The sequence below is a fragment of the Ranitomeya imitator genome, chromosome 9 (genome assembly GCF_032444005.1).
Source record: "Ranitomeya imitator isolate aRanImi1 chromosome 9, aRanImi1.pri, whole genome shotgun sequence".
Taxonomy (NCBI): Eukaryota; Metazoa; Chordata; class Amphibia; order Anura; family Dendrobatidae; genus Ranitomeya; species Ranitomeya imitator.
Window position 1 is genome coordinate 54,132,212 of NC_091290.1, and position 144,179 is coordinate 54,276,390.

General features: G+C 44.6%; 1 protein-coding gene across 1 annotated transcript; it reads right to left on the reverse strand.

Annotated features, from left to right (window-relative positions):
- Window positions 1–35,136: 35,136 nt before the first annotated feature.
- LOC138649014 (uncharacterized) lies at window positions 35,137–86,208 on the reverse strand. The gene is made up of 2 exons (XM_069739092.1): window positions 86,104–86,208; window positions 35,137–36,586 (listed from the first exon to the last, which is right to left on the reverse strand). The coding sequence occupies exons 1-2, from the start codon at window positions 86,129–86,131 to the stop codon at window positions 35,394–35,396; spliced, it is 1,221 nt and encodes a 406-aa protein (XP_069595193.1). The 5' UTR covers window positions 86,132–86,208; the 3' UTR covers window positions 35,137–35,393.
- Window positions 86,209–144,179: the final 57,971 nt, after the last annotated feature.

Consider the following 144,179-nt stretch of genomic DNA (forward strand, 5'->3'; position numbering starts at 1 on the left):
TGGATCTCCCGCTGACATCGCTGGATCGGCGTGTGTGACGCCGATCCAGCGATGTCTTCACTGGTAACCAGGGTAAACATCGGGTTACTAAGCGCAGGGCCGCGCTTAGTAACCCGATGTTTACCCTGGTTACCAGCGTAAACGTTAAAAAACAAACACTACATACTTACCTTCAGCTGTCTGTCCCCGGCGCTCTGCTTCTCTGCACTCCTCCTGCATCCTGTGTCAGCGCCGGCCAGCCGGAAAGCACAGCGGTGACATCACCGCTCTGCTTTCCGGCTGACCGGCGCTGACAGTGCAGAGGAAAGCAGAGCGCTGGAGGATAGACAGCTGAAGGTAAGTATGTAGTGTTTGTTTTTTTAACGTTTACGCTGGTAACCATGGTAAACATCGGGTTACTAAGCGCGACCCTGCGCTTAGTAACCCAATGTTTACCCTGGTTACCGGGGACCTCGGGATCGTTGGTCGCTGGAGAGCTGTCTGTGTGACAGCTCTCCAGCGACCAAACAGCGACACTGTAGCGATCGACATCGTTGTCGGTATCGCTGCAGCGTCGCTGAGTGTAAAGGTACCTTTAGTCATGTACCCACGAGCTCCTCTCCCTAATGCTCTCACTGATCAGTGAAAAATTGGGAGAAGCAGGAAGAGAAGCTCATTGTCACAGGACCATAAGCAAGAAAGTCGCATATGAGTGAAGTGTCCATGTGATGACTACTGGAACCTGCCGAGCTGAGTCCTGACATTGCAGGCTTCTGAATTCTCTCACCTAATGCACTGCACACTTTTAGGATTCTCCCTTGCCGGTGCACAGTCATGTCAGCACAAGCATGTGATTTGTATACTTCTGACCACATTCCGACTAGACGTGCCCGGCCTAGCTCAGTTCATATTCATTGAGTGAGGCCACACATGTGTAGTTGGCACATGACCGCACGTATGTAAAATTGCCAGCTTGAGAGAATCCTGACAGCGTGCTGTGTGCACTGTGAGAATTCAGAAGTCTGCAGTCACATAGAATGACTGCAGACTCATTACAAACCTGGACATTTCCTTTAATGCTCCTAACATTAATAAAAACATGAGAATTGGTCAGTATCAAAAATAACATTTACAACCAGGTACCTTATAGATGACGTCGTCGCTGGAGTCGTTCTCCTTTTCTTCATCTTGTCCAGACCCTATGAGGAGATTTCTCATCCACAGCTCGTCTCTGCAGACTTCCATCTTCTCCACTCATTGGCAGAAAATCTCCACATGATGCCCTTAAAGATAGAAGTGTCAGCCTATCCTGAATAAAAAAATGCCCTTAACTATATTGTCTGCAGAAAATATGAACGACACACTGTCCCTCTTACGGTACATGCTGTTCACACCTCTCCTTTCCATACTGGCCCCCTCTTCACATTGTCCTCTCACATTGTGTTTCCCCTATAGGGCCCAGTATTTATACTGTCCTCTCTCATCACACTCCCCCTCCTTGGTATACTGTCCTCTCCTGGCTGTGCCCTTACACTGTAACGCATGCTACGCATGCACACATCCCATCACTCTCACTCCCCGTACTCTGTCCACATAAATTTTTCACATCGCTACTCATACTGTGTCTGCATACATTCCCCGTTCGCTCCCCATACTGTCTGCACCCATCCCCCCATACACACATTAAATCACCCACACATTAAGTCCCTCAACTCCACTCCAGTTCTCCTCACATACAATAAATCCCCCCAACCCCACTCAAATTCTCCCCACACACATTAAACACATCCATCCCCACTCCAATTCTCCCCCACACAATAAATCCCCCCATCCCCACTCCAATTCTCCCCCCACACAATAAATCCCCCCATCCCCTCGCCAATTCTCCCCCCACACAATAAATCCCCCATCCCCACTCAAATTCTCCCTCCACACAATAAATCCCCCATCACCACTCAAATTCTTCCCCCTCACAATAAAACCCCCCATCCCCATTCAAATTCTCCCTCCACACAATAAATCCCCCATCCCCACTCCAATTCTCCCCCCTCACAATAAAACCCCCCATCCCCACTCAAATTCTCACCCCACACAATAAATCCCCTTCTCCCCACTCACATTAAATCTTTCCCCCTGCACCTTCGGTGTCTTCAGCTCCACTGGAGCACTTACCACCGATCTGCATCTCTGGCTCTGCAGCGCCGGCGAGTGACGTCCGTAGCGTGATCACATGACATGATCACGCTGCTGGTGTCACTCTGACCTCAGTTGTATTCTCTTCTGTAAGATGTGAGTACAATTGATCCCTGGGAGCCGGCGCACTGCAGCTTTTCTGTGCTGGCTGCCAGCTTGACAGTCGCACAGAGAACAGCTGAGTCTCAGTCCGGGGGCGGCATAATGCAACCGCCAGGGAAGACACTGCAGACCGCTGCATTAGGCGGCCTGACTGCGCCCCCCTGCCGGCTGCACCCGGGGCACATGCCCTGGCTGCCCCCCTAGATACACCTCTGCTCAGTGTGCCATCTCAGGGAGTCCCATAATACCACCTCATCTGATTTACACCTGTTTTCTTAGTACTTTGTTTGACCTTTTGGATAGGTAAATTTATTATAAACCTCAGTGTAAGGCTGCCGTCACTCTAGCAGTATTTGGTCAGTATTTTACATCAGTATTTGTAAGCCAAAACCAGGAGTGGAACAAATAGAGGAAAAGTATAATAGTAACATATGCACCACTTCTGTATTTAACACCCATTCCTGGTTTTGGCTTACACATACTGATGTAAAATACTGACCAAATACTGCTAGTGTGACGGCAGCCTAACACGCTCAAAGCGAGAACTTTGGGACTGGCTCATTGATTTCAGCTCTGGCTCAATGAGTGTAATTGAAAGGGAATTTCAGTCTGTTTCCTTCAATACTAAACCTCACTCCAACTTTAATTTTTAGTAAAGACAGTGTTGTTATTTCTGCCTCAGTCTCAGTTTCTGACCCACTGGATCTTATTCGGACCTCTGGTCATTACACTTGCAGCGGGCGGGCCCCCCCTGATTCACGGGCCCCATAGATTCACACCACTGGCTGGGGGCCGCTGGAGCAGTGGATGCCCTAGGCAGCTGCCGGCCCTGTATTCCTGCAGGTGTCAGTGTCTGTGTCCAACAGAGAATCCTCTGGTTCTCCAGTGGGCCAGTCCGACCCTGTGTACAAGTTGGCAATATGTTATTTTCTGGTCATATTTTTCTGTTGTGTTGCAATATTATTGTGGTATTATTAAATCTTATATAGCAGCATTATTGTCAATTTAGGTCTTGTAGTAAATGTTGATTTCCTCCAGGCAGGGTAATAAAAATACCGTATGTAGTAAAATTAATAAAGACCCAAATCTAGGAAAGAAGGGTGGACAGCATTGGTCTGTGCATTGAAATGCCAGGGCTGAATTTTAGTCCCAGTCAGTCCCTGATTGTGCTCAACCACATTATGCACTAGGGGGGCGATTCAAGGTTTCTTGTCAGAAGACTGGTTTAGAAAAGTCACAAATGTTTCCACAATTGTTAGTCCAGCAAAAATGTTTCTGGTGTTTTTATGCTAGCTTTGCAGATTAATGTAAAAAAAGGTAGAGCTTGATGGAATGGATGTCTCATGCTTATCAATAGACTATAATACATATACTAGAACTATCAATTGACTATAATCTGAGGATCCAAATTCATTGTAAAGCATGCATTTCTTAATGAATATGGTGCACCTTACTCCAGCGAACCGAGGATCACAACTGACTTATAAAACATCAGCCTGTATTACTCCATTAATGCAATATTTTTATTGTGATGTTAGTGTGTATATCACTAATGTGTGTAATATTGTGATATTGTGTGTATGGCTCCACATTTTTTAAATTAATTTTCTCATTGTAATGTTTATAAAATGCGTTTAAAATAAAGTGCAGAATGTTGCAAAGGTTATTTTTTTATTAAAAAAATACAAAATACCGTCATTCAACTGCAGAATGGATACGAGGCACAAGATAAATGCATGAATACAGTGCAGATAGGATTACTTTGCCTTATTTCAGCTTTGTGGAATTATGAACATAAAATAAACACATAAAAGAAGAAATCACACTAGCGAAATGTGATGGGGAATTCTCCTTGAAAATGTCCAAATATGATCTGGTTTCTCGATAGTTTCAGTATATTTTAAACCATTTTATTTTTTAAGAACTAATGCCTGATCCTTCTGGAGAGACTACAATTCCAGATCCTTCATCTTGACCGATTATTGCGCCAGATCCTTCTTCTGGAGTGATGACAATGCCGGATCCTTCATCTTGACCGATTATTGCACCAGATCCTTCTTCTGGAGTGATAACAATGCCAGATCCTTCATCTTGACCAATTATTGTGCCAGATCCTTCTTCTGGAGTGATGACAATGCCGGATCCTTCATCTTGACCGATTATTGCACCGGATCCTTCTTCTGGAATGATGACAATACCAGATCCTTCATCTTGACCAATAATAGTGCCAGATCCTTCTTCTGGAACGATGGCAATGCCAGATCCTTCATCTTGACCGATTATAGCACCAGATCCTTCTTCTGGAGTGATGACAGTGCCGGATCCTTCATCTTGACCGATTATGGTGCCAGATCCTTCTTCTGGAGTGATGACAGTGCCAGATCCTTCATCTTGACCAATTATAGCTCCAGATCCTTCTTCTGGAATGATGATAATGCCAGATCCTTCATCTTGACCAATTATTGCGCCGGATCCTTCTTCTGGAGAGATGACAATGCCAGATCCTTCATCTTGACCAATTATAGCACCAGATCCTTCTTCTGGAATGATGGCAATGCCAGATCCTTCATCTTGACCGATTACAGCGCCAGATCCTTCTTCTGGAGCGATGACAATGCCAGATCCTTCATCTTGACCGATTATAGCTCCAGATCCTTCTTCTGGAATGATGACAATGCCAGATCCTTCATCTTGACCAATTATGCCGGATCCTTCTTCTGGAGAGATGACGATGCCAGATCCTTCATCTTGACCGATTATAGTGCCAGATCCTTCTTCTGGAATGATGACAATGCTAGATCCTTCATCTTGACCAATTATTGTGCCGGATCCTTCTTCTGGAGAAATGACAATGCCAGATCCTTCATCTTGACCAATTATAGCGCCAGATCCTTCTTCTGGAATGATGACAATGCCAGATCCTTCATCTTGACCAATTATAGCACCAGATCCTTCTTCGGGAGTGATGACAATGCCAGATCCTTCATCTTGACCGATTATTGTGCCAAATTCCTGGCCAGATCCTAATCCAGATCCTTCAAAAACTAAAAACATGGAATAGTTAGCAGCCATCAATTTAATAATTAGTTACTAAACAGCAAAAAAAATTGAAAACTATAAATGGAACAAGAAGATTAGTAGATAAGTGCAACTTTTTGTGTTAACCCTCCGTCACATACAATATTCGGACTAACGAGTTCACATACAATGTGCCTGTCAGGCGCCTGCTGGAAAAATACCTATAATATCTAATGTTTGCAATTTCAGTGCTCTAAAAGTGATCAGTGACCTTCATAGGGATGTAATAAAAGAGACTACACATAATCAGTTGCAAAAATAAACATTTACTTAACATAAAACTAATAACTATGAAATACAAACTTTTCAAAACTCCCGCCAAATAGTCCCCAGTTCGACTCTCTCAAAAAAATGTACAAAGAAAATTTTTGAACACAAACTTAATTTTAAGGTACCTTAAGTACTATTAAAAACATATTCAATCAGAAGTAGATGCTGAGGTTTCCCCAGAAAAGTCACACTTGCAGAGCAAATAGCAAGAATTACACACCATTTTTGCATGTGTCAGGCAAATTGCTTTATGACATTTGAGACATTCATAATTTGAAAGCCTCCTGGTTCCGCTTTCCGTTTGGCAGGTGGTGCATCTCCTTCTTTTGTGAGGTGGTGCAGATGGTGACTTTTCACCATCATCTTCTGGGCGGAACCTTTTGAGCTGAACTTGAACCTTTATAATGTCTATATATTGGTTGGTATATGTGACAATAGAGTCCAGAATGTCATCTGTAAATATACTGTTCCAGCATTCAACTGCAGTTTTTGCATTACGTGCAGTTCCTATTACTGCAGGAAGGTGAGTAATAATGTTTAGAGGTTCCCTACGTTTTTTCTGGAATGGCTTCTTGTTCCATTTAGTATTTTTATCTTTTCCAATATAATATGATCCAACTTCTTCATCCTCACCACTGTCACCATCTTGCTCTGTTTCAGAATCCAGGACACATTCTTCCACCTCATCATGAGAATCAATCTCTCTTTCCTCTCCTAAATCCTCATTCAGTGTGAGGTCTCTATCATCTAACAGCATGTTTGTTACTTCCTCAACATCAAGTTGTTTGGATAAATTGTACATTTTCCTCTCCATTTGAGCAGATAATCTGAAGCAAGAGAAGGAATATGTTAGGGAACTACTGTATATGCCTGAGCAGCACACTTTCTTTTATAAAATCTCCCTTATTTCTATGAAATATCCTCACATTTTGTGCTATACATTCATAAAACAAGCTAAATAAACTATTGTGATGAATAAAAACATAAAATACCAACCTTACTGAATGTGACGTATTCACATACAATGAGCCTGAGAGATCTGTGCAGCTATATCCTCTCCCCTGAAGCTCTGAAATCCAACTGTGATATCAGGTTTCACAGACCTTCAAGAGACAGGAGACTACCTGGAGGGAGGGGGTTTCCTCACAATCTGGTGAGGAAGGAGAAATGAAAGTAAAAGAGAAGCGCCTGTCAGATCAGTTGTATGTGACGGAGGGTTAAAGGGAACCTGTCAGCCTGATTGTGCACAGTAACTTACAGACAGTGTCAGGTCGGTGCTGTTATACTGATTAAAATGATCCTAGTGATGAAATACCGATTATTGTACCAAATTCCTGGCCAGATCCTAATCCAGATCCTTCAAAAACTAGCAACATGGAATAGTTAGCAGCCATTGATTTAATAATTTGTTACTAAACAGCAAAAAAATGTTAAAACTATAAAAGGAACAGGCAGATTAGTAGCTAAGTACAACTTTGTGTGTTAAAGGGAACCTGTCAGCAGGATTGTGCACAGTAACCTACAGATAGTGTCAGTTTGGTGCTGTTATACTGATTAAAATGATCCTGGTGATGAAATCTATCTTGTGATTGTTGTTTAATCATTGCTTTCAGTTTTGAGTTAATGATATGCCCATGCCTGTGAGGGGTCTTCATGTGGTGCACTGATTAGCTATTCATAATTCAGCCTGTTGGCATGTCACTGATCCCCCACTGACCTTCCCCCTAATTTACATAATGAATATATGTACAAGGGCAAAAGCCCTTCTGCAGGCAGGCGCCAGCATAATCACAAGTTTAATGTGCAGTTAATAACTGTACTTGATGTTTTCCTGAGAAGCATAACATTTTTTTTTTAAATGCCGCAGTCAATATATAAAAAAATTAACCCAAGCTCTAAATGGCGTAACGAAAAAAAAGTAAAAACACCAGAATTACGTTTATTTTTGGTTGCCACAACATTGCATTAAAATGCAATAAAGGGAGATAAAAAGATTGTATCTGCACCAAAATAGTATAATTAAAAACATCAGCTCGGCACGCAAAAAAATAAGTCCTCACCCAACCCGAGATCACGAAAAGCTGAAACGCTGCAGGTATAGGAAAATGGCTCAAAGAACCTAGACATGTTTGGTGTCATTCACAGCCCCCTGAGGAAGCCCACGCGAAACGCGCGTTGGGGCTGCATAGTCTCACCAATTGCACGGACATATCTTGGTGAGATATTATTTTCTGTATTTGATGTATATTGTTCAAGATTTGGGTATTTATATAGGGCCATAGCTATGGTGATAATGTGTTTTTAATTAAGCCTAAATATACCCATTGCGCTGTGACAGTGCTGCAATATATACATTACGGTCATTGAATTCCCAGTCTAGTTTACATATATGCAATTGTGTCGGACTCTTTTTGTTTGTGTCCTTCACTATATAATTCGTTTGTCCGTATAATCCTTTTTTAAATATTTGTGTATATGGTATTTACCATCTTATTGATAACTAAGAAATATTTGATATAATTTATATGGGTAGTTTGGTACTCCTTTTTCTTTGTTTATAATCGGATTTTGGAGTATGTTTTATGCCTGTTTGTAACAGCGCTGGTTTGTATTAATTTTATTCTAGGTGTTCTTATTTACCAAAATAGTATAATTAAAAACGTCAGCTCGGCACGCAAAAAATAAGCCCTCACCCAACCCGAGATCACGAAAAATTGAAACGCTGCGGGTATAGGAAAATGACGCAGTTTTTTCACCACTTAAAATAAAAAAGAACCTAGACATGTTTGGTGTCTATGAATAAAAAAAACAACTGTGGGATTGCACTTTTTTTTGCAATTTCACCACACTTGGAATTTTTTTCTTGTTTTCCAGTGCACGATATATTAAAACTGATGGTGTCGTTCAAAAGTACAACTTGTCCCGCAAAAAACAAGCCCTCACATGGCCATTTGGACAAAAAATAAAAAAGTTATGGCTCTGGCAAGAAGGGGAGCAAAAAATGAAAATGCAAAACCAAACATACCTCTGGTCATTAAGGGGTTCAGGAATACAATGTGCTGGATAGTGTTGAGCATTCCGATACTGCAAATATCGGGTATCGGCCGATATTCGCTGTATCGGAATTCCGATGCAGAGTTCCGATACTTTTGCGATATCTGATACCGGAATCGGAAGTTCCCATTGTGCAATGATGCACTATAATGGAGTGTGGGCGGTGTGTGGGTGGAGACTGCGTGTGTGTGTGCGGGCGGGGTCTGTGCGTGACCGTGGGGGGTCTGAGCGGGCCTGCCGGGGGTCTGTGCGTGCCTGCCGGGGGTCTGTGCGGGCTGCCGGGGGTCTGTGCGGGCCTGCCGGGGGTCTGTGCGGGCCTTCTGGGGGTCTGTGTGGGCCTGCCGGGGGTCTGTGTGGGCTGCTGAGGGTCTGTGCGGGCTGCCGGGGGTCTGTGCAGGCCTGCCGGGGCTCTGTGCGGGCTGCTGGGGGTCTGTGCGGGCCTGACGGGGCTCTGTGCGGGCTGCCGGGGCTCTTTGCGGGCTGCCGGGGGTCTGTGCGTGCCTGCCGGGGGTCTGTGCGGGCTGCCGGGGGTCTGTGCGGGCCTGCCGGGGGTCTATGCGGGCCTGCCGGGGGACTGCGGGCCTGCCGGGGCTCTGTGCGGGCTGCCGGGGGTCTGTGCGGGCTGCCGGGGGTCTGTGCGGGCCTGCCGGGGCTCTGTGCGGGCCTGCCGGGGCTCTGTGCGGGCTGCCGGGGGTCTGTGCGGGCTGCCGGGGGTCTGTGCGGGCCTGCCGGGGCTCTGTGCGGGCTGCCGGGTGTCTGTGCAGGCCTGTTGGGGGTCTGTGCGGGCTGCCTGGGGTCTGTGCGGGCTGCAGGGGGTCTGTGCGGGCCTGCGCACAGTGTCCCCCAACGCACCGCCCATGGTCTTCCCCCCTCCGGAACAGGATGTAGAAGGACAGAAAGGGCTTATTTACATTCCGATATTTGTCTCCCATTGACTTGCATTGGTATCGGTATCGGCGATATCCAATATTCTTTGGATATCGGCCGATCCAATCCGATACCGATACTTCTGGATATCGGAGCGTATCGCTCAACACTAGTGCTGGGGCTTCTTCATGTGAGAAAAGGGAGAATTGCTACAAATGTATCAAATTAGTCAAACATCATACTAGGAGCAGGGAATGGGATCAGCGGTGCCTCACTGGATTCCAGATGAAGCCAGGGGCCAGGAACAAGTGGCGGGATATACCACTCATTAGCAATACCAATAGCAAAGAAAGGAAAAAAGTTCCAGCACCAGGCGTGTCTTCATTGAAATCTTCAATATTTTATTTTCATGTCAAGAATAAAAAATCATGCCGCAACCTCTAAACGCCTGACACGTTTCGAACAAAGTTCTTCATCATATGCATAGGCATAATTATTCAATAAAATATTGAAGATTTTCATGAAGAGATGCCTGGTACTGGAACTTTTTCCCTTTCTTTGCTATTGCCATTATCAAATTATTGTTTGTGTTACCATGGTACACATGCAAGAAGCCAGCCATTCTGTTCCATAAGCCATCTCATGTATTAAGGATGTATTAAGAATGTATTAAAGGGAACCTGTCACCCCCAAAATCGATGGTGAGGTAAGCTCACCGTCATCAGGGGCTTATCTACAGCAGACGCCGGGCCTCTTTGACCTGTCCCGGCGCCTGTGCACTGCAGTACTTTGCTCTGCCCTCATCAGGGCAGACAAAGTACGCCTGCGCTGCAGCCGCGGCATGAAGACCAGAAGAGGACGTCATGGAATGAAGATGGGAGGCTCCGGACCGGACCTGAGACACCCATTGGACCCGGACCGCAGCGGGACCGCCCCTGGGTGAGTATAATCTAACCTCTTTTTCTCCTCTTTTAGGTAACATCGGGGGATTATCTCCAGCATTACAGAATGCTGTAGATAAGCCCCTGATGCCGGTGAGCTGACCTCACCATCAATTTTGGGGGTGACAGGTTCCCTTTAAAAGACGGATAGAGTTTAGATCATGTGAAGCAATGATTCCCCTCTACTCCTCCTTGGTCAGGCCTCATCTGGAATTTTGTGTCCATTTCTGGGCACCACATTTTAAAAAAGACATTGAAAAACTGGAGCAAGATGAGAAAAGATCTACCAGAGTGGTCAGCAGACTGCAAGTTATGTCCTACAAAGAGCAGTTAAAGGATCTGGGAATGATTAGCTTGCAAAAAAGAAAGCTAAGAGGAGACTTAATAGCTGTCTACAAATATCTGAAGGGCTGTCATAGTGTAGAGGGTCATCATTATTCTCATTTGCACATGGAAACACGAGAAGCAATGGAATAAAACTGAAAGAGAGAAGATGCAGATTAGATAATAGAAAAAAACTTTTTGAGGGTATGTGCACACGTCAGGATTTCTTGCAGAAATTTCCTGAAGAAAACCAGAAATTTTCTGCAAGAAATCCGCATTTTTTTTGCGTTTTTCCCCCGTTTTTTTTGCGGTTTTCTTAGCATTTTGCAAGCGTAATTAGCTTACAGAATGCTAAAGTTTTCCAGGCGATCTGTAGCATCGCTTGGAAAACTTACTGACAGGTTGCCTATGCAGCATCTATAGTAAAAGATAGAATGTTTAAAAATAATAAAATAAAATAAAAAAAAAAGGTTGTACTCACCCGCAGACAGCAGATCTCCTCAGCGGCGTTCGTTCCTTTAGATGGTGTGTGTGTGAAGGATCTTCGATGACGTCACGGTCACATGAGCGGTCGCGCGACCAATCACAGGACCGCGACGTCATCGCAGGTCCTTCACACAGACCATCTATAGGAACAGAAGCGGCAGCATGCAGCGCAGAGAGGCGGGAAGACATCAAGGGTGAGTATATGACTATTTTTTATTTTAATTCTTTTTTTTTAACCAATTATATGGTGCCCAGTCCGTGGAGGAGAGTCTCCTTTCCTCCACCCTGGGTACCAACCGCACATAATCTGCTTACTTCCCGCATGGTGTGCACAGCCCTATGCAGAAAGTAAGCAGATCAATGTACTCCTAGGTGTGCAGAATCCCCGTAATTCCGCATATTTAATGAACATGTTGCTTTTTTTTCCGCGATGCGATTTTTTCGCGGAAAAAAAAGCAACATTTGCACAAGAAATGCGGAATACATTGTAAATAGTAGTAGGCATATGGAAGCGTTTTTTCGCGTTTTTATCACGTTTTTATAGCAAAAAAACACACAAAAAAACGTGAAAAATACTGTACGTGTGCACATGGCCTGACAGTGAGGGTGATCAATGAGTGGAACAGGCTGCCATGAGAGGTTGTGAGTTCACCATCAATGGAAGTCTTCAAACAGAAGCTGAACGATGTCTGTCTGAGATGGTTTAGTGAGTAGGGCCAGTGTTAGCAGCAGCCAGACGAGGCAGCTGCCTAGGGCCCCTGCTCCCCCAGGGGCCCCCAGCCAGTGGCGTGCCGCTAATAGCGGCACATCACGCAGCCGCTATGGGGGTCCGTAAGTCAGGGGGTCCCACCTGCCACCAGCGCAGACTCCCCCCGCCACATTCAACTATGCCAGCGTCTATCATGCCGGTACAGTTCAAAGCAATGATGGAGGAGAGAGCGTCAAATGACACTCCCTCTCCCATCATTCCTCTCTGCCTCTGACACTGTGGGTGCGCGATGACGTCACTTCATCTCGCACCCACTGTGTGCCGCCACTGATACTGGAGCCGAGCCTGAAGCAGCGCAGGGCATGAGGAGAGGTAAAGATTGTGTTTCTTTTTAGTATATCAGTGACTGAGTACTGGACTGTGGGGCCATTCTCGGGGGGGCTGTATTACATTCTAGGGGGGCTAAATTATATTCTAGGGGGGCTGTATTATATTCTATGATTGAGGATTATATCATACTCTTTGATGGGGATACATTATATTCTATGGGGAGGTGGGCTGTATTATATTCTATGGGGGTACATTATATTCTCTGAGGGGCTGTATTATATTCTATGAGGGATGATTGCATTATATTATATGAGGGGGCTACATTGTATTCTATGGTGGCTGCATTATATTCTATTGGGGGCTAGATTGTATTGTACGGGGGCTTCATTATACTCTATGAGAGGGCTACATTATATTCTATGGGGAGCTGCATTATACTATATGAGGAGGGCTACATTGTATTCTATTGAGGGGCTACATTATACTATATAAGGGGGATTCATTATATTCTATGGAGGGGCTGCATTATATTCTATGGGGCTGCATTATACTCTATGAGGGGGCTACCATATATTCTATGGAGGGGTTGCATTATTCTATAGGAGGTGGGCAACATTATATTCTATGGGGGGTTACATTACATTGTATGGTGGGGCTGCATTATACTCTTGAGGGGGCTACATTATACTCTATGGGGTTGCTGCATTATACTCAGTGGGGTACCTGCATTATGCTCTATGGGGTGGCTGCATTATACTGTATTGAGGACTATGGAGAATACATTATACTATATGAAGAACTCTGGGATGCATTATACTATGGGAAGTGTACTACATGGATGACTATGTTGGTGCATTAATCTATATAGAGCACTATGAGGAGTATTATACTATATGGAGGACTGATCAGTGTATTTTAATATATGGAGGACTATGAGGAGTGTATTTTACTATATGGATGACTGAGGAGTGTATTATACTATATGAAGGACTATGGGGAGTGTATAATACTATATAGAGCACTATGAGGAGTGTATTATGCTATATGGAGGACTATGAGGAGTGTATTATACTACAAGGAGGACTGAGGAGTGTATTTTAATATATGGAGGACTATGAAGAGTGTATTATACTATATGGATGACTGAGGAGTGTATCATACTATATGGAGGACTATGGGGAGTGTATAATACTATATGGAGCACTATGAGGAGTGTATTATACTACATGGAGGACTGAGCAGTGTATTTTAATGTATGGAGGACTATGAGGAGTGTATTATACTATATGGAGGACTGAGGAGTCTATTTTAATATATGAATGACTGTGAGGAGTGTATTATACTATATGGAGGACTATGGGAAGTGTATAATACTATCTGGAGGACTGAGGAGTGTATTTTAATATATAGAGGACTATAGGGAGTGTATTATACTATATGGAGGACTATGTGGAGTGTATTATACTTTATGGAGGACTATGGGGAGAGTATTATACTATATGGAGGACTATAGGGCATATTATATTATATGGAGGCCTATGGGGTGTGCATTTTACAATATGGACAACTGTGGTGCACATTATAATATATGGAGGACTATGGGATGTATTATACTAAACAAGCAAAATGCTGCCTATTCATCGAGTGATTGGATTGTTTATGCCAGAACAGAAATCATTGTTCTCAGCAGCACATCGCCGGTGTAAACTGTAGATGTGCTGCTGATAACATGATACTGTATGGGGACAGACTGATCTAATAGTGATTGCTCTGTTCCCATCATTATTTCTCAATTGATGTAAAGAGGCCGGGAAACAAGCGTCGAACGACTTCAGTATTGTCGATCACACTCATTTAGCGGCCTGAGATCAGCGCATGTAAATACAACAGAAATGCTTCTGTGTGATGTGCAATATGTTAGCATTTGGGGCCCCATTTTAAATTTTTGCCTAGGGCCCCACTTTGCCTTAAACCGGTTAGTGAGTCCTGCACTGAGCAGGGGGTTGGACACGATGACCCTGGAAGTCCCTTAACATTCTGGGATTTTATGATTCTCATAGCTAGTGTGCACAGGAACATCAAGTTAATATAAATGAATCATATTATAAATTTGTTATCATTTGTTAAATTATTATATTTGTTCTTAGTAATATACATAATATACAGCATACTATTGTTTATAATACACTATATACTATAATATATACTATTACTATTGACCTGTTATAATAAATACAACATTCTAACAATAGAATTATTGGAAAATAAGTTGCAAAATGTTAAATATCTACATTATGGGGAGAGAGACAATCGCTGACGCTATTCTTATACAAAAACGAACCAACAGTTAGAAATATGTCACTTCTTAGTGTGTCCTAGAATGCAGCCGAAGCTGTGCCCAAAGCAATGTCTACTCCTGGTGTTTGTATCACAGGTATTCCCCATAAAAGACGGGGTAATTAATAGTGGAATTAATTGAAGACATTGATGCTGGATTTCTGTTCTTACAGGATTACACCACTAGAGCATATAATACTATGGTATAAATATTACATCTACTAAGAAGCTGTAAGACAAGAGGATAGATACACATAATGGAGCTGGACTTACCAGGAGCGGACAATATGCGGGTCACGCAGCAGAGGAGGAGAAGGTAAGTGGCCTGCATTGTGGTCCTGCTGCTGTATGACTACAGGTAAGAAGTGAGGAGCAGATGGAAGAGGCCTCTTTATATAGGACGGTGACACTACATTTGGGGGAGGGGTCAGTGATTGGTAATAGCTCCGCCCTCTTGTGCAAACACAATGGTATCACATTCTAATGCAAATGATACTAATGGTTACATAGTAACATCGGATCTGGGATTTACTCTTCATATTACACATCATCATAGATTATTTATGTACCTCTCTTTCTTCATGTGTTCAATACTTTTTACCTGGTGTCATTTCTCATTATTACACATAACTTAATTTATGGACATCTATGGAGATCTCTTTGCCTGTGTAGATTGGATGGGTTGTGACCGACATCTGTTGAGAATATCATGTCCATTGCTATTTACTTATTTTACTATTTACTTAGAAAATTGGTGACATGTTCAATACTTATTTCATCCGCTGTATATAGTTGCCATGTATTATGTGCAGTATAACTAGAGACGTCATAATACATGTACATGACACTTATATACAGCATATTACCCAAAATGCATGACATATGAATATGTTATGTCACCAGTCTTTGAATCATGCTGTCAATGTTGGGTCAGCATGAATCTAATCACAGGTTCCCTTTAATTAATGACAGCCAATATGTCTTTTAACTGACCTGAGATATAAGAGTCTAGCCCCCCCCATACAGGAGACAATCCAGCAGCTGTCTGCTGTCCACTATAGCTGACAACTTGCTGCATCATCCACGATCAGTGTTGTCACCGTCCAAATCTGTTTAACCCCTTAGATGCTGCTGTCAATACAATAGTGACTATCTACTATATAATTGTCTAAGGGTCACTTCCGTCTGTCTGTCCTTCTGTCTGTCACGGATATTCATTGGTCGCGGCCTCTGTCTGTCATGGAATCCAAGTCGTTGATTGTTCGTGGCAAAACGCCCACGACCATTGCCACGACCAATCAGCGACGGGCGCAGTCCAGCAGCAACATGGCCGATCAATCCTCCCCGTAGTCAGTGCCCGCTCCATACTCCCCTCCAGTCAGCGCTCACACAGGGTTAATGGCAGCGTTAATGGACCGCGTTATGCCGCGGTGTAACCTACTCCATTAACGCAGCTATTTACCCTGTGTGACCAACTTTTTTACTATTGATGCTGCCTATGCAGCCTCAATAGTAAAAAGATCTAATGTTAAAAAAGCCTTTCCCGTTCCTCGTGACGCTCCGGTGACCAGTCCATGCAAGCGGCAGGTTCTGGTGGCAAAGATGGTATGCGACAGGACCTGCCATGATGTCACGGTCATGTGACCGCGATGTCATCACAGGTCCTGCGAGAAAGACCTGCCATGATGTCACGGTCATGTAACCGCGATGTCATCACAGGTCCTGCGAGAAAGACCTGCCATGAAGTCACGGTCATGTGACCGCGACGTCATCACATGTCCTGCGCCCATACCAACCCTGGGACTGGAAGCAGCCAGGTGCACCGCACGCGGGGCCAGGACTTCAAAGGAGGGTGAGTATATGTTTATTTTTTATTTTAAGTCTGTATACTACATGGCTTTGTGCTGTATAATCCATCACTGTGCAATATACTACGTGGCTGGGCAATATACTAGTTGACTGGGCAATATACTACGTGGCTGGGCAACGTACTATGTGGCTGGGCAATATACTATGTGGCTGGGCAATATACTACGTATCTGGGCAATATACTACGTGGCTGGACAATATACTAGGTGGCTGGCCAATATACTACGTAGCTGGGCAATATACTACGTGGTTTGGCAATATACTACGTGGCTGGGCAATATACTATGTGGCTGGACAATATACTACGTGGCTGGGCAATATACTACGTAGCTGGGCAATATACTATGTAGCTGGGCAATATACTACGTGGCTGGGCAATATAGTACGTGACTGGGCAATATACTAAGTGGCTGGGCAATATACTATGTGACTGGGCAATTACTACGTGGCTGGGCAATATACCACGTGGCCGGACAATATACTACGTGGCTGGGCAATATACTACGTGGCTGGGCAATATACTACGTGGTTGGGCAATATACTATGTGGCTGTGCAATATACTACGTGGCTGGGCAATATACTACGTGGCTGGGAAATATACTACATAGCTGGGCAATATACTACGTGGCTGGGAAATATACTACATAGCTGGGCAATATACTATGTGGCTGGGCAATATACTACGTGGCTGGGCAATATACTGCGTGGCTGGGCAATATACTACGTGTCTGGGCAATATACTACGTGGCTGGGCAATATACTACGTGGCTGGGACAATATACTACGTGGCTGGGCAATATACTACGTGGCTGGGCAATATACTACGTGGTTGGGCAATATACTATGTGGCTGTGCAATATACTACGTGGCTGGGCAATATACTACGTGGCTGGGAAATATACTACATAGCTGGGCAATATACTACGTGGCTGGGAAATATACTACATAGCTGGGCAATATACTACGTGGCTGGGCAATATACTACGTGGCTGGGCAATATACTGCGTGGCTGGGCAATATACTACGTGTCTGGGCAATATACTACGTGACTGGGCAATATACTTTGTGGCTGGGCAATATACTACGTGGCTGGGCAATATACTACGTGGACATGCATATTCTAGAATACCCGATGTGTTAGAATCGGGCCACCAGCTAGTATAATATAAATGTTTAAAAGAGTGTGGCTTCTCCCTCTTTATCCCTATCGGCACCCTGAGATCAGGATTGTGTGGTCCTGATGTTTGCCATGGCAATTCACGGCCAAATAGCGGCCTTTGAGTCTGCCGGCTACACTGACCTGTTCAAAAGTCAGCGACATTTAGGTGGTAAAAATACGCTTTTTAATTCTGTCATATCACTTTGCATTAATTCCTGAAAATCACCTGAAGGGTTAATAAACTATATGATGGCAAATTTTAAAATGTCAGGGGGTGCTGTTTTTAAGATGGTATCAGTTTGGGGTTTTTTCCAATCTATAGGACCCCTAAAGTCACTTCAAACATGGATAGGTCCCTAAAAAAATAATTTTGTAAATTTCCATGAAAAAAATGAAAATTACTGCTACATTTTTAAACCTCCTAAAATGCTAACAAAATATAAGAACATTTTACAAATGGTGCTGATGTAAAGCAGACATGTGGGAAATGTTATTTATTAATGTTTTCCTGCGTCATGACTGTCTGAATTAAAGGGATAATCATTAAAGTTTTAAAATTGCTAATTTTTTTACATTTTTGTCAAATTTCTGATATTTTTTGTAAATAAATGCAAAGCATATCAACTTAAATTTAGCATTATCATAAAGTATAATGTGTCTCGAAAACAAATTCTCAAAATCACTGGAGTTTGTCAAAGCATTCCAGAGTTATTACCACATAAAGTGACACTGGTCAGATTTTTAAAATTTGGCTCTGTCACCAAGGGGTTAAAAATGGGTGGAATTATGGGTATTTTACAATTCCAACAAAATTAAAGCACTATCAGGAAACTTTCAAAATATTTTTGAAAAACACAAAATAATGCTTGAATTCTATGACGCTGTTTAACAAGAGATAAGAGATGCTAAGTGTGTAGTGAGGGATCCTTTAAGCTTCTTTGAAGACGTCAGCACAGAATTAGGACAACAAATGTGGCTCCGGTATATTGTGTCTTCATCATAATGTAAATTTACCATTGATTAGTAGGAGACTCTGATGTAGATAATGTTTATAGAACAAAGGATTATCACTGAACCTTGGATTTGGATAAGTGAATTTTTACGTAAAAAAATAAATGTGGTGTATAACTTTTCTTCTGTATATAGTGGTGATGAGAGAAAAAACACCCTGCAAAAATTAAGACTAGATACAATAGATATATTGATAAAAGATAGTCCATATAATAGCACTAAGAAAAGAAGGTTCACACTTTTGTCTACAGTAAAATATAATTTTTATGTAGAAATTATTTCATAAGGAGTTTTTTTTAATGCTGAAAATTTTGCTTAAGTTTTTTGGGCCAAAGCCAGTAGTGGAATTAAAATATAAAAGATAAACTATGTACTTCTCCTTCCTTCTACAGTAACACATCCCACATAGTATATAACACAGCCCACGTTGTATATAACACAGCCCACGTAGTATATAGAAGCCAGGCAGTATATAACACAGCCCACGTAATATATAGCACAGCCCACGCAGTATATAACACAGCCCACGTACTATATAGCAGTGTGGGCACCATATCCCTGTTTTAAAAAAAATTAAAATTAAAAATAGTTTTATACTCACCCTCTGGCGTCCACCGAAGCTGTCGCAATGCGCGCGATGCTGCCGCCAGCTTCCGTTCCCAGTGATGCATTGCGAAATTACCCAGATGACTTAGCGGTCTCGCGAGACCCCTAAGTCATCTAGGTAATTTCGCAATGCATCACTGGGAATGGAAGTTGGCAGCAGCATCGCGCGCATCGGTGGAAAATTTGAAGGTGAGAATATAATGATTTTTTTAATATTTTTTATTATTTTTAATATTATATCTTTTTACTATTGATGCTGCATAGTCAGCATCAATAGTAAAAAGTTGGTCCGAGATGGGGTGCCACAGTGGCACTGGCAAGAGGGGAGTACGGAGGGAGCACTGACTTGAGGAGAGTAGGGAGGAGCCAATTCGCGGCCGGACTAAGCCTGTCTTTGATTGGTCACGGCCGGCCGGCCGCGACCAATCAGCAACGCGAGATTTTCGTTACAGACAAACAGACAGACGGAAGTACCCCATAAACAATTATATATATATATATATATATATATATATATAGATGAGCCTGCCACTGTGAACGATCTCTTCCCTACTTTTACGCTTTTCTATTTATTTTTACCTTGATACCCTCTATGTGTATGGCTCCATATAACGTTGCTGTATGCATGGTACTATTTGCAGATTTTCAGCTACATATGTGAATGTAGAATCTGCCTCTTACACATTGATGCTCACATATGTTCTTTCTGCCACTGGTACATTGCACTTTATTGATCAATTTTTTTTATACTATTTATTTTTATATTCCATCTGCTGCTGTGTTTCCATCAAATCGGATTATTTTCGTTTAATACCTTTAACTTATGTATTTTATTTTCGTGAGCGCCTTCAGTGCCACCATTTACTGTACTGGTTAATAAAGATAATTTTATTTTGATAACGTCTTCCGTGTCCTGATTCTTTCACATTTGAACTATGTAACCTACACCTCGGTTCCATATTCTTTTTTGGTTTTTCTCGTTCTCCGAGTGGCTGTTCCATTCATTGGTCTACAGTGACACCACTAAATAATTGCAACTTGGGTGCACAAGCATATTTTTCTTTTCTGGTGTCTCCCCCTTTTTCCCTTGTACATATATGTCTAAAGTGTTCAGCGTAGAACACAAGAATGTGATCTCAGCCTTTTACTGAAAGCGATCAAAAAATATGTATCCAAAATGTTACCATAAAATCCCTAACTTATCCCGCACGAAACCAGTCCCCACTTACATCCATTATCAGGTATCATGATCACTTTAACCCTTTCCCGAAATTCGTTGTACATGTACGGTGCAAGTCGGGAGCGAATGTATGGAGCGGGCTCACAGACTGAGCCTGCATTATAGTGCAGCATTATAGTGCAGGCTCAGTCCAGTTGTAGATCTTGTCCAGTCGTATGCTAGAAGTCTGCAGTCACTGTATGTGTCTATAGACTTCAGAATCCTCACAGCGAGCCTGACATGCTGTGAAGATTATCCGGTGTTGACAGTAAGAGTGGGCGGTCATGTGACCATAAGTATGCGATTTCTATACTTCCTGCCACATTCCATCTAGATGTGTATTGAGCGAGGACACACACATCTAGTCACAGATGGGGGCTCCAACCTTCATCTCTCACCTTTAGCAAGGTTGGTTATTTATCAGGAAAAGATGGGTCCCCTTCAGTCTGTTTTTTCATTATTTAAATAAATAACTAAAAAACCAGCATGGGTTCCCCATCATTTTTGGCAACCAGCCTTGATAAAGTAAACAGCTGGGGCTAGTATTTTCAGACTGGTAAGAAGCAATGGATATTAGCCCCCAGCCTAAAAATAGCAGCCCGCAGCTGCCCATAAAAGGCACATCTATTAGATGCACCAATTCTGGTGCTTTTCCCGACTCTTCCCACTTACCCTCTAGTGTTGGCAAGTGGGGTAATATTTGTGGGGTTGATGTCACCTTTGTATTTTTCAGTGACATCAAGCCCATGGCTTAGTAATGGAGAGGTGTCTATAAGACACCTATCCATTACTAATCCTTTAGTTGTATGGTAAATAAAGACACAGCCAGAATAAAGTATTTAGTTTGAAATAAAAACAAAATAAACAAACAAACAAACACAGTAATACTCACCTAATGCCTAATTCAATTGAATCCCACGTCTCCTGCAATAAAACAAAAATAAAACTAAATATCCCTCACCTGTCCGTCGTTCTGCCCATGCCGTAATCCATGTCTGGGAATTAATAATTTTCAACCTGGACTGTGCCAAGATGCGACCGTCCAGGCTGAGAACCACCGGTGAATAAGCTGCTGCAAGCACAGCCTCAGTGACTGGCGGTGATGTCATCGAGGCTACTGCCGGTCACTGAGGCTGCGTTCCCAGCCGGGCCAATGAACTGCGGTGACCTCAGCACTGTGAACTGTTGGTCACAGCACGTGGTTTATCTACTCATCTGCCAATGCCTAAAAATCTATGTGGGTCAGATAAGTCAAGAAGCACACCTCGAACATTGGCAAAGCCAAGAGTGATCACGAAAAGGGTAAGCATGTCACCTCGGTGGCAGCACTTTTTTTTAGAACATTATGGGGGCTTATTGTGGATTCATTCTCTTTTCAGATCTCTTCTGGATGCCACCACCCTTCCTCCTGGAATTGTCTCAGACGCACAGTCATTTATATGGCCTTAGAATGTGCCTTTGACCCTCCTTGTCTTGACGGATAATTTTGGCCTTTGGTTGTCGCCACTGCCAGCCTCATTCTTCTTGAGTCTCCTTTTCAATAGGAATATATATATGTGTGTCTTTCACTGAACTGTACTTCACAGATCTTGCTCACATTTCCCCTATCCATGGCACCATTTGTTGTTTCTATTTTGGTTGCCACAGTCATTTGCTGTGACATGATAATTGTACTTACCTTTGGTCTTTCTATGGTTGATGGCCCCTTGCATCAGTTTTTAATTGTATGGGTCCAAGCCACCAATGTCCACTAATTGTATCTGCCACTGTCCTGTTCATGGTCATTGGCTTCTTACAACAGGACTTAATTATATGAGATTTGTCTTGGATCATAAAGGTACCGTCACACTCAGCAACTTTGCAAAGAGAACGACAACAATCCGTGACGTTGCAGCGTCCTGGATAGCGATCTCGTTGTGCTTGACACGCAGCAGCGATCTGGATCCCGCTGTGCCATCGCTGGTCGGAGCTAGAAGTCCAGAACTTTATTTCGTCGCCAGGTCGGCGTGTATCGTCATGTTTGACATCAAAAGCAACGACGCCAACAACGAGCATAGGGCCCCTAGATGTGTGTCGGATCGGTACACTCCGGCTGTTTGACATGGAGCTAACAACCAGCGATAACGAGAAGTGAGTCGCCGTTACGTCACTGGATCGCTCCTGCATCGTTCTGGAGTTGGTGTGTTTCACGTCTCTACAGCGACCTAAACATAAACAGCGACGCTCCAGCAATCTAGTTTAGGTCGGCGCGTTGTCTATATCGCTGCAGCGTCGCTGAGTGTGACGGTACCTTTAGTGTCTAATATTCTTGAAAGCCTATTCATAGCACCTTATTGGTCTTAATGAACCTTTTTGTTCTACCAGTTTGGGCGTTACTTTATATGTCGGGGATGTTTACTCATCAATCTTGTTTACAGCACTACATCACTTTATTTTTAACTTCATTCATTATGCCTTATTTATCCAACTAGTCTTGGATTACATATAACCAACAACCCAGCCTAGATTGCTGGTACTTCCAATAAATTAAATCCTACAAATCAACGGAAGCACATGCCAAATATTCAGAAAAAAACTTCAACAGATTTTATTGAACATATATATTACGATACACTTTAAATAAAGGGGATACAGATACAAAAAATCTGCACACACAGAGTATTGCACTCTAATAAAAAAAAAATATATAAGTGAAATTATATATCACAAAATCAATAATTTGTACTCAGGGTATTCATAGGGTAGTGTATTAGCTAATAGCCATTTATGAAAATGATCACACTGATAGAGGACCCTGGATTAATTTTAAGCTAGCCTAATAATATTCACATTGTTAATATAGTAGTACAGAAACTGCTCCATTTAACTGATTGGTGCATAGTGCCAAAATGCATGAAATACGAGGGGTGATCCAAAAGTAATGATAATCAATACTAAACACAATGAATATAGTCAAAAAATTTTTTTATTTTTTTACATAGTCTCCTATCAAGTCTATACATTTAGTCCATCTCTTTTCTAAACTTAGAATTCCCTTAGAAAAAAATTCTTGATCTTGACCCTCCAAAAAATCCCTAACAGCGGTTATCACGTCGCTATTGTCATCAAATTTCTTGCCCCGGAAGTGTTCCTTGAGTCGAGGAAAGAGAAAGAAGTCACTGGGGGCTAGATCTGGCCAATAGGGGGGGTGTTCCACCAGTTCAAAGCCCGCTTCTTGAATGGTAGCCATGGCAACTGCAGCTTTGTGAGCCGGCGCGTTATCTTGGTGAAACAGCACTCCAGGCCGCAGTTTGCCGCAACTTTTCTCCTTGATAGCCTCCCGCAATCTTCTTATTTGTTCTGCGTAGTAGGAGCCCGTAATAGTGGCTCCCTTCTCCAAATAGTCCACCATAATAATTCCTTCATCGTCCCAAAAAACGGACGCCATAACCTTCCCTGCTCAACTTGACACTTTGAATTTCTTCGGCGTTGGTTCGTCGGCTCGTTTCCACGTCATCGATTGTTGTTTAGCTTCGGGATCAAAGTGGTGGATCCAGGTCTTGTCCATGGTCAAAAAACGTGACAAAAAATTTTCCTTGTCTGCTTGGAACTTTTCGAGATTTGCTATTGAAATGTCAACTCGTTTCTTGTTTTGCTCGTCGGTTAACATTTTTGGCACCCAACGCGCGGAGACCTTTCTCATATGCAATTCTTTTGCAAGGATTCTTTGAATACTGCCATATGAGATCCCTGGGACCTCAGCTACATGCCTGATAGTCACTCTTCGATCTGCCAATACAACTTCTTCAACTTTTTTCACGTTTTCTTCATTGAGGGACGTGGATGGGCGTCCTTGACGATGTTCATCTTCCGTCAATGTTCTTCCCAGCTTAAATTCCTTGGCCCAGCATGCAACTGTGGAATATGGAGGAGAAGAGTCCCCCAATGTTTCCACCAAGTCGCTGTGTATGTGTTTGGTAGTCATTTTTTTCAAGCAGAGGTATTTGATGACAGCTCTGAGCTCTTTTTTTTCCATTTTGATGTTCACTCCTCTTTAGAAATACCCTGGTTTAGGGAAAGAGGGGAAAAAAAAAAAAAAAAGAGACAAGTGCGGCGCTTCCTCTGAGCGTAATACGTTTTTACCAACAAGTTAAAAACATTTCTTTTATTTGTAGTTATGCTCACCTTCTATCGGTAAGAAATGCACGTTGAGATTCTCAAGCAATCAATTCTTTAGGCAACTCTTCTTCGTATGTTGTATAATCCAATAAGGTGTGCAGCTCACTTTGGAGAACTATGTGTTGATCCTGCTTCAGATCCACATAGGTGGCAATTTCAAAGAGAAAAAAAAAAAACTCCAAGTAAATGTGGCGCTAAGCACCTACGGATTTTTTGAATTCATCCACTTCAAGTGAAAAATGTTAAAAAATTAATTTATTTTCTCAAAATAAAATATATTTGTACATTTTTTTAAAAAACAGTACAACGCGTTTCGGCTGCTATTTTTACAGTGCAGCCTTCATCAGGTAGTAAAAAAACAAAAAGAACAAACAATACAATAAGCACTATTTTTTTTTTTTTTTTTTTTTTATAGTGCTTATTGTATTGTTTGTTCTTTTTGTTTTTTTACTACCTGATGAAGGCTGCACTGTAAAAATAGCAGCCGAAACGCGTTGTACTGTTTTTTAAAAAAATTTACAAATATATTTTATTTTGAGAAAATAAATGAATTTTTTAACATTTTTCACTTGAAGTGGATGAATTCAAAAAATCCGTAGGTGCTTAGCGCCACATTTACTTGGAGTTTTTTTTTTTTTTTTTTCTCTTTGATGTTCACTCCTCGGCAGTTCATATTCAAATGAATGTAGCTCCCGGGAATCGTGGTCTATTTAAGTGATTTTTTTTTCCTGGACTAGTGGGTACCTAAGAGAGAAGAAAACATTTTATTTTAATTTCTGTGTGCAATAGAAATAACCGATTATCATTACTTTTGGATCGCCCCTCGTAGGTTAAATACTACAAGTAAAAGGAAATAATGTTGCCAAGTGCAAATGGAAAGCCCGCCAGGGCCTAGGAGTACTCGATGCTGGGTCCGGTACTTAAAGGGATGTGTCACAGTAGCGGCGAGCCGGTCAGTGGCCCTGGGCGCCCAAGTAAAAGGGAATGTCTTTAAAGGGTTTGAATAAAGTTTGTGTTCGTGACCCCACCTGTGGTATTCGGTCAGGGATGACCGACACTGCTTAAAGGGATCCTCTGGGGTGATGTTATGGCAGCTAAGATGGTTTAACTTCCCACAGGTGAAGCTTGGTCCCCAGGGCTCCCGGTGTAAAGATAAAGATGGTGGGTTTTGTAGTAAGAAATGGAGGACACAGGTTTGCAGTCTCTCTACCTGGTTTACTGATGAATTCAGGCAGCCACAGTCCAGGGTACCAGATCATGGATGCAGTTCATCGAGTTAGGAGTCCCCCTTACCAGGTGGGGTTGGAAGCCTTCCTTTTAGGGCTGTGGTGTAGTCCCTTGCTGCCTTAGGCCTCACACAAGGTCCTCACGTGTTCTCTCTGTCCTCCTTGTAGGTAGGACACTAACCCGTATGATAGGTGGCTCGAGCCTTTTTACGGGATCTCTATCATGACCCGGGCTCTATGCGCTACTATGTCCTCAGGTTTCAATGGCAGACAGGTGACTTGTAATCCAGCTGTCCTGCCAGTTTCTGCTGTGAGCCGTGCAGTGCTTCAGAACCTCAGTCTTCCGGCTACTGGTATCTGCGCTCTGCAGGGAGGTAGCTCAGTTGTAGCTATTCTCCCCAGTTCTTTACTCTCATTTGCTCCACTTCTCCTACACGCTCTCTCTCCACAATCCATTCGTCTTTCTCTTTCTCTAGGAGCTGCAGCGCTTCTCATGGCTGCATGGCCCCTCAGCTTCCTTTTCCTCTGTCTCTCTGACAGGAACTCTCTGTGTGAACATGTTGCATGCTTGTGTTTAACTGATAAAAGAGATCCTTCATCGCTTACAAGCGTGACGTCACTCTCCCCATGAGGAAAGCAATGCCACTGTAGCAACCAGGAATCTGAGGTCTTACACAAATATAGGGTATTAACCAATCATAATTACATAACCTATTAAAGTGCCTAGTGCTTAATATAAGTTCAATAGCATAAGTGGCAAAATTATAAAAAAAAAGTAAAATGCTAAGGCTAATAGTACAAATGTATAAGCACTAAGGCTACATTACAAAAAATTGCAGGTAGTGCTACGTTAGGGTTAAATACCCCAACCTGGGAACAAATAATGAATTCTGCAGAGTGCAGTTAACCAGTGTAACCCAGCTTAGTCAAAGTTACTAAAGTGCCAAGTTCTCATTATAGCAGGTTTAATATGAAAGCAAGAAATACAGCACAGTGCTAAAGAACAGATAGTGCAAACAAGAAGGGATGCTTAATAGGATAGGCAATACAAGACCTGTGGATGCAGCATGGAGCCCCGACGCGCGTTTCGTGTAAGCTTCTTCTTTGGGGCGGTTTTCGTATAGTCTTGGATTGCAGTTTATTAATGTCAGGCCTTGGTGAGGGTTCATACTATTATTGTTCATCATATTTTTTTTTTATATGCATCTATATGCTTCACATTGTCTTGTTTGGACATTTGGGTTACCATTCTCTTTAATTCAGGTTCCAGTAACCTGTCTGCCATGTCCATTCATCAGTGTTCTATTGCACTGCATCACTTTATCTGCATTGTCTCAAAATCGCTTTGAACTATTATGTCCAATAGGCATCCAAATATGTGACATACTGTATCGATACCTAATCTTCCATTATACCTTTTTTGGAAGATTTATTTCCTCAATCAAGGTTGCTTTCTAATGTGTGTATGTATATACAGTGGGGCAAAAAAGTATTTAGTCAGTCAACAATAGTGCAAGTTCCACCACTTAAAAAGATGAGAGGCGTCTGTAATTTACATCATAGGTACACCTCAACTATGGGAGACAAACTGAGAAAAAAAAATCCAGAAAATCACATTGTCTGTTTTTTTAACATTTTATTTGCATATTATGGTGGAAAATAAGTATTTGGTCAGAAACAAACAATCAAGATTTCTGTCTCTCACAGACCTGTAACTTCTTCTTTAAGAGTCTCCTCTTTCCTCCACTCATTACCTGTAGTAATGGCACCTGTTTAAACTTGTTATCAGTATAAAAAGACACCTGTGCACACCCTCAAACAGTCTGACTCCAAACTCCACTATGGTGAAGACCAAAGAGCTGTCAAAGGACACCAGAAACAAAATTGTAGCCCTGCACCAGGCTGGGAGGACTGAATCTGCAATAGCCAACCAGCTTGGAGTGAAGAAATCAACAGTGGGAGCAATAATTAGAAAATGGAAGACATACAAGACCACTGATTATCTCCCTCGATCTGGGGCTCCACGCAAAATCCCAGCCCGTGGGGTCAGAATGATCACAAGAACGGTGAGCAAAAATCCCAGAACCACGCTGGGGGACCTAGTGAATGAACTGCAGAGAGCTGGGACTAATGTAACAAGGCCTACCATAAGTAACACACTACGCCACCATGGACTCAGATCCTGCAGTGCCAGACGTGTCCCACTGCTTAAGCCAGTACATGTCCGGGCCCGTCTGAAGTTTGCTAGAGAGCATTTGGATGATCCAGAGGAGTTTTGGGAGAATGTCCTATGGTCTGATGAAACCAAACTGGAACTGTTTGGTAAAAACACAACTTGTCGTGTTTGGAGGAAAAAGAATACTGAGTTGCATCCATCAAACACCATACCTACTGTAAAGCATGGTGGTGGAAACATCATGCTTTGGGGCTGTTTCTCTGCAAAGGGGCCAGGACGACTGATCCGGGTACATGAAAGAATGAATGGGGCCATGTATCGTGAGATTTTGAGTGCAAACCTCCTTCCATCAGCAAGGGCATTGAAGATGAAACGTGGCTGGGTCTTTCAACATGACAATGATCCAAAGCACACCGCCAGGGCAACGAAGGAGTGGCTTCGTAAGAAGCATTTCAAGGTCCTGGAGTGGCCTAGCCAGTCTCCAGATCTCAACCCTATAGAAAACCTTTGGAGGGAGTTGAAAGTCCGTGTTGCCAAGCGAAAAGCCAAAAACATCACTGCTCTAGAGGAGATCTGCATGGAGGAATGGGCCAACATACCAACAACAGTGTGTGGCAACCTTGTGAAGACTTACAGAAAACGTTTGACCTCTGTCATTGCCAACAAAGGATATATTACAAAGTATTGAGGTGAAATTTTGTTTCTGACCAAATACTTATTTTCCACCATAATATGCAAATAAAATGATAAAAAAACAGACAATGTGATTTTCTGGATTTTTTTTTCTCAGTTTGTCTCCCATAGTTGAGGTCTACCTATGATGTAAATTACAGACGCCTCTCATCTTTTTAAGTGGTGGAACTTGCACTATTGCTGACTGACTAAATACTTTTTTGCCCCACTGTATATATATATATATATATATATATATATATATACACACAGTTAGCCATGTACTCATCTGAGCTGTAGTGTGAATAGAATTCACCATCACATTGGGTCACCGATCCGACTCCATAAAGAACATCATCCCAAACTATCTCCGACGCGTTTCTCCCCCATGGGATTAGAGGGGGTTCATCAGGGAATGCTGGCCATCAGTGTACATTCAGACTCATGAGTACATGGCTAACTGTATATGCTGTAACTTTCTGCTTTGACCCCATTAAGGGCAGTATTTGATTTAGGAGCTGTAAATCTATGATGGTCCTCGGTTAATAATATGGGATACCATGAGTTATGGAGTCAGATTGGTGACTCAGTGTGATAGTCTGCTGGATTGACAATATAGCCGAAGACGCGGACTGTGACTACTTGCTGACCCTATTTGAGGGTGGTTTTTTGATTTATGACTTATTAACTGTGATTATATGGTGGTGCACAGCATTTTTAAGTATGAGGATATTCTGTGTTTTGGAGTCTGACCGGCGACTCAATGAGAACAACAATTTCTCCTTCTACCACTAGGCATTTATGCATTTATGACCAATCATAAAAATCTGTAAAAATAATTATATTGATATAGTTTCGGTGGAAGAAGGATGGCAAAAGAGAAGGAAGGATACGTCTTTCTTCTCCTAAATGCATCTTGAACAAATGAGATAAGCAAATAAATCTGCTTCACTCTATCTTTCCTTTTGGCTGTTTTTGGTATTATACCTTAAAGGGGGATTATTTATTCTCCTTTTTTTGATATTTAGGCCTTCATTGTAAGGATAAAATCTTTTTCATTTTTTCTATTTTTTTCCCTTCATTTTGCTGTGTTTTTTCATGGTCAATGGGTGTAGTGGGACACCTTTCACCACAGGGATATATAGGGACAGTAGGGTGAGCCGCTGCGGAGTGGGGGCACCAACCGCTGAAAATTAGGGTGCCAACCTCCACTGTCAGGTACGGTCTTTTTTAGGATTTTTTTAGGGCTCACTAGGACATATTTGTATCATTTACCTGAACCCCTGTGGTAATTTTATATCTAAAGTGCTTATTTCCAAATTTGGAACATTTTTAAACTTCATATATTAAAAGTTATTTTTTAGGGGTCTTTTGTTTTTGCGTTGGTGTTTTTTTTTTGTTTTTTTTTATATTGGTTTGCGCCACTTTTTTGGATGCTTGTGCTTCAGCTTTTTCATATACATTTTTTATTATTTCAGCCATTTTCATTTATTTTCTAAACCCGATCAGTTTATTTAATTCATTGAGTGCATGTATGCACTATTTATTTTGTATTTTTAATTTTTCATTAATTTACTTTTTTTCTATTTTTAACGTTGTTCACATCTATTTGAAGCTCTTGCACTTGATCGACTGCTTCCAGCGCATGCGCCGGCGTCTTCCTCTCTGTGCTCTCGAATGGGCCTTTGGCACATGCGGCTCTGTGTGCTCTCATTTTCAGCGCATGCGCAATACAAACCTCAATTAACTTTATAGACTGGTAACACTCATCAACCATTAACAATGGCCGCGACCGTTCTGACCATACATGCGGGCTCTCTTCGGTTAGTACTTGATTCATGCTGTTTAGTTGATTGCTTTCCATGATTTGCATATATACTCTGCACATCTACACAGCACAGCTGACCACTTTCCCCTGAGGAAGCCACACAGTCTTGTGGCGATACCCGTGAGGTTCGCATCCCTCCATTCCCTCTCAGCTTCCATGGCTCCTTCAATGCCGCTTTCATCTCTCTAGCATTGAGCTAAGTCACTGGGCTGCTTCCTCTTCCATACTACAGGAATTGGTTTGATCTTTTATATATATATACCAGACTCATTGATTGTGTAGTGGAGCAGCCTTCTTTTACTTTTTGGCTCATAATGATTGTGTTCATAAATGTAGTGATATGATTAGACATATCCAGTTCTATTTATTTGTATTTTTTTGAATGTTGGCATTAGTACACATTGTTCATATTATGATCAGTGTGCCTTTTGTTTTCCCTTACGCTTCTTAAGGCCCCGTCACACGTAGCGACGCTAAAGCGATCCCGACAACGATACGACCTGTCAGGGATCGTTGCTGCGTCGCTATGTGGTCGCTGGTGAGATGTCACACAGTGCGATCTCCCCAACGACGCAGCAGCGATGCGGCGACCTGTAGCGACCTGTACAACGATGCTATTTCATGATGATTCAATGGGACGTCCTGTCAACGAGGTCGTTGGTAAGGTGTCAAACGCAGCGATGTGTGCTACCCAGCGGGACCTCAACGATCAAAAAATGGCCCAGGCCATTCCGACACGACCAGCGATCTCACAGCAGGGGCCTGATCGCTGCTACGTGTCACACATAGCGAGATCGCTACTGAGGTCGCTGTTGCGTCACAAAACTTGTGACTCAGCAGCGATCTCGCTAGCGATCTCGCTGTGTGTGACGGGGGCTTTAGAGTCTACATGTGTGGTTTATCATAAACCGGAAACTTCTTCGAACCAGGAGACGACTGATTCTTACTACTTAAGGTATTGACTTCCATCTGAGTATATGTTCACAGTTTTAGTGGGAGAACGTAGTACGTTTTTGGTAAATAATATTTAAGTCTTTTTTGGAGTTTTGACTGTGCGGCAGTCATATAGTGGACTACATATTGGACTGTTGATTATAAGAACGGGTTGAGGAAAGAACCCAGGTGAATATCCGGACTGCATTGCACATGCGATTTTACTTTGTGTATTCAGGCAATTGGAATGTCATTCAATATTTAGGGTATACCAGCGCGAATATATATATTTTTTATAACTTTGTATTTTTTACAATCTGGTGGTGATTGTTTTATTCGCTGCAGGTATCTATATACCCTATATCACCAGCGCCGCTTTCACCCTTGTTTATATCTGATATTACAATTACACTGTATGGCCACAGTATGGTGGCAATTTCAGTCCTAGTACAATGGTGATGATTAATCATCACTATAATGGCAATATAATGGTATTATCACTACTGTACAAGCAGCGTCAGATTGGAGCACCTTGGGCCCACCAGAGAAAATCATTCATGGGGCCCAATATGAAGCTACATAGAAATAAATACAAGGTCACCAATTGTGCGGTAAAATACGCTAATATCAGGGTATAATATAAGGTAGTACATGTCTTAATTATGCAGCAGTGGTTGGGGTAGCCCCCTCATAGACTATAAAGTAGCCCCCTCATAGAATATAATGCAGCCCTCATATGGTATAATTCAGCCCCCTCATAGGGTATAATGCAGCCCCACTCATAGAATATAATGCAGCCCCCCATGGAATATAATGTATCCCCATCATAGGGTATAATGCAGCCCCCCTCCATAGAATATAATGTAGCCCCCTCATAGGGTATAATGCAGCCCCATCATAGAATGTAATGCAGCCCCCTCATAGGGTATAATGCAGCCCCCCACAGAATATAATGCTGCCCCCTCATGGGTGTAATGCAGCCCCCCACAGAATATAATGTAGCCCCCTCAGAGTATAATGCAGCCTCCCACAGAATATAATGTATCCCCCTCAGAGTATTATGCAGCCCCCTCATAGGGTATAATGCAGCCCCCCCCAAATAGTGTAATGCAGCCCACTCATAGGGTATAATGCAGCCCCCTTCATGGGGTATAATGCAGCCCCCTCATAGAGTATAATGTTGCCCCCTCAGAGGGTATAATGCAGCCCCCTTATAGGGTATAATGCAGCCCCCTCATAGAGTATAATGTTGCCCCCTCATAGGGTATAATGCAGCCCCCTTATAGGGTATAATGCAGCACCGCTCATATGGTATAATGCAGCTCCCCATAGGGTGTAATGCAGCCCCCCTCACAGGGTATAATGCAGCCCCCTCATAGGGTATAATGCAGTCCCCCTCATATACTATGATGTAGCCCCCTCATAGGGTATAATGCAGTCCCCCTCCTAGGGTATAATGCAGCTCCCCCTAACAGGGTATAATACAGCCCCCTCATAGAATATAATGCAGCCCCCTCATAGGTGTAATACAGCCCCCCTCATAGGGTGTAATGCAGCCCCCCAAAATAAAATATAATGCAGCACCCCTCATAGAGTATAATGTAGCCCCTACATAAGGTATAATGGAGCCCCCTCATATAGTATAATGCAGCCCCCTCATAGGGCATAATGCAGCCCCTCACAGGGTATAATGCAGCCCCCTCATAGGGTATAACGCAGCCAACCCAGAATATAATGCAGCCCCACTCTTAGGGTATAATGCAGCCCCCCCACAGAATATAATGCAGCCCCCACAGAATATAATGCAGCCCCTTCATAGGGTATAATGAAGCCCCCATGATAGAGTATAATGTAGCCCCTCTTAGGGTATAATGCAGCCCCCCTCATAGGGTATAATGCAGCCCCCTCTTAGGGTGTAATGCAGCCCCCTCATAGGGTGTAATGCAGCTCCCCTCATATGGTGTAATGCAGCCCCCTTCAAAGGGTATAATGCAGCCCCATTCAAAGGGTATAATGAAGCCCCCTTCATGTATGTGATGAAGTGATGTCATCATGCACCTGCAGTGTCATTGGCAGAGGGGAATGATGGGAGAGGGACAGTCATCTGACGCTCTCTCCCCCATTATTGCTTTGAATTGTATCGGTATCTATAATGCCATTACAGTTGAATGCGGGTTGCACTGGGGGATGGCGCTGGCATCGGGCCCCCCTGACTAATGGGACCCATAACAGTCGCATGGGCTGGGGGCCCCTGGGGGGAGCCGGGGCCCTGGTCTGCTGACCCTGATAGTGGGCAGTGTTAGCCGCAGCCTGCAGCTAACACTGCCCGCTATGAAAGTGAAATGAATATTCACTCCTCTCAAAGTCCATGGGGGCGTGGGGAAGAGCGAATATTCATTTCTCTTTAGCAGCGTGCATAGGTTTTAACCGCAGCAGCCGGCTTCTGCCTCCTGTCACCCGTTGCTGCTCTGATTGCACCGGGCGGGCCCCCCTGACTCATGGGCCCATAGCATTTGCGTGGTGTGCCACTATTAGCGACACGCCACTGGCTGGGGGCCGCTGAAGCAGCGGGTGCCCTAGGCAGCTGTCGGTCCTGTATGCCTGCAGCTGTCAGTGCCTAGGCCCATTAGAGAATCCTCCGCTCCGACCCTGTGTACAAGTTGGCAGTATTTTATAGTCTGGTCATATTTTTCTGTTATATTGCAATATTATGGTGGTATTATTAAATCTTATATATCGGTATTATTGACAATTTAGGTCTTGTAGTAAATGTTGATTTCCTCCAGGCAGGGTAATAAAAGTAATTAAAGTAATAAAGACCCCAATCTAAGGAAAGAGGGAGGACAGAATTGGTCTGTGTGCTTTGAAATGCCTGTGCTGAATTTTAGTCCCAGTCAGTCCCTGATTGTGCTCAACCACATTATGCACTAGGGGGCGATTCAAACTTTCTTGTCAGAAGACTGGGATAGAAAAGTCACAAATGTTTCCACAATTGTTAGTTGAGCAAAAATGTTTCTGGTGTTTTGCTGTCAGCTTTGCAGATTCCTTTTAAAAATAGGTAGAGCTTGATGGAATGGTTGTGGCCTTAGGCTTATCAATAGATTGACTATAATCTGAGGATGCAAATTAATAGTAAAGCATGCATTTCTTAACAAATATGGTGCATCTTAGGCTGCCGTCACACGATCAGTATTTGGTCAGGATTTTACATCAGTATTTGTAAGCCAAAACCAGGAGTGGAACAATTAGAGGAAAAGTATAATAGAAACATATGCACCACTTCTGTATTTATCACCCACTCCTGGTTTTGGCTTACAAATACTGATGTAAAATACTGACCAAATACTGCTAGTGTGACGGCAGCCTTACTCCACCGAGCCGAGGTTCACAACTGGCTTATAAAACTCCAGCCTGTATTACTCCATTAGTGCAATATTTTTATTGTGATGTTAGTGTGTATATCACTAACATACAGTACATGTGTGTGTGATACTGTGATATTGGGTGTATGGCTCCACTCATGTGGCAGAATCTCCATTAAGTTATTTTAATTCATTTTCTCATTGTAATATTTATAAAATGCATTTAAAATAAAGTGCAGAATGTTGCAAAGGTTATTTTTTTTATTAAATATACAAAATACCGTCATCCAACTGCAGAATGAATAAAAGGAACAAGATAAATGCATGAATACAGTGCAGATAGGATTACTTTGCCTTATTTCAGCTTTGTGGAATTATGAACATAAAATAAACACATAAAAGAAAAAAATCACACTAACAAAACGTAATGGGGAATTCCTTGAAAAAGTCCAAAAATGACCTGGTCCCTCAATCATTTCAGTATATTTTAAACCATTTTATTTTTAAGAACTAATGCCTGATCCTTCTTCTGGTGAGATTACAATGCCAGATCCTTCATCTTGACCAATTACAGCACCAGATCCTTCTTCTGGAATGATTACAATGCCAGATCCTTCATCTTGACCGATTATTGCGCCAGATCCTTCTTCTGGAGTGATGACAATACCAGATCCTTCATCTTGACCAATTATAGCGCCAGATCCTTCTTCTGGAGTGATGACAATACCAGAACCTTCATCTTGGCCGATAATAGCTCCAGATCCTTCTTCTGGAGTGATGACAATGCCAGATCCTTCATCTTGACCGATTATTGCACCAGATCCTTCTTCTGGAGTGATGACAATGCCAGATCCTTCATCTTGACCGATTATTGCACCAGATCCTTCTTCAGGTGTGATGACAATGCCAGATCCTTCATCTTGACCGATTATAGCGCCAGATCCTTCTTCTGGAGTGATGACAATGCCAGATCCTTCATCTTGACCGATTATAGCGCCAGATCCTTCTTCTGGAGTGATGACAATGCCAGATCCTTCATCTTGACCGATTATTGCACCAGATCCTTCTTCTGGAGTGATGACAATACCAGACCCTTCATCTTGGCCGATAATAGCGCCAGATCCTTCTTCTGGAGTAATTACAACACCAGATCCTTCATCTTGACCAATTATTGCACCAGATCCTTCTTCTGGAGTGATTACAGCACCAGATCCTTCATCTTGAGCAATTATTGTACCAGATCCTTCTTCTGGAGTGATGACAATGCCAGATCCTTCATCTTGACCGATTATTGCACCAGATCCTTCTTCTGGAATGATGACAATGCCAGATCCTTCATCTTGACTGATTATTGCACCAGATCCTTCTTCTGGAGTGATGACAATGCCAGATCCTTCATCTTGACCGATTATAGCGCCAGATCCTTCTTCTGGAGTGATGACAATACCAGATCCTTCGTCTTGGCCGATTATAGCGCCAGATCCTTCTTCTGGAGTGACGACAATGCCAGATCCTTCATCTTGACCGATTATTGCACCAGATCCTTCTTCTGGAGTGACGACAATACCAGATCCTTCATCTTGACCGATTATTGCACCAGATCCTTCTTCTGGAATGATGACAATGCCAGATCCTTCATCTTGACCGATTATTGTACCAAATTCCTGGCCAGATCCTAATCCAGATCCTTCAAAAACTAAAAAAAGAGAATAGTTAGCAGCCATCGATTTAATAATTAGTTACTAAACAGCAAAAATTTTAAAAAAATAAGAATTAAAAGCTATAAAAAGAACAGGCAGATTAGTAGCTAAGTGCAACTTTGTGTGTTAAAGTGAACCTGTCAGCAGGATTGTGCGCAGTAACCTACAGGCAGTGTCAGGTTGGTGCCTTTATACTGATTAAAATGAACCTGGTGATGAAATCTGTCTTGTGGTTGTTGTGTAATCTTTATTTTCAGTTTTGAGTTAATGATATGCCCATGCTCCGGAGCGGCCTGTGGGGGGGTCTTTATATGGGGCTCTGGTTAGGTATTCATACTGATGGCTTATGATAGGTCAGTGAGGGATCACTGACCTGCCCCCTAGTTTACATAACAAATATATGTACAAACTAAAAAAAAAACCTTCTGCAGGCAAGTACCATCTGTGGCTCCTGAGCTGCAGCATAATCGCACTTTTAATGTGCAGTTAATAGAGGTGCTTGATGTTTTCCTGAGGAGCATTAAAAGATCCATTTTAAAATGGCGCCGCCTGTGCAGTATCCACTATTGATGTTTATAGAGGTGGTCCAATAGCTGGTACTGTGCAGGCGGCGCCATTTTGAAATGAATTTTTTTATGCCATGCATACAGGACAGGGATGAGAAGCCCTGCATACAATGCATACCCGGCTTATACTCGAGTCAATAAGTTTTCCCAGTTTTTCGTGGCCAAATTAGGTTTCTTGACTTATACTCGGGATGACTTATACATGAGTATATACGGTAAATAAAAAATAATCTAGACATGTTTGATGTCTATAAACTCTTAATTACCTGAAGAATCATAATGGCAGGTCAGTTTTAGCATTTAGTGAACATGGTTAAAAAACCAAAAAACGACAACTATGGGATTGCAATTTTTTTGGCAATTTCACCACACTTGGAGTTTTTTCTCCATTTTCAAGTACACGATATGTTAAAACTGATGCTGTCATTCAAAAGTACAGTTCATCCCACAAAAAAATAAGCCCTCACATGGCCATTGTGAACAAAAACTAAAAAAGTTATAGCTCTGGGAAGAAGTGGAGCAAAAAATGAAAATGCAAATCCATAAATAAGGGGTTAAGGAATACAATTGGCTGGGGCTTCTCAATGTGGGAAAAGGGAGATTATAAAAGAGAACAATTGGGGATATTTATTAAAATTATTGGAGAAAGTTAATGGATTTACTAGTCAATGAAAATGTCACTAATTGCGACAAATTTATCACATTAGTGTTTTTGCTACCATGGAACGCATGCAAGAAGCCAGCTATACTGTTCCTTAAGCCATCTCATGTATTAAGGATGTATTAAAAGAAGCATAGAGTATAGATCAGGTGAAGTAATTATCCCCCTCTACTGCTCCTTGGTCAGACTTCATCTCGAATGTTGTGTCCAGTTCTGGGCACTAGTGATTATTATTATTATTATTATTTATATAGTGATGAGCGACTATACTCGTTGCTCGGTTTTCTCGAGCATGCTCGGGTGGTCTCCAGAGTATTTGTGAGTGCTCAGAGATTTAGTTTTTGTTGACACACAGCTGCATGATTTACGGCTGCTAGCCAGCCTGAATACATGTGGGGATTCCCTAGCAACCAGGCAACCCCCACATGTACTCAGGCTGGCTAGCAGCTCTAAATCATGCAGCTGGTCGACAAAAACTAAATCTCCGAGCAGTTACAAATACTCGGAGACCACTCAAGCGTGCTCGGGAAAACAAAGCAAACGAGTATACTCATTTTAAAAATGACATTGAAAAACTGGAGCAAGTTGAGAAAAGATCTACCAGGATGGTAAGCGGACTGCAAGGAACGGTTAAAGGAGCTGGGAATGTTTAGCTTGCAAAAAAGAAGGCTAAGAGGCCACTTAATTGCTGTGTACAAATATCTCAAGGTCTGTCACATTGTAGAGGAATCATCATTATTCTCATTTGCACATGGAAACACGAGAAGCAATGAAATAAAACTGAAATGTAGAAGATACAGATTAGATATCAGAAAAATCTTTTTGACAGTGAGGGTGATCAATGAGTGGAACAGGCGGCCACAAGAGGTGGTGAGTTCTCCTTCAATGGAAGACTTCTAACAGAGGCTAGACAGACATCTGTCTGAGATGGTTTAGTGAATCCTGGATTGAGAAGGGGGTTGGACAAGATAACCCTGGAGGTCCCCTCCACCTCTAACATTGTATGATTCTCATAGCTAGTGTGCACAGGAACATTAAGTTAATATCTATATCATATATTTGTTAAATTATTATATTTGTTCTTAGTAATGTTAAATATCTACATTATGGGGAGAAAGACAATCGCAGACGCTATTCTTATATCAAATTCATCAACAGTTAGAAATATGTCACTTCTTAGTGTGTCCTAGAATGCAGCCGAAGCTGTGCCCAAAGCAATGTCTACTCCTGGTGTTTGTATCACAGGTATTCCCCATAAAAGACGGGGTAATTAATAGTGGAATTAATTGAAGACATTGATGCTGGATTTCTATTCTTACAGGATTACACCACTAGAGCATATAATACTATGATATAAACATTACATCTACTAAGAAGCTGTAAGACAAGAGGATAGATACACATAATGGAGCTGGACTTACCAGGAGCGGACAATATGCGGGTCACGCAGCAGAGGAGGAGAAGGTAAGTGGCCTGCATTGTGGTCCTGCTGCTGTATGACTACAGGTAAGAAGTGAGGAGCAGATGGAAGAGGCCTCTTTATATAGGACGGTGACACTACATTTGGGGGAGGGGTCAGTGATTGGTAATAGCTCCGCCCTCCTGTACAAACACAATGTTATCACATTCTAATGCAAATGACGCTAATGGTTACATAGTAACATCGGATCTGGGATTTACTCTTCATATTACACATCGTCATAGATTATTTATGTACCTCTCTTTCTTCATGTGTTCAATACTTTCTACCTGGTGTCATTTCTCATTATTACACATAACTTAATTTATGGACATCTATGGAGATCTCTTTGCCTGTCTGGATTGGATGGGTTGTGACCGACATCTGTTGAGAATTTCATGTCTATTGCACCTTTCGAAATATATTTACTTAGGAGATTGGTGACATGTTCAATACTTATTTCATCCGCTGTATATAGCTGCCAAGTATTATGTGTAGTATAACTAGAGACGTCATAATACAGAATACAGACACTTAACCCAGCAGGAAGTACGTCAGCATCTAAAAATCACTAAAATTGGGATACAGCTCTGAGTACTGCAGGAATTAAGTACAGTCATTGATAGACCATTATTTTTAATCTTTAAAGACTCCATAATAACAGGGTCTGTACCATAGGACTGGCGTATAGCAAATGTGGTGCCAATATTCAAAAAGGGAACAAAAACTGAACTCAGTAATTATAGGCCAGTAAGCTTAACCTCTACTGTGGGTAAAATCCTGGAGGGCATTCTAAGGGATGCTATACTGGAGTATCTGAAGAGGAATAACCTCATGACCCAGTATCAGCACGGGTTTACTAGGGATCGTTCATGTCAGACTAATTTGATCAGCTTCTATGAAGAGGTAAGTTCTGGACTGGACCAAGGGAATCCAGTGGACGTAGTGTATATGGACTTTTCAAAAGCTTTTGATACGGTGCCACACAAAAGGTTGATACATAAAATGAGAATGATGGGGATAGGGGAAAATATGTGTAAGTGGGTTAAGAGCTGGCTCAGGGATAGGAAACAAAGGGTGGTTATTAATGGAGCACACTCAGACTGGGTAGCGGTTAGCAGTGGGGTACCACAGGGGTCAGTATTGGGCCCTCTTCTTTTTAACATATTTATTAATGACCTTGTAGGGGGCATACAGAGTGGAATTTCAATATTTGCAGATGATACTAAACTCTGCAGGGTAATCAATACAGAGGAGGACAATTTTATATTACAGGAGAATTTATGTAAACTAGAAGCTTGGGCTGATAAATGGCAAATGAGCTTTAATGGGGATAAATGTAAGGTCATGCACTTGGGTAGAAGTAATAAGATGTATAACTATGTGCTTAATTCTAAAACTCTGGGCAAAACCGTCAATGAAAAAGACCTGGGAGTATGGGTGGATGACAAACTTAAATTCAGTGGCCAGTGTCAGGCAGCTGCTACAAAGGCAAATAAAGTAATGGGATGCATTAAAAGAGGCATAGATGCTCATGAGGAGAACATAATTTTACCTCTATACAAGTCACTAGTTCGACCACACTTAGAATACTGTGCACAGTTCTGGTCTCCGGTGTATAAGAAAGACATAGCTGAACTGGAGCGGGTGCAGAGAAGAGCGACCAAGGTTATTAGAGGACTGGGGGGGTCTGCAATACCAAGATAGGTTATTACACTTGGGGCTATTTAGTTTGGAAAAACGAAGGCTAAGTGGTGATCTTATTTTAATGTATAAATATATGAGGGGACAGTACAAAGACCTTTCTGATGATCTTTTTAATCATAGACCTGAGACAGGGACAAGGGGGCATCCTCTACGTCTGGACGAAAGAAGGTTTAAGCATAATAACAGACGTGGATTCTTTACTGTAAGAGCAGTGAGACTATGGAACTCTCTGCCATATGATGTTGTAATGAGTGATTCATTACTTAAATTTAAGAGGGGACTGGATGCCTTTCTTGAAAAGTATAATGTTACAGGGTATATATACTAGATTCCTTGATGGGGCGTTGATCCAGGGAACTAGTCTGATTGCCGTATGTGGAGTCGGGATGGAATTTTTTCCCCCAATTGTGGAGCTTACTCTTTGCCACATGGGTTTTTTTTGCCTTCCTCTGGATCAACATGTTAGGGCATGTTAGGTTAGGCTGTGGGTTGAACTAGATGGACTTATAGTCTTCCTTCAACCTTAATAACTATGTTACTATTTTACTATATATATTAGCCAAAATGCATGACATATGTATATATTATCTAACCAGTTTCTGACTCATGCGGTCAATGTTGGGTCAGCATGAATCTAATCACAGGTTCCCTTTAAAAATAGCCGGAATAAAGTGCATTTTACAAATGCAACAAAATAAAAGCACTATCAGGAAACTTTAAAAATATTCTTGAAAAACATGAAATAAAGCATAAAATCTATGACGCTATTTAACAAGAGATAAGAGATGCTCAGTGCGTAGTGAAGGATCCTTTAAGCTTCTTTGAAGACGTCAGCACAGAATTAGGACAACAAATGTGGCTCCAGTATATTGTGTCTTCATCATAATGTAAATTTACCATTGATTAGTAGGAGACTCTGCGATAGATAACATTTGGACAACAATAGATTATCACTTCACCCAATCTGAGTCTATTGAGCCTTGGATTTGGATATGTGAGTTTTTATGTAAAATAAATATGTGATGTATAACTTTTCTTCTGTACATATCAGTGACGTTAGAAGTAACACCCTGCAAAAATTTAGACTAGATACAATAGTTAAGGTACCGTCACACATAACGATATCGTTAACGATATTGTTGCTTTTTGTGACGTAGCAACGATATCGTTAACAAAAGCGTTATGTGTGACAGCGACCAACGATCAGGCCCCTGCTCGGAGATCGTTGGTCGCTGGGGAAAGTCCAGGACTTTATTTCGTCGCTGGATCTCCCGCTGACATCGCTGAATCGACGTGTGTGACGCCGATTCAGCGATGTTTTCACTGGTAACCAGGGTAAACATCGGGTTACTAAGCGCAGGGCTGCGCTTAGTAACCCGATGTTTACCCTGGTTACCATTGTAAAAGTAAAAAAAAAAACACTACATACTTACATTCCTGTCACGTTCATCAGCGTCAGCTTCCCTGCGTCCCCCAGTGTCAGCGCCGGCCGGCCGTAAAGCACAGTGGTGATGTCACCGCTCTGCTTTCCGGCCAGCGCTTACACAGTGCAGGGAAGCTGAGGCCGGGGGACGCGACAGGAATGTAAGTATGTAGTGTTTTTTTTTTTACTTTTACAATGGTAACCAGGGTAAACATCGGGTTACTAAGCGTGACCCTGCGCTTAGTAACCCGATGTTTACCCTGGTTACCCGGGGACCTCGGCATCGTTGGTCGCTGGAGAGCGGTCTGTGTGACAGTTCTCCAGCGACCACTCAGCGACGCTGCAGCGATCGGCATCGTTGTCTAGATCCCTGCAGCGTCGCTTAAAGGGAACCTGTCACCTGAATTTGGCGGGACCAGTTTTGGGTCATATGGGCGGAGTTTTCGGGTGTTTGATTCACCCTTTCGTTACCTGCTGGCTGCATGCTGGCCGAAATATTGGATTGAAGTTCATTCTCTGTCCTCCATAGTACACGCCTGCGCAAGCCAAGATTGCTTTGCGCAGGCGTGTACTTTGGAGGACAGAGAATGAACTTCAATCCAATATTGCGGCAGCATGCAGCCAGCGGGTAAGGAAAGGGTGAATCAAACACCCGAAAACTCCGCCCATATGACCCAAAACCGGTCCCGCCAAATTCAGGTGACAGGTTCCCTTTAATGTGACGGTACCTTAAGTCACATTGTAGAACTAAGAAAAGAAGGTTCACACTTTTGTCTACAGTAAAATATCATTTTTATGTAGAAATTATTTCATGTGGAGTTTTTTTTTCAATGCTGCAAATTTTGCTTAAGCTTTTTGGTCCAAAGCCAGAAGTGGAATTAAAATATTAAGATAAACTATGTAGGTACTTCTCCTTTCTTCTAGATTAAAAGTACATGTAGGTTCCTAACATAAGTTTTTGTTAAGTTTTTTTTACCTTACTGTGAATGTTTGAAATCTGCAACATGTCAGCTTCTTTTGCAGGTACGCAGGTCTTAGGTGCCGATTTTACCCACAGAATTGCACTAGATGAGGAAAATCCATAGGTATCGGTACCACAGGTCCTGTTACTCAGCACAGCAGCTCCCTGGTATGTACCCTCATTCATAGATGTGCCTCTCTATACACCATTGATTATACCCCTGGCCCCCACTACAGGCTCCTCACTGCCAAGATGTGGCTTCCCTCTTAAGGATTTATACTGACCTGAGCCTGCCACTGTGAACGATCTCTTCCCTACTTTTACGCTTTTCTATTTATTTTTACCTTGACCTGTGTATGGCTCCATATAACGTTGCTGTATGCATGGTACTATTTGCAGATTTTCAGCTACATATGTGAATGTAGAATCTGCCTTTTACACATTGATGCTCACATATGTTCTTTCTGCCACTAGCACATTGCACTTTATTGATCATTTTTTTGGATACTATTTATTTTTATATTCCATCTGCTGCTGTGTTTCTATCAAATCGGATTATTTTCGTTTAATACCTTTAACTTATGTATGTTATTTTCGTGAGCGCCTTCAGTGCCATCATTTACCGTACTGGTTAATAAAGGTGATTTTATTTTTATAACATCTTCCGTGTCCTGATACTTTCACATTTGAACTATGTAACCTACGCCTCAGTTCTATTTTCTTTTTTGTTTTTTTCTCCTCCTCCGAGTGGCTGTTCCATTCATTGGTCTACAACCAAAGGTTCCCAAACTTTTTTTTCTCGTAGACCACTTTTAAAATTGTACGGGTTTCGGTGGACCCCCTGCTGCTACATTTCTTCCATATTCCCAAAACTCGTCAAAAAATGTGAAGATTAGATCTAGCAGTGGGAATTTGAATCGCGGCTGAGTTCCAATCCTAAATTCGGAGTGGTCAAAATCAAAATAAAAATAGTATATTTTCTCGTGTTCTATTTATTAAAATAATATGATTACAGACTTAATAGAATTAAAATTAAACATTAATCACATAATGTAACTTCAACAATGCAAATCAACAATTAAAACAAAATAGTCGTCATTTTAATGGGAGGGATGTACTTGATGGATTGACAGCAAATTATCAATATTTGTCTTCAGTTTTGTAAGGAATAACCGCAAATCTCCCCGTTCTGTGATGTTCAATCTGCTCCTTTTTTTTGTTAATAGGTTTGTAACGACACTAAAACTTTTTTCAACAAGGTATGACAAGGGAAACGCTATAAAAAGTTTTCTCGCAATTTCCCACAGCCCAGGATATTATTTGGGTATTTCTGCATGCAGCCAAAATGTAGCCATTTTTAAATTTCACCTTCAGCTCCTCATTGGTGCCAAGCTTGAGTAGCTCCTCTTGTAATACCACAATCGCCACTTCCATTTCATCAAATGGATTTATGATCCATGATGGTATTTCCATCGTCAGAATATCTTCAGATTTGTTTTTGAAGTCATCATGCAGGGCATTTAAATGTTGAACGTATGTCTGACTATCCTCATCAAGACATTCTGCCTGTGACAAGTTTGGAAACTGGGAGAATTTGCGCCGACTAATATTTTGCTTCATAAATTTCAATTTTCCAATAAAAGCCGAAATTAAACCCTTTGTTTTTATTAAATTTAGGCTGTCCCCTTGTAACAGCAAGTTAATGTCATTACGTTTTTGAACAAATCTGTCAAATAAGCGATGTCTGCTTTCAATTTGATCAGGTTTTCTTTTAAATCTGGATCTTTACTTTACAGAAACTCTAAAACTGATTTAAAAAGTGAGTAAAATCTCGTTAAACATGCACCTTTCGACAACCAGCGTACTTCAGTATGTAAGAGCAATCGTTGGAATTCTTCATTATTTTCGTCGCACAATTGTGCCAATAAACGGGTATTCAACGCATTGCTTCTTATTTTGTTAACTGCTTTAATCACAAATTGAAGCGATTGGTGCAATCTATTACTCAAATTTTTCGCTACCAGGTGTTGTCGGTGGATGACACAGTGAATTGCAGTTACTCCTGGTATAATTCTTTTAAGATCGCTTATAAACCTACGATATCGCCCGAACATGGCAGGAGCTCCATCTGCTGCCACCAAAATAATGTTTGTAAATGGAATCGATTTTTCATTAAAAAAAATCAGTCAGGACATTAAATATTGATTCGCCTTTAATATCCGTCTCCAAAGTTTTCGCGAATAGCAGCTCTTCATATATTTCTATCGAACATCGAATCGAACATGTGCCAATAATTATGCTTCATTACCAGGTAAAGTTGACTCTGCGATTTTAAGGATTTATTTATTACTTTGATGTGCTGTCTCTTTTCCCCCTTATGTGCTGTCTCTTTCCTCCCTTTTGTGAGGTAAGTTGTCTCATTCCCCTTTTGTGTGTGCTGTCTCTTTTGTGTTCCCTTGTGTGTGTGTGTGCTGTTTCTTTACCTCCTTTTGCTGTCTCTGTGCTCCCTTGTGTGGTCCGTGCAAAAGGACCCTTGATGATGTTAGGGTCGTGTGATTGGCGACTCATCCCATGATTCTGATATCATGACAGGTCCTCCAGACTCAGATTGTGGTTAATCTGCAGCGCCAACGGGTTTGGGGTGCACCGGGGGGGGGGGCTGCAGGGTGCGGGGAGCTGGCGGGGGTGATCGCGTTGATGAGATATGTGCAGCGGAGGTGATGGGCGGGAGTGCAGCCATCGCCATATTCACAGATCAATGACTTCCGGTCAGCGCTTAGAATTGTGGGATAGCGACATAAGCACCGGAAGTCTGTGACAGAGCCGATTGGTGATTATTAGTGATGAGCGAATACACTCATTACTCGAGATTTCCCGAGCACGCTACTGAATATCGAATATGCAAGTTTTTACAAGTAACGGTCGCTGACATTCTTAAAATATTATCTGCCTACATTGATAGGTAAAGCCAAGCCAACATTTTTGTTCTTTACTATCAAAACCAGATACATTTTCATGGACCCCCACTTACAACTTGTGAACCTCCATTTTTTTTCACACCAATATAGACCCCCGTCAAGTCTCCACTTTGGGAATCACTGGTCTACGCTAACACCACTAAATAATTGCAACTTGGATGCACAGACATATTTTTTTTTTTCTGGTGTCTCCCCCTTTTTCCCTTTTGCATATATGTCTAAAGTGCTCAGAGTAGAACACAAGAATGTTGTCTCAGCCTTTTACTGAAAGCGATCAAAAAATATGTATCCAAAATATCCCTAACTTATCCCGCACAAAACCAACCCCGACTCACATCCGTAATCAGGTATCATGATCACTTTAACTCCTTCCCAACATTCTTCATACATGTTCGCTGCAAGTCGGGAGCGAATGTATGGAGCGGGCTCACAGGCTGAGCCTGCATTATAGTGCAGCATTATAGTGCATGCTCAGTCCAGTTGTAGATCTTGTCCAGTCTTATGTTAGATGTCTGCAGTCACTGTATGTGTCTATAGACTTCAGAATCCTCACAACGAGTCTGACATGCTGTGAAGATTATCCGGTGTTGATAGTAAGAGTGGGCGGTCATGTGACCATAAGTATGTGATTTCTATACTTCCTGCCACATTCCATCTAGACGTGTACTGAGTGAGACCACACACGTCTTAGTCTGAATATGGCCGGAAGTATGGAAATCACATATTTGTGGTCATGTGACTGCTCACTCTCACTGTCAACACCAGAGAATCCTGACAACCTGTGATGGATGCGATTAAATGATTCAGAAGTCTGCAGTTACATACAGCGACTGCAGAGTTTTAGCCAAAGGACTGGACAACATCTTTAACAATGTGCGCCCGTTCTCGCGGGGTTCTAATGATTTGCTATGATAGCGGGGAGTCTGTTGAAGACCCCCATGGCTGCCAACACATAGCTCTGTTGAAAATCAGCTGTGTCTGGGCCTCAAAGAAGACTTTTCATCTATCCAGCAGTACTGAGGTATTACAGTACATAGCTCAAGCGATCAGACAAGCACAGGTTAAGGTCATCTAAGGGGGCTAATAAATATAGTAAAAAGTAAAAAAAAAAAAACAAGTTTAAAAAAAATGAAAAAAAAAATTAAAATCACCCCCCGTTAAAATATAGAAATTACAAAATGGAAACAAATACACATATGCGAAAACACCGTGTTCATAAAAGTCTAGTCTATCGATGTATAAACCTAAAGCACCTCTCTAGCACTTGTTTTTAGTGCAGTGCTGGAGTGGTGCCACTTATCTAAGTCCCGCTGTTTTCATCCGTTCCAAGTGCCGCCCCGATCGGTCTTCGGCAGTTTGTGACCTGCAGTGTTTGATGGCTGATCGGGAGGTCACTACTCATTGTAAGTCTATGAGAGGCAGAACAAGGCCAGAGCAAGGCTCACAGTCAGTCCGAAGTCGCGGTCACAAGATATTGGACAGGAGCGGCCCCGAAAAGAGCTGAAGAAGGCAGCTGGTAAGTATAAGACTACGGGCAGGGAACTTACACTTGAAGCACCACTCCAGCGCTGAAAGAGAAAAAAAATGGCTGAAGTGGTGCTGTAAGTAATGTGAATGCAAAAAAAGATTTGGTCTTCGAAAGGCTGAAAAAACTACAATAAGGAATGATCAAAATGTCATCTCTAACCCAAAATGGTATGATAATAAACGTAGTCTTGCCCCACAAAAAATATGGAATCACATAGCTCCATTGACTGAAAAATAAAAATGTTAAAGGTCTCTGGAAATAGTGACACAATAAAACTAATAATAATAATAATATACTGCAAATATATATTAAAATTGTCCCATTTTTTTCACAGCAAAAATATTTTGAGATCTGCACAAGTTTGGTATCACCATAATTGTAGAAAAAAGAGGGATTAAAGCCAGCTCACCGATCCTGAAGAGAAGCACGGAACTAGTCCTGATGTGACGTGGAAGTATACGAAAAGCAAAACGGATATTCCAGCTTCCTCTTGATAAAGCCGGATAAAGACTGCTGTTGCAGTCGAAACGCGTCGCTCTCCTCATGGGGTTCATGGTGTGGTCCCAGGAGCATGTACTACTATTTTAACCATTTGGATTAAAGATTTATATATTTTATCAAGAGGAAGCTGGAATATTCGTTTTGCTTTTCGTATCACCATAATTGTACTGAGGAGGAGACTAAAGTATTCTCTATATAAGTAAGTGTGGGTGCCATCATACTATATACATAAGAGGCTATGAGGGTCATCATGCTATATATAAGGGGCAGTGGGGCCATCATACTATACATAAGGGGGAACGGGTGCCATAAAATGGTGTATAAAGGGCCGTGGGGCCAATATGCAGTATAAAGGGAGCAGTGGGGGCCATTATATAGTGTACAGGGAGATGTGGGGGCTATCAATCACCTGATGAAGACGGGGATACCGTCGAAACGCGTTGTGGACTTATCAAACATACCCATGTCCTGTAGTTCCTAGCGCTCCGCTGACCGTTCTTTTATTCTATTACTGCACCCATCCTCCGTTGGAGGTAGACGGCTAGAGCTGCGGTGGACCTCCTGCTTGCCCTTTTTACCCGGCCAGTCTGCTCTTTCTACGCTCCCCAGTGACAGCAACCTATCTGACTGCTGGCTGGAGAAGTTGTCATGTCGGTCTGGGCCAGATGGAAAAGACGAGAAAAGTGAATGTTTCCATCGGAAAGAATGTCAGCTGTAAGAACCTATACTGTCAGTGGCGGATTATAATGAGGTCAATCTGGGCTGTAGCCCAGGGCCCAGTGGTGTGGGGAGCCCACCAGAGGGCCGCCATCAGGGCCGGCGTCAGCACTCGGCGCACCCCGGCAAGTGTTGGGGCCCTAGCAAGACGGGGGGGCCCATTTTGACAAGTGTGACCAACTTTTTACTATTGAAGCTGCCTATGCACCATCAATAGTAAAAAGATATAATGTTAAAAATAATTAAAAAAAATAAAAAATTGTGCTATTCTCACCTTCCGGCGGATCCCACAGCCTTCCCGATCCTCGCGATGCTTCCAGGAGCTCCCGTTCCCAGTGATGCCTTGCGAAATGACCCCAGATGACGTATGATCACGCAAGACCACTACGTCATCACAGGTCATTGTTGAAAAGCATCACTGGGAAAGGGAGCTGGCGGGAGCATCGCTAAGGCCTGGGCTGGATCCGGGAGCAATCAGAAAGTGAGTATATAACTAATTTTTATTTTAATTTTTTTTAAAAGGGATATGGTGCCCACACTGCTATATACTACGTGGCTGTGTTGTATATTACGTGGCAGTGTTATATACTACGTGGCAGTGCTATATACTACGTGGCTGTGCTATATACTACGTGGCTGTGCTATATACTACGTGGGCAGAATGCTGGACATGGGGGCAGAATGCTGGACACGGGGGCAGAATGCTGGACACGGGGACAGAATGCTGGACATGGGGGACAGAATGCTGGACACGGGGGACAGAATGCTGGATACGGGGGACAGAATGCTGGATACGGGGGACAGAATGCTGGACATAGGGGCAGAATGCTGGACATGGGGGGCAGAATGCTGGACATGGGGCAGAATGCGAGATACAGGGGGCAGAATGGAGATACGGTGCATGATTGGAGACACATTTGGGCATGACTGGAGACACTGGGGGCATGCCTGGAGACACTGGGGGCAGGATTGGAGACAGATGGGGTGGGTTTGGAGACAGATGGGGCAGAATGGAGACACAGGTGGCATGATTGGAGACACGGGGCAGGATTGCAGACATGGGGTCATGGTTGGAGACATAGGGGGCAGAATTGAGATACGGGCAGGATTGGAGACACAGGGCAGGATGAAAGACATGGGGGCATGGTTGGAGACAGATCATGCAGGATCATGGGGCAGGATGGATATAATGGAGACAGATGGGGCAGGATGAGGAGATCATATTGGGCAGAATGGATACTCATGAGGGCAGGAAGGGAGAACATATAAGTTGGGAAAAATTAAGCTATGGGTTCTGCAAGAGGAGCTTGCATATCTCGAGATAACTGAGTTATTTCCTGCAGAGACAAGACGTAACTTTTAATACTCAAAAAGTAACCTAAAAAAAAACACAAATCACCCAAGTGAAAAATAAACCATAACAGGGGCTATGTCTCTACCATATAACGTGATGGTCCATAGGGACTAGTGAGCCCTCTATAGGATAAAACAGAACTCGACTGCAATAACAACAGCCAGAATCCTGATTGCTGAGGCAGTGAATATGACAAAGCTGTGCCACCAATGTTTATATGTGGACACAGCAAATCTACTGCACTCAGTCATATAAGACCAGAAAAAACAGTCCTAGCATATATTGTAAAAAATACTTGCTGGTGTTTAATAAATATACATATAAATAAATAAGGAACGGTCTCACCAATTCCAAAGCGAGGGCAACGGAGCACCAGATAATCCCCTGTTAGGTAGACATCCAGGATGCGAAGGGATGACAGTCCCTATATCAATCCCTATGGGGCCATAAACAGTCTATTCCCCAAAGCTCCTGCCCTTACAAGGGCAGTCCACAACTACCCCTATACATAAGAAGCCCTGCACTCTCCCCTATAAATTCGCCCCCACGCGTTTCGTCCAAGACAACTCCCCAGGGGACACGCTTGCTTGTAGAGAAGGAGTGCCTAAATATTAAAGTAGAGGGACATAAAGTCCTGCCGCCCTCCATGCTGTCAAGTCTTGTCCATGCTGTCAAACCCCATAGGGATTGATATAGGGACTGTCATCCCTTCGCATCCTGGATGTCTACCTAACAGGGGATTATCTGGTGCTCCGTTGCCCTCGCTTTGGAATTGGTGAGACCGTTCCTTATTTATTTATATGTATATTTATTAAACACCAGCAAGTATTTTTTACAATATATGCTAGGACTGTTTTTTCTGGTCTTATGTGACTGAGTGCAGTAGATTTGCTGTGTCCACATATAAACATTGGTGGCACAGCTTTGTCATATTCACTGCCTCAGCAATCAGGATTCTGGCTGTTGTTATTGCAGTCGAGTTCTGTTTTATCCTATAGAGGGCTCACTAGTCTCTATGGACCATCACGTTATATGGTAGAGACATAGCCCCTGTTATGGTTTATTTTTCACTTGGGTGATTTGTGTTTTTTTTTTAGGTTACTTTTTGAGTATTAAAAGTTACGTTTTATTAGTCCTTTTTGCTGTATTGGGATTATTTATAGGATTATTTATTGTATTTATTACACAGATTTTGCTTTGTTATCCTGCAGAGACAAGCCCTGGCTGGAAGAAGTGATGGCGGTCTGTGCTGCATGAAAGATGAAAAACAAAGATGAAGGACTTCACCTAGAGACGTCACTGGTGAGTCAGTGTGTTACCTCCTATACACTGACACTGTATATTATATACAGAGGTCCTGTGTATAATGTCACCAGTGATCACTGTATTTCCTATACATTATATACAGAGCTCCTGTGTATAATATCACCAGTGATCTCTGTATTACCTGTACACAGACACTGAATAATAAGTACAGATCTCCTGTATAATGGCACTTATGTTGATATCAGTATTGTTTTTTTTTTTTTTATTACTGATCAGTATTCTAGTATTCAGTCAATTTGTGGTGGTAATATGTGGTCTGGACATTGTGTTGTGGTATTTGTTCCTTGTATGTGATATTATTCGATCACTGTGGTGGTAATATGTGGTCTGGACATGGTGTAGGGGTATTTGTTCCTTGTATGTAATATTATTGGTCATTTTAAAAATTTTAAAATACATAAAAATATACCTAAATTGCATTGCATATTTTAATAGGTTACAGCAGAGTAGGGCCTGGCTAAAAGTGTCTAGCGTGTTATGGTGGCGGCTTAAAAAAATCTTTTGGCCAAAACAAAAGCTGCCGGCTATATGTGTGATCTGGTGATGGGAACTGTTCATGTATGATAGGTGACACTGTGGCCAGTTTGAGGGGTGGAGGCAGGATTGGGGTGGATCCTGGGCGGAGTCTCAAGGGGGCCCCGAAAAGTTTCTGGAATAATCTGGTTCAGGTACATGATGACCCCATCGCATGACCCCGTCACATGACCGGGGGGCCCACAGAGTCTGAACAGTCCAGGCCGGGCCCTGGCTACCCTTAATCCACCCCTTTACACTGTATATATCTGTAAAGTAATCTCAGTAATATGGTTGGCAGGACTGGTATCTTCCACTGTATGGTCACATATGGTAATATCTGTCTTTCCAATAGCTTTTATTTCTTTTTAATGCATTTAAGCCCCGCAGTAGTACGTGTATGGCGGTATTATTGGCCTTTGTACAGTGTGTTATGTATAGGCAATGACCATATTATAATACTATGTAGTCAGTGTGTGGTGGTGATGGTAATGGACATTGTGTAGCAGTATTATTTTGGCCTCGTATAGTAGTAATTTGGTAAAATTGGCCTTTTCATTGTGTAATTTTAGCTTAGCAATGTTGGTATACTGTAATTCTATATGTATATAGATCCTCTTTTAACCCCTTTCTGACCTCGGACAGGATAGTAAGTCCGAGGCCAGAACCCCCGCTTTGATGTGGGCTCCGGCGGTGAGCCCACATCAAATCCAGGACATGTCAGCTGTTTTGTACAGCTGACATGTGCCCGCAATAGCGGCGAGTGGAATTGTGATCCAGCTGCCGCTATTAACTAGTTAAATGTTGCTGTCAAACACTGACAGCGGCATTTAACTAGCGCTTCCAGCCATCGGGCCGGACATTAGCACATCTATTGAAGACCTCTATGGTTGTTTATGTTGGCTTGCTGTGAGTGCCACCCTGTGGTCAGCGCTCATAGCAAGCCTGTAATTCAGCTACATAGGGGCGATCTGAGCATCGTTTCTATGCAGCTGAGCCGATAAGGCTATGCCAGCTTCTAGCCTCCCATGGAGGCTATTGAAGCATGCAAAAGTTAAAAAAAAATTATTTAAAAATTGTGAAAAAAAATATATAAAAGTTTCAATCACCTCCCTTTCGCCCCATTCTAAATAAAACAATAAAAAAAAATCAAACCTACACATATTTTGTATCGCCGCGTTTAGAATCGCCCGATCTATCAATAGATAAAGAATTAACCTGATCGCTAAACGGCGTAGCGAGAAAAAAATTAGAGACGCCAGAATTATGTTTTTTTGTGACCGCGAAATTGCATTAAAATGCAATAACGGGCGATCAAAAGATCGTATCTGCACCAAAATGGTATCATTAAAAATGTCAGCTCGGCGCGCAAAAAATAAGCTCTCACCTGACCCCAGATCACGAAAATTGGAGACGCTACGGGTATCAGAAAATTGCGCAATTTTTTTTTTTTTTAAAGCAAAGTTTGGAATTTTTTTACCACTTAGATAAAAAACAGTCTAGACATGCTTGGTGTCTATGAACTCGTAATGACCTGGAGAATCAAAAGGCAGGTCAGTTTTAGCATTTAGTGAACTTAGCAAAAAAGTCAAACAAAAAACAAGTGTGGGATTGCACTTTTTTGCAACTTCACCGCACTTGGAATTTTTTCCCCGTTTCTAGTACAAGATATGCTAAAACCAATGATGTCGTTCAAAAGTACAACTCGTCCCACAAAAAAATAAGCCCTCACATGGCCATATTGACAGAAAAATTAAAACGTTATGGCTCTGAGAAGGAGGGGAGCGAAAAACGAAAACGCAAAACCGAAAAAAGCTGGGGTCATGAAGGGGTTAAGTGTCAGGGAGGTTGTTTGGGGAAACACGTATTTTGGGGCTTTGGCCCTGATCTTCTAGTAACACCCTTCGAGAGACCTGTTTATAGAGGACAATTCAAGGCCGAGAACTATGATCTTCTGTACTGCTCAAAAGAACATTTTATCTGATAAAAGAGAGTTATACTCTTTTATCGAATGATCGGCAGCCTGTTTACACATGAAGATAATAAGGAAACGAGCGTTTTGAATAATGCTTGTTCAATACTAACTGGTTATCCCTCATTTAGGAGCATATCCATTTAGAGTGTGGTTAATTGTTATTATTGTTTGGTTGTTTTCATGTAAGGTATTTATATAATAATTATGTATGAAGTAGGGTTGAGCGAAACGGGTCGGTCATTTTCATAAGTCGCCGACTTTTGGCAAAGTCGGGTTTCATGAAACCCAACCCGATCCCTGTGTGGGGTTGGCCATGCGGTACGCGACTTTCGCGCCAAAGTCGCGTTTCAATGATGCGAAAAGCGCCATTTCTCAGCCAATGAAGGTGGACGCAGAGTGTGGGCAGCGTGATGACATAGGTCTCAGTCCCCACCATCTTAGAGAAGGGCATTGCAGTGATTGGCTTGCTTTCTGCGGCGTCACAGGGGCTATAAAGGGGCGTTCCTGCCGACCGCCATCTTACTGCTGCTGATCTGAGCATAGGGAGAGGTTGCTGCCGCTTTGTCAGAAGCAGGGATAGCGTTAGGCAGGGTACATTAACCCCCAAACCGCTTGTGCTGTAGCGATTTCCACTGTCCAACACCACCTTTTGTTTGCAGGGACAGTGGAGGCTACATTTTTTTTTCCTGAGCGCTGTAGCTCATTGGGCTGCCCTAGAAGGCTCCCTGATAGCTGCATTGCTGTTTGTACACCGCTGTGCAAACCAACTGCTTTTTTCAAAGCACAAATCCTGTTGCTCCTTCCTTTCTGCACAGCTATCTTGTTTGTTTGTCCACACTTTTGACTTTTTTGTGCAGCAGTCCACTCCTTGTTATTGCTGCCTGCCATACTTTGCTGAGATTACTGCAGGGAGATAGTAATTGTAGGACAGTCCCTTTTTTTTTGTTTCGTTATATCTCTTCAAGCCACTTTCTGCCACAGAAAATATACTCTAATACAGTGGCCCAGATTTATTCACTAGTCTCCCTGAAGAAAAAAAAAAAAGGGTGCAGATTAAAATTGGCAAATCTGTGTCAGTGGCAGTCCTGTGTGTGGCATCTGTGTCTCATTTTCTGGCACAGAAAACATACAGTCTAACAGTGGGCCTGATTTCTTGCCAATTCTCCCATAAATAAAAAAAATAGTGGGAGATTAAGATTGGCAATTTTGCCTCAGTGCCAGTGCTGTGTGTGGCATCTGTCTCAAATTTTGTGCCACATTAAACCTAGCATGTAATACTGGGCCAGATTTCTTCTAAATTCTCCCTGAAAAAAAAAATAGTGGGAGATTAAGATTGGCATTTCTGCTTCAGTGCCACTCCTGTGTGTGCCACCTGTCTCAAATTTTGTGCCACATTAAAACTAGTGTGTAATACTGGGCCAGATTTCTTTTAAATTCTCCCTGAAAAAAAAATAGTGGGAGATTAAGATTGGCATTTCTGCTTCAGTGCCAGTCCTGTGTGTGCCACCTGTCTCAAATTTGGTGCCACATTAAACATAGTGTGTAATACTGGGCCAGATTTCTTTTCAATTCTCCCTGAAAAAAACAATAGTGGGAGATTAAGATTGGCATTTCTGCTTCAATGCCACTCCTGTGTGTGCCACCTGTCTCAAATTTTGTGCCACATTAAACCTAGTGTGTAATACTGGGCCAGATTTCTTTTAAATTCTCCCTGAAAAAAACAATAGTGGGAGATTAAGATTGGCATTTCTGCTTCAGTGCCAGTCCTGTGTGTGCCACCTGTCTCAAATTTTGTGCCACATTAAACCTAGTGTGTAATACTGGGCCAGATTTCTTTTAAATTCTCCCTGAAAAAAACAATAGTGGGAGATTAAGATTGGCATTTCTGCTTCAGTGCCAGTCCTGTGTGTGCCACCTGTCTCAAAATTTGTGCCACATTAAACCTAGTGTGTAATTCTGGGCCAGATTTCTTTTAAATTCTCCCTGAAAAAAACATTGTGGGAGATTAAGATTGGCATTTCTGCTTCAGTGCCACTCCTGTGTGTGCCACCTGTCTCAAATTTTGTGCCACATTAAACCTAGTGTGTAATACTGGGCCAGATTTCTTTTAAAATCTCCCTGAAAAAAATAAAAATAGTGGGAGATTAAGATTGGCATTTCTGCTTCAGTGCCAGTCCTGTGTGTGCCACCTGTCTCAAATTTGGTGCCACATTAAACATAGTGTGTAATACTGGGCCAGATTTCTTTTCAATTCTCCCTGAAAAAAAAAAAATAGTGGGAGATTAAGATTGGCATTTCTGCTTCAGTGCCAGTCCTGTGTGTGCGCCACCTGTCTCAAATTTGGTGCCACATTAAACATAGTGTGTAATACTGGGCCAGATTTCTTTTCAATTCTCCCTGAAAAAAAAATAGTGGGAGATTAAGATTGGCAGTGCTGTGTGTGGCATCTGTCTCTAATTTTGTGCCACAGAACATATACTGTATAAGAGTGGGCCACATTTCTTCAATATTCTCCCAGAAAAAATAAAAAGGGGGAGATTTTTATTGGTAGTGTCTGCATCAGCGTCAGTCCTGTTAGCGGCATATCTGTCTGCCACGGAAGCTGTGTACTGTTATACATTGGGCCTGATTTTCCCTGCAGTCTCACCCACCTATAAAGGGATATATAAATCCAACAGAAGTTTGAGTTCACCTTGTAACTGGTTTTACAGTAACAAATACCATTAGTTTCGTTATGTTTTTCAAACAATGAGGAAGTCTGGTGGAAGAGGTCGTGGCCGTGGGCGGTCATTGCCAGCTGGTAATGATGGTAGTGGTGGTGGAGCATCAGGTGGTCGTGGGAAAAGCAATATAGCACTTAAGTCTCGAGTTGTTGAGCCAGGTTCGTCGTCTGGCTACACAAGGCCTCGAACGCTCCCTTTTCTGGGAGTAGGAAAACCGCTTTTAAAGCCGGAGCAGCAAGAACAAGTTTTGGCTTTCCTTGCTGACTCAGCCTCTAGCTCTTTCGCCTCCTCTTCTGAAACTGCTAAATGTAAAAGCAGCGCGTCGTTAGTGGATGTTCATGGTCAGGGACAAGTTGCTTCCTTGTCTTCTTCACCAAGAACAACAGAGAAGGATGCGTCAGGCGACACAACGGGTTACTCCATGGAGCTCTTTACACATACCGTTCCTGGGTTAGAAAGTGAAACAGTTAACAGGCCATGCCCATTACAAGTTGAATCGGACATGGAGTGCACAGATGCACAGCCACAGCCAGATTACTATGCTGTTCCTTTGACTCAGACCAGAACATTGCCCTCGCAGTGTACTGATCCAGAATCAGACCCTGATGAGACTATGGTGCCCGGTCACGAATGCTATACCATATATATATATATGTGACACAGACGAAGTTGCACACGAGATAGAAGAGGAGGTCATAGATGACTCAGTTGTTGACCCCGATTGGCAGCCATTGGGGGAACAGGGTGCAGGCGGCAGTAGCTCTGAAGCGGAGGAGGAGGAGCCGCAGCAGGCATCAACATCGCAACAGGTTCCATCTGCCAGGCCCGTATCTGGCCAAAAACGCGTGGCAAAACCAAAACCAGTTGTAGGACAGCGTGGACATCCGGTTAAAGAAGCTCAGTCTGCAATGCCTGAAAAGGTATCCGATAGTAGAAAGAGTGCAGTCTGGCATTTTTTTAAACAACATCCAAATGATCAGCGCAAAGTCATCTGTCAAAAATGTTCAACTACCTTAAGCAGAGGTCAGAATCTTAAAAGTCTAAATACAAGTTGCATGCGTAGACATTTAACCACCATGCATTTGCAAGCCTGGACTAACTACCAAACGTCCCTTAAGGTTGTAGCACCCTCAGCCAATGAAGCTAGTCAGCAACTCTACATCCCTTCCCTCACTGTAAGCCCACCATTTCCCGCACCACCTGCAGTAAATGTCCAGGTTTCGGCGCCAGGCCAAAGCAGTCAGGGAATCACCAGTTTCGTAGTAGGAAACACTGCATGTAGGGCACCAGCAAGAATACCATCTCCAACCCTCTCTCAGTCTGCCATGTCCACCGGCACCCCCGCTAGTTCCACGATCTGCAGCTCTCCAGTCCAGCTCACCCTACATGAAACCTCGTTAGGAAAAGGAAGTACTCATCCTCGCATCCGCGTACACAGGGTTTGAACGCCCACATTGCTAGACTAATCTCATTATAGATGATGCCCTACCGGTTAGTTGAAAGCAAAGCTTTCAAAGCCCTGATGGACTATGCTGAACCACGCTACGAGCTACCCAGTAGACACTTCTTTTCGAGAAAAGCCATCCCAGCACTCCACCAGCATGTAAAAGACCACATCGTCCATGCACTCAGGCAATCTGTGAGTACAAAAGTGCACCTGACAACAGATGCATGGACCAGTAGGCATGGCCAGGGACGTTACGTGTCCATCACGGCACACTGGGTTAATGTGGTGGATGCAGGGTCCACAGGGGACAGCAATATTGGGACAGTTCTGCCTAGCCCACAGTCTAGGAAACAGTTGGCTGTAGGCGTTCGCCCCCCTCCTCCTCGTCCTCCTGCAGAAGCGAGAGCTCGTCCACAGACCGCAGTCACACAACCACTCCATCCGCAGCTGCCACTGTTGCACATGAGGTGTCCCATTATGGGACTGCTAGTGGCAAGCGTCAGCAGGCTGTATTGGCAATGAAGTGTTTGGGCGACAACAGACACACCGCGGAAGTTCTGTCCGAGTTCTTGCAGAAAGAAACTCAGTCATGGCTGGGCACTGTACATCTTGAGGCAGGCAAGGTAGTGAGTGATAACGGAAGGAATTTTATGGCTGCCATAGCCCATTCCCAACTGAAACACATTCCTTGCCTGGCTCACACCTTAAACCTGGTGGAGCAGTGCTTCCTGAAAAGTTATCTGGGGTTACCCGACCTGCTCCTCAAAGTGCGCAGACTTTGCACGCATATCCGCCGTTCGCCCGTACACTCCAGCCGTATGCAGAACCATCAGCGGTCTTTGAACCTTCCCCAGCATCGCCTAATCATCGACGTTGCAACAAGGTGGAACTCCACACTGCACATGCTTCAGAGACTGTGCGAACAGTGGCGTGCTGTTATGTATTTGTGGGAGGATACACATACACGGGCAGGCAGTTGGATGGCAGACATGGAGTTGTCAGGTGTGCAGTGGTCGAAGGTACAAGACCTGTGTCAAGTCCTTCAGTGTTTTGAGGAATGCACACGGCTGGTTAGTGCAGACAACGCCATAATAAGCATGAGCATCCCCCTAATGCGTCTGCTGATGCAAAGTTTGACGCACATAAAGGAGCAGGCGTCTGCAGCCGAGGAAGAGGATAGCCTTGATGACAGTCAGCCATTGTCTGGTCAGGGCAATCTACAGGACGAGGTAGCGGGTGAAGAGGAGGAGGACAAGGAGGATGATGGGGATGAGTATTTTTTGAATGAGGAAGCTTCTCCGGGGCCAATAGAAACTGGTGGCATTGCAAGGCCCGGTTCAGGTTTTTTGAGGGAGACAAGTGATATAGATTTGCCTGAAACTGCCCCTCAACCCAGCACAACCGCAGATTTGACAACTGGAACTTTGGCCCACATGGTGGATTATGCCTTACGTATCCTCAAAAGGGACCCACGCATTATTAAAATGATGACCGATGACGATTACTGGTTGGCCTGCCTCCTTGATCCTCGCTATAAAGGCAAATTGCAAAATATCATGCCACATGAGAACCTCAAACAAATATTAGCAACCAAACAAGCAACTCTTGTAGACCGTTTGATTCAGGCATTCCCAGCACACAGCGCCAGTGATGGTTCTCACACGAGCTGCAGGGGGCAACAGGGCAGAGGTGTTAGAGTTGCACAAATCAGAAGTGGCGTTGGACAGAGGGGTTTTCTGACCAGGTTGTGGAGTGATTTCGCAAGGACCGCAGACAGGACAGGTACTGCAGCATCAATTCAAAGTGACAGGAGACAACATTTGTCCAGTATGGTTACTAACTATTTTTCATCCCTTATCGATGTTCTCCCTCAACCGTCATTTCCATTTGATTACTGGGCATCCAAAATAGACACCTGGCCTGAATTGGCAGAATATGCATTGCAGGAGCTTGCTTGCCCAGCAGCTAGTGTGCTATCAGAAAGAGTATTCAGTGCTGCTAGTTCAATATTGACCGAAAAAAGGACTCGTCTGGCTACCCAAAATGTTGATGATCTAACCTTCATTAAAATGAACCACTCATGGATTTCTAATTATTTTGCCCCACCTTTCCCGGCTGACACCTAGCTTTCCTATAAAAAGGTCTCGCTTGTGGACTGGTCTTACTGACTGTTCCAATCTCTTAATTTGCAGCAGCTGTTTGTCCAGCATACGACATGTTTACACCTCCCTAAATGGGCTAACTCCCCCCACGGGGCTGTGGTCTCGCCACTTGGCACAAGCACCCGTGAGAGTGCCGTTTGTCTGAAGAGGTGGGTGTGCCCGTTTTTGGTCGACGGCACTGCCACTGGGTCCCTCATAGTACAATAAAGTGTCTCTGGCGGTGGTGGCGCGCAACCAACGTCAGACACACCGTTGTAACATGAGGGGCCCTGGGCCTGTACCGCCGGGCACAAGAGAGTTTTCCCCCCCAGCTCAAACACTGTTCTACCACTTGCAAAATTATCTCTCACAGCTCCACCAATGTTTAGTCTATGTGCTGACATCGTTCAATGCCTGGCACTGACAATACCAATTTGTTGACATGTATGATGCTAGTTAAAATAGTCAGGGTCAGTGTCCTATATTGACACCAGTAAATACTTAGTGCCAAATTACTATGTCTGAAACTCAGCAGAGGAGGCCACCCCTGTACCTAAGTATGCCACCCTTTTGTTTTTTTGGTTTTGTTGTTTTGCGAGACATTAACATCTATTTATTTTTTGGGAGTACTAACTGTGTCAGACACTCCTTCCAATCGTCCTCCGCTGACCACACCAATGCTGCCTGTGTACCCCTGCAAGATTTTTGGGATGAAAGTGCCCCTCTTGGCTTATACTCGAGTCACGGCCGGCGGTGGGGTCGGCGGGTGAGGGGGAGAGGGCGCTGAGGCATACTTACCTAGTCCCAGCGATCCTGGCACTCCGCCTGCCTGTCACAAGGTCTCCGGGTGCCGCAGCTCTTCCCCTGTTCAGCAGTCACGTGGGACCGCTCATTAGAGAAATGAATAAGGACTCCACCCCCATAGGGGTGGAGCCGCATATTCATTTCTCTAATCAGCGGTAACGGTGACCGCTGATAGAGGAAGAGGCTGCGGCACCGAAGACCAGCTGTTCGGGGGAAGGAGCGGGACGCCGTGTGCAGGTAAGTATCGCATATTTACCTATCCCCGTTCCACATGCCGGGCATCGCTCCATCTTCCCGGCGCCGCTCCATCTTCCCGGCGTCTCTCTGCTCTGACTGTGCAGGTCAGAGGGCGCGATGACGCATATAGTGTGCGCGCCGCCCTCTGCCTGATCAGTCAGTGCAGAGAGACACCGGGACCGGACGCTGGGAGCTACAAGCAAGAGAGGTGAGTATGGCATTTCTTTTTTTTTATTGCAGCAGCAGCAATGGCACAGCTTTCTATGGTACATCAATGGGGCAATAATGAACAGTGCAGAGCACTATATGGCAGAGCTATGGGACAAAAATGAACAGTGCAGAGCATTATATGGCACAGCTATGGGGCAATAATGAACGGTGCAGAGCACTATATGGCACAGCTATGGGACAAAAATGAAAGGTGCAGAGCACTATATGGCAGAGCTATGGGACAAAAATGAACGGTGCAGAGCACTATATGGCACAGCTATGGGGCAAAAATGAACGGTGCAGAGCACTATATGGCACAGCTATGGGGCAATAATGAACGGTGCAGAGCACTATATGGCACAGCTATGGGGCAATAATGAACGGTGCAGAGCACTATATGGCACAGCTATGGGGCAATAATGAACGGTGTAGAGCACTATATGGCACAGCTATGGGGCAATAATGAACGGTGCAGAGCATTGTATATGGGGCACAGCTTTATATGGCGCATCTATGGGGCAATAATGAACTGTATGGAGCATTATATGTGGCACATTTTTATATAGAGCATCTTATGGGCCCATCATGAACTGTATGGAGCATTATATGGGGCTCCTGATTCAATATGGATATTCAAAAACACTTAACCTACTGATGTCTCAATTAATTTTACTTTTATTGGCATCTAATTTTATTTTTGACATTAACCGGTAGCTGCTGCATTTTCCACCCTAGGCTTATACTCGAGTCAATAAGTTTTCCCAGGTTTTTGTGGCAAAATTAGGGGGGTCGGCTTATACTCGGGTCGGCTTATACTCGAGTATATACGGTAATTCAAACTGCATTGAGCCTAATTTTTTTATTTTAGGCCTACTAAGTCTGTCTGCGGTCCCTCCTTCCAATTGTCCTCCGCTGACCACACCAATGCTGCCTGTGTACCCCTGCAAGATAATTCAAACTGCTTTGAGCCTATTTTTTAAAATTTTAGGCCTACTAAGTCTGTCTGCGGTCCCTCCTTCCATTTGTCCTCCGCTGAGCACACCAATGCCGACAGTGTACCCATGTAACTTTTTTTCATCATGCAGTGAGCCTACTTTGTGGTGTAAGGCCTACTAGCAGTGTCTGTCTGCGCCACTTAATACAGCTGTCCTCCTCTAAAAAAAAAAAGGCTGATTTTCAGCTTGTCAGAATTATAAAACTGCATTGGGGCCACAAGTTTCGTTGTGGTCTACAAGCTGAGTCTTCCGCTCCAAGGTGTTCTCTCTGTTGCCTCTCCCTCGCTTCTATCTTGAAGCTCTTGTTAAGTAGTTGTTGAAACAACACTGCATTAGGCCTACAAGTTGGGTCTGGGTTGTAGAGACGGTGTCTGCCGCTCCAAGGTGTTCTCCTGGTTGCCTTTCCTGAGCTTCAATCTTCAGGCTCTTGTTAAATAGTTTTTTAATCAAACAACTGCAGTGGGGCTACTAGTTTGGTTGGGGCCTACTAACAGTGTCTGCCGCTCCAAGGTGTTCTCCTGGTTGCCTTTTCTGAGCTTCAATCTTCAGGCTCTTGTTAAATAGTTTTTTAATCAAACAACTGCAGTAGGGCTACTAGTTTGGTTGGGGCCTACTAACAGTGTCTGCCGCTCCAAGGTGTTCCCCTGGTTGCCTTTCCTGAGCTTCAATCTTCAGGCTCTTGTTAAATAGTTGTTAAATGGAACAACTGCATTTGGCCTACTAGTTGGGTTGGGGCCTACTAACAGTGTCTGCCGCTCCTTGCTGTTCTCCTGGTTTCCTGTCCTGAAATTCCATTTTCAGGCTCTCGTTAAGTAGTTGTTAATGTTAGACTGCATTTGGCCTACTAGTTGGGCTGGGGCCTACTATCGGTGTCTGCCGCTCCTTGCTGTTCTCCTTCACTGAACAAAGCTGTGCCGCCTGTTTACTACTGTTGCCAATTTTGAACTGCATTTAGACTACTTACTGATTTGGGCCTACTCTCTGTGTCAGCCTCTCATTACAGTTGTCGAACAACTGCAGTGGGGCTACTAGTTTGGTTGGGGCCTACTAACGGTGTATGCGGCTCCGTGCTGTTCTCCAGGTTTCCTGTCCTGAAATTCCATTTTCAGGCTCTCATTAAGTAGTTGTTGAAACAACACTGCATTAGGCCTACAAGTTGGATCTGGGTTGTAGAGACGGTGTCTGCCGCTCCAAGGTGTTCTCCAGGTTGCCTCTCCTTAGCTTCTATCTTGAAGCTCTCGTTAAGTAGTTGTTGAAACAACGCTGCATTAGGCCTACAAGTTGGGTCTGGGTTCTAGAGACGGTGTCTGCCGCTCCAAGGTGTTCTCCAGGTTGCCTCTCCCTAGCTTCTATCTTCAAGCTCTTGTTAAGTAGTTGTTGAAACAACACTGCATTTGGCCTACAAGTTGGGTCTGGGTTGTAGGGACGGTGTCTGTCGCTCCAAGGTGTTCTCCAGGTTGCCTCTCCCTAGCTTCTATCTTCAAGCTCTTGTTAAGTAGTTGTTGAAACAACACTGCATTTGGCCTACAAGTTGGGTCTGGGTTGTAGGGACGGTGTATGCCGCTCCAAGGTGTTCTCCAGGTTGCCTCTCCCTAGCTTCTATCTTTGAAGCTCTCGTTAAGTAGTTGTTGAAACAACACTGCATTAGGCCTACAAGTTGGGTCTGGGTTCTACAAATGGTGTCTTCCGCTCCAAGGTGTTCTCCAGGTTGCCTTTCCCTAGCTTCTATCTTCAGGCTCTCGTTAAATTGTTTTTAATATAACACTGCATTTGGCTTACTTGTTTTGTTGGCCCTACTAACGGTGTCTGCTGCTCCTTGATGTTCTCCTACACTGAACAAACCAGTGCCGCCTGTTTAGTTCTGTTACCAATTTTGAACTGCATTTAGCCTACTTACTGATTTGGGCTTACTCACTGTGTCAGCCTCTCATTACAGTTGTACTCCACTGAACAAAGCAATGCCCCCTGGTTAGTCCTGTTACCAATTTTGAACTGCATTTAGCCCACTTTATTATTTGGGCCTATATCTGTGTTTCCTCCTCATCCTGCCCATTGCCCAGCCAGTGATAGATGAGTCTGCTGGTACATTGACCCAGAACGCTGCATTCCCCGTGCACGCTACACAGCCAGAATGTGACCCTGCTGAAAGTCAGGTTCCCCTTCCCGCATACCATACCACCTTACACGGGAACAAAGAGGAAGGTGCAGATGAAAGTGCAGGTTCCTTCATCAGGTGGGGGGGGGGAATACTCGTTGGCGACGTCACTGGCACAGGGCCCCTCATAGTACGCAAAAGTGTCGCTGCCGGTGGGAGGTGCCCCCGCCGTGCAAACACACCGCCGTACTTTGAGGGGCCCTGTGCCAGTGCCAATGCCAACGAGTGGGCCCCCCCTGCTTGCTCAGGATCACAGCACTTGCAAAGTTGAAATACTTACCTCTCCCTGCTCAACCCTAGTATGAAGTGTTTTTTTGTAATTTAATCATGGTTCTTAGAATTTCTACATCATGTCTGTAACCTGTATTAACTTTTTTTTATACTTTTTAGAATTCTCTCTTCTCCGGCTTTCTGCAGCAAATCCCAAAACAGTGCTGTTAGCCTAAGTTCACACAAGGCATTTTTGCTGTTTTTTTTTAACGCATTTTACAGTATCACTAATTTTCAGCTGCATTTTACAGGGCCAGCAAAGCCTATGAGATTTCAGAAATCTCATGCACACATAGAGCATGTCACTTCTTTCAGCGCTTTGTCAGCATTTTTCACTTATTGACTTGGGTGGTGATGGTGAAAACAATGCACGAGAAACGCAGGCATCATGTTTTGCAGCTTTTTATGTGCCAAAACCTTATTTTTTGGATTAGGACTTTTTATTCAACACTAAACTTTATCAGCATGCACAAGTCACATATCTAGTATGCCAAAACCACCACAAAAAATGCACGAAAAATGAAGCAAAAAACACAAGAAAAAACAAACAAAAAATGCTTCAGGTTTTGCTGCAGAAAAAAAAAATTTGAAAAAGCACCTAGTGTGAACTTGCCCTTAGGCTATGTGCACACGATGCATTTTTGCGGCTTTTTTTATGCGCGTAAATGGTCCAAAAACACAATGAAATACTTATGCAAGGTAATTCAATGACAATCCTGAAGTGTTGTGCACATGATCAGCAAATTTCCATCCTTATTTGCAGCTTTTAAAAAGGTGTAAAAAGGTTTGCGTATTTGCTACTTATTTGCTGCAGATTTACTGCCAAAAATCCTGCGAATTGTCAAATGATAATGTCAGAAGGAGGAAGAGTGTGTGGGCGGAGAATATGTGTGTGTCTGTGTCTGTGTCTGTGTGTGTGCGTCTGTGTCTGTCTGTGTCTGTGTGTGTCTGTGTTTGCACCCTGGCGACAAACAGCCCATAGTGATTGTACTTAGGCGTCATCTGATGGGACTACTAATCCCATCCGGTTCCTCTTTTGACACATATAACAGAGACAGCATGAGCCAATGATGGGAGAATAGTCTCAACATCCGGATCCTGTGTTCAATTGTAAAAAAAATCAAAACATTTACATTCATATTCACATACAAAATACATACTAATCGAACTCCTAATCCCCGATGCCCGTGTCAAAAATAATAAATCAACATATACTCACCTTTCTGCTGTAGTCCATTCAATATCGATTGTCCCACGTCGATCTCACCCGGCCTCCGGCGATACTGAGCTGCCGCGAGAGTTCACCGGAGTTCATCAGCTGAGCAGAGGTGCCGTAAGTGAGAGCACCGGAGCTGATAAACTCCGGTGAACTCTCATGGCAGCTCAGTGATACACTGCAGGAACGATCACCTCCTGTTAGTGTGTCGCCGGCGGCCAGGTAGAGTGGTCACATCTCCTGATGTGACAGTTCTAGACGTGAGATCGCCGTGGGACACTCGGTATTAAATGGACTGCATCAGACAGGATAGTATTATATGTTGGTTTATTATTTTTTGATTGTTTGCAGGAGGCGAGGGCATAGGGGATTAGGCGTTTAGTAAGTATGGTAAATTTAGATTAAAAAAAGGAGTCTTTGTGATTATTTCAAATAAAGAACTTTATTCTGGGTGTCTGTGTTTTATACAATATCACTATGGGGTTAGTAATGGATAGGTGTCTTATATACGCCTCTCCATTACTAACCCGTGGGCATGATGTCACCTGACAATACAAAGGTGACATCAACCCCACAAATATGAACCCCACTTGCCACCGCTACAGGGCAAGTGGGAAGAACAAGGCTAAGTGCCAGAATTGGCACATCTATAAGATGCACCATTTCTGGGGCAGATGAGAGCTGATGTTTTTAGCCAGGGGGGTGCCAATATCCAGAGCCCCTCCCAGGCTATTAATATCACCCCGCTGCTGTCTGCCTAGCCTTTGCTGGTCAATTTTGTTTCTGGGGTTCCCATGTAAACTAGCCAGTAAAGACTAATGAGCCATCTTTCCACACATAACATAATTTGCACGAGAGTCGTCATCGCCATCTCATGCAAATCTGCGCACATGCGCCATTCATATTGGCAACCTCACTGCGCCTCTGAAGCCAGGTGCACTCTTTCCAGTTTCAGAGGTGCACACTGTGCATGTCTGGAAGTTCAGAAGATGGTTTCCGGTCATGTGAAGCCAGGTGTACGCTTAAGAGGCAGGCATTGTTGTTGGTTATGTTGAATTTTTGCAAAAAAAGACTGGGAAAAAAAGAAAACGCAGTAGGGTCTTATCCAATGACAAAGAGGTGTTAGGAAAAGGGGAGAATACACTTGCCTTGATAAGTTGCTGAATGGCAACACATAACAGGCAAATAACAGCTGCTGCACAGATACCGATCGAGAAGACAGCCACAGATGCAAAGGAAAAGAAGGGAGGTATCACTGCGCTGCTGAAATCGAATATTCAGTGAAATTAAAACATTTATTTAAACAGGTTTGAAAGTCAACACGTTTCGAGGTCATGCAGGACCTCTTCATCAGGACTCAGGTTTGTCCTGATGAAGAGGTCCTGCGTGACCTCGAAACGCGTTGACTTTGAAACCTGTTTAAATAAATGTTTTAATTTCACAAAATATTTCAGCAGTGCATAAGTGATACCTCCACTCTTTTCCTATGTTGAATTTTTGGCAGAGGATTGTCTCTCTCTTCTTAAACAAATGCATATTCAAGCAAAAGGAGTATGCATGTATAGATGATGTGGAAAGAGCTCCCTATCAGTTGAATGAATGTCGGCCGACAACTATCTATGGTATAATAATAAGTTATTTATTTTTAGAGCATCATTGATTCCATGGTGCTGTACGTGAAAAGAGGTTACATACAAAATACAGAAATAAATTACAATGATCAAACTAACAATGACAGACTGGTACAGAGGGAAGAGGGCCCTGCCCTTGAGGGCTTACATTCAACAGTGTAGTGGGGAAGGGGACAGTAGATTGGGGCAGCTCCAGAGGTGGTGAGGTGCAGTGGAGTCTTTGCAGGTCGTAAGCTTTCTTGAAGAGTGGGTTTTGAAGTTCTATCTGAAGGTTCCAAATGTGGTGAATAATTGGATGTGTCGGGGCACAGAATTCCAGAGGATTGGGGATACTGGACAAACGTCTTGAAGGTGATTGGGTGAGGAAAGAAGGAGGTCTTAGGAGAACTGGAGATTATGTTGTTGGAAGATATCAGAAAACTAGTTTGAAGATATATGGAAAGAAAATATTATGGACAGTCATGTAGGTCAGTGTTAGTAGTTAGAACTAGATTTGTGGGGAATTTGAAGGGATCTATAGAGGGGAGAAACCAAGAGATATGGGAAGAGATGGATTAATTGGGCAGCAGATTTAAAGACAGACTGGTGGTATATGGCACCTTAAAAGGAATTTCCAAGACTATCATATCGATGACTTATTTGTCAATATAAGGTCAGTGGGGGTCTGACACTCATTACCTCCCTCAATAAATTCATATCTGCTCCGGCAGTGGCTGTCTCTGGAAACTGCAGTACTAGTCAGCGTCTACTAAGGCTACGTTCACATTTGCATTGTGCGGTGCTGCGTCGGCAACGCAAACCAGAACGCATGCAAAACACATAGTTTTGTGACGCATGCGTGCTTTTTTGGCCGGATTTTGGATGCAAAAAAAATGCAACTTGCTGCGTCCTCTGCGCCCTGACGCTTGCGGCAAAAAAGACGCATGCATCACAAAACACATGCAAACGCATGTCCATGCGCCCCCATGTTAAATATAGGGGCGCATGACGCATGCGTTGCCACGGGTGCGCCCGACGCACAACCGCAAGATGCTAATGTGAACGTACCCTAAGCAATGTATGGAGCTGTGGTGTTCCACTATGTATATTGATTTCATACTGATGTCTTGTCCTAGGAATAGGTCATCAGGCTATCAGTTTGTTACCCCTTACAACTTTTTTTCAGCCTCTCAGACTTGTCCTTGAGATGGTCCATGGGTAGGGTGGTATACTAGTTGTTATCTCAGTCCTTGTTGTGAGATATGTTTATCTTCATCACTCACTACTTGAAAGAAAGCAATTTAGTTACGTCAATGGTGACATCAATGCTGTCTTCATCAATGGTAACTAACCCCTGGTGTCATTGTTGGTTTATTTAACAATAGGTTATTTCATTAACACTCAATGTCTGAAAAGTTGAATAATAAAGTGGGAGGAAAACAAGAAACCTGACAACACAAAGGAAGAAAATATTGGTCAGGAGGTCAACATAATTTAGCACGTATACTCATGAATTGAAATTATTGTAGATCTGCCCACATACATAAAGTAATGTTACATTTCATAGATTTGGTGGAAGACCTGTCAACAACCTAGCGCAGGGACACCAGTCCCAATGAAAAGTACTTACTTGTGTAAATTCTATGTCTTTGACTTAAAGAGATTATCCAGTATTAAATTATTAGTTTTTTTTACAATGAGCCAAACAAGTAACAGGCATGTAGTAGCTAACTATCTGGCGCTGGCTCAGATCGGTCACCGACCACTCCTATTCAGCTGCTCCACATCAACAGAGCAGGTATTTTTTTCCTGCTCGGCTCTGTTGAGGGAAGTGACTGCTGACGTCATGCTGACTGACAACTGGCTTTCAGAAGTTATACAGAGAAGCCGCTCCTGTGTGACATCAGCGGAAACCGCAGAATTGCCTGCAGGAGCGGTCAGTGACCACTCTGTGTGGCAGAAGTCTACGCTGGGAGGAACAGGCAGGTAGTCAACAACTAGCTTCCTGTTCTTAAAAAAATAATATATCCTGGATAACTCCATTAAGCCCCCCATTCACAATGATGGTTCTGTCAATACTTGATATCAATATTTTCTCCCGACTCTTCCATACAACAGGGAGTTCCATTTCGTTGAGCCCCCCATCCCTGTGTTCTCTATGACAGACTCAGACGCCTCTAGTGGAGGCTTATCTCACCACGAACAAAAGGATCAGCATTCCAAAGTCGGACATGACGGATCCTTATTTCCTCCGATGTCATCTGATGGGGGAAGGGTTGTGAGGCCCCTGAAATCAATGGCAGGTTTGGACTAGCTCCTAGAGGAGCAGGTGAACCTCCCCAATAGGCCCCTATTAAGGAATGGGGCCCTCATTCTGCTACTGAAGCAGGGCTTATACTCTTGATTCGCTATTTACAGAGAAAGTCAGCATCTAATCATTAAACAACGTACCCAGTATAAAATTTTATCTAATTATATATATAGATTTGTGTACTAAGGCCACACTACTTCTGCATGGAACCCATGACCTGGTCTGGTTTACAGCCAACACTTCGGTGATTCTTTTCATAAGATAACCCATGTAGCTCAACAGATTCCCCTGATGAATCATTACAGAGGAAACGCGTCAGGAATTTCATTTTACATGGAGATGGATGGATGAGGGGTTGGTGACTATACCGGTTTCTGCAGGAATAAGTCCCCCTCCCAGTACTGTTTTCTTATGCTCCTCCCGTGGATTGATGGCGACGGTTCTTTGATTATCACCCAACTAACTGAGAACATCATATGTCCATACTAGATGGGTGAAAACTTTTTAATTAGTATGTTTACTATTGACCCTTTTTAACATATTCCTGTAGTAATATACCAAGTATCTGGTTGGGAATTTTACTCATGTAGTATTAGTCTAATGTGCGTGGGGGCCCTTAGAAATCTGAAGTCCCTCATACACATTAAACTAACGTCAGCCGATCCCACAGATATAGACGGGTTTGGTCAATATTCTAATGTGTATGGGTTTCCCAGACAGATGATTTTGTGTGTGTGTGTGGGGGGGATGGGCCTAGGTTTCTTGCATGTGCAATTTCGGACTGCTGATCCTTTTGTTCTTCCTTAGATAAGCCGCCACAAGAGATGTCTAGCAGTGGCTGTCTCTTAAAGAACACCTGAACGCTCATCAGAGCAAGTGTTTCCATGTATGGTAGAATCGGTCAAGATAGCTGCTGGCTGAGCCATTGTTTGGCAGACAGCCATCTGAGGTCTATGGGGGCTAGATAGGGGATGGCATCACATTTACATACAGTACATTGACTTTTATGTTTCTATCTAGGATGAACATTTTCACTGACCCTTGATTTGGTAACATAGTAACATAGCCTCTTTCACGCTTCCGTCTTTTCATATCCGTTGCAATGCGTCGTTTTGGGAAAAAAACGGATCCTGCAAATGTGCCCACAGGATCCGTTTTTTTCCCATAGACTTGTATTAGCGACGGATCGCGATGGATGGCCACACGTCGCGTCCGTTGTGCGACGGAACCATCGTGTTTTGGCGGACCATCGTCTGGAAAAAACATTAAATGTAACGTTTTTTTGTCTGCGTCGGGAAAACGTGTCGTGATGCGGCATACATCATTGACTAGAATGGAAGCCTATGGACGCAGGATCCGTCGTGACACGCCGAATGACTGAATCCAGCACTGGAATCCGTTTTTTTTTACACTGATTTGGCAGAATCAGGAATTTGTAGCCAATTGGCCAGACAGGCCCCAAATCTATCTAAACCTGGCCTGGGGTGTCACCCCCAAATGTGCCAGCAAGACTTCTGCCAGCCTGAAGATAGCCAACCAGTCAATATATTGGTTTCCCTATTTTCCAGTAGCCAATCACATTTGGGAGACTCCCATTTTTAGGCATGGAAAACGGATCAATCAAAAAACCGGATGAAACGGATGGTAAAAACGGACAAAATGGATCCAGTTTTTCGACGGAACCATCTAGCGGATCCGTCGAAATACTGGATGCGTTGCACATTGTGACGGATTAAAAAAAACGGAAGTGTGAAAGTAGTCTTAGCAAGGCTGAAAAAAGACATTTGTCCATCCAGTTCAGCCTATATTCCATCATAATAAATCCCCAGATCTACGTCCTTCTAAAGAACCTAATTACTGTAAGATACAATATTGTTACACTCCAGGAAGACATCAGGCCTCTCTTGAACCCCTCGACTGAGTTCGCCATCACCACCTCCTCAGGCAAGTAATTCCAGATTCTCACTGCCCTAACAGTAAAGAATCCTCTTCTATGTTGGTGGAAAAACCTTCTCTCCTCCAGTCGCAGAGAATGCCCCCTTGTGCCCGTCACCTTCCTTGGTATAAACAGATCCTCAGTGAGATATTTGTATTGTCCCCTTATATACTTACTAGATTGTGGCCCGATTCTAACGCATCGGGTATTCTAGAATATGCATGTCCCCGTAGTATATGGACAATGATGATTCCAGAATTCTCGGCAGATTGTGCCCGTCGCTGATTGGTCGACCTTTATGACATCATCGTCGCCATGGCAACCATTATGACATCTACATCGATACTGTGCCCGTTGCTGAATCAGAAACGTGGGATTTCTATGTCCTTTATGACATCATCGTCGCTGTGCCCGTTGCTGATTGGTCGAGGCCTGGCGGCCTCGACCAATCAGAGACGCGGGATGTCTACGTCCTTTATGACATCATTGTCGCTGTGCCCGTCGCTGATTGGTCGAGGCCTGGCGGCCTCGACCAATCAGAGGCGCGGGATTTCTACGTCGATGCTGTGCCCGTTGCTGATTGGTCGAGGCCACCAATCAGAGACACGGGATTTCCAGGACAGACAGACAGACAGACAGAAAGACAGACAGACAGAAAGACAGACAGACGGAAAAACCCTTAGGCAATTATATATATAGATACATGGTTATTAGATCGCCCCTCTTTTTTCTAGACTAAATAATCCTAATTTTGCTATTCTCTCTGGGTATTGCAGTTCCCCCATCCCCTTTATTAATTTTGTTGCCCTTCTTTGTACTCTCTCTAGTTCCATTATATCCTTCCTGAGCACCAGTGCCCAAAACTGTACACAGTACTCCATGTGCGGTCTAACCAGGGATTTGTACAGAGGCAGTATAATGCTCTCATCATGTGTATCCAGACCTCTTTTAATGCACCCCATGATCCTGTTTGCCTTGGCCGCCGCTGCTTGGCACTGGCTGCTCCAGGTAAGTTTATCATTAACTAGGGTCCCCAAGTCCTTCTCCATGTCAGATTTACCCAGTGGTTTCCCGTTCAGTTTGTAATGGTGATATTGATTCCTTCTTCCCATGTGTATAACCTTAGGCTGCTTTCACACATCAGGTTTTTGGTTTCAGGCACAATCTGGCAGTTTCAGGCACAATCTGGATCAGTTTTTTTCTGATGCCTGATCCGTTTTTTCCCCATAGAGTTGTATTACTGCCGGATTGTGCCTGAAGGACATCCGTTTCATCCGTTTTGTGTCGGATCCGTCCCTTCAGGCTTTTTTGCCGGATTCAAAAAACGTCTCCTGCAACGTTTTTTGTGTCCGGCGAAAAAGCCTGAAGGGGCGTTTCCGGCAATAAACGCATGGAACTGATGTGTGAAAGAACATTTCCGGCGACCGAATCCGTTTTTAACACTCTGAGCATGCCCAGAACCTTTGTTTTTGATTCTGGCATGGAGAAATATCTCTCTCTCTCTCTCTCTCTCTCTCCTCAAAAACCATGTGCAGTACATAGAGTCGGATCCGGCTAAAAAACGGATCCGGTGCATCAGTTTGCATCTGCTTTTTCACTATTTACAGCGGATCCGTTTTTTAGCAAATTTGCCGGATTGTGCCTGAATCCAAAAACCTGATGTGTGAAAGTGGCCTTACATTTATCATTGTTAAATCGCATCTGCCACCTTTCAGCCCAAGTTTCCAACTTATCCAGATCCATCTGTAGCAGTATACTATCTGGAAAGGTATTAGAATCACCAGACATTTCTATTGTCAGTGTAACACAATCAAAAGTCCTTTCTCCAAGATATTGCTGACTGTTGTTAATTAGATGACTACATGGGATCTCAAAATTTGCAAGATAGCAAATGCTCCCCTAATTACATCTGCATTTCAAATGGTGGAGGAGGTGAAATGAGAAAAATGGAGCCCTCTAGATATCTGTCTGAAGCCAACCGAAGCAGCTCATATGCATTTCCAGCTGGATTTGCACATAATCTATGCTATATGTAGGACTCTGTTAGTATTTTTCTCTTGGTTCTACTTACCGTAGTTCTCCCCAATTCAACCTCACATAAATAACATGTGGCTTAACAGTTACCTAATGTAAATGGGTTGTACAAGTTTTATTCAGAAGCAGTGCCACTCTTGCCCATGGGCCCATGCCTGGTATTTATGATCTGCCCATTCACTCACAAAACCATTGCTCAAGACTTTTGAACTCTAAGTGATAACTAAACTTTTTCAGTTGAAGTATGAAGTCGGAAAGAAGACACAAAGAACCTAACCTGATAATACAAATAATTTTAAAAAAAACATTGGTTTGTTGGTTCACATAATTAAGCACTTATGTATATAAATTTAGGGCCCTATTCATCAAGGGTAGTGTTGTTCATGTCAGTCTTGATGAGTGGGTGTGCTGGAGTCAGACTCTCCTGATTCCTGCAGAGGGGATCGCCTCTTAAGAATTTGGAGCATCTGATGAGTGATGTGCGACTCCGCGCACTACTCACAAGGTCTAACTCCAGTCACAGACTGTAGTAAGACTTGTGGTATACAGAATGCCACAGTTTGTCATGAATTAGATGAGCTTTGGCGTCACGTCCACTCGCGCTCCTGTTCTGTCAATTTTGGCGGAACTGGAAGAAACCGGCATAACAGCCAAAAGTGGAAAGAATTTAGCAAATCTACATTTTGTGACTTACCAAAGCTTTTATGCCAGAATTATGGCATGAACACTTTTCTGAATCGGGCCCCAAGGGATATGCTCATCACTTTTGCCTCTTCCTTTAAGCGAAAGACTCCTAAACAGTAGCTACAACAAAGTTTAGTTGCAGTTTAAAAGGATGGTCCAGTATTTGAAGACTCTACTTAAAGGGAACCTGTCACCTGAATTTGGCGGGACTGGTTTTGGGTCATATGGGCGGGGTTTTCGGGTGTTTGATTCACCCTTTCTTTACCCGCTGGCTGCATGCTGGCTGCAATATTGGATTGAAGTTCATTCTCTGTCCTCCGTAGTACACACCTGCGCAAAGTATTCTTACCTTGCGCAGGCGTGTACTATGGAGGACAGAGAATGAACTTCAATCCAATATTTCGGCCAGCATGCAGCCAGCGGGTAAAGAAAGGGTGAATCAAACACCTGAAAACTCCGTCCATATGACCCAAAACCAGTCCCGCCAAATTCAGGTGACAGGTTCCCTTTAAATGCTATATTGCCCCTGGTAAGATACAAAGTAACACATATTAACTGGCACCTTTCCAGCAATGTCAGCAACTGATCTCCTCGTGGTCAGGTGGCATTGTTATGTCATGTGAGTGCTGCAACCCATCAGCATTTGCTAATGCGTTGCAGCCTTCACATTTCCATCAGGCAGAAATGTGAATGCTGCAGCCAATCAGGGATGGCTGACTTGCTGCAGTGGTCACGTAATATAACCTTGTCTTGTCATCGCTGGGAGAAACGGCGTCAACTTCACTAAAACGATGCTGGCCTAGCGGGTGAGCAGGCGCAGGCATATAATTAGTGCAAGCTGTGTAGCCACACAGGGGCCCAGGAGGTAAGGGGCCCACTGCCATGTCAAAAAAAGGTGGAATAGTTCATTATAATGAGATATTGGGCTGCAAAGGGCCTTTTTTTATAAGGGAATCTGGCCAATTATGCAAATCACACTCTGATCAGACTCTGCGTCTGTGATCCACTAGTGACATTTCCTGCATGGCGTGACGCAACAGTGAGCTGAGGCAAGCAGGGACCTGTGCAGTATCAGAACCGAGTAAGTGATGGGTTGGTGTGCACCTTAAAGGGAACCTGTCACCCCCAAAATCGATGGTGAGGTAAGCTCACCATCATCAGGGGCTTATCTATAGCATTCTGTAATGCTGTAGATAAGCCCCCGATGTTACCTGAAAGAGGAGAAAAAAACGTTAGATTATACTCACCCAGGGGCGGTCCTGCTGCGGTCCGGTGAAATGGGTGTCTCAGGTCCGCTCCGGCGCCTCCCATCTTCATTCCATGACGTCCTCTTCTGGTCTTCATGCCGCGGCTCCGGTGCAGGCGTACTTTGTCTGCCCTGATGAGGGCAGAGCAAAGTACTGCAGTGCACAGGTGCTGGACCTCTCTGACCTTTCCGTCGCCTTCGCACTGCAGTACTTTGCTCTGCCCTCAACAAGGCAGACAAAGTACGCCTGCGCCGGAGCCGCGGCATGAAGACCAGAAGAGGACGTCATGGAATGAAGATGGGAGGCTCTGTTCCGGACCTGAGACACCCATCGAAGCAGGACCGCCCCTGTGTGAGTATAATCTAACCTCTTTTTCTCATCTTTCAGGATACATCGGGGGCTTATCTACAGCATTAAAGAATGCTGTAGATAAGCCCCTGATGACAGTGAGCTTACCTCACCATAGATTTTGGGGGTGACAGGTTCCCTTTAAGCTATTACAATTCACAATCAAAACAATTCCAAGTATTATAATGTTAAGTGCTGTCAATATTTACCACCAATTTTTATATTACAATTCAGTGGATGTTTGAAAATGATAAAATAGAAAAATTGCAAAACTCTAATATGCAAATTGCCTCTTCAGAGAAAAAGAGGACTTAAACTCTATAGCGCCAACTGTTGGAAGTAGCGATCCTACAAGTCACAATCAACCCTTTAATGAGTCGTGCAATATGTAAAAAATCTTGCACCCTTTAAGGTCTAGTTTACGAATGAGAAATTCTCTGAATATCACCAATGTATAATAGTGTAATATATTACAGATTGCTGATGATGTAGACGTAATCAGGGACTTTCATTATTCTTGTGTATGGGATTAAGAAGAACTAACAGGCAGAAAGTTGCTCGCTACCTACCTGTTCTGCCCGGAACATTCTCTGCCGGCACAGAGCGGTCATTGACGACTCCTGCCAGCAATTATCCTACTTCCATCTTCTTCTCTTCCATTCTGCTCTGTCAACGGGGCACCACTGCCGATGTCATGCTGATTGACATCTGGTTCCCCGCTGCCTAGTCATGGGGAGCTGGTTATTAATCAGAATTATGCCTGCAGTGATAAGACAGAGAAGGCGCTGCTGGTTGATGGTGAAAAGAAATCACAGGCTGAACTGCAGAGATTGTCCCTGCGCAGAACAGCTAGGTAGTTAACAAAAATAATAAAAGTCCCGGGCAACTTCATTAATGAGTCAATGAGGAAAATACATGTTTTAGCGACAATTCCCCCCCCCCCCCCCCAAAATATGTACTATTTACTGATCAAAGAGCTTTGATGTACAATAAAAAATTATATTGTGGTATCATGTTAGCCTGAAAAATCGATGGATACTCCTAGAATACTTTTTCACTCCTTAAATACTTTTGTCTCTACAGTATTTACCCTGATCAAAGAGGTAGAAATAAGAACTGAGCTGACCATACATAAATCAATTACTATTCTTCCATAATCAAACCTCAGTTTTCCCATCTTTCACTGTCAAGATGTTGCTTGGTAAAGATCAGTGATCATTCAGCCATTTATGAGGCATATCTGACTGATCAGACAGAAAGGCCATAAATGTCTATGGTTGTAACTTTCTTTAATAGCCACATAGTTAATTTCATTGCTTAGTAGCTTTCATAGATTTCACGCTTTCCCCCGTACTGGAAGTCCGCTGCCTCGGAGTAACCCTTGACTCTGCCCTATTCTTCAAACTGTACATCCAAGGTCTTTCCACCTCCTGTCGCCTCCAGCTAAAAAATATCTCCAGAATCTTTCCTTTCCTCAACCGTCAATCTACTAAAATGCTTGTGCATGCCCTCATCATCTCCCGCCTTGACTACTGCAATATCCTTTTCTCTGGCCTCCCTGGTAACACCCTTGCACCTCTCCAGTCCATTCTTTACTCTGCGGCCAGACTAATTCATCTCTCTCCTTGCTACTCCTCCGCTTCCCCCCTCTGCAAATCTCTTCACTGGCTCCCATTCCCTCAGCATATCCAGTTCAAATTACTAATACTGCCCTACAAAGCCATCCATAACCTGTCTCCTCCATATATCTCTAAACTAATCTCCCGATATCTTCCCTCACGTAATCTCCGGTCCTCCCAAGACCTCCATCTCTCTTACACACTTATTCGCTCCTCACCCAACCGCCTCCAAGACTTCTCCCAAATATCCCCCATCCTCTGGAATTCTTTGCCCCAACACTTCCGATTATCCACCACCCGCGAATCGTTCAGATGGAACCTGAAAACCCATCTCTTCAGGAAAGCCTACAGCCTGCACTGACCCCACTTCCTGCTCATCACTACCAGAGATACAGCCTCACCAACACCGGAGCTCCTGTAACCCTCGACCTACTGTCTCCTTCCCCACCATCCTGTAGAATGTAAGCCCGCAAGGGCAGGGTCCTCGCCCCTCTGTATCAGTCTGTCATTGTTAGTTTGTTTACTGTCAGTGATATCTGTAATATGTATGTAACCCCTTCTCATGTACAGCACCATGGAATCAATGGTGCTATATAAATAAATAATAATAATAATAGATAAGGCAATATCTTTTTCCATTAATTCAGCATCTAGTGGCCCTGAATGTGACATCATTAGCCCCTTTCAGCAATCAAAAAACTACCTGCACTCCCAAACAGACAATGCCAACTGATGCAAGCTAAGAGAGCCACTCTATAGAACTAATAAATTAAAGCTGCACTCTGAAACACTATAGAATGTAAACATTGAATATAGGAAATTGGAATTGCATTACTGCTGTAGAAAATATGTTTAAAAATTCAGGCACTTAGCGCACAAATTTGCAAATTTGACTGAGCCCAACGGCCAGCGATAAGGCATACCCCTTGGTTTGGGACCTTAAACCTAAAATGACGCCTCTCCTGGGCTAAAAGCCTAGAGTTATATGGTCAGGTAGGATAAAGGTCTATTTAAAAATGCCCCATCACTGCTACTACTGCTCCAGTGATCTCTGCCACGCAGAAGCAACACGGAGCCAATGCCCAAATACGGGCGTACTTCTAAAGCGGAACGTTGGCAATTGCAGGATGCAGGCGCGGGATTTCTGGACAACAACCAGACGTCACAGGGACACTGATGGGAGGCAATAGCTAGGCTAATGAAGTCAGGAGGCAACATCCACCCTATAACCTGGAAGAACTCTTTAATATAAAGGGATAAAAGACATACAGATAGGACTATTTTCCGCACTCTATAACCTGTATTGCCATAATAATAGGTTTCATACATAAAATGTGGTGACAGATTCCTTTAAGACAGTAGCCGTGCATTTTTCCCATGTATTTTTGCTGATTGTCCAGATGCAGAATAAAAAAAATTATATTTCGTTATCTACAAAATTATGTAAACACTTTATAAAAATAAATCAATAAAGGTATTACTTCGAGAATATGTCTGTCTTTTAACATAAAAAGAATGTATACAGTTTGTTGCCCAACATCATTGAGACCGAAGCTACAGTCTAAGAAGTCCTGCACTGTCATCTAGTTGTTATTATTTAAAATGCAAAAGAGGGTCCAGTACCGTGTTAGTAGTAAGAAGTTTTATTTTAAGGCTATGTTTACAAAAATATATTTTACAAAAACTGACCAGGGTGTTTGGGTGACCATTTTTTACATGGGCTGAATGTTTGCATGAACAAAATTGCAGCATGCACTAGTCTTTTCTGAGTGACAATGGCCCATTGAAGTCTATAGGTGAGCAACAGAAAGAACTCATGTTTCATTTGGATAAACCATATAGCATCTGATTTTAATGGATACATTGCAATTCTTTAGCCTAGGAAACTAGATGAAAATCTTGTGAATTTAGCCTAAGAGAAAAAAAAGTAAGAATCTTACAGACATGATGCTTCCAAATGGTTAACAAAAATTTAAATAATGAAGCACACTAATTATTATGTATGTATATACTGTATATACACATACATACACTCACATATTATATATATATATATATATACACAGTACAGACCAAAAGTTTGGACACACCTTCTCATTTCAAGATTTTTCTGTATTTTCATGACTATGAAAATTGTACATTCACACTGAAGGCATCAAAACTATGAATTAACACTTGTGGAATTATATACTTAACAAAAAAGTGTGAAACAACTGAAAATATGTCTTATATTCTAGGTCCTTCAAAGTAGCCACCTTTTGCTTTGATGACAGCTTTGCACACTCTTGGCATTCTCTTGATGAGCTTCAAGAGGTAGTCACCGGGAATGGTCTTCCAACAGTCTTGAAAGAGTTCCCAGAGATGCTTAGCACTTGTTGGCCCTTTTGCCTTCAACTCACCCCAAACCAGCCTAGAATATAAGACATAATTTCAGTTGTTTCACACTTTTTTGTTAAGTATATAATTCCACATGTGTTAATTCATAGTTTTGATGCCTTCAGTGTGAATGTACAATTTTCATAGTCATGAAAATACAGAAAAATCTTTAAATGAGAAGGTGTGTCCAAGCTTTTGGTCTGTACTGTATGTATATATATACTGTATATATATATATATATATATATATATATATATATAGACACAGAGTACAGTATAAAAGTATATCTTCTTATATCTTCTTCGGCCTATTTTTGGTAATTTTTTAGACTGCTTTATCGCCACGTTTTTTTTTGTTTAAGGGTGGCGTCACACTACCTTATAAAACGGCCAAGTGCTATGCGATAAAACATCACATAGCACTCAGCCCAGTGTTGTTCTATGGGCAGATCACATTTACGATTATTTTCTCATGACGATTCAGCATGAGAGAACAATAGCAGTGCAATGCGATTGGCCGTGAGATTCGGCTTATTCGCACACACACAAGTCTATAGGTGCGAGTGAAACATTGGACTGCACTCAGATATTATTCCAGTGCAGTCCAATATACTGCAAGTCAGGCCATGGAGGAGATAGAGAAATTACTTTCTCCGTCTCCTCCGCAGTTGTGCTGTGATTTTCTGATGCGAGAGGCTCGGAGCACAGGGCACTAACACTCGGATCACACTCGCAGCAGAGCAGGAGCTGAGGGTCATTACCATATCGCATCCGATGGCACATACTAGTGTGACTCCAGCCTTAATTGCCTACACAAAATACACAGAAGATCATTTCTAGTAGCCCCTTCCCGTTTTTTGATGCCTGAAGTGGTTAAATGTAGGTAAAAAAGTTGGAACACATGAACAGCAAGTCGTTAAGACATTGTACATATGCTGATTTTATTGGCACTTTTTTGAGGCAGGGTTCCAAAGCATACCCACCATGCCCTTAGGGTTCACCAAAGTATGTCTTTTAAGTACCGGATTTATAAATGATATAAGAATTATTTCCCTCCATATGTAGTGTGGCACCCCAGGGTCCTGGTCGTCACAGTAGCATTGCTTTCCTCACGGGGAGAGTGATGTTACGTTTGGAGGGAAGAAGGGATAAATCTCACCAGGTAAACACAAGCATGCAACACATTCATTCACACTCCAGGCCACCCGGGGGGAGCTTTTGATCCTATTTACTAGGTGACTCCCCTTATATATGGTAGTTTGTAGGAAAAGTTAGTCAGTTCTTGCCAGGACACAGACTGGAGCAGTCTGAGCAGAAGAGTGTTTACGGAGCTATGTAGCCACAGTGCTGCAGCTTCTGAAAAGAGACATACAGAAAGCCGAATACATTGCAGTGAGCGTGTAGGAGAGCAAAGCACTGGAGAGGATACCAGCGGGAGACCAGCCACGAGCAGGCTGCCTCCTTCTGAGGCGCAGAGACCGGTAGCCGGAACACCTAGGTTGTAAGGCCCTCTATGACTTACATCAGAGACCAGCGGGACAGCTGAACTTCAAGTTACCTGTCCACCTTAATACCCAGGAGACACAGTGACACCTTTATCGCCCCGGGCATGCTAGAGTCCCTATAAACAGACTCAAGTCACCAGTCATACGGGTTATGTCCTATCTTATACGGGGGACAGAGAGAGAGAGAACATCTGTGAGGATCTTATCTGAAGCCATAGGCAGTAAGTGACTACAACACCACGGCGCTAGAGGAAGGCTTTGATTTCTACCTGGAAAAGGGAACTCCTAACTTGCCTCCAAGCCAGCTGGACCCTGCCTGCCCTGTGATCTGGTGCCTTGGACTGTGGCTGCCTGAGATCTTCAGTAAACAAGGTAAAGAGACTGCAAACCTGTATCCTCGTTCTTTACTGCGCGAATCACCATCTTCCATCTACACACCGGGAGCCGTGGGGACATACTTCACCTGTGGGAAGTTATACCATCTAGCTGCCATAACATAACCCCAGATGACCCCTTAAAGCAACGTCGGTCCCCACTGACCGAATACCACAGGTGGCATCACGAACATAAACTTTATTCCTTTTAAAGACCTTTCCCCTTTTACATGGGCGCCCAGGGCCACGGACTGGGTCACCACGGTGACATCCCTGTTGTGAATTCCGCTCTTGGGCTCCCTCCGGTGGTTGTAAGTAGCATTTTTGTGAGTTCTGCTCTTGGGCTCCCTCCTGTGGTTTTGAGTGGTATGGCTGCTTCTTGGATTTAGCTTCTGAAGCTGTTTTCACTGATCGTCTTCTTGGCTCAGCTATATTAGTCTGGCCTTATCTCTCATTCAATGCCAGTTGTCAATTGTTCCTGCCTGGAGTCATTGCTCTTTGGATTTCCTGACACTCTGACCAGCTCTGCAAAACTAAGTCCTTGCTTGTCTTTTTGCAGTTCACTTGTTGTGGACTTTGTTGATCAGCATTTTGTTGTTTTTGCTCTTTTGTTCAGCTTATCAATATGGATCTATTCAGCTAGCTGGAAACTCTGGGCAGCAGAGTTTGCCCTCCACACCTTTAGTTAGGTGTGGAGACTTTTTGCATTTCTCTGTGGTGGACTTTTTCTAGTTTTTTTTACTGACCGCACAGTGCTCTTTTCTGTACTTTTTCTATCTAGCTAGAAGTGGCCTCCTGTGCTAAATCTTGTTTCATACTACGTATGTCATTTCCTTCTCCTCTCACAGTCATTACATGTGGGGGGCTATCTATCCTTTGGGGATTTTCTCTGAGGCAAGATAGTTTTCCTGCTTCTGTCTTTAGGGGTAGTTAGCTCTTAGGCTGTGACGAGGTGCCTAGGCAGAGTTAGGAGCATCCCACGGCTACTTCTAGTGTTGTGTTGAGCTTAGGGACTGTGGTCAGTATAGCTACCACCTGCTCAGAGCTAGTCACATGTCGCTCCTTAATCACCAGATCATAACACATCCTCCTGTGAAACACCGGACCTGGTACTGAGTACCCCACGGCCCTGGCAGGGTGACTCAGTTGCTTCCTAAAAACCGGTGCATGGGTAGAATGTGCAGCGCCCCAGGGTCCTGGTTGTTGCAGTAATGTCATTTTCCTCTATGAGTGAGGCAATAAAGGAGATCTCTTTACCAGGTACCACAAACATACAACACATTTCATACTCCAGTCCACCAGGGGGAGCTATGCTCCTATTTATTAGGGCACTCTTCACACTTAGGTAAAACTGGTGGCCTGGAGAGGAAGTTATGCAGTTGCTGGCTGAGCTTTGCTCAGGTAGTTGGTCCCTGACAGGGGTGGGAGCCTGTCAGAGGCCTAGACACAGGATCACAAGGCTGCGCCTGCCCTAAGTGCGGAAGTTCTTAAGAAAGGACACGAAAAGAGAATTGTATTGTAGAGAGTGAGAAGAAGTCATAGCAAAGGAGTGGATACCAGAAGGAGTTCTGCCCTGCACAGGCTGCCTCCTTCTGAGGCGCAGGATCCTGGTAGCCGGAACACCGAGGGAGCAACAGTCCTTTATGCCTTGCTCCAGAGACCGGCAGGACAGCTAATTGCAAGTTACTGATCCGCCCCTAAACCCAGGAGGCAAGGTGGCACCCACGAGAGGCCGGGGCATGATAGAGTCCCTGTAAAAAGCCTCAAGCCACCGGTCATACGGGTTTGTCCTATCCATCTGGGGGACAGAGAGAGAGATAACATCGATAACATCTACTACATCTGTGAGGACCTTATGAGAGGCTCAGCAGTAAGGTACTACAACACCAAGGCGCTAGAGGAAGGCTACTGATTTCCACCTGGATAAGGGGACTCTTTATTTGCCTCCAAAACGGCCGGACTCTGCCTGCCCTGTGATCTGGTGCTCTGGACTGTGGATGCTGAAGCCTTCAGTAAAAGGTAAAGAGACTGCAACCTTGTGTCCTCGTTCTTCACTGTGCCTCACACCATCCATCATCTACACACCAGGAAGCCCTGGGGACACACTTCACCTGTGGGAAGGTATACCATCTAGCTGCCATAACATCACTCCAGCGGACCCCTTAAAGCAGCGTCGGTCACCCTGACCGAATACCACAGGTGGGGTCACGAACATTATCCCTTTAAAGACCTTTCCCTTTAATTTGGACGTCCCAAGGGCCACGGACCGTGTCAGCAACCGTGACATCCCCCTGAGAACCGATGGACCCGGTACCGAGTACCCCCTAGACCTTGGGGGCGCTCCAAATGTATCTATTATTATATCTATTGTTCTGCTGTACAAATTTTTAAATTATTTTTTTTATTGCTTTTCTGGAATGTTGGAGTCAAATGTTTGTAAAGAGTTGATGTTTATTAAACTATAAGTCTCCACATAAGGCCGGGTTCACATGAGCATATTTTATGATCTGTATATAGACCTCTATCCCTAGCCTGATTGAGTCTCCCGACCCAAACTTCCAACCTTCCAGTGTACTTCTTGTATTTTTTCTTTTTTTGTATGAATTTTTTACATTGTACATTGAGAACGCACAGCATTGGATGCAACACTCGGCTCCAGCTCAGCTGCGAGTGTGATCCGAGTGTCAGTGCTCTATGGTCCGATCGTCTCGCATCAGAGAATCACAGCACAGGTGTGAAGGAGACAGAAAGTAATGTCTGTATCTCCTCCATTGTCTCTGTCTACGGTTATTGAACTGCACCCGGGTGACATCGGAGTGCAGCCTGATGTTTCTGCAGTGCAGTCTGATGTATGAGTGACTGTGATCTGATTCTTGTTTTCTTGTGCTGAATCAGCATGAGAAATAATTGCAGATCGGAGCTGCTCCATAGTACATCACTGGGCCGACTGCTATGCCATGTTTTCTCACGTAGAACTTAGCAGCGTTATATGTTTGTGTGAGCGAGGCCTTTGTGTCAAAACAGCCTCATCGCCATATGTAAAGAGCATTTCAGAGATGAGTATGACCGGCTGTGATTGTGCAGCAAGGTTACGATTTATGCTGCCTGTGGTTTTTGCAACATACAGTAAGTCAGGAAACAGGTTTCCTTTTATAGGGAATCCCCTGAGATGTAAATGACCTATTAATATGGGCATACAGGTAATAAAATGTTAGGCCGGGGTCATACTTGCGAGTGCAATGTGAGAAACTCGCGCGAGTCTCTCGCATCAATACCCAACACTGCCGCCGGCACTCAGGACCGGACTGTGCAGCTCTCCGGTCCCAAGTGCTGGCGGCAGTGCCGGGTATTGAAGCGAGTTTCTCGCATTGCACTCACAAGTGTGACCCCGACCTTAGACTAGTCCTACCTGTATGCCTCATATTAATGTTCTTGTTGGTGAGAAATCTTATATTCTTTCTTTATGCTAATGATTTCTTCCAGGCTTCAGGACGTGCCGTGCTGGAAGAAATCCCTGCTTCCTGTTTTCATTGTAATACTACCCCCTTCCCATCAGCATCAGTTATGGCAACAGGATCCTGGGCATCCTTCACAATCTTTACCTCTTCCTCCCTTCTGTGGGCGCTGCATTCAGGAATCTTCTGTGCAGGCGAGTCACTGTGACATCCGTCGAGCGTGACGATAAGATGCTCTCCACAGTTCCTCCCTGAACAGTCATCACTAGGAACCATATGTACATGGCGATGACTATGCAGGCAGGAAGTGGGGAGAGCACCTTATCAGCACACACACCGGAGGTCACTAGAGCAGAAGTCGCCGGCGCCTGTGCAGAAGATCCCTGAATGCTGTGCTCACAGAAGGGAGGATGAGATATGTATTTCTGAGTGAGTGCAGAGGAATTCTGGGGCAATAACTAATGTCCATGGGGGGTAGTATAAGGCCGGGGTCACACTACAGAGTTTTACGGACGTATGAGAGGTGCAAAAACTACGCATTGCACGTGGACCAATAATTCTCTATGGGGCAGCTCCTTTCTGCCGTATATTTCGCAGCCATATTTTACGGGCGTAGAAGATCGCAGCATGCTGCGTTTGTCAGTGCATTGCACAAAAATTCCACCAATGAAAGTCTATGGGGGCAAGAAAAATTCCGATTTCACACGGACCATCAGTGTGACTTGTGAGAAATACGCACCGGCGTTCTATAGAAAAGCCGTAATTCAGTGCGGTGTACAGTAAAATCACACTGACAGGTTAGAATAGAATAGATAGAATAAATGTCTACAAGTCTACACATAGAATAGGCATATACTGTATATATATATATATATATATATATATATATATATATATATATATGTCATTGAGACACATATTTATATTTAATACAGCGCCAGATAGCTTAAAAGCCGGTAATTCAATTGCCGGCTTTTGCTAACTCCTAACCAAACCCGACAGGATATGAGACATGGTTCACATACAGTAAACCATTTCATATCCCTTATTTTTTACATATTCCTCACTACTAATGTTAGAAATGTCTGTGTGCAAAATTTGGTGGCTCTAGCTGTTAAAATAAAGCGTTAAATCGCGGAAAAAACTGGCGTGGGCTTCTGCACAATTTTCTCCGCCAGAGTGGGAAAGCCAGTGACTGAGGGCAGATATTAATAGCCTAGAGAGGGACCATGGTTATTGGCCCCCCTGGCTAAAAACATCTGCCCCTAGCCACCCCAAAAAAGGCACATCTGTAAGATGTGCCTATTCTGGCACTTAGCCTCTCTCTTCCCACTCCTCTGTAGCGGTGGGATATGGGTAATGAGGGGTTAATGTCACCTTGCTAATGTAAGTGTCATGTCGGATGCTATTCACACTAGGGCGTCCGACAGACAGCGGTAATTCTTCATTCGTCCACTCAGAGGCGTAGCTAGAGCTTTTGCCGCCCGGGGCTGTTCCCGAGTTTGGCGCCCCCCCCCGGCTCAATACACACAAAGGTTACCAAAAACGGTTTTCCTGTTTTGTAGAACTTAAACTGGGCCTAATGGTGTCACCCCCACATGCCACACCTGTGACTTAATACCACCACACCATGACCAGGCCACATAGTGACCGAATAATACTACATACAAGGGACAAATACCACAACACCATTTCCAGACCACATATTACCACCACATAGTGACTGAATACTACAATACTGATCAGTAATAAAAAAAAACCCACAATACTATCACCATAAGTGCCAGTATTCACAGGAGATCTGTACTTAGTATGCAGTGTCTGTGTAGAGGTAATACAGAGATCATTGGTGACATTATACACAGGACCTCTATATAGTATACAGTGTATAGTGTCAGTGTATAGGTAACACTGACTCACCAGTGACGTCTCTAGGTGAAGTCCTTCATCTTTCAGCCAGCACAGACCGCCATCATTCCTTCCAGCCAGGACTCGTTTCTGCAGGAAATAACACAGTTATCTCGAGCTCCGCTTGCAGAACACATTACTTAATTTTTCACAACTTCTACATTACATCACATGAAGAAAAAAAGGTGATATAGTGTCACTCTGCACAGTAACAGGACCGCCCCCCCATTTAAAACAGTATACTCAAAAAATAAAATAAATACATCACTGCAGTAATAATATCCCTTAATTAGCCCCTATGGTAATAATATTCCCCACCCTGGCCCCGTTTCTCATTCCTGGCTCCAGCCATATGTTCTCGCATCCTGCCCTCATGAGTATCCATTCTACCCCATATGATCTCCACATCCTGCCCCACCAGCCTCCATCGTATCCGTCCTGCCCCGTGTCTCCAATCATGCCCCGTATCTACATTCTGCCCATGCCTCAAGTCCTGCCCCCAGTGTGTCCAGCATATTACCCCCAGTGTGTCCAGCAATCTGCCCCAGTGTCCAGCATTGCCCCAGTGTGTCCAGAAGTCTGCCCCAGGGTCTCCAGCATTGCCCCAGTGTGTCCAGCAATCTGCCCCATGGTCTCCTGTATTGCCCCAGTGTGTCCAGCATTCTGCCCCATGGTCTCCAGTATTGCCCCGGTGTATCCAGCAATCTGCCCCATGGTCTCCTGTATTGCCCCAGTGTGTCCAGCATTCTGCCCCATGGTCTCCAGTATTGCCCCGGTGTGTCCAGCAATCTGCCCCATGGTCTCCAGTATTGCCCCAGTATGTCCAGAAGTCTGCCCAGGGTCTCCAGCATTGCCTCAATGTGTCCTGAAATCTGCCCCATGGTCTCCAGTATTCAGTGTGTCCAGCAATCTGCCCCATAGTCTCCTGTATTGCCCCAGTGTGTCCAGCATTCTGCCCCATGGTCTCCAGTATTTCCCCAGTGTGTCCAGCATTCTGCCCCATGGTCTCCAGTATTGCCCCAGTGTGTCCAGCAATCTGCCCCATGGTCTCCTGTATTGCCCCAGTGTGTCCAGCATTCTGCCACATTGTCTCCTGTATTGCCCCAGTGTGTCCAGCATTCTGCCACATGGTCTCCTGTATTGCCCCAGTGTGTCCAGCATTCTGCCCCATGGTCTCCAGTATTGCCCCAGTGTGTCCAGCAATCTGCCCCATGGTCTCCTGTATTGCCCCAGTGTGTCCAGCAATCTGCCACATGGTCTCCTGTATTGCCCCAGTGTGTCCAGCATTCTGCCCCATGGTCTCCTGTATTGCCCCAGTGTGTCCAGCAATCTGCCCCATGGTCTCCAGTATTGCCCCAGTGTGTCCAGCAATCTGCCCCATGGTCTCCAGTATTGCCCCAGTGTGTCCAGCAATCTGCCCCATAGTCTCCTGTATTGCCCCAGTGTGTCCAGCAATCTGCCCCATGGTCTCATGTATTGCCCCAGTGTGTCCAGCAATCTGCCCCATGGTCTCCAGTATTGCCCCAGTGTGTCCAGCAATCTGCCCCATAGTCTCCTGTACTGCCCCAGTGTGTCCAGCATTCTGCCCCATGGTCTCCAGTACTGCCCCAGTGTGTCCAGCAATCTGCCCCATGGTCTCCAGTATTGCCCCAGTGTGTCCAGCAATCTGCCCCATGGTCTCCAGCATTGCCCCAGCCCCAGACAGTCAGACATAAAGAAAAAAAAAAAAAGTAAAATCCTCACCTCTCCCGTTCCTAGCGCAGGTCCGGTGCAGTCAGCGTCTCTCCGGCTCTGCGACGCTCAGGACAGAGAGGCAGAGCGGCGCGCACAGTAGTGACGTCATCGCGCCCTCTGCTCTGAGACGTCGCAGAGTCAGAGGACGCTGCAGCTGCCGGCGCCGCAGGAACCAGGAGAGGTGAGTATAGAGCGGGGGGCGGGGGCGGGGGCGGGACCCGGGGGTGGGGGGAGCTGGCCCTGGTCGTGGCGGCGGACGGCGCCGCCCGAAGATTTAAAGGGGCGTCTTTTTTTTTTTTTTTTTTTCTTCTTCTGCAGCGCCGGCCGCCCCCCGCATTGTGCCGCCCGGGGCGGACCGCCCCCCCCGCACCCCCCTTCCTACGCCACTGCGTCCACTATGCGCTCAGTGGCGCCGGCTAGATCCCTAGCCTGAGGGATATCGCAGGGGCCCGGGTTATTAGCTTTGCCTACCTAGGCTCCCCGTGACAGTAAGGTGACATTAAGCCTAGTTAATAATGGAGAGATGTCAATAAGACACCAATAAATTATTAGTTTAATAGTAATACACACACACATTATGAATAAAGTACTTTAATGAAATAAATATACATGGTGTTTTAAAATCTTTACTGTACCCTTAATCCACCTGAAGACCCTTGTTCTGTAAAAAAAAAACATGCAAAAGCAACAATATCCCATACCTTTCCGGCGTTCAGTCATGTCCCACACTGTAAATCCATCTGAAGGGGTTAAATAATTTTACAACCAGGAGCCTGCTAATGCAGCTGTTGCTCCTGGTTGTAAAAACTGGGAAATTAATGGAATGTAGGGGAACGTAGCATCGAAGACTTGCGGTGCTGGCCCCCTGCTGGCATAACCTCATATGAACTCTAGCGTGAGAAAATATTCCGAAAAATTCCCACGCTAGAGTTCATATGAGGTTATGCCAGCAGGGGGCGCAGCACCGCAAGTCTACAATGCTACATTCCCCTGCATTCCATTCATTCCGCAGTTTTTAGGAGGAGCTGCATTAGCAGGCTCCTGGTTGTAAAATTATTTAACCCCTTCAAATGGATTTACAGCATGGGACATGACTGAATGCCGGTCAGGTATGGGATTTTGTTGCTTTTTTATGTTTTTTTTTTTTACAGAACGAGGGTCTTCAGGTGGATTAAGCGTACAATAAAGATTTTAGGCAAAAAAAAAAAAAACATGTGGCATCCTCGGGTTGAATATGGATCACTGTCCAGGAACTTTTCTGCGTATTACGCCTGTAAAAAACGGACTGTATTTCACTACGCTAAGGGGTCATACTCACTTGCGTGAAATACGACCGAGTCTCGCATGGTAACACCCGGCTCTGCCGCTGGCACTTGGGAGTGGAGCGTGCAGCTCCATGTATTGCTGTGCGGCCGCACGCTCCGCTCTGGAGTGCCGGCGGCAGAGCTGGGTTTTAACCTGCGAGACTCGGCTGTATTTCACGCAAGTTAGTATGAGCCCTTAGTGTGACGCCGGCCTTGCAATGAGAAGAGGGGGCAGGGATTTCTTACATCACCACACGCCCCAAAACCTGGAAGAAATCATTAGCATAAGGAAAGTCTATAACATTTCTCAGCAACAAGACCATTAACCCCTTAACAACCAATTACTAGCTATGAAGCTGTCACGCTCAGGTCAGAAGAGCCAGCGGCCAGTAGAGTTTGTTTTCTTGGATCGGTGGGGTCCCAGTAGTCGGCCACCCTGTGGATAAGGGATACCTTCTATACTTAGAACAAACCTTTTATGGGCTCATGCACATAGCAGCATAAGGCTATGAACATAAGGATGAATGCCCTCGGGGAGATCAAAACATCCAACACCGCGGAGACACCATCACGTGTTTCTCAAGGACTATAAATATAAGGATGAATACCCCGAAACAGCTGTCTGTGGATGGATTGTTGGATGTTTTGATCTCCCCGAGGTCATTCATCCTTATGTTTATAGTCCTTGTACCAGGCACTGCTCCTAATAGCCAGTTTCCTACTCGACACTGATGAGGGGCAAATACCCCGAAACAGCTGTCTGTGGATGGATACCATGTTTTGGCATAGGTGGTTTTCCTTTTGGATGCTGCCCTTCCCTTGGTTGTTCCTTCCCGGTGAAAGACCTGGCTATTTATTGCTTGCGTTGAGAAACACGTAATGGTGTCTCCGCGGCTTTTCTACATGCATTAGCATAAGGCTATGTTCACACGATGCGTTTTTGCAAATTTTTTGTGTGCAAATTTTAAGCTGTGTTTTACAGTACTGCAAATGCTATGAGATTTCAGAAATCTCATGCACACCTTTTTTCCTTACTGCTGCGTTTTTGCAGGCTGCAGTATGTCACTTGTTTAAATGTTTTTTCACCAATTGAAAGTACTGGGTAAGAGAAAAAACGCAGCAAAATGCAAAAAAAAAAAACACAGGTATGAGGTTTTGCTGCATTTTTGGCACAAAAACCTTAAGGAAGTTGCATCATAATTTTTTGCGGCACTACACTGATAACAAAATGCACAAGAAACAACAAAAACGCAGCAAAAAAAACTCAGAAAAAATGCTTTTTGTAAGCAACTTCTTTACTGCCAAGAGAGAATGTTTTGCCTGTTGAAAAAAAACACAGCAAATGTGCAACGTGTGAACATAGCCTTATGGTTATCTTTACACGTTGAGTTATTGCAGTAATTTTCTGCTTGCAAAATCTTGTCTTGACAGTAAAGAAGCTGCTTAAAAAGCAGGTTTTGCTGCTTTTTTTGGTGCGGTTTCTTAGTGTGGCTTATTTGTGTCATTTGTCTACAGTATGTCTGTTAAAGGGAACCTGTCACCTGAATTTGGCGGGACTGGTTTTGGGTCATATGGGCGGAGTTTTCGGGTGTTTGATTCACCCTTTCCTTACCCGCTGACTGCATGCTGGCTGCAATATTGGATTGAAGTTCATTCTCTGTCCTCCATAGTACACGCCTGCACAAGGCAAGATTACACTGTGCAGGCATGTACTACGGAGGACAGAGAATGAACTTCAGTCCAATATTGCGGCCAGCATGCAGCCAGCGGGTAAGGAAAGGGTGAATCAAACACCCAAAAACTCCGCCCATATGACCCAAAACCAGTCCCGCCAAATTCAGGTGACAGGTTCCCTTTAAAGTTACTTTTGTTCACCAAAAACGCAGCAAAGATTGCTGCACACCCGAGTTTGATTTGATACTGGGATCTTACTCAACCATGCAAGTCTATAAGTGCGTAGGAAACATTGGGCTGCACTCGGATGACATCTTAGTGTGGTCTGATTTCTGCAGACTCACAGAATGAAGAAGTTGGGGAAGATGGAGATTTTTTTTTTCCATCTTCTCCTCATCCGAGAGAATTGGATCACACTCTGATTAACCTCTGAACAGAGTGCAATCAGATGTGATTTGCATCCTTGATCCGATTCTCGTGTCTGAGAGAAAATATGCTCCTGTGACCCTAACCTTGGGCGGAAAAATGAAAATGGCGTTACTGATATGTATCACGTGGGTCCCAATACACCATATGGTCATTTTCATGCTGGACGGGAACATTCAGTTACAAATAGAAGAGGATGAGCTTTTTCTATGAATCTTCTCTGTCTAGTTCAAATGATTCATGTATAAGTGAGACCTTTGAAGACTTTGCTGGTGGCGCACAAGATAAGGAGTCTCCTTGTAATCAATGTAAACTCCCATCATCACGATAACAGCAGCTTTCCTCAGGGTAATATTTGCTGTCTTTATGATCTCCGAGGCTAAATAACAATGCATATCTGCACAAAGATGGAGTTCAAACAAATGGTTTACATAATGTACTTACAGATAAAAGAGAAAACTGCCTGTGTGTCTACAGATATTACCTTGGGGTAGTTCATATGAAATATTACTTGACATCCCCACACTTTCATTGCCAAGCCTGGGTCAGACGAGCGAAGGAAAATGGCCTGATTTTTATCCTGAAAACTCGGACAATTTCCTTCTGTGTGTCCTTGTTTTACATCTGTGTGATATCCATATTTCTACATCAACATTTTAAACCGTACACGATAAAATAGATTCCCTAGATTAATAATGGCGATGTATCCATAAAAATCAGATGCAGTATGGATGTTCGGTACGGAATTCAACATTTTTTTGAGCACCCAAAGACTTGAATGGGTGAGTTTCATGCAAGGATTGGAAGTGAATAGTGCATACTACTGTCATTTTCTCAAATGGACACTCAGTCCGTATTAAAAAAAAAAAGTCTGTCATATGAACAGCGCTATTGAATTACATTGGTCAGTGTTCTCTCAAATTGTTACTCAAAGGCCATGTTCACACATTCAGTATTTGATGAGTTTTTTACCTCAGTATTTGTAAGCCAAAATCAGGAGTGGGTGATAAATACAGAAGTGGTGACATGTTTCTATTATATTTTTCATCTGATTGTTCCTCTCCTGAGCTTGGCTTACAAATTCTAAGGTAAAATACTGAGGTAAAATACTGACCAAATACTGACCAAATACTGAACCTGTGACAGTAGCCAAACAGTACATGTCCACATAATAAGCTCGTTGGAACAAGCTGGAAAGAAGCAAAAGTAAAGGGAGGAGGGTAGAGCATGTCACCATCATTATTCTAAAACTAGATGGTGGCCCGATTCTAACGCATCGGGTATTCTAGAATATGCATGTCCACGTAGTATATTGCCCAGTCACGTAGTATATTGCCCAGTCACGTAGTATATTGCCCAGCCACGTAGTATATTGCCCAGCCACGTAGTATATTGCCCAGCCACGTAGTATATTGCCCAGCCACGTACTATATTGGCCAACCACGTACTATGTTGGCCAGCCACGTAGTATATTGCCCAGCCACGTAGTATATTGCCCAGTCACATAGTATATTGCCCAGCCACGTAGTATATTGCCCAGTCATGTAGTATATTGCCCAGCCACGTAGTATATTGCCCAGCCACGTAGTATATTGCCCAGTCACGTAGTATATTGCCCAGCCACGTAGTATATTGCCCAGCCACGTAGTATATTGCACAGCGACATAGTATACAGCACTGAGCCACGTAGTATACATCACAGACACGTAGCATACTGCCCAGTCACGTAGTATATTGGCCAGTCACGTCGTACATTGCCCAGCCACATAGTATATTGCCCAGTCACGTATGTAACAGGTTAAAAAAGACTTAAAATAAAAAATAAACATATACTCACCTTCCGAGGGCCCCTTGTAGTCCTGACGTCTGTGTGCGGTGCACGCGGCAGCTTCCGTTCGCAGGGTTGGTATGAGCGCGGGACCTGTGATGACGTCGCGGTCACATGACCGTGACGTCATGGCAGGTCCTTCTCGCATAGCATCCTTGCCACCGGAACCTGCCGCTTGCACTGCCGAGAACAGGAAGCGACGTCAAAGGGTGAGAATAACGTTTTTTTTAATTATTATTATTTGTAGCATTAGATATTTTACTATTGATGCTGCAAACGCAGCATCAATAGTAAAAAGTTGGTCACACAGGGTTAATAGCTGTGTTAATGAAGTGCGTTACACCGCGGTCCATTAACGCTGGCATTAACCCTGTGTGAGGGCTGACTGGAGGGGAGTATGGAGCGGGCACTGACTGCGGGGAGGAAGGAGCGGCCATTTTGCCAGTGGACTGTGCCCGTTGCTGATTGGTCGTGGCAATAGTCGTGGGCGTTTTGCCACGACCAATCAGCGACTTGGATTTCCATGACAGACAGAGGTCGCGACCAATGAATATCCGTGACAGACAGACAGATAGAAGAACAGACAGAAAGACAGAAGTGACCCTTAGACAATTATATAGTAGATTATTATAGCACCATTTATTCCATGGCGTTTTACATGTGAGGTGGGGTATACATAATAAAAAACAAGTGCAATAATCTTAATCAATCAATACAAGTCACGACTGGTACTGTAGGAGGGAGGACCCTGCCCGCGAGGGCTCACAATCTACAAGGGATGGGTGAGGATACAATAGGTGAGGGCAGAGCTGGTCGTGCGGAGGTTTGGTGGATTGGTGGTTACTGCAGGTTGTAGGCTTGTCGGAAGAGGTAGGTCTTCAGGTTCCTTTTGAAGGTTTCAATGGAAGGCAAGAGTCTGATGTGTTGGGGTCGAGCATTCCAGAGTATGGGGGAAGCGCAGGAGAAATCTTATATGAGATTGTGGGAAGAGGAGATAAGAGGGGAGTCAAGAAGGAGATCTTGTGAGGATTGGAGGTTGCGTGCAGGTTAATACCGAGAGACGAGGTCACAGATGTATGGAGGGCACAGGTTGTGGATGGCTTTGTATGTCATGCTTAGGGGTTTGACTGGAGTCTCTGGGTAATGGGGAACCAGTGCAGAGATTGACAGAGAGGCGAGGCCGGGAATAGTGGAGGGACAGGTGCATTAGTCGGGCAGCGGAGTTTAGAATAGATTAGAGGGGTGCAAGAGTGTTCGAGGGGAGGCCACAGAGCAGGAGGTTGCAGTAGTCAAGGCAGGAGACGATGAGGGCATGGATTAGGGTTTTTGCAGATTCTTGGTTGAGGAATGTTTGGATCTGGGAAATATTTTTTGAGTTGAAGTCGACAGGATGTGGAGAGGGCTTTGATATGTGGTTTGAATGAGAGATCAGAGATCATCTCCCCTATTTACAATATGCTGGGCCTACAGCTCCCCTAAACACAGTATAATAATAATCTTTATTTTGTATATAGCGCCAACATATTCCGCAGTGCTTTACAGTTTTTTGCACACATTATCATCGCTTTCCCCGATGGGGCTCACAATCTAAATTCCCTATCAGTATGTCTTTGGAATATGGGAGGAAATGGGAGAACCCAGAGGAAATAAATGCAAACACTGGGAGAACATACAAACTCCTTGCAGATGTTGTCCGTGTTGGAATATGAACCCAGGACTCCAGCGCTGTTTAATGGTCTCAAACTGTATAACAGCCTCAAACGGTATAATGGCCCCCGCATTAGCTCCAACGCTGTATAAGGGCCCCCAGATTAGCTCCCACGCTGTATAAGTGTCCCGGTATTAGCTCCTATGCCGTATTGGGGGGCCCCACAGTAGCCCCCACACTAAATGAAGGGCCCCCATACTTTGTGATATCCCAACAGTCCCACCACACAATTTAAATATTATAAAAAACATCCTATACTCCCTTAATCCAGGATCCTGATGAGTTCTCCAGTTCTCCTGAAACAGTGCCGTGACTCTGAAGTCCTGTCTGTGTACCGACCCATCACTTGATGTTCTGTAGACTGCAGGCTTAAAGATCTACAGTCTACAGAACAGAGAGTGGAAGTGCAGAGTTAAGGTACCGTCACATTAAGCGACGCTGCAGCGATATAGACAACGATGCCGATCGCTGCAGCGTCGCTGTTTAGTCGTTGTGTGGTCGCTGGAGAGCTGTCACACAGACAGCTCTCCAGCGACCAACGATGCCGAAGTCCCCGGGTAACAAGGGTAAACATCGGGTTACTAAGCGCAGGGCCGCGCTTAGTAACCCGATGTTTACCCTGGTTACCATTGTAAATGTAAAAAAAAAACACTACATACTTACAATCTGGAGTCTGTCGCGTCCCCCGGCATCAGCTTCCCTGCACTGTGTAAGCGCCGCCCGTAAAGCAGAGCGGTGACGTCACCGCTGTGCTCTGCTTTACGGCCGGCCGGCGCTGACACAGTGCAGGGAAGCTGTCGCCGGGGGACGCGAAAAACACCGGAATGTAAGTATGTAGTGTTTTTTTTTCTTCTTACATTTACAATGGTAACCAGGGTAAATATCGGGTTATTAAGCGCGGCCCTGCGCTTAGTAACCCGATGTTTACCCTGGTTACAAGTGAACACATCGCTGGATCGGCGTCACACACGCCGATTCAGTGATGTCAGCGGGTGTTCTAGCGACGAAATAAAGTTCTGGCCTTCTAGCTCCTACCAGCGATGTCACAGCAGGATCCTGATCGCTGCTGCGTGTCAAACACAACGATATCGCTATCCAGGACGCTGCAACGTCACGGATCGCTATCGTTATCGTTCTAAAGTTGCTCAGTGTGAAGGTACCTTTATTGTGTCTCCCTACTGTACCACAAAGAGTAACTATATTGGTGCTCTGGGGATGGCGATATCGCTGACAGTAGCAGTAATGTAGGGCCCGAGGTGACCACACCCTATGCATCCTCATCATTCCCCACACCCGTAGCTACACTACTGGGCAGTATGGATCAGGTGGCAGGTTCCCTTTAACTATAAACATAAATGTTGCTTTCATGAACAATACGTTCAGCATTAACAATCTAGCTTGCATTTCAAAATGTCAGCCTATGTATGTTAGGCTACGTTCACATTAGCGTTCCGCTAATGTGCGTCGCTGTTGCGTCGGCGACGCAGCGGCGACGCAGCGGCGACGCGCCCCTATGTTTAACATGGGGGACGCGTGCGTTTTTTTTGTTGCATTTTCCGACACGTGCGTCGTTTCCGACGCTAGCGTCGGACGCAAGAAAATGCAACAAGTTGCATTTTTCGTGCGTCCGATTTTCGTCAAAAAACGACGCACGCGTCGCAAAACGCAGCGTTTTTGCGTGCGTTTGCGCGCGTTTTGTTGTGCGTCGTGCGTTGCGTCGCCGACGCAGCGGCGCGCAACGCTAATGTGAACGTAGCCATACTTGTAGTGATGGTATTAATGATGATAGTTGGCCCACAGGGGCCACCATAGAGGTACATAGGTAACACTCACACCTGGATCTGGTGCCTAAGGCAGCCCCAAAAGACACTGGTATAATAAAGGACATATAGAAGAAAGGAGGCCCTGGTAGAAATGTAGAATTGCTAAAATAAAAAAAAAAGAAAATCGATCTTTACTATATCTTATTCATCTCCTTCATATACTGTAGATATGGAAGATCGAAGTCAGAATTAGTGCAGATAAATGACATCAAACTGTGATAGATTCCAGAAACAAAGGGAGGCAAAGCTAACGAGCCGATTGATCTAGGATTCTTTATTGCTTTTTGTTTCTGCTATCTAGAGGCCATAGATAGTAAATAATGTAACAATGCTTCCAGGGGAGAATAACCTTGTGATGTACCTTATCCTAGCACATACACAATTACTCTCTGTGTGCCTCTGCATATCTGTAGGCGTCAGTATCGCTTAATTCTGCGGCATCTCTACAGCTACATGCAAATATTCCTTATAATTAATATGATGATTTCCAGCTGACACATCCTACAACATTTGAATGGAAAGATGCTGATTTTACTTGAAACTTTTCTACATAATGTTACAGTTTTCAAGCTGATTGTTATTGGCTTCACGTTCATGGCACCTAAATAACAGATTTAGTAATAAAACTGCTCAGTGGTTTTCCAGGGGCATAAATAGAAATCATGGGGCCTGAACTTTTAGGCTACATTTCTACAATGAGATTTCGGTGACTTTTTTTTTATGCTACATGTAACGGGGTCTACCAAGCTGGGGTACATACATATAACTGCACAACATATTCTGGGTGCTGAGTGGTTCCGTAACACGTAACACGGCTCCCCTTTTCAGCGACGCAATCGGCATACACAGTCTGATCCTTAACGGATCGGTTTGGGGATGACCGAAGCTTATGGGGTTGGTACAAGTTCCGTTTGTCGACTTAGTCCATCGGCGTTACCGTTTTGTTTGCCGGGTCTGTAGTGGATGGTGAAGTCCAGAGGTTGTAGGGCAGCACGGTGGCGCAGTGGTTAGCACTACACCCTTGCAGCGCTGGGGTCCTGGGTTCTAATCCCACCCAGGACAACCTCTGCAAAGAGTTTGTATGTTCTCTCCGTGTTTGCGTGGGTTTCCTCCCACATTCCAAAGACATACTGATAGGAATTCTAGATTGTGAGCCCAATCGGGGACAGTGATGATAATGTGTGCAAACTGTAAAGCGCTGCGGAATATGTTAGCGCTATATAAAAATAAAGATTATTATTATTATTATTAAACTCCACTGCAGCAATCTGGTGTTGTCTCCGAGACCCGATTAAGCCAGACTAGGGGATTATGGTCTGTTAGGAGGGAAAACTGTCGTCCATACAAATATGGTTGCAACTTTTTGAGTGCCCATACTACCGCCAGGCACTCCTTCTCGATGGCCACATAGCTTACTTCACGGGGCAGTAGTTTCCAACTCAGGTAAGCTACCGGGTGTTCTTGGCCCTCCGGCCCGACTTGGCTCAGTACTGCCCCCAATCCAAACATAGAAGCGTCTGTGTGAACAAGGAAACGTTTAGTTGGATTGGGTGCGGCCAATACAGGGGTATTGGTGAGGCCGTCCTTTAGTTGGTGGAAGGCTTCCTCACACTCTGGGGTCCAGGTTACCTGGCGGGATTGGTTCTTACGGGTCAGATCAGTGAGGGGCTTGGCTATGCTGCTGTAATTGGGAACGAAGTTCCTGTAATACCCCGCTGTCCCTAGAAACGCCATGACCTGGGTTTTAGTGTGTGGGGTGGGCCATTTGGCTATGGCCTCAATCTTGGCTGGTTCTGGTTGCTGTTTCCCACTTCCCACCCAATGCCCTAAATACTGAACCTCTGCTTTGCCCACGTGACACTTGTTTGGGTTCAGGGTGATTCCGGCCTTGTGGATCCTGTCCAATACTGTCTCTAGGTGATTTAGATGCTCTTCCCATGTCACACTGTAGATGGCGATGTCATCCAGGTAGGCACAAGCATAGTCCTGGAGACCATCCAGAAGCCGCTCAGCCAGCCTCTGGAAGGTCGCCGGGGCATTCTTCATCCCGAATGGCATAACTCGAAAAAGGAATAAGCCGAACGGGGTGACAAATACCGACTTGGGAATTGCGTCAGGACTAAGGGGAATCTGCCAGTAGCCTTTGCATAGATCGATGGTGGTCAAATACTTTGCCCCCGCCAGCTGGTCTAACAACTCATCCACACATGGCATTGGATATGCTTCCGTCACTGTTTTCTCATTGAGCTTACGATAGTCTACACAAAACCGTGTAGTCCCATCCTTCTTGTGCACTAACACTACGGGGGATGCCCAGGGACTATCTGATTCTTCAATGACCCCTAAACGCAACATCTCTTGTATCTCTTGTCACATCCCCTCTGGTACAGACTCAGGGACGGGAAAGGGGTTTTGTCGCAGGGGGTTCTGATCCTGGGTCTCAGCCTTGTGTTGTGCCAGGCGAGTGTACCCTGGTCTCCCCAAAAAAAACCTCTGTCGCTGCCTCAACAACTCCTCCGCCTGCTGTCTCTCCCGGGAGCCTAGGTCTTCACCCAAGTGTACCTGGTCCCATGTTTTAGACTGAGTCCTTTCCCCTAAGACATCCGGCAAGGGAAGTCCGGCTAAATCCTCTGCTTCAGGTGCACAGATGGCCACTACCTCTTCAGGGCGCTCCCAGTAGGGCTTCAGCATATTCACGGGGAACATGCGGATAACCCTGGGGTCGTCATAATCGGCGACATTATAGGTTGTGTCGGCTATTTTCCCCACTACCTGGTAGGGCTCCTGCCATGCAGCTTGGAACTTGTTCTGCCTAGTGTGCTCTAACACCAGGACCTTCTGTCCTATTTCCAAGGTGCGCTCACTGGCCCTCCGATCGTACCATACGCGCTGGTGCCGCTGGGTCACCTGCATGTTCTAACGTACAGCCTGGGTCAGCTCCTGTAGGTGGTCCTGGAATTCCAGCACATAGGGTACAATAGGTACCCCTTCTATGAGGCCCTCCCCTTCCCAGTGTTCTAGCACTAAGTCTAGGGGTCCCCTTACCCGTCTCCCATATACCAGCTTGAACGGGGAGAACCCGGTGGATTCTTGGGGCACCTCCCGATAGGCAAACAGGAGGTGTGGCAAGAATTTCTCGCAGTCTCTGTAGGTCCTGGTAAAAGTCCCAATGAGTTGTTTTAACGTCCTGTTAAAGCGTTCACACAACCCATTGGTTTGCGGGTGGTACGGGGCGCTTCTAATGGACTTTACGCTGCACAGCTTCCACAGTTGGTTGGTCACCTCTGCTGTAAACTGGGTACCCTGGTCCGAGATAATCTCCTGGGGAAATTCAACCCGTGAGAAAACCTGGAGCAGGGCGGCCGCTGTTATGGACCTGGTGGTTAGGAGCACCCGGAACGACCTGATGGTTAAACTCACACAGGACAAGCTCTGGGAAGTGGGAGCTCTGCTGACCGCAACCCCTAATCCTATCACACAACTAGAAATAGCCGTGGAGCAAACCTAACTCGGCCTAGATGTTTCTTCACAGCCTAAGAGCTAACTAGCCCTAGAGATAGAAAATAAAGCCTACCTTGCCTCAGAGAAATTCCCCAAAGGAAAAGGCAGCCCCCTACATATATTGACTGTGAGTTAAGATGAAGTCACAAACACACAAATATAACAGGTTTCAGCAAAGGGAGGCCAGACTTACTAAACAGACAGAGGATGGGAAAGGTATCTTTGCGGTCAGCACAAAAAACTACAAAAAGACCACGCAGAGTGTGCAAAAAGACCTCCGCACCGACTCACGGTGCGGAGGTGCCACTCTGCATCCCAGAGCTTCCAGCTAGCAAGGCAAAATCATGATAGCAAGCTGGACAAGAAAACAATGAACAAATAATTAACTAGCAGGGACTTAGCTTCTGCTGGAGTAGACAGGTCACCAGAAAGATCCAAGAGCGAACTGAACCAGTACAAGAACATTGACAGCTGGCATGGAGTAACGATCTGAGTGGAGTTAAATAGAGCAGCCAGCCAAAGAATAAACTACGTCACCTGTGGAAGGAACCTCAGAAGCAGCAGCTCCACTCACAGCCACCAGAGGGAGTCCATGGACAGAACTCGCCGAAGTACCATTCATGACCACAGGAGGGAGTTCGATAACAGAATTCACAACAGGTCGCCACCGTCTCTGCCAGTATGTTAGGTAACGCAACCGCCTCTGGATACTGTGTGGCATAATCTACCACTGTCAATATATACCTTTCCCCTGATGGACTGGGTTTGGCTAATGGCCCTATCAGATCGACTGCTTCTCGGCTAAATGGTTCCTCCACAATGAGGAGGGGGTGTAAGTTGGTCCTTGCATCGATCTCCCTTCTTGCCAATGCGCTGGTCACAGGTCTGGCAGTACTGACGAACATCATAGGTTACCACCGGCCAAAAGAAGATTTGTGTCAGACGATGCCTGGTGCGACTGATGCCGAAGTGCCCGGCCAAGGGTATGTCATGAGAGATTTGCAGTAACTCCTGCCTATACTTCTTGGGAACTACCAGCTGTCTTTTTATAGTGGGGCTCATCCCTGTGTGGTGCTGCTCTGTGATCCGGTAGAGGAGTCCCTGCTTCCATACAAACTGTTCCCCTTCCAGTACCCCTCTTGCCTCCTGTGCATTCCCACGATATCCCTCCAATGAAGGATCCTCAAGTAACTCCCTCTTAAATTCATCTGGGGTGGCCCAAGAAATGTGTCTGGCTATGGGAATACGTGTAGGGCTGGGATGTCTTACCTGGGCCTCCTCTGAGTGTGATTCCGCCTCTGCAGCTCGAGCTTGTCTCCGGGTGGTCACAGGATATGTCTCAGCCAGAGGGGCAACCGAGAAGGCAGACAACATGGGCCCCAAGTCATTTCCCAGCAAGACGTCTGCAGGCAAATCCTCCTTCAAGCCGACCTCAACAAGGCCATCCCCGACTCCCCAGTTCAGGTGAATCCTGGCAGTGGGCAGTCGATGTATAGCTCCCCCTGCTACACGGACTGCCACTGTCCTGTCCATCTTCTCTTGATCCCAGACGAGATGAGGCTTCACAAGGGTCAAAGTTGCCCCGGAATCTCTTAGTCCCTGCATACGTTTCCCATTAACCCACACGACCTGTCGATGCTGTTGTCGATTATCTGCCCGGGCTGCCTGCACGGGGTCTACTTCATGCAGCACTTCCTCCATCTCTTCCACCCCTTGGTTAGTCATAGCCCCCAATTCCGGGTCAGCTTCGCCTTGGTAGCAGTGTACAGCAGCCCGGCTGAAGGTAGTTGTTCCCGCCTTTGGCCAATGGGTATGCTGAGTCCGGTTGGGACATTGTCTTTGCAAGTGGCCCAGCTGACGGCAGGTGTGGCATCGCGCCCCAGGGGGACTGTGGTAGGCCAGGTTTCTAGCTGATCCCCCTACAATCTTTGGTGGTTTGGGGCCCTCCAGGTCCATGGGCGGACCCCTAGTGATCATCTTTGATCCGGACAACTGAGGCCTCCTGGCATCATGATGTTCATCGGCCAGAGGAGCGGCTTCCTCAAGAGTCGTTGGCCGCCTGTCCCAAAGCCATTCCTGTGTCTCGGGGGTTAGTCCATTAAAGAATCGTTCTAACAAGAAAAGCTGGAGGACGTCCTCCTTAGTGGTTGCTTGGCTCCCTTGTACCCACTGTAGTAATTTACAGGCCCATTCAGCGTGGGTATCGTTAACGCGCTTTATAAGTCCACGGAACTTTTGGCGGTATGCCTCTGGTGTCAGCGCATACAGGGCCAAGATCACTTCTTTGATCCGCTCATAGTCCATACAGTCCTCATCAGGTACCGGGCGATAGGCGTCCGCTGCCCGGCCTGTCAGCTTGCTGGCCAGAATGTGAACCCGTTCCTCCGGCTTCACTTGATGAAGGGCACACTGCCGCTCAAAGTGCTACAGAAAGCCATCAATGTCTTCCTCTGCCTCCCCCAACTGTCGGAAGGCATTATACTGGATCTTTTTGTGGCTTACTGTTGAAGGTACCTGGTCGAAGGCCAGAGCTCCCCCTGCTCGCTGACTCTCCTCTCTCCGCTCTGCCATCTCCATCTTGGCCAGCTCCTCTTTGGTCCGCTCTACCATCTCCATCTTGGCTATCCTGGTCCGCTCGGCCATCTTTTCCTTCATATCAGTACGCACATCAGCCTTCACCTTTCGTATGATCTCTACTGCAGGGTTTGGGCCATAGAACGCCAGTCTGTTCTTTACCTCCCTCTGGAATTCAGTTTCCTCCATGTTCACATTGGGGGCGCTGCACTGTCGTGTTCCATGATGACTGCTATCAAATCTGCTTTTGTTTTGTTGCTGGCGATCAACCCTTGGGCTTCACCCAGATCTTTTCATGTAGTCCTCTTTAACTTCTGGTAGTTGTTTTCCATTCATTCCTTTCCTCCTGTAGAAGGGGTATCATATCCCGCTGTCTGCCACCAGTGTAACGGGGTCTACCAAGCTGGGGTACCTCTTTCAGTACCACCCCGTGTTTCAGGAGGTCCATTCTGCTTTGGCTGGAGTCTGAATGAAGGACGCTGGCTGGAATTGCTTGGTTACATGGGCGCATATAAAAGATCACTGCTTCTCCACGTATTTCCTGTCTGACAACACTTTACTCACAGGACACAGAATATGTCACACAGATACAGAGGGCAGGCCAATAGAAAAGCAGCAGGCCAGACATACATTACAATAGCCGCAGGTGACCAGAGCCTGCCGATATTTACTATGGAAATTACAAAGGTGGGGGGCGGACAAAAGGGGAATATCGTGTCCCCTCTGCTCAGGGGCGCAGCCTGTGGGCTGATGCATTAGGGACATGCATCTCACATGGATCCTATTATACATACATATAACTGCACAACATATTCTGGGTGCTGAGTGGTTCCGTAACACGTAACACTACATATTTTCAAAAAATGCAAGTAACCTATTTTATTTAATGGGTGCATCAAATCTGCACCACCAAAAATTGTGGGACCTTAGCCTTAAAGACAGTGAGAGGGACATGTATTCCAACACTTACCAAGTAACTTTGCCCTTGCTGAAGCCCATTTTGCATCATATAGTATGATGTTAATAAAAATGCCCCCCAAACACAGTATGATACCCTCACTGTGAGCTCCTCCATGGTATCCTCCACATGCACAGCATGATGACCCCACAGTGCTCTCACAAATATTGATGGCCCCCACGGCCCCCCACACATATTATGATGCTCTCCATAGTCGCACAGTAGAATAACCCACCACTGACCTCTCACACAGTATAATGGCTCTATACACAGTTCTCCACACAGCATAATGGTCCTACACACAGTCCTCCACACAGTATAATGGCCCTCACACAGTCTTATATCCAGTATAATGGCCCTCACACAGTCCTATACCCAGTATAATGGCCCTCACACAGTCCTCTACACAATATAATGGCCCTACACACAGTCCTCCACACACTATAATGGCCCTCACACAGTCCTCCACACAGTATAATGGCCCTCACATACTCCTCCACACAGTATAATGGCCCTCACACTGTCCTATACACAGTATAATGTCCCTATACACAGTCCTCCACACAGTATAATGGCCCTCACACAGTCCTCCACACAGTATGAAGGCCCTCAGACAGTCCTATGTACCCAGTATAATGGCCACCAGACATCTCCCTTCACACAGTATAATGCCCCCCCCCCCAGCATACCTCCACACAGTATGATAGCTCCTCATACAGCTTTCCACACAGTATAATGCCCCCCACAGTCCTACACCCAGTATAATGGCCACCAGACCTCTCCCTTCACACAGTATAATGCCCCCATAGCATACCTCCACACAGTATAATGGCTCCTCATACAGTCCTCACACAGTATCATACCCTAACTGTGAATTCCACCATGGTATCCTCCACATGCAAAGGAGCCCACAGTGCTCTCACAAATTATGATGGCCCCCACAGCCACATTATGATGGTCTCCATAGTCCCAGAGCAGTGTATAATGGCCCACAACAGACCTCCCGCACAGTATTATGACCCTCCACACAGTCCTCCACAAATTATAATGGCCCCCACACTGTCCTCCACACAGTATAATGGCCCCCAGTCATCTCCCTACACAGTATAATGGCCCCCTAGCAAACCTCTACACTGTATAATAACTCCTCATACAGCCTTCCACACAGTATAATCACCCCCATAGCATCCTCTCATAGTATGATGGCCCAAAAAGCCTCACAACAGCTTGATAACCCCCACATCCACCCCAACTACAATTGATGTCCCCGAAAGCTCCCTACACTTTATGTTGTCCCCACATATCCCTACACACAGTATGATGACTCCACAGTATATCTCGTGCAATGTAGTCACTGGATAAAAAAAAAAGACAACCATCCATGTCTCCCGATTCCCCCACTGCTCCAGTCTCAGCAGTGCATGTGCTGAGGCTCCTTTTTGTATCAAACCTCTTCCATTGTAGGCAGGGTCAAATCTATCTATCTATCTATCTATCTATCTATCTATCTATCTATCTATCTATATATTATCTATCTATTCTATCATATATCTATCCATTCATCTATCTATCTATCTATCTATCTATCTATCTATCTATCTATCTATCTATCTATCTATCTATCTATCTATCTATCCATTCATCCATCTGTCTAGGGACATAATTAATTTGTTTGTTCTTTATGCACAGCCAAATGTCTAGGGCAAGCTGCGCTCAGTTTGGCACACAGGTAAATCAGATGCTTCGGAAAATTGTACACCAATTTCAGCTCTTTAGGATCTACCGTTCTCAACATATTCGACAAAAAATGGATTGCAAAAGCAAATATTAATTTACAGCCAAACAATAGACTAATCTACCCCTAATTTGCCACATTTGTAAATAGGGATTTTGGAGAGTGTTAAGGTACCGTCACATTAAGCGACACTGCAGCGATCTAGACAACGATCCCGATCGCTGCAGCGTCGCTGTGTGGTCGCTGGAGAGCTGTCACACATACAGCTCTCCAGCGACCAACAATCCCGAAGTCCCCTGGTAACCAGGGTAAACATCGGGTTACTAAGCGTAGGGCCGCGCTTAGTAACCCGATGTTTACCCTGGTTACCAGCGTAAACGTAAAAAAAAACAAACACTACATACTTACATTCCGGTGTCTGTCCTCCGGCACTGTTCTTTCCTGCACTGTCAGCGCCGGCCAGCCATAAAGCAGAGCGGTGACGTCACCGCTGTGCTTTACGGCTGGCCGTAGAAAAAGATTACCGCACACTCAAGACTGGTATGATGCAAACGATGTATGCCAATTTTATTCAAGAAGACAAAAAAAAAAAAAAAGTGGTTGCCACATTTCACATTCATTTAGGTCGACTGAAACCCGACGTTTCGACCCTCCCGGGTCTTATTCATGGGGTTACTCTAGTCCTTTGTTATAAATGCATAAAAGGTGGCAGTAGTAGGGATGAATGGTTCCTTGTTAAGGCATAACCTTGTGATGAAGATAGTCCGGGCTGCAGTGTCCCGAGAGTATAAAGTCTGTATGATAAGGGCGGTTAAATACATGATTGGCCTTGAAGGAGTCCGTAGGGGAGTCAGCGGCGCATCCCGCGCCTTGCTGCAACGTCCTGGAGGGAGACCCGAGAAGTCCCATGAATAAGACCTGGGAGGGTCGAAACGTCGGGTTTCAGTCGACCTAAATGAATGTGAAATGTGGCAACCACTTTTTGGTTTTTTTTTGTCTTCTTGAATAAAATTGACATACACCGTTTGCATCATACCAGTCTTGAGTGTGCGGTAATCTTTTTCTACGATTGACTTGACCACATGGTCAGTTTACCAGCACCTCCTTGTCCCTGACCTGAGTGCACACCATTTCCCCTATCTACTTTCCAGCCAGTGCAGGAAAGCACAGCGCCGGGGGACAGACACCGGAATGTAAGTATGTAGTGTTTGTTTCTTTTTACGTTTACGCTGGTAACCAGGGTAAACATCGGGTTACTAAGCGCGGCCCTGCGCTTAGTAACCCGATGTTTACCCTGCTTACCAGTGAAGACATCGATGAATCGGTGTCACACACGCCGATTCAGCGATGTCTGCGGGAGATCCAGCGACCAAATAAAGTGCTGGATTTTCTGCTCTGACCAACGATGGCACAGCAGGATCCAGATTGCTGCTGCCTGTCACACTGAACGATATCGATAGCCAGGACACTGCAACGTCACGGATCGCTAGCGATATCGTTCAGTGTGACGGTACCTTTAGACAGGTTTTCAGCTCTCTAGGAGGTTTGCTTCAGAAGAAGCCAATTGGCGAAACACGCATTAAGAAACATGGCTATGGATATATCTATGGATATATCTATGGAATTAAAGGATGCAGTGGTAATCATTAATTCTCTCTTTAGTCCTCTATGTAGTCTTTTTCATATATTTATCTGGTGATACCATTAGAATAATTAGAGATTTACTCTCAGCATTTGCAACACTTATTAATTAGTCACAATGAAATTTCTATTGAAGAACTGTATCCAGCACTTTATATAAATCAGCTTATTTATCAACCCACATGAATTTCTATTAGCTGGTATAAGCTATGCTACCTTTATATTATCATACATATTTTATCATCAATTGTGATTTATTTTTTTGTATTAGGCAGAAACATATAGTATATTATACATCCAGGTGCTTCTCACTAAATTAGAAAATCATCAAAAGTGAATTTATTTCAGTTCTTCAATGCAAAAAGTGAAACTCATATATTATATAGGGTCATTACACACAGAGTGATCTATTTCATGTGTTTATTTCTGTTAATGTTGATGATTACGGCTTACACCAATGAAAACCCAAAAGTCATTATCTCAGTAAATTAGAATAATTAACAAAAAACACCTGCAAAGCCTTCCTAAGCATTTACAAAAGTCCCTTAGTCTGTTTCACTAGCTCCTCAATCATGGGGAAGACTGCTGACTTGACAGGTAACTAAAGAAAGGCGAGCAGCATCAGATCCAGGTGAAAGATGTAAAAAAAAGTTTTTTATTCCGCCATAAATATAATACAAGTACTTGACAAAGACCAGGTTTTGGTCGAAACGTTGTATTATATTTATGGCAGAATAAAAAACTTTTTTACATCTTTCACCTGGATTGGATGCTGCTCGCCTCTCTTTAGTTGTATTTATCTTCATTGGGTCTATGGACTTTGGAGCGTGCATCCCTGAAGTGCTGTCAGTTGCTGCTTTTTCGTATGCTGACTTGACAGATGTCCAGAAGGCAGTCACTGACACACTCCACAAGGCGGGTAATCCACAAAAGGTCATAGGTAAAGAAGCTGGCTGTACACAGAGTGCTGTATCCAAGAATATTAATGGAAAGTTGAGTGGAAGGAAAAAGTGTGTTGGAAAAAGGTGCACAAGTAACCGGGATACCCGCAGCCTTGAAAGGATTGTTAACAAAAGGTCATTCAAAAATTTGTGGGAGATTCACAAGGAGTGGACTGCTGCTGGAGTCATTGCTTCAAGAGCCACCACACACTGACGTATCCAGGACATGGACTACAAGTGTCACATTACTTGTGTCAGCCACTCATTACCAATAGACAACACCAGAAGCGTCTTACCTGGGCCAAGGAGAAAAAGAACTGGACTGTTGTCAATGGTCCAAGGTGTTTTCAGATGAAAGTAAATTTTGCATTTCATTTGGAAATCAAGGTCCCAGAGTCTGGAGGAAGAGTGGAGAGGCCACAATCCAAGCTGCTGGAGGTCTAGTGTGAAGTTACCACAATCAGTGATGGTTTGGGGAGCCATGTCATCTGCTGGTGTAGGTCCACTGTGTTTTATCAAGACCAAAGTCAGTGCAGCCGTCTACCAGGAAATTTTAGAGCACTTCATGCTTCCCTCTGCCGACAAGCTCTATGGAGATGGAAAAGTCATTCTCCAGCAGGACTTGGCACCTGTCCACACTGCAAAAAGTACCAATACCTGGTTTACAAACAACAGTATCACTGTGCTTGATTGGCAGCAAACTCGTCTGACCTTAACCCCATGGAGAATCTATGGAATATGGTGAAGAGGAAGATAAGAGATACCAGACCCAACAATGCAACAATGCAGACGAGCTGAAGGCTGCTATCAAAGCAACCTGGGCTTCCATAACACCTCAGCAGTGCCACAGGCTGATCGCCTCCATGCCACGCCACATTGATGCAGTAATTGATGCCAAAGGTGCCCCAACCAAGTATTGAGTGCATTTACTGAACATACATTTCAGTAGGCCAACATTTCGGATTTTAAAATAATTTTTCAAGCTGGTGTTTGTATTCTAATTTACACTTGAATATCTTCCTGTTGTTCTTCTTGATCGGTACATGTTTATATCAATGTTTGTTATTTTTTATTACAATTTAATTATATTTATGTATTGTATTTAGGGTTATTGCTGCAAGCCTACACAGAACCTTATGCAATAGTGATGTCTGTGCTTCTCATTTTTGCCCACTAGGTGGAGCTGGCGTCCTATAGAGAGAAATGTATTTATATGATGTTTTTCACACTTGTGCTGATATATCTATACTGTTTATATTGCAATAGATGTTGATACTGAGTTTTCTCATTAATACTTTGAATTGATGATACTATATTAATACTGAGAACTAATTCTAAATTGATTATATATGTGACAAGTTACCACTATATTCTCTGTACAAGTTACATAGTTATTAAGGTTGAAGGAAGACTTTAAGTCCATCTAGTTCAACCCATAGCCTAACCTAACATGCCCTAACATGTTGATCCAGAGGAAGGCAAAAAAAACCCCATGAGGCAAAGAGTAAACTCCACAATTGGGGAAAAATATTCCTTCCCGACTCCACATACGGCAATCAGACTAGTTCCCTGGATCAACGCCCCATCAAGGAATCTAGTGTATATACCCTGCAACATTATACTTTTCCAGAAATGTATCCAGTCCCCTCTTAAATTTTAGTAGGGAATCACTGATTACAACATCATACGGCAGAGAGTTCCATAGTCTCACTGCTCTTACAGTAAAGAATCCGCGTCTGTTATTATGCTTAAACCTTCTTTCCTCCAGACGTAGAGGTCGCCCCCTTGTCCCTGTCTCAGGTCTATGAGTAAAAAGATCATCAGAAAGGTCTTTGTACTGTCCCCTCATATTATTAAAATAAGATCACCCCTTAGTCTTCATTTTTCCAAACTAAATAGCCCCAAGTGTAATAACCTATCTTGGTATTGCAGACCCCCCAGTCCTCTAATAACCTTGGTCGCTCTTCTCTGCACCCCCTCCAGTTCAGCTATGTCTTTCTATCCCTCTTTAATTTTAATTTGTATTTCATCCATATTATTGTGTTCAATAAAGATTTATAATTTATCAATTTAACTCTGGGTAGTTCAATCTCTGGTGGTGGTCAAGTTCAGGGGTCACAAACTCTGCTGGATATATGGGCCACGTATAAAAAAGATTAATTTGGGGGTCCGTATTCTTTGAAGGACAAAGTGACATTTTTAATTATACCATTTTTTTTCTATACACCTTTTGAACATTTTTGCCATGTTTATTTTATTTTATTTAGAGCCTGTGTCATTATGAATGTGGTGATAACAAATGTGTATTCATATTATAGTTATGTCCTCATCCAGGTCCTCATATTGTAGTTATGTTCCTATCCAGGTTCTCATAGTTATGTCCCCATATTGCAGTTATGGCCCCATCCAGGTCCTCATATTGTATATATGTCCCCATACAGGTTCTCATCTATATATATAATTGTCTAAGGGGTACTTCCGTGTCTGTCTGTCTTTCTGTCTGCAACTTCCATAACAGAAATTCCGTGTCGCTGATTGGTCTCGCCAGCTGCCTGTCATGGATGTCGCGACCAATCAGCGACGGGCACAGTCCGATTAGTCCCTTCCTACTCCCCGCAGTCAGTGGCCGGCGCCCGCTCCATGCTCCCCTCCAGTCACCGCTCACACAGGGTTAATGCCAGCGGTAACAGACCGCGTTATGCCGCGGGTAACGCACTCGGTTACCGCTGCTATTAAGCCTGTGTGTCCCCAACTTTTTACTATTGATACTGCCTATGCAGCATCAATAGTAAAAAAAAAAGTCATGTTAAAAATAATGAAAAAACAAAAAACCTGCTATTCTCACCTTCCGTAGTCCACCGAGCCGCGCGCGGCCTCCGCCAGCTTCCGTTCCCAGAGATGCATTGCGAAATTACCCAGAAGACTTAGTGGTCTCGCGAGACCGCTAAGTCATCTGGGTAATTTCGCAATGCATCCTGGGAACAGAAGATGGCGGCAGCCGCGCGAGCGTCACCAGAGCTTCGTTGGATCCAGGCAGCTGAGTATATAACTATTTTTAATTTTAAATATTTTTTTTTAACAGGGATATGGTGCCCACACTGCTAAATACTATGTGGGTTGTGTTATATACCGCGTGGCTGCTATATACTACCTAGCCAGTGTTAGATACTATGTGGGCTGTGTTATGTACTGCATGGGCTGTGCTATATATTACGTGGCCTGTGTTATATATTACGTGGGCAGTGTTATATACTACGTCGCCTGTGTTATATACTGCGTGGCTGCTATATACTGCGTGGGCTGTGTTATATACAGTCATGGGCAAAAGTATTGACACCCCTGCAATTCTGTCAGATAATACTCATTTTCCTCCTGAAAATGATTGCAAACACAAATTATTTGGTATTACTATCTTCATTTAATTTGTCTTAAATGAAAAAAACACATAAAGAATTGTCCTAAAGCCAAATTGGATATAATTCCACACCAAACATACAAAAGGGGGTGGACAAAAGTATTGGCACTGTTCGAAAAATCATTTGATGCTTCTCTAATTTGTGTAATTAACAGCACCTGTAACTTACCTGTGGCACCTAACAGGTGTTGGCAATAACTAAATCACACTTGCAGCCAGTAGACATGGATTAAAGTTGACTCAACCTCTGTCCTGTGTCTTTGTGTGTACCACATTGAGCATGGAGGAAAGAAAGAAGACCAAAGAACTGTCTGAGGACTTGAGAAACCAAATTGTGAGGAAGCATGAGCAATCTCAAGGCTGCAAGTTCATCTCCAAAGACCTGAATGTTCCTGTATCTACCGTGCGCAGTGTCATCAAGAAGTTTAAAGCCCATGTCACTGTGGCTAACCTCCCTAGATGTGGATGGAAAATAAAAATTGACAAGAGATTTCAACGCAAGATTGTGCGGATGTTGGATAAAGAACCTCGACTAACATCCAAACAAGTTCAAGCTGCCCTGCAGTCCGAGGGTACAACAGTGTCAACCCGTACTATCTGTCAGCGTCTGAATGAAAAGGGACTGTATGGTAGGAGACCCAGGAAGACCCCACTTCTTACCCCGAGACATAAAAAAGCCAGGCTGGAGTTTGCCAAGACTTACCTGAAAAAGCCTAAAACGTTTTGGAAGAATGTTCTCTGGTCAGATGAGACAAAAGTAGAGCTTTTTGGGCAAAGGCATCAACATAGAGTTTACAGGAGAAAAAAAGAGGCATTCAAAGAAAAGAACACGGTCCCTACAGTCAAACATGGCGGAGGTTCCCTGATGTTTTGGGGTTGCTTTGCTGCCTCTGGCACTGGACTGCTTGACTGTGTGCATGGCATTATGAAGTCTGAAGACTACCAACTAATTTTGCAGCATAATGTAGGGCCCAGTGTGAGAAAGCTGGGTCTCCCTCAGAGGTCATGGGTCTTCCAGCAGGACAATGACCCAAACACACTTCAAAAAGCACTAGAAAATGGTTTGAGAGAAAGCACTGGAGACTTCTAAGGTGGCCAGCAATGAGTCCAGACCTGAATCCCATAGAACACCTGTGGAGATATGTAAAAATGGCAGTTTGGAGAAGGCGCCCTTCAAATATCAGGGGCCTGGAGCAGTTTGCCAAAGAAGAATGGTCTAAAATGCCAGCAGAGCATTGTAAGAAACTCATTGATGGTTACCGGAAGCGGTTGGTCGCAGTTATTTTGCCTAAAGGTTGTGCAACCAAGTATTAGGCTGAGGGTGCCAATACTTTTGTCTGGCCCATTTTTAGAGTTTTGTGTGAAATGATCAATGTTTTGCTTTTTGCTTCATTATCTTTTGTGTTTGTTCATTTAAGACAAATTAAATGAAGATAATAATACCAAATAATTTGTGTTTGCAATCATCTTCATCTACAGTAAACGGCTGCCCACTCTCCCCAGTCCCACAAGCCCGCTGTCTTGGGGTAATCCTTGACACTGATCTCTCCTTTAAACCACATATCCAAACCCTTTCCACTTCCTGCCGCCTCCAACTCAAAAATATTTCACGGATCCGCACATTCCTAAACCAAGAATCTGCAAAAACCCTAGTCCATGCCCTCATCATCTCCCGCCTTGACTACTGTAACCTCCTGCTCTGTGGCCTCCCCTCTAACACTCTTGCACCCCTCCAATCTATTCTAAACTCTGCTGCCCGACTAATCCACCTGTCCCCCCGCTATTCCCCGGCCTCTCCCCTCTGTCAATCCCTGCACTGGCTCCCCATCACCCAGAGACTCCAGTACAAAAGCCTAACCATGACATATAAAGCCATCCACAACCTGTCTCCTCCATACATCTGTGACCTCGTCTCCCGGTACTTTCCTGCACGCAACCTCCGATCCTCACAAGATCTCCTTCTCTACTCCCCTATTATCTCCTCTTCCCACAATCGCATACAAGATTTCTCTCGTGCATCCCCCCTACTCTGGAATGCTCTACCACAACATATCAGACTCTCGCCTACCATCGAAACCTTCAAAAAGAACCTGAAGACCCACCTCTTCCGACAAGCCTACAACCTGCAGTAACCACCGATTGACCAAACCGCTGCACGGCCAGCTCTACCCTCACCTACTGTATCCTCACCCATCCCTTGTAGATTGTGAGCCCTCGCGGGCAGGGTCCTCTCTCCTCCTGTACCAGTTGTGACTTGTATTTTTCAAGATTATTGTACTTGTTTTATTATGTATACCCCTCCTCACATGTAAAGTGCCATGGAATAAATGGCGCTATAATAATAAATAATAATAATAATAATAATAATAATCTTCAGGAAGAAAATGAGTATTATCTGACGAATTGCAGGGGCGTCAATACTTTTGGCCATGACTGTAGTACGTGGGCAGTGTTATATACTACTTCGCATGTGTTATATACTGCGTGGCTGCTATATACTGCGTGGGCTGTGTCATATAGTACATGGGCTGTGTTATATACTGCGTGGGCTGTGCTATATATTACGTGGCCAGTGTTATACACTGCGTGGGCTGTGCTATATATTACATGGCCTATGTTACATATTACGTGGTCAGTGTTATATACTACGTCGCCTATGTTATATACTGCGTGGCTGCTATATACTGCGTGGGTTGTGTTATATAGTACATGGGCTGTGTTATATACTGATTGACCAGTGTTATATACTGCATGGCCACTGTTATATATTGCGTGGCCTGTATTAATGCATCGGGTATTCTACAATATGTATGTATGTATGTATGTAAGTATATAGCAGCCACATAGTATATAGCACAGGCCACGTAGTATACTATGTGGCTGCTATATACATCTAGTATTGTATATATGTCCCTATCCAGGTCCGCATATTGTAGTTATGCCCCCATCCAGATCCTCATATTATAGTTTTGTCACCATCCAGGTCCCCATATTGCAGCTATGTCCCCATATTGTAGTTATGGCCCCATCCAGGTCCCCATATTAAAGATATGTCCCCATCCAGGTTTGAATATTGTAGTTATGGCCTCATGCAGCTTCCCATATTGTAGATATGTCCCCATACTGTAGTTATGGCCCCATCAGGTCCCCATATTGTAGATATATCCCCATCCAGGTCCCTATATTGTAGTTATGTCCCCATATTGTAGTTATGGCCCCATCCTGGTCCTCGTATTGTAAATATGTCCCCATCCAGGTCCTCATGTTAGTAAAAAGACACAGAAGTGACACCTTATTAATATATGTGATAGATTAAAAATAATATATATTCTATATTCTCTTCAATATGAGCAAAGGGTCACCATCAGTGCCACAATTCTAGTGGAAGACCACTAGAGAGACAAGAAAAGCTCTAAACCCGATAGTGAACCAATGAGAAAGTGACAGGGAATGAAGTATAAAAGTCAATTTTTATTAGATAGCAGTAGTGACAACAATTAAAAATATTAAAAAAAATATATAAAACGATATAATCCAAAAAATAGTATATATGTGCACAATTCAAGCTGCACATGACAAGGTAGGCCAAATCATGATAATATATCACAGAGTAAAGATGGCAATCTGTGGCATATGCACACAAGGGGTGAAAACAGGTGTGTACTAAATAGCCTATACTATGTAATATTAGCACAGGAAAGTGTAAAACAATGGTAGAAATATATCAATAATAAAGTGCTAAGTGCAGTGAACTAATTGCCACTTAAAGGGCTTTGTGTGCAATATGCTGAAAAAAAACAATCAATCCGATGCAAAGTGCTATGTGCAAATGCTATGGGGATGCCAGTTACTCACAATAAATGAAGGAAATATTCCCAGGCCACCAGCAGCGAGATTATGTGCACCCCTCATGTTGTAGCTATGGCCCCATGTAGGTCCCCATATTGTAGATATGTCCCCATATTTGAAATCATATAAATGCAAAGAGTATATTGAACAGACAATGTAACAATCTTTATTAAGATAAAAAAGACATACAAAATCTAAAATTAATAGCCACAAAAAGTGTTTGGTTAATGAGCCAAGCAAACATGGGTGGCACCATTACTGAGCAGATGGTCTAGCAAGACATAATGAAACACACATTATATAGTGTGTCGCTATCACTATAATAATCCAGGATGGAACTAAAAAGGCACTCACAATACATATTGCTATCAGCGAGTAGATGAAGCCATAGTGGCGTGCCAAAGTTACCATCAACTAGATACATGAAAGACAGCAACACAAGAAACACTGCACTACCAGCAAAAGTAACAAAAGTAACAAAATAAAGAGTGGAGTCTTACCAAAGCTCAGGAGATGGTGCAACTGCCCCTACGCGCGTTTCGGCGACGTGTCTTCATGTTTGCTTGGCTCATTAACCAAACACTTTTTGTGGCTATTAATTTTAGATTTTGTATGTCTTTTTTATCTTAATAAAGATTCTTATATTGTCTGTTCAATATACGCATTGCCTTTATATGGTTTCATGTATGCAGCGTAGAACACGTGCTAATTACCAGTGTATATGGATGCTATACTTCATTCTAATAAGTTGCCTCTTTATCTATGCATATTTTGATGCATCCTTTAAGCTAGGGGTAATTATTTGATTTTCACATATGTCCCGATATTGTAGTTATGGCCCCATATTGTAGTTATGGCCCCATCCAGGTCCCTATATTATAGTTTTATCACCATCCTGGTTCGTTCTCATATTATAGTTATGTCACCATATTGTAGTTATGTCCCCATCCAGGTCCCCATATTGAAGATATGGGGCCATCCAGGTCCCCACATTTAGATATATCGGGTGGCGTGTTTGAGACCCCTGGTCTAGTTAGTTTTGACTCCCGTTCATGAGTAACTTCCCTTTTTCTTTGCCTACTGTAATAATTGGTAATATCGTTTTTAAAGGGAACTTGTCATGTGAAAAAATGTTATCAATCTGCAATTATGGGGTTAATCTTGTTTTGAAGCCATGTGGCTGCTGCACTGCAAACCCGTCTACCAAGAAGAAACAAACGTTATTCCCCCCGGCAGTCTTCGGCCTTCAGTTATAGATGCGAGGCTGTTGTGGCTTCAGTCACTGCTCGGTGCATCCCTGGTGAGCCAGCTGTCAGTCAGTGCTGGTCTGTGCTTATAGCCACTGCTCACCAAGTACTGAGCGGTGATTGAAGCCGTTCCTGCCGCATCTCTGAGACTGAAAGCCCGAACCTGCCAGGAGGAATAAAGTTAATTTCTCCCTGCAGCTGGGACTTTAGTGCAGCGGCCGCATGACTTTGGAAAGCTATTAACCGATTAACCTGCACGTTCAGTATTTGGTCAGTATTTTACCTATTTGTAAGCCAAACCCGGGAGTGGAACAATCAGAGGAAAAGTATAATAGAAACACATCACCACTCCTATATTTTTAATCCACTCCTGGTTTTGGCTTACAAAAACTGATGTAAAATATTGACCAAATACTGAATGTGTGAGCGTAGCCTTATACACTATATTTTTAAGACTATAAGATATACTTTTTTCCTCTAAAAATGTAGAGGAAAATGAGGGGGGGTGCTTCTTATAGTCCAGATGTACCTGTTCTGGCTGTGGATGGGGAGGTGGGGTAGCAGCAGCGGCGGAGCAGCGGGTCACAGAATGCAGGAACAGGCTACTTCGGCTAACTCCTGTTCCCGTTGCCAAAGAGAAATCAATATTCACTGCTCTCCCCGTCTATGGGAGTGGAGAGCAGTGAATATTGATTTCTCTTTAATAGCAGACACGCTCTTAGCCGCAGCCGCCATCTTTCTGCAGATGCATAGCTTTCAAGTGTGCCCACTATTTAAGGGAATATTTACTGCTCTCCACTCTCATAACCATGGAGAGAAGAGAATATTCATTGGTTCTTTAATAGCTGGCACAGCAGCAGCAGCCACCAGCTTCCTGCAGCTGCCGGGCGATCATGTGTGCTCACTATTACAGAAAATGAATATTCACTGCTCTTCATGCCGATGGGAGTGGAGAGCTGTGAATAGTCATTCATTTTAGCAGTGGGCACAAATGAACGCATGGCAGCTGCAGGAAGCCTGCAGCTGCGGCTAACACTGTGCCCGCTATTAATGATCAGTGAATATTCATTGCTCCACACGCCAGCAGTCCCGGCGTGGGGAGCAGTGAGTATTCTGGAAGCTATCCTCTGCTTGTAGGCGGCGCATGATGTCACTGCCATGTGCTGCTTATGTAAGGAGGTTGCATTCCCTGCTCCTTGCCTCAAACCACTTAGTCAGACAGCTGGGTTGTTGGGGGGAAGACTTTCTGCCCTGGACAGAGGGAACCAGGTGACTGCTGGGAAGAGAGAGGGATGTGGTCAGAAATAGTGCGGGAGAGCAGAGAGAGGGCAGCGCGCCAAAGAGAGGGCAGGCTGCAGCGCCGTGCTCACATATAAGTAGTGCTCACCCGTGAGGGCACTGAGGCTGAGATGCCCACCTGAGTGAAGGCTGGATGTGAGGGTGTAGACTCGGAAGCCTCCTGAATCAGAGAAGACTCTTCCCCTGACAGTGCATAGACAGTGACTTGGGTGCAGCCCCGGTGACCACAGTGACATGCAAAGATCCCTGAGTGTGATAAGTAACTGCCCAGTGTGTGTGTGACATGGTTACTACAGAGAAATTGCCAGACTTCTGCAGCAGTGACTGAGACTGTGCTACTTCCTGATTTCAGTTTCACTTTGAAGAGAAAAGACTGCACAGGTTTAACCCCAGAGTTTCCAGTTCTCAGAAGACAGGAAAGACTTCAGATTCTTCAAGTGCTGCTGGTGACTGTACCTACATTGGAATAAGGACCCTCCAGTCAGGACCGCACTGGACTGATAAGTTAAGGTACCTTCACACATAACGATATTGTTAACGATATCGTTGCTTTTTGTGAAGTAGCAACGATATCGTTAATGAAATCGTTATGTGTGACAGCGACCAACGATCAGGCCCCTGCTGGGAGATCGTTGGTCGCTGAATAAAGTCCAGAACTTTATTTCGTCGCTGGACTCCTGCTGACATCGCTGGATCGGCGTGTGTGACACCGATCCAGCGATGTCTTCACTGGTAACCAGGGTAAACATCGGGTAACTAAGCGCAGGGCCGGACTTAGTAACCCGATGTTTACCCTGGTTACCATCCTAAAAGTAAAAAAAAACAAACAGTACATACTTACCTACAGCCGTCTGTCCTCCAGCGCTGTGCTCTGCACTCCTCCTGTACTGTCTGTGAGCGTCGGTCAGCCGGAAAGCAGAGCGGTGACGTCACCGCTCTGCTTTCCGGCCGCTGTGCTCACACAGACAGTACAGGAGGAGAGCAGAGCACAGCGCTGGAGGACAGACGGCTGTAGGTAAGTATGTACTGTTTGTTTTTTTTTACTTTTAGGATGGTAATCAGGGTAAACATCGGGTTACTAAGCGCGGCCCTGCGCTTAGTTACCCGATGTTTACCCTGGTTACCGACATCGTTGGTCGCTGGAGAGCGGTCTGTGTGACAGCTCTCCAGCGACCAAACAGCGACGCTGCAGCGATCCGGATCGTTGTCGGTATCGCTGCAGCGTCGCTTAATGTGAAGGTACCTTTAGAAGAACACTCGTTTTTTTCCATTTCTTTTCTGCTTAACTGTTTCATAGCTTCAGTTAACTTGTTGTGCACTGTTATACTGTTTGCTTTATCTCTATTAACCCCCTGTTTACTCCCTGCGAGGAGAATCTTACTCCTGTTAATAAATTCCACTCAACAGTTGGTCTGTCTGTTCCTTGGTGACATACTCAACCCTGCACTCTATTACACTTACAAGCACAAATCAGCTACCGGCACCAGAAAGGATGCTGAGAGGGAGCGCAGGGTAGGTAGGTAGGTAGAATGGTTTATGTTTTTCTATGTGTTTCTGATGGGGGCCATATATACCAGGATGGGGATGAGGGGGCCATGCATACCACGATAGGGATGAGGGGACCATTCATACCAGGATGGGGATGAGGGCACCATGCATAACAGGATAGGGATTAGGGGGGCCAAGCCTACCAGGCTAGGGATGAGGGAGTCATGCGTACTAGTCTAAGGACGAGGGGGCCATGCCTACCAGGCTCAGAATGAGGGGGGCATACATACCAGGATGGGGATGAAGAAGCCATGCATATAAGGATAGAGATGAGGGGGCCATGCATACCAGGATGGGGATGAGGAGGCCATATATATACCAGGAAAGGGGATATTAGTGCAGAACTGACCACATGTTTTGCTTGCATTTTTTTGTCTAATTTCCTCCTCTAAAACTTAGTTGCATCTTATGGTCCTGTGTATCTTATAGTCCGAAAAATATGGGTTTATGCAATTCCTTGTTGTTTAACACTTTAATAACCAGGATATTTTTGGACTGAATGATCAGCTACAATTCAGATTTTTTAGTTTGTGCTGACTGAAAAAATCTCATTTTTTACAAACTCTTTGTTACGGACAAGGTTTAATTACAAAGACTTTTTTAAACTGAAATTTTCCTGAACATGTAAATGGAGAATAAAATATATTCACATGCATCCCTGGACAAATGGTAACAGGTTGTGTAGGATTTAGATCTGAGATCCTTATCTAAATCCTGACAAAATTCCCCATATATAGCAAGAAAAATAAAGACGAGTCAAACGTTTATGATAATTCGGATACTGGAGCTTCTAAATCTGATCATAGGCCTCATACTTCATCATGGGCTCATTCATGATGGGCTATGTAGTATAGTTTTTCTGATTCTCTATGTCTCTTTCCTCATGTGCAGGCATTGCAGGACCTCAGGTATCCATGGTTACGACCGCTAGCACCTACGTAGCTAACTAACTATCACTATATAAGTGGTCATAACCATGGATACCTAAGGTCCTGCAATGCCTGCACATGGGTAAAAGGACATAGCAAATAAAAAAATTATACTACATTTCTAATTGGAGGTATTTGCTTTTACTATTATTACTGTTACACCTACAACATATTGGGATGAGAATACCCCTTTAAGTCCTGAATAAAACCGTAATATTATGGAACATGTTTGTCCTTCAGCAGAATCCACAAGTGAATAATTATTAGAAAGGATGACGCTCACCTCTGTTGGTGATTTGTTTGGTACCAGCAGTTTTCTGTGGCAGTCTGGGCACATCCTGGCCTCCTATGGTGACATTGTGTCCTAAGCAACAGCTCCAATCAGGCTTTAGGGGGTCGCCACGGGAGTCCTGCTGCATTTATCCTTCTACAATCAGCAATATAGTTTGTCTGTTTATTTTGTTATTTACAAGGAAATATAAAGAAAAAATCTTTTGCTGACCTCAAAGAAAAAAAGGGAGAAAATAAATAAAAAATATTCTAAAATATATTGCCAAACCATCAAATGCGCGGTGCTCGATAACAGCACAGCACAATATCCTTACATCACTGTGCTCTCAGGTGTGTGGACTGTAGTCTATCTATCTATTATCTATCTATACCTATCTATCCATCTATTATCTATCTATTATCCATCTATGATCTATCTATCTACCATCTATCTATCATCTATTATCTGTCTATTTCCTATCATCTGTCTATCTATCATCTATCTGTTATCTATCTATAGGGTTGAGCGACTTTTCCTTTTTTTGGGTTGAGTCGGGTTTTGCGAAACCCAACTATCTCAAAAGTCGAGTCGAGTGAAATCGGCCGATTTTCTCGAAAAGTCGGGGATCGATCGAAACACAAAACCCAATGCAAGTCAATGGGGAAGCATAATCGGCAGTGAGTGGAGGCCAGGAAAACACCTACAGTGTCCATTTTAATGGCAAAAACATCCATTCTTGTTACTGAAGCTTGCCAATTTTAATTTACCTTATAATAATAGTTAGGCATTGGAAATTGGGGGTCATTTGGCTAAAGTTGTGGGGGGTAGGGCTGGTTCAAGTATTTAGTGGGCCAAGGAAATGTGGACCACGTCACGGCAGTGGAGCAGGGAGAGGTAAGTATTTCAACTTTGCAAGTGCTGTGATCCTGAGCAAGCAGGGGCGGCCCACTCGTTGGCATTGGCACTGGCACAGGGCCCCTCAAAGTACGGCGGTGTGTTTGCACGGCGGGGGCGCCTCCCACCGGCAGCGCACCTTTTGCGTACTATGAGGGGCCCTGTGCCAGTGACGTCGCCAACGAGTATTCCCCCCCCCCACCTGATGAAAGAACCTGCACTTTCATCTGCACCTTACTCTTTGTCCCGGTGTAAGGTGGTGTAGTATACGGGAAGGGGAACCTGACTTTCAGCAGGGTCACATTCTGGCTGTGTAGCGTGCACGGGGAATGTAGCGTTCTGGGTCAATGTACCAGCAGACTCATCTATCACTGGCTGGGCAATTGGCAGGATGAGGAGGAAACACAGATATAGGCCCAAATAATAAAGTGGGCTAAATGCAGTTCAAAATTGGTAACAGGACTAACCAGGGGGCATTGCTTTGTTCAGTGGAGTACAACTGTAATGAGAGGCTGACACAGTGAGTAGGCCCAAATCAGTAAGTAGGCTAAATGCAGTTCAAAATTGGTAACAGTAGTAAACAGGCAGCACAGCTTTGTTCAGTGGAAGAGAACAGCAAGGAGTGGCAGACACCGTTAGTAGGGCCAACAAAACAAGTAGGCCAAATGCAGTGTTATATTAAAAACAATTTAACTAGAGCCTGAAGATAGAAGCTAGGGAAAGGCAACCTGGAGAACACCTTGGAGCGGCAGACACCGTCTCTACTAGGGTTGAGCGAAACGGGTCGTTCATTTTCAAAAGTCGCCGACTTTTGGCAAAGTCAGGTTTCATGAAACCCGATCCGACCCCTGTGCGGGGTCGGCCATGCGGTACGCGACTTTCGCGCCAAAGTCGCGTTTCAATGACGCGAAAAGCGCCATTTCTCAGCCAATGAAGGTAAACGCAGAGTGTGGGCAGCGTGATGACATAGGTCCTGGTCCCCACCATCTTAGAGAAGGGCATTGCAGTGATTGGCTTGCTGTCTGCGGCGTCACAGGGGCTATAAAGGGGCGTTCCCGCCGACCGCCATGTTACTGCTGCTGATCTGAGCTTAGGGAGAGGTTGCTGCCGCTTCGTCAGAAGCAGGGATAGCGTTAGGCAGGGTCCATTAACCACCAAACCTCTTGTGCTGTAGCGATTTCCACTGCCCAACACCACCTTCGGTGTGCAGGGACAGTGGAAGCTACATTTTTTTTTTTTTCCCCTCAGCGCTGTAGCTCATTGGGCTGCCCTAGAAGGCTCCCTGATAGCTGCATTGCTGTGTGTACGCCGCTGTGCAAACCAACTGCTTTTTTCAAAGCACAAATCCTCTTGTTCCTTCCTTTCTGCACAGCTATCTTTTTTGTTTGTCCACACTTTTTATTTAATTTGTGCATCAGTCCACTCCTTATTGCTGCCTGCCATACCTGGCTGAGATTACTGCAGGGAGATAGTAATTGTTGGACACTCCCTGTTTTTTTTTTTGTTTTTTTTTTGTGGGAGATTAAGATTGACATTTCTGCTAGAGTGCCATCCCTGTGTGTGCCATCTCTCACTCAGTGGGCCATAGAAAGCCTATTTATTTTTTTGCTTGATTTGGGTTATAAAATCTACCTGAAAAAATCACTACATCAATCAGTGGGAGAAAAATATTGGCCTCAGGGCTTGTGTGCCACTCTTGACTCCTGTGTGTGCCATCTCTCAGTCAGTGGGCCATAGAAAGCCTATTTATTTTTTTGCTTGATTTGGGTTCTAAAATCTACCTGAAAAAATCACTACATCAATCAGTGGGAGAAAAATATTGGCCTCAGGGCTTGTGTGCCACTCCTGACTCCTGTGTGCATCATCACTCACTCAGTGGGCCATAGAAAGCCCATTTTTTTTTTTTTTTGCTTTATTTGGGTTCTAAATTCTACCTGAAAAAATCAATAAATCAATCAGTGGGAGATTAATATTGGCCTTTGGGCTTGTGTGCCAGTCCTAAGCGTGCCATCTCTCTCTCTCAGATAGTGGGCCATAGAAAGCCTATTTATTATTTTTTTTATTGGGTTTATAAATTTTCCCTGGAACAAAAAAAAAAAAAGTGGGAGATTAATATTGGCCTCTGGGCTTGTGTGCCAGTCCTGAGCGTGCCATCTCTCTCACAAATAGTGGGCCATAGAAAGCCGATTTATTTTTTTGCTTGATTTGGGTTCTAAAATCTACCTGAAAAAATCACTACATCAATCAGTGGGAGAAAAATATTGGCCTCAGGGCTTGTGTGCCACTCCTGACTCCTGTGTGCATCATCACTCACTCAGTGGGCCATAGAAAGCCCTTTTTTTTTTTTTTTGCTTTATTTGGGTTCTAAATTCTACCTGAAAAAATCAATAAATCAATCAGTGGGAGATTAATATTGGCCTTTGGGCTTGTGTGCCAGTCCTAAGCGTGCCATCTCTCTCTCTCAGATAGTGGGCCATAGAAAGCCTATTTATTATTTTTTTTATTGGGTTTATAAATTTTCCCTGGAACAAAAAAAAAAAAAGTGGGAGATTAATATTGGCCTCTGGGCTTGTGTGCCAGTCCTGAGCGTGCCATCTCTCTCACAAATAGTGGGCCATAGAAAGCCTATTTATTTTTTTTTTTTGGTTTTATAAATTCTCCCTGAAAAAAAAAAGGGAGATTAATATTGGCCTTTGGGCTTGTGTGCCAGTCCTAAGCGTGCCATCTCTCTCTCTCAGATAGTGGGCCATAGAAAGCCTATATATTATTTTTTTTATTGGGTTTATAAATTTTCCCTGGAACAAAAAAAAAAAAGTGGGAGATTAATATTGGCCTCTGGGCTTGTGTGCCAGTCCTGAGCGTGCCATCTCTCTCACAAATAGTGGGCCATAGAAAGCCTATTTATTTTTTTTTTTTTGGTTTTATAAATTCTCCCTGAAAAAAAAAAGGGAGATTAATATTGGCCTTTGGGCTTGTGTGCCAGTCCTAAGCGTGCCATCTCTCTCTCTCAGATAGTGGGCCATAGAAAGCCTATTTATTTATTTTTTTATTGGGTTTATAAATTTTCCCTGAAAAAAAAATAAAAAATTTGGGAGATTAATATTGGCCTCTGGGCTTGTTTGCCAGTCCTGAGCGTGCCATCTCTCTCACAAATAGTGGGCCATAGAAAGCCTATTTATGTTTTTGGTTGATTTGGGTTCTAAATTCTACCTGAAAAAATCAATAAATCAATCAGTGGGAGATAAATATTGGCCTCTGGGCTTGTGTGCCACTCCTGACTCCTGTGTGCGTCATCTCTCACTCAGTGGGCCATAGAAAGCCTTTTTTTTTTATTTGTTTTCTAAATTCTCCCTGAAAAAATCAATTTATTTTATTTGGTTTCTAAATTCTTCCTGAAAAAATCATTTTATTCTATTATTTTTTTTTCCTAAAGTCTCCCTGAAAAAAAAACAAAAACAAATCAGTGGGAGATTAATATTGCCCTTTCTGCTTGTGTGCCAGTCTTGACTCCTGGGTGTGCCATCTCTCTCTCTCTCTCCAATTGTGGGCCATAGAAAGCCTATTATTTTTTTAGCTTGATTTGGGTTCCAAAATCTACCTGAAAAAATCACTACATCAATCAGTGGGAGATAAATATTGGCCTCTGGGCTTGTGTGCCACTCCTGACTCCTGTGTGCGTCATCTCTCACTCAGTGGGCCATAGAAAGCCTTTTTTTGTTTTATTTGTTTTCTAAATTCTCCCTGAAAAAATCATTTTATTTTATTTGGTTTCTAAATTCTTCCTGAAAAAATCATTTTATTCTATTATTTTTTTTTTCCTAAAGTCTCCCTGAAAAAAAAAAAAAAAACAAATCAGTGGGAGATTAATATTGCCCTTTCTGCTTGTGTGCCAGTCTTGACTCCTGGGTGTGCCATCTCTCTCTCTCTCTCCAATTGTGGGCCATAGAAAGCCTATTATTTTTTTAGCTTGATTTGGGTTCCAAAATCTACCTGAAAAAATCACTACATCAATCAGTGGGAGATAAATATTGGTCTCTGGGCTTGTGTGCCACTCCTGACTCCTGTGTGCGTCATCTCTCACTCAGTGGGCCATTGAAAGCCTTTTTTTGTTTTATTTGTTTTCTAAATTCTCCCTGAAAAAATCATTTTATTTTATTTGGTTTCTAAATTCTTCCTGAAAAAATCATTTTATTCTATTATTTTTTTTTCCTAAAGTCTCCCTGAAAAAAAAAAAAAAAAACAAATCAGTGGGAGATTAATATTTACATTTGTGCTTCAGTGACAGTCCTGCGTGTGTGGCATCTCTCTCATTTGTTGCCACCAACAACAGAGTGTGTAACATTGTGCCTGATTTTCGTTGTGGTCTCACTCACCTGTAAAGGGGTAGCTAAATCATACTGAAGTTATAGCTCACCGTGTAAGTTGTGTGACAGCAACAAATACCATTAGTTTGTTTACATTTTTAAAACAATGAGGAAGTCTGGTGGAAGAGGTCGTGGCCGGGGGCGTTCATTGTCAGCTGGTAATGAGGGTAGTGATAGTGGTGGAGCATCAGCTGGTCGTGGGAAAAAAAATATTGCACCTAAGTCTGGAGCTGTGGAGCCAGGTTCGTCGTCTGGCTACACAAGGCCTCGAACGCTCCCTTTTCTGGGAGTAGGAAAACCGCTTTTAAAGCCGGAGCAGCAAGAGCAAGTTTTGGCTTATCTTGCTGACTCAGCCTCTAGCTCTTTTGCCTCCTCTCGTGAAACTGGTAAATGTCAAAGCAGCGCGTCGTTAGTGGATGTTCACAGTCAGGGACAAGTCGCTTCCTTGTCCTCTTCAGCAAAAACAACAACAGAGAAGAATGCAGCAGGCGACACAACGGGTTACTCCATGGAGCTCTTTACACATACCGTCCCTGGCTTAGAAAGTGAAGCAGTTAACAGTCCATGCCCATTACAAGTTGAATCTGACATGGAGTGCACTGATGCACAGCCACAGCCAGACTACTATGCTGGTCCTTTGACTCAGACCACAACATTGCCCTCGCAGGGTAATGATCAAGAATCAGACCCTGATGAGACTATGTTGCCCCATCACGAACGCTATACCACCGACCGACACGGTGACACAGACGAAGTTGCACATGAGCTACAAGAAGAGGTAATAGATGACCCAGTTCTTGACCCAGATTGGCAGCCATTGGGGGAACAGGATGCAGGCGGCAGCAGTTCTGAAGCGGAGAAGGAGGGGCCGCAGCAGGCATCAACATCGCAACAGGTTCCATCTGCTGGGCCCGTATCTTGCCCAAAACGCGTGGCAAAGCCAAAACCTGTTGGAGGACAGCGTGGCCATCCGGTTAAAGCTCAGTCTGCAATGCCTGAAAAGGTATCCGATGCTAGAAAGAGTGCAGTCTGGCATTTTTTTAAACAACATCCAATTGATCAGCGCAAAGTCATCTGTCAAAAATGTTCAACTACCTTAAGCAGAGGACAGAATCTGAAAAGTCTCAATACAAGTTGCATGCATAGACATTTAACCACCATGCATTTGCAAGCCTGGACTAACTACCAAACGTCCCTTAAGGTTGTAGCACCCTCGGCCAATGAAGCTAGTCAGCAACGCAACATCCCTTCCGGCAGTGTAGGGCCACCATTTTCCGCACCACCTGCAGTATCTGTGCAGGTTTCTTTGCCAGGCCAAAGCAGTCAGGGTCAGGGAATCACCAGTTTCGTAGTAGGAAACACTGCATCTAGGGCACCGGCGGCAACAATACCATCTCCCACCGTCTCTCAGTCTGCCATGTCCACCGGCACCCCCGCTAGTTCCACGATCTCCAGCTCTCCAGTCCAGCTCACCCTACATGAGACTATGGTTAGAAAAAGGAAGTACTTAGCCTCGCATCCGCGTACACAGGGTTTGAACGCCCACATAGCTAGACTAATCTCGTTAGAGATGATGCCCTACCGGTTAGTTGAAAGCGAAGCTTTCAAAGCCCTGATGGACTACGCTGTACCACGCTACGAGCTACCCAGTCGACACTTTTTTTCCAGAAAAGCCATCCCAGCCCTCCACCAGCATGTTAAAGAGCGCATCGTCCATGCACTCAGGCAATCTGTGAGCACAAAGGTGCACCTGACAACAGATGCATGGACCAGTAGGCATGGCCAGGGACGTTACGTGTCCATCACGGCACACTGGGTGAATGTTGTGGATGCAGGGTCCACAGGGGACAGCAAGTTTGGGACAGTTCTGCCTAGCCCACGGTCTAGGAAACAATTGGCTGTAGCCGTTCGCACCCCCTCCTCCTCCTCTTCGTCCTCCTGCAGAAGCGAGAGCTCGTCCACAGACCGCAGTCGCACAACCACTCCATCCGCAGCTGCCACTGTTGCACACCAGGTCTCCCATTATGGGGCAGCTACTGGCAAACGTCAGCAGGCTGTATTGGCTATGAAGTGTTTGGGTGACAACAGACACACCGCGGAAGTTCTGTCCGAGTTCTTGCAGAAAGAAACGCAGTCGTGGCTGGGCACTGTAGATCTTGAGGCAGGCAAGGTAGTGAGTGATAACGGAAGGAATTTCATGGCTGCCATCTCCCTTTCCCAACTGAAACACATTCCTTGCCTGGCTCACACCTTAAACCTGGTGGTGCAGTGCTTCCTGAAAAGTTATCCGGGGTTATCCGACCTGCTCCTCAAAGTGCGTGGACTTTGCTCACATATCCGCCGTTCGCCCGTACACTCCAGCCGTATGCAGACCTATCAGCGTTCTTTGAACCTTCCCCAGCATCGCCTAATCATAGACGTTGCAACAAGGTGGAACTCAACACTGCACATGCTTCAGAGACTGTGCGAACAGAGGCGGGCTGTTATGTTTTTGTGGGAGGATACACATACACGGGCAGGCAGTAGGATGGCAGACATGGAGTTGTCAGGTGTGCAGTGGTCGAAGATTCAAGACATGTGTCAAGTCCTTCAGTGTTTTGAGGAATGCACACGGCTGGTTAGTGCAGACAACGCCATAATAAGCATGAGCATCCCCCTAATGCGTCTGCTGATGCAAAGTTTGACGCACATAAAGGATCAGGCGTCTGCAGCTGAGGAAGAGGAAAGCCTTGATGACAGTCAGCCATTGTCTGGCCAGGGCAGTGTACAGGACGAGTTAGCGGGCGAAGAGGAGGAGGAGGACGAGGAGGATGATGGGGATGATTATATTTTTAATGAGGAAGCTTTTCCGGGGCCACTGGAAATTGGTGGCGCGGCAAGGCCGGGTTCTGGTTTTTGGAGGGACACAAGTGACGTGGATTTGCCTGAAACTGCCCCTCAACCAAGCACAACCGCAGATTTGAGAACTGGAACTTTGGCCCACATGTCGGATTATGCCTTACGTATCCTCAAAAGGGACACACGCATAACTAAAATGATGAACGATGACGATTACTGGTTGGCCTGCCTCCTTGATCCTCGCTATAAAGGCAAATTGCAAAATATAATGCCACATGAGAACTTGGAACTAATATTAGCAACCAAACAATCAACTCTTGTTGACCGTTTGCTTCTGGCATTCCCTGCACACAGCGCCCGTGATCGTTCTCACACGAGCTGCAGGGGCCAGCAGACCAGAGGAGTTAGAGGGGCAGAAATCAGAAGTGGCGTTGGCCAGAGGGGTTTTCTGACCAGGTTGTGGAGTGATTTTGCTATGACCGCAGACAGGACAGGTACTGCAGCATCAATTCAAAGTGACAGGAGACAACATTTGTCCAGTATGGTTACAAACTATTTTTCATCCCTTATCGATGTTCTCCCTCAACCGTCATTCCCATTTGATTACTGGGCATCAAAATTAGACACCTGGCCAGAATTGGCAGAATATGCATTGCAGGAGCTTGCTTGCCCGGCAGCTAGTGTCCTATCAGAAAGAGTATTCAGTGCTGCAGGTTCAATACTAACAGAAAAAAGGACTCGTCTGGCTACCCAAAATGTAGATGATCTAACCTTCATTAAAATGAACCACAACTGGATTTCGAAATCTTTTGCCCCACCTTGCCCGGCCGACACCTAGCTTTCCTATGAAAAGGTCTTGCCTGTGGACTATTCTGAATGCCTTTTCCAATCTCGTAATTTTCTGCACCTGATTGTCCAGCATACGACATGTTTACACCTCACTAAATGGCCAAACTCCCCACACGGGGCCGTGGTATCGACACTTGGCGACAGCACCCGTGAGAGTGCTGTTTTTCTGAAGAGGTGGGTGTGCCCGCTTTTGGTCGACGGCACTGCCACTGGGTCCCTCCTAGTACAATAAAGTGTCTCTGGCGGTGGTGGTGCGCACCCAACGTCAGACACACCATTGTAATATGAGGGGCCCTGGGCCTGTACCGCCGGCCACAAGACAGTTCCCCCCCCCCCAGCTCAAACAGTGCTCTACCACTTGCAAAATTATCTCACAGCTCCATCAATGTTTAGTCTATGCGCTGACATCCTTCAATGCCTGCCACTGACAATACCATTGTATTGACATTTTTGTTATGTTAGGCCTTCGAAGCCTGTCTGCGGTCACTCCTTCCACTAGGCCTCCACTGACCACACCACTGCTGCCCGTGTACCCCTTGAACCAATTTAAAATTGCCTACAGCCATGTGTTATTATTTTAGGCCTTCGATGCCTGTCTGCGGTCACTCCTTCCACTAGGCCTCCACTGACCACACCACTGCTGCCCGTGTACCCCTGGAACCAATTTAAAATTGCCTACAGCCATGTGTTATTATTTTAGGCCTTCGATGCCTGTCTGCGGTCACTCCTTCCACTAGGCCTCCACTGACCACACCACTGCTGCCCGTGTACCCCTGGAACCAATTTAAAATTGCCTACAGCCAGCCCAATTTTTTTATTTTAGGCCTTCGATGCCTGTCTGCGGTCACTCCTTCCACTAGGCCTCCACTGACCACACCACTGCTGCCCGTGTACCCCTGGAACCAATTTAAAATTGCCTACAGCCATGTGTTATTATTTTAGGCCTTCGATGCCTGTCTGCGGTCACTCCTTCCACTAGGCCTCCACTGACCACACCACTGCTGCCCGTGGACCCCTGGAACCAATTTAAAATTGCCTACAGCCATGTGTTATTATTTTAGGCCTTCGATGCCTGTCTGCGGTCACTCCTTACAATATGCCTCCACTGACCACACCACTGCTGCCCGTGTACCCCTGGAACCAATTTAAAATTGCCTACAGCCTGCCCAATTTTTTTATTTTAGGCCTTCGATGCCTGTCTGCGGTCACTCCTTCCACTAGGCCTCCACTGACCACACCACTGCTGCCCGTGTACCCCTGGAACCAATTTAAAATTGCCTACAGCCATGTGTTATTATTTTAGGCCTTCGATGCCTGTCTGCGGTCACTCCTTCCACTAGGCCTCCACTGACCACACCACTGCTGCCCGTGTACCCCTGGAACCAATTTAAAATTGCCTACAGCCATGTGTTATTATTTTAGGCCTTCGATGCCTGTCTGCGGTCACTCCTTACAATATGCCTCCACTGACCACACCACTGCTGCCCGTGTACCCCTGGAACCAATTTAAAATTGCCTACAGCCATGTGTTATTATTTTAGGCCTTCGATGCCTGTCTGCGGTCACTCCTTCCACTAGGCCTCCACTGACCACACCACTGCTGCCCGTGGACCCCTGGAACCTATTTTTAATTGCATAGAGCATCCTTTTTTTAATAGTAGGCGTACAAAGTCTGTCTGCGGTCCACTATTGAAATTGTCCTCCACTGCCCAGAACACTGCTGCTTGTGTACCCCTGTAACTTTTTTAAGCTGCAGTGAGCCACATTTTTGGGTTAAGTCCTACTACCTGTGTCTGTCTGCGCCACTCAATTCAGCTGTGTTCCTTTGAAAAAAGCTGAGCGTCAATAGTCTTGTTTTCAGCCTCTAGGAATTTTAAAACTGCATTGGGGGTACAACTTTGGTAGGGCCTACTAACGGTGTCTGCCTCCCCAAGGTGTGCCCCAGGTTTCCTCGCCATTGCTTCGATCTTAATGCTCTCGTTTAGTAGTTGTTGGAAACTACACTGCATTAGGCCTACAAATTGGGTATGGGGTGTAGAGAGATGGTGTGTTCCACTCCAAGGTGTGCCCCAGGTTTCCTCGCCATTGCTTCGATCTTAATGCTCTCGTTTAGTAGTTGTTGGAAACTACACTGCATTAGGCCTACAAATTGGGTATGGGGTGTAGAGAGATGGTGTGTTCCACTCCAAGGTGTTCTCCAGGTTGCCTTTCCTGAGCTTCGATCTTCCGGCTCTCGTTTAGTAGTTCTTGGAAACTACACTGCATTAGGCCTACAAATTGGGTATGGGGTGTAGAGAGATGGTGTGTTCCACTCCAAGGTGTTCTCCAGGTTGCCTTTCCTGAGCTTCGATCTTCCGGCTCTCGTTTAGTAGTTGTTGGAAACTACGCTGCATTAGGCCTACAAATTGGGTATGGGGTGTAGAGAGATGGTGTCTTCCACTCCAAGGTGTTCCCCAGGTTTCCTCGCCAATGCTTCGATCTTCATGCTCTCGTTTAGTAGTTGTTGGAAACTACACTGCATTAGGCCTACAAATTGGGTATGCGGTGTAGAGAGATGGTGTGTTCCACTCCAAGGTGTTCTCCAGGTTGCCTTTCCTGAGCTTCGATCTTCCGGCTCTCGTTTAGTAGTTGTTGGAAACTACGCTGCATTAGGCCTACAAATTGGGTATGGGGTGTAGAGAGATGGTGTGTTCCACTCCAAGGTGTTCTCCAGGTTGCCTTTCCTGAGCTTCGATCTTCCGGCTCTCGTTTAGTAGTTCTTGGAAACTACACTGCATTAGGCCTACAAATTGGGTATGGGGTGTAGAGAGATGGTGTGTTCCACTCCAAGGTGTTCCCCAGGTTTCCTCGCCAATGCTTCGATCTTCCGGCTCTCGTTTAGTAGTTGTTGGAAACTACGCTGCATTAGGCCTACAAATTGGGTATGGGGTGTAGAGAGATGGTGTGTTCCACTCCAAGGTGTTCTCCAGGTTGCATTTCCTGAGCTTCGATCTTCCGGCTCTCGTTTAGTAGTTGTTGGAAACTACGCTGCATTAGGCCTACAAATTGGGTATGGGGTGTAGAGAGATGGTGTGTTCCACTCCAAGGTGTTCTCCAGGTTGCCTTTCCTGACCTTCGATCTTCCGGCTCTCGTTTAGTAGTTCTTGGAAACTACACTGCATTAGGCCTACAAATTGGGTATGGGGTGTAGAGAGATGGTGTGTTCCACTCCAAGGTGTTCTCCAGGTTGCCTTTCCTGAGCTTCGATCTTCCGGCTCTCGTTTAGTAGTTGTTGGAAACTACGCTGCATTAGGCCTACAAATTGGGTATGGGGTGTAGAGAGATGGTGTGTTCCACTCCAAGGTGTTCCCCAGGTTTCCTCGCCAATGCTTCGATCTTCATGCTCTCGTTTAGTAGTTGTTGGAAACTACACTGCATTAGGCCTACAAATTGGGTATGGGGTGTAGAGAGATGGTGTGTTCCACTCCAAGGTGTTCTCCAGGTTGCCTTTCCTGAGCTTCGATCTTCCGGCTCTCGTTTAGTAGTTGTTGGAAACTACACTGCATTAGGCCTACAAATTGGGTATGGGGTGTAGAGAGATGGTGTGTTCCACTCCAAGGTGTTCTCCAGGTTGCCTTTCCTGAGCTTCGATCTTCCGGCTCTCGTTTAGTAGTTCTTGGAAACTACACTGCATTAGGCCTACAAATTGGGTATGGGGTGTAGAGAGATGGTGTGTTCCACTCCAAGGTGTTCTCCAGGTTGCCTTTCCTGAACTTCTATCTTCAGGCTCTCATTAAATTGTGGTTAAATGGAACAACTGCATTTGGCGTACTAGTTGGTTTGGGGCCTACTATCGGTGTCTGCCACTCCTTGTTGTTCTCCTGGTTTCCTGTCCTGAAATTCCATTTTCAGGCTCTCGTTAAGTAGTTGTTAATGTTAGACTGCATTTGGCCTACTAGTTGGGTTGGGGCCTACTATCGGTGTCTGCCACTCCTTGCTGTTCTCCTCAACTGAACAAAGCTGGGCCGCCTGTTTACTACGGTTGCCAATTTTGAACTGCATGTCGACTACTTACTGATTTGGGCCTACTCTCTGTGTCAGCCTCTCATTCCAGTTGTCCTCCACTGCAATGCCCCCTGGTTAGTCCTGTGTTACCAATTTTGAACTGCATTTAGCCCACTTTATTCTTTGGGCCTATATCTGTGTTTCCTCCTCATCTTGCCCATTGCCCAGCCAGTGATAGATGAGTCTGCTGGTACATTGACCCATAACGCAAAATTCCCCGTGCACGCTACACAGCAAGATTGTGACCCTGCTGAAAGTCAGGTTCCTCTTCCCGCATACCATACCACCTTAAACGGGGACAAAGAGGAAGGTGCAGATGAAAGTGCAGGTTCCTTCATCAGGTGGGGGGAGGAATACTAGTTGGCGACGTCACTGGCACAGGGCCTCTCATAGTACGCAAAAGTGTTGCTGCCGGTGGGAGGCGCCCCCGCCGTGCAAACACACCGCTGTACTTTGAGGGGCCCTGTGCCAGTGCCAATGCCAACGATTGGGCCCCCCCTGCTTGCTCAGGATCACAGCACTTGCAAAGTTGAAATACTTACCTCTCCCTGCTCCACTGCCGTGACGTGGTCCAGATTTACTGGGCCCACTAATTACTTGAACCAGCCCTACCCCCCACAACTTTAGCCAAATGACCCCCAATTTCAAATGCCTTCCAATTATTATAAGGTAAATTACGATTGACAAGCTTCTTTAACAAGAATGGATGTTTTTGCCATTAAAATGGGCAGTGTAGGTGTTTTCCTGGCCTCCACTCACTGCCGACTATGCTCCCCCATTGACTTGCATTGGGTTTCGTGTTTCGGGCGATACCCGACTTTTCGCGATAATCGGCCGATTCCACTCGACTCGACTTCTAAGATAGTCGGGTTTCGCGAAACACGGCTCGACTCTAAAAAGGTCAAGGTCGCTCAACCCTAGTCTCTACAACCCAGACCCCAGGCCTAATGCAGTGTTGTTTCAACAACTACTTAACGAGAGCCTGAAGATAGAAGCTAGGGAAAGGCAACCTGGAGAACACCTTGGAGCGGCAGACACCGTCTCTACAACCCAGACCCAACTTGCAGGCCTAATGCAGTGTTGTTTCAACCACTACTTAACGAGAGCCTGAAGATAGAAGCTAGGGAAAGGCAACCTGGAGAACACCTTGGAGCGGCAGACACCGTCTCTACAACCCAGGCCCAACTTGTAGGCCTAATGCAGTGTTGTTTCAACAACTACTTAACGAGAGCTTGAAGATAGAAGCTAGGGAGAGGCAACCTGGAGAGCACCTTGAAGCGGCAGACACCGTCTCTACAACCCAGACCCAACTTGTAAGCCTAATGCAGTGTTGTTTCAACAACTACTTAACGAGAGCTTGAAGATAGAAGCTAGGGAGAGGCAACCTGGAGAACACCTTGAAGCGGCAGACACCGTCTCTACAACCCAGACCCAACTTGTAGGCCTAATGCAGTGTTGTTTCAACAACTACTTAATGAGAGCATGAAGATAGAAGCTAGGGAGAGGCAACCTGGAGAACACTTTGGAGCGGCAGACACCGTCTCTACAACCCAGACCCAACTTGTAGGCCTAATGCAGTGTTGTTTCAACAACTACTTAACGAGAGCTTGAAGATAGAAGCTAGGGAGAGGCAACCTGGAGAACACCTTGGAGCGGCAGACACCGTCTCTACAACCCAGACCCAACTTGTAGGCCTAATGCAGTGTTGTTTCAACAACTACTTAATGAGAGCTTGAAGATAGAAGCTAGGGAGAGGAAACCTGGAGAACACCTTGGAGCGGCAGACACCGTCTCTACAACCCAGACCCAACTTGTAGGCCTAATGCAGTGTTGTTTCAACAACTACTTAACAAGAGCATGAAGATAGAAGCTAGGGAGAGGCAACCTGGAGAGCACCTTGGAGCGGCAGAGACTGTCTTTACAACCCAGACCCAACTTGTAGGCCTAATGCAGTGTTGTTTCAACAACTACTTAACAAAAGCATGAAGATAGAAGCTAGGGAGAGGCAACCTGGAGAGCACCTTGGAGCGGCAGACACCGTCTCTACAACCCAGACCCAACTTGTAGGCCTAATGCAGTGTTATTTCAACAACTACTTAACAAGAGCATGAAGATAGAAGCTAGGGAGAGGCAACCTGGAGAACACCTTGGAGCGGCAGACACCGTCTCTACAACCCAGACCCAACTTGTAGGCCTAACGCAGTGTTGTTTCAACAACTACTTAACGAGAGCTTGAAGATAGAAGCTAGGGAGAGGCAACCTGGAAAACACCTTGGAGCGGAAGACACCGTTTGTAGAACCCAGACCCAACTTGTAGGCCTAATGCAGTGTTGTTTCAACAACAACTTAACGAGAGCTTGAAGATAGAAGCTAGGGAGAGGCAACCTGGAGAACACCTTGGAGCGGCAGACACCGTCTCTACAACCCAGACCCAACTTGTAGGCCTAATGCAGTGTTGTTTCAACAACTACTTAACGAGAGCTTGAAGATAGAAGCTAGGGAAAGGCAACCTGGAGAACACCTTCGAGCGGTAGACACCGTCTCTACAACCCAGACCCAACTTGTAGGCCTAATGCAGTGTTGTGTCAACAACTACTTAACGAGAGCTTGAAGATAGAAGCTAGGGAGAGGCAACCTGGAGAACACCTTGGAGCTGCAGACACAGTTTGTAGACCCCAACGAAACTTGTGGCCCCAATGCAGTTTTAAAATTCCGACAGGCTGAAAACCAGACAATTGCAGCTCATTTTTTTTTTAAGAGGAGGACAGCTGTATTGAGTAGCGCAGATATACACTGCTAGTAAGCCTTACAACACAAAGTTGGCTCTCTGCAGGTTTAAAAAAGGTTACATGGGTACACAGGCAGCATTGGTGTGGTCAGCGGAGGATAATTGGAAGGAGGGACCGCAGACAGACTTAGTAGGCCTAAAATAAATAAATTAGGCTCAATGCAGCTTCGATTGTGTGGTAGGGGTACACAGGCAGCATTGGTGTGGTCAGCGGAGGACAATTGGAAGGAGGGACCGCAGACAGAGTTAGTAGGCCTAAAATAAACAAATTAGGCTCAATGCAGCTTCGATTATGTGGTAGGGGTACACAGGCAGCATTGGTGTGGTCAGCGGAGGACAATTGGAAGGAGGGACCGCAGACAGAGTTAGTAGGCCTAAAATAAATAAATTAGGCTCAATGCAGCTTCGATTATGTGGTAGGGGTACACAGGCAGCATTGGTGTGGTCAGCGGAGGACAATTGAAAGGAGGGACCGCAGACAGACTTAGTAGGCCTAAAATAAATAAATTAGGCTCAATGCAGCTTCGATTATGTGGTAGGGGTACACAGGCAGCATTGGTGTGGTCAGCGGAGGACAATTGGAAGGAGTGACCGCAGACAGACTTATTAGGCCTAAAATAAATAAATTAGGCTCAATGCAGCTTCGATTATGTGGTAGGGGTACACAGGCAGCATTGGTGTGGTCAGCGGAGGACAATTGGAAGGAGGGACAGCAGACAGACTTATTAGGCCTAAAATAAATAAATTAGGCTCAATGCAGCTTCGATTATGTGGTAGGGGTACACAGGCAGCATTGGTGTGGTCAGCGGAGGACAATTGGAAGGAGGGACAGCAGACAGACTTAGTAGGCCTAAAATAAATAAATTAGGCTCAATGCAGCTTCGATTATGTGGTAGGGGTACACAGGCAGCATTGGTGCGGTCAGCGGAGGACAATTGGAAGGAGAGACCGCAGACAGACAAAGTAGACCTAAAATAAAAAATTTTGGGCTCAATGCAGTGAGAATTATGTGGTAGGGGTACACAGGCAGCATTGGTGTGGTCAGCGGAGGACAATTGGAAGCAGTGTCTGACACAGTTAGTACTCCCAAAAAATAAATAGATGTTAATGCCTCGCAAAACAACAAAAAAAAAAGCTGGCATACTTAGGTACAGGGGTGGGCTCCTCTGCTGACTTTCAGACATAGTAATTTGGCGCAAAGTATTTACTGGTGTAAATATAGGACACTGCCCCTGACTATTTTAACTAGCATCATACATGTCAACAAATTGGTATTGTCAATGCCAGGCATGGAAAGATTTCAGCCCATAGACTAAACATTGGTGGAGCTGTGAGAGATAATTTTGAAAGTGGTAGAGCACTGTTTGAGCTGGGGGGGACACTCTCTTGTGGCTGGCGGTACAGGCCCAGTGCCCCTCATGTTACAACGGTGTGTCTGATGTTGGGTGCGCGCCACCACCACCAGAGACACTTCATTGTACTATGAGGGACCCAGTGGCAGTGCCGTCGACCAAAAGTGGGCACACCCACCGCTTCATTCAAACGGCACTCTCACGGGTGCTTGCACCAAGTGGCGAAAGCACGGCCCCGTGGGGTGAGTTAGCCCATTTAGGGAGGTGTAAACATGTTGTATGCTGGACAAACAGCAGCTGCAAATTAAGAGATTGGAATAGTCAGTAAGACCAGTCCACAAGCAAGACCTTTTTATAGGAAAGCTAGGTGTCAGCCGGGAAAGGTGGGGCAAAATAATTAGAAATCCATGAGTGGTTCATTTTAATGAAGGTTAGATCATCAACATTTTGGGTAGCCAGACGAGTCCTTTTTTCGGTCAATATTGTACCAGCAGCACTGAATACTCTTTCTGATAGCACACTAGCTGCTGGGCAAGCAAGCTCCTGCAATGCATATTCTGCCAATTCAGGCCAGGTGTCTATTTTGGATGCCCAGTAATCAAATGGGAATGACGGTTGAGGGAGAACATCGATAAGGGATGAAAAATAGTTAGTAACCATACTGGACAAATGTTGTCTCCTGTCACTTTCAATTGATGCTGCAGTACCTGTCCTGTCTGCGGTCATTGCGAAATCACTCCACAACATGGTCAGAAAACCCCTCTGTCCAACGCCACTTCTGATTTGTGCACCTCTAACACCTCTGCCCTGTTGCCCTCTGCAGCTCGTGTGAGAACCATCACCGGCACTGTGTGCTGGGAATGCCTGAATCAAACGGTCTACAAGACTTGCTTGTTTGGTTGCCAATATTTGTTTGAGGTTCTCATGTGGCATGATATTTTGCAATTTGCCTTTATAGCGAGGATCAAGGAGGCAGGCCAACCAGTAATCGTCATCGTTCATCATTTTTATAATGCGTGGGTCCCTTTTGAGGATACGCAAGGCATAATCCGCCATGTGGGCCAATGTTCCAGTTGTCAAATCTGTGCTTGTGTTGGGTTGAGGGTCAGTTTCTGGCAAATCAACGTCACTTGTCTCCCTCAAAAACCCTGAACCCGGCCTTGCAACGCCACCAGTTTCTATTGCCCCCTGAGAAGCTTCCTCATCCAAACAATACTCATCCCCATCATCCTCCTCATCCTCCTCCTCTTCGCCCGCCACCTCGTCCTGTAGACTGCCCTGAACAGACAATGGCTGACTGTGATCAAGGCTTCCCTCATCCTCGGCTGCAGACGCCTGATCCTTTATGTGCGTCAAACTTTGCATCAGCAGACGCATTAGGGGGATGCTCATGCTTATTATGGCATTGTCTGCACTAACCAGCCGTGTGCATTCTTCAAAACACTGAAGGACTTGACACAGGTCTTGTAGCTTCGACCACTGCACACCTGACAACTCCATGTCTGCCATCCAACTGCCTGCCCGTGTATGTGTATCCTCCCACAAATACATAACAGCACGCCTCTGTTCGCACAGTCTCTGAAGCATGTGCAGTGTGGAGTTCCACCTTGTTGCAATGTCGATGATTAGGCGATGCTGGGGAAGGTTCAAAGACCGCTGATGGTTCTGCATATGGCTGGAGTGTACGGGCGAGCGGCGGATATGCGAGCAAAGTCTGCGCACTTTGAGGAGCAGGTCGGGTAACCCCGGATAACTTTTCAGGAAGCACTGCACCACCAGGTTTAAGGTGTGAGCCAGGCAAGGAATGTGTTTCAGTTGTGAAAGGGCTATGGCAGCCATAAAATTCCTTCCGTTATCACTTACAACCTTGCCTGCCTCAAGATGTACAGTGCCCAGCCATGACTGAGTATCTTTCTGCAAGAACTCGGACAGAACTTCTGCGGTGTGTCTGTTGTCACCGAAACAGTTCATTGCCAATACAGCCTGCTGACGCTTGCCACTAGCTGTTCCATAATGGGTCACCTCGTGTGCAACAGTGGCAGCTGCGGATGGAGTGGTCAGGCGACTGCGGTCTTTGGACGAGCTCTCGCTTCTGCAGGAGGACGAGGAGGAGGAGGGGGGGGCGAACGCCTACAGCCAACTGTTTCCTAGACCGTGGGCAAGGCAGAACTGTCCCAATATTGCTGTCCCCTGTGGACCCTGCATCCACCACATTAACCCAGTGTGCCGTGATGGAGACGTAACGGCCCTGGCCATGCCTACTGGTCCATGCATCTGTTGTCAGGTGCACCTTTGTACTCACAGATTGCCTGAGTGCATGGACGATGCGGTCTTTTACATGCTGGTGGAGGACTGGGATGGCTTTTCTCGAAAAGAAGTGTTGACTGGGTAGCTCGTAGCGTGGTACAGCGTAGTCCATCAGGGCTTTGAAAGCTTCGCTTTCAACTAACCGGTAGGGCATCATCTGTAACGAGATTAGTCTAGCAATGTGGGCATTCAAACCCTGTGTACGCGGATGCGAGGATGAGTACTTCCTTTTCCTAATGAGAGTCTCATGTAGGGTGAGCTGGACTGGAGAGGTGCAGATGGTGGAACTAGCGGGGGTGCCGGTGGACATGGCAGACTGAGAGAGGGTTGGAGATGGTATTCTTGCTGGTGCCCTACATACAGTGTTTCCTACCATGAACCTGGTGATTCCCTGACTGCTTTGGCCTTGCGACGAAACCTCCACATTTAGTGCAGGTGGTGCGGTAAACGGTGGGCTTAAAGTGAGGGAAGGGATGTAGCGTTGCTGACTAGCTTCATTGTGAGAGGGTGCAACAACGTTAAGGGACGTTTGGTAGTTAGTCCAGGCTTGCATGTGCATGGTGTTTAAATGTCTATGCATGCAACTTGTATTTAGACTTTTAACATTCTGACCTCTGCTGAAGGTCCTTGAACATTTTTTACAGATGACTTTGCGCTGATCATTTGGATCTTGCTTAAAAAAAATGCCAGACTGCACTCTTCCTACTCTCAGATACCTTTTCAGGCATTGCACACTGAGTTTCTTTAACTGGATGGCCACGCTGTCCTACAACTGGTTTAGGTTTTGCCATACGTTTTTGGCCAGATACGGGCCTGCCAGATGGAACCTGTTGCGATGTTGATGCCTGCTGCAGCTCCTCCTCCTCCTCCACTTCAGATCTACTGCCGCCTGCACCCTGTTCCCCCAATGGCTGCCAATTGGGGTCAACAACTGGGTCATCTATGACCTCCTCTTCTATGTCGTGTGCAACTTCCTCTGTGTCACCGTGTAAGCCGGTGCTATAGCGTTCGTGACGGGGCTCCATAGTCTCATCAGGGTCAGATTTTGGATCAGTACACTGCGAGGGCAATGTTCTGATTTGATTCAAAGGAACAGCATAGTAATCTGGCTGTGGCTGTGCATCTGTGCACTCCATGTCCGATTCATCTGGTAATGGGCATGGCCTGTTAACAATTTCCCTTTCTAACCCAGGAACGGTATGTCTAAAGAGCTCCATGGAGTAACCCGTTGTGTCGCCTGACGCATCCTTCTCTGTTGCTCTTGGTGAAGAAGTCAAGGAAGCGACTTGTCCCTGACCGTGAACATCCACTGACGACGCGCTGCTTTTACATTTAGCAGTTTCCGAAGAGGAGGCGAAAGAGCTAGAGGCAGAGTCAGCAAGGAAAGCCAAAACTTGTTCCTGCTGCTCCGGCTTTAAAAGCGGTTTTCCTACTCCCAGAAAAGGGAGGCCTTGTGTAGCCAGACGATGACGCTGGCTCAACAACTCGAGACTTAGGTGCTATATTGCTTTTCCCATGACCACCTGATGCTCCACCACAACTACCATCATTACCAGCTGGCAATGACCGTCCACGGCCACGACCTCTTCCACCAGACTGCCTCATTGTTTGAAAAACGTAACCAAACAAACAAGCGGTATTTGTTACTGTAAAACCAGTTACAAGGTGTACTCAAACTTGTGGTGAATTTATATCTCCCTTTATAGGTGGGTGAGACTGCAGGGAAAATCAGGCCCACTGTATAACAGTACACAGCTTAAGTGGCAGACAGATATGCCACTAACAGGACTGACGCAGATGCACACACTACCAATAAAAATCTCCCCCTTTTTATTTTTTCTGGGAGAATATTGAAGAAATCAGGCCCACTGTTATACAGTAGCTTTTCTGTGGCAGAAAATGAAAGACAGATGCCACAGACAGGACTGGCAGTGATGCAGATTTGCCAATCTTAATCTCCCACTTGTTTTATTTTTTCTGGGCGAATTGTGAAGAAATCAGGCCCACTGTAATACAGTATATTTTCTGTGGCAGAAAATGAAAGACAGATGACACAGACAGGACTGGCAGTGATGCAGATTTGCCAATCTTAATCTCCCACTTGTTTTATTTTTTCTTGGAGAATTGTGAAGAAATCAGGCCCACTGTAATACAGTATATTTTCTGTGGCAGAAAATGAAAGACAGATGCCACAGACAGGACTGGCACTGATGCAGATTTGCAAATTTTAATCTGCCCCCTTTTTTTTTTCAGGGAGAATAGTGAATAAATCTGGGCCACTGTATTAAAGTATATTTTCTGTGGCAGAAAGTGGCTTGAAGAGATATAACAAAAAAAAAAAAAGGGACTGTACTACAATTACTATCTCCCTACAGTAATCTCAGAAAAGTATGGCAGGCAGCAATAAAAAGGACTGCTGCACACAAAAGTGTGGACAAACAAACAAGATAACTGTGCAGAAAGGAAGGAACAAC

Coding starts and splice junctions, on each gene's coding strand:
- LOC138649014 (XM_069739092.1), bottom strand. CDS start 86,131: ATGCAGCGCCCACAGAAGGGAGGAAGAG. Junction 36,587..86,103: donor CCCACAGAAGGGAGGAAGAG/GTAAAGATTGTG, acceptor CTCTTTTTTTAG/TTTTTGAAGGATCTGGATTA.